Source organism: Eretmochelys imbricata, chromosome 21, assembly GCF_965152235.1.
Source record: "Eretmochelys imbricata isolate rEreImb1 chromosome 21, rEreImb1.hap1, whole genome shotgun sequence".
Taxonomy (NCBI): Eukaryota; Metazoa; Chordata; order Testudines; family Cheloniidae; genus Eretmochelys; species Eretmochelys imbricata.
The window spans coordinates 9275607-9419785 of NC_135592.1; the positions used below are offsets into that span (position 1 = coordinate 9275607).

General features: G+C 49.8%; 1 protein-coding gene across 7 annotated transcripts; it reads right to left on the reverse strand.

Annotated features, from left to right (window-relative positions):
- Positions 1-26652: 26652 nt before the first annotated feature.
- FOXP4 (forkhead box P4) lies at positions 26653-114636 on the reverse strand. Of its 7 annotated transcripts, none has more exons than XM_077839109.1 (17): positions 114448-114636; positions 93114-93203; positions 74122-74244; positions 71418-71498; positions 58010-58157; positions 57085-57087; positions 56663-56867; positions 56121-56225; positions 49991-50078; positions 46705-46788; positions 45055-45256; positions 44864-44940; positions 43298-43399; positions 30089-30210; positions 28803-28869; positions 27465-27625; positions 26653-26797 (listed from the first exon to the last, which is right to left on the reverse strand). In XM_077839109.1, exons 1-17 carry the CDS (start codon positions 114634-114636, stop codon positions 26653-26655), a joined length of 1992 nt encoding a protein of 663 aa, XP_077695235.1. The 7 variants fall into 7 exon arrangements, with proteins under 7 accessions (XP_077695235.1, XP_077695234.1, XP_077695236.1 ...); XM_077839108.1 differs by having other exon boundaries at positions 71418-71504; XM_077839110.1 differs by having other exon boundaries at positions 45055-45223; positions 46678-46788; positions 71418-71504.
- Between the last annotated feature and the right edge of the window lie 29543 nt (positions 114637-144179).

Sequence of the window (144179 nt, forward strand, 5' to 3'; positions counted from 1 at the left end):
GGGCGTGGGTGTCATTTCCATGTAGTGGCTAGCATAGATTTATAATTTAGAGAGAGCCATCAGTGTGGTTCAGTGAATAAAGTGCTGGCCTGGATTCAGGACCTCAGCCACGGCCCTGCTGTTACCATGGGTGAGTCATGTCTCCTCTGTATGTCCCTCTTTCCCTTCCCACCCTTTCTCTTGTGTATTTAGTCTGTAAGCTCTTTGGGGGCAAGGGCAGTTTCTCTATGTGTATATACCACACCTAGCACAAGGGGGTCCCGTTGCTGTTAGCACCTCTAGCCGTTGCTGAAATATGACTGCTACTATCTTCTGTGCCCAGTACCATATACACAGGCTATGGTCCTGCCCAAAGAGCAACCAGCACAGAGTGTTTGGATTGGAGCTCTTTATAAGATCTAATTCAGACACACAATCCACGGGAGAGCGATCCTGGTGGAAGAAAAGTCGGAGATGCCCTTGAGGAAGCAAGCATCTAAAGGAAAAAGGGCGAGAATAGTAAAGAAGTTAGCAAGGATGGAGGCTGGGGTTTTGAAAGGCAACTCATTCACTGAGGCGTCTGTGAAAATTCCAGCCAAGATGTATAGAAATTAAACAGCGGTATGAAATTGCTGTAAAATCTAACAGGATCTAATAGAGAACGAAACCCTCTCTATGGAGGTTTTTTAAACGGTCCTTCATGGCGTTAGAATACTCTATTCAATTCTACAAGGTGGTGCATAAAAAAACCTAGCAAAAGTTGATCACTCTTTAGTGATCTATCCTAAATGGAGAGCACTGCTTTACCATTGGTATTGCAGGAGCACCCAAAACACCAGCTAGGGCTGTGCCCCATTGTGCGAGGTGCTGTACAAACACAGAGCGTGGGAGACAGCGTGCCCTGAAGAGTTTACAATCTAAACAGACAAGCCTGACAAGAGAAAAATAATTATCCGAGCTAAGAAACTCCTGGTGTTTGAAACAGTGGCCGTGTTATTCCTCTGACCTGACACCGCTCCGGCCAGCCGCTGCACTCACCATAAAGACCCAGCCAGTTTTCCACGAGGGTTCGTTTCAAACAGCTACAACAGAGGAGCTGGCCTCGCTCGTGAGTTGTGACACCCAGGGAGCTGGGACGTCTGAGCATGTCTCAGTGGGTGTGCCTTGGATTTCCTGACTAGGAGGCAGTACGCCTCTGAATCACCCTAGGTACAGTTCAGCCCTGTGCTTTGGCAGGAGCACATTCCTGTTTGCTTATCTGTGCCCCCATGTCTTAACATCCACTGCTTTCCTCCTGTTTCTGCCGGGGCAGGGGGCTTCATAACCGACATCAGAGCACGAGTTCCCCCTTTACCACGTCCATTCCTGGGGGGATATATGGGACCCTCACTCCACCCTCCTGTTTCCTGGTAGCTACAGATAGGAAGTGGCCCAGGTCCATGAGAACGAAGGCCGACACTTTGATGTTGAAACGTCAGCGCTGCACTTTCGTCCGCTTGTAAGATTCATGCTGACAAGCAGGCGAATCCACTGGGTTTTTTCCTTTGGCCCTGACAGTTCTTTATTTCTGCCAAGACGAATCTGGGTGCGCTCGGCGTCTTTATAATGATACCTTGCAGCTATCCAGCACCTTTCATCTGAGCACTTGATAACCATTCATTAAGCCCACACAGCCCTCCTGTGAGGTGAGTAAGTGTTATTATCCCTGTTTCACAGATGGATAAACTGAAGCACCGACAGGTTAACCCGGCTCTCCAAGGTCACGCAGCAGATCAGTGGCAGGGCTGGGAATAGGACTCAGGAGACCCGACTCCTACTCTTTTGCTCCAAACATCAGACAACACACCTTCCCGAACTGGGAACAGAACCTCCAGCTCCTGACTCCCAGATCTCTGCTTTAATTAGCGAACCCCACTCTTTCCCCAAAAGGTGAGGAAAGAACCCAGGCGTCCTGCTGGAACACTCGCTGACAGTCCGGACGCCACGTCCTCCATTCCAACCATTTCTCAGTTCTTTAAGAGCAGCATTTCCTTCCCAGCAGAAAGCTCAGTCTCATGATGCAGCCCTCTGAATAACTGGAGGGGACATTGAAATGGAATCACAATTTCATTATCGTTCAATCTAGAACTTACCTTGCAGAGACTTTGAAAATCTCCTCCTTGGTCATCCGTTCAATGGGAACTGCATTTCTCATATCCTGTCCTATCTCACAGGACCCAGGCTACCTGCATGCCTGCAGCGGTGGTGAAGTGATCCTCGAACACAGTGTATAAGCTCCAGTGCTCCAGGACCCTTTGGGATGAAAGGTGCTATGTAAATGTAAGACAGTATTACAGAGGGGTCATAGGAGCGGTAAAAAAAAAAACAAACCATCAGAAAGATGTTTTCTTCAAAAACTGAAGCAGAAACTTTGTTAGACTAGGGGAATAAATATTATCCTGAAAGCTACTCTGTTGAGCGTCTGCCTTGAACCCACGAGTGGCCTACCCTCTGCGGATAGCAGCTCCCTATTGATCCTTTGCCGTTTGCACTGCCATGAGAAAAAGAACTAAAACTAATTTTCTTAGGGCTTAAAAAACATCACAGGCCACATCTAAGCCACCCCCCAGTTTCCCAGTGATTCCTCTCCCTTGATCTCAAATGATTTCCCCATTGATTTTCCGATGGTTTTTCTCACTGACTCCAAATGATTTCTCTCCTGATTTTCTCCCAGCAATCCTGGTTCGATTTAATGGGGATACAAAGGTGTAGTTTAGGGCAGGATTTGCTCCTACGAAACATGTTTAAAGCAGCTTTCCCCTTTCCACCCTCATTCCATCTAACTTAATCAAAGACACCTGTCATCCTGGTATCTGATCTAAAGGCTGCTCTAAATTCCAGCAGGAAGCCCAGCACACTCCCTGTGCCCCTAGGGGCACATCCAGAACAAGTCACAGAGGCTTGGGAAAGCACAGAGAGAAGGACTGGAGCAGGAACAGACAAAGGGATGGCCTGGCCCATAACCTCACACAGCTGATGATCTGGCTTTGCGGGAAGGGGGGCAGGGAGGAATTTTCAGGGCATCCCAGCTTCCCAGCTCCAGTGTGTAAAGCCCGGGGCTCAGAGCAAGGTTCTGGAAAGTGATGCTTTTCTTCCCTACACCCCACCCGCAATGGAAACCCAACCCGGGAAGCAGCCACCTCACCCCAGCCCTGACATTTTCAGGGGGTTTCCCAGAGTAAAAGACGTCCCTGCGAGGCGGCTGGAAATCATTCTGCCACATCAAAGCAGAGGCACTCATTGAGAGGACACGAATAAATCCGTCACCGAAAGGAAAACGGCTGCATAAGGGTGGGAAAGTGCTGGGGCGGTGGCAGGGAGAGTGGTCCGGGGGATAGAGCTATGGACAGGGAATCAAGAGATTTGGGCTTCCCTGCTCTGTGCCGCAGTTTCCCTCGCACCCGTTGTCTGCCTTATCTATTTAGACTGTAAGCGCTTTAGGGTAGGAGCTGTCTCACTATGAATGTACAGCCCCAAGCACAATGGGGCCCTGATCTCAGCTGGGGCCTCTAGATGCTGCTGTAATAGAAATAAATAATAAGGGTGGGATGGATAGTGGATACAGTAAGACACACAAGGAATGAGACAGGCCACCCAGCAATGCCCGGAGTTGCCTCACACCACGGCCAGGGTTGAGCTCCCCACACCAGCTGCTCCGCTCTGTACAAGTTGCCCCCCTCCGTAGACAAACTGCTCATTCAGGCGGACGATCCCAGCTCTAGGGGTGGAGCAGAGCGAGCCAGGGCTGGTAAAGGCCAAAGTCAGATTTGTTTCCTATGGTCCACACCAGAGCCCACTCTGCACCCTCTGCTCTTAGACCCTACCTAACGCCCTCCTCCCACCCACGCTTCTCCAAGTATTTGCCCACAGGCATCTGGAGTCAAAGCTTTCTTCTCTATCTTCATTACAATCAGCAGCAGGAGGGGAAACACAGCCAGCACATACATGCAGCTTAACAGGGGCCTCTCGTTAACACCCTAAGCCAGGCTATTAGAGCAAAAAGTGACAGTCGAGCGTTAGTAGACTACACTTGAATGCCTGTATTATTATCATTCCCTGGAAGCGGCTATCACTTCCCAAAACTACCTGCCGCAACATGTGCAGCCAACATGGTGTGACCCAGGCTTCCTGTTTTACCCCAGCAGCTAGAGGGTTAATTATCTGAGTACCTTACATGCGTGTTAATGACAGTACCAGATGTTTGGTCTGTTCATATTAGCTAGAAGTTTCTGAGAAGAGGGAAAGGCAATAGCATTGTTGCAAACCATGTTCTAGCCTGCACCTGATGAATCTGGATTAAGAAGAGCAACTAAAAAGAGCATATGGAAGCCAGTTAGATAATTTAGCTGGCTCATTTGTTACCATTTCTTTCCTACATCGAATAGGTGGATTGAAATTTTTCTAATTAAAAGGTTTGGTTTTTTTTTTCAAAAATGAAAATTTTCTTGAAAACTTTTTGATGTTATTCAATGAAAATTTCTGCTGGTCATTTTCAGTTTTAATTTACCAGGCTTCTTTTTACCCTCCTTTTTTTTGGTAGATCCCTCTTCCCTACTCAACTATTCATTTTGATTGGTAGATTTAGTCAAATGGGGCAGGGGTGGGCTCAGAACTGAATATTTTCAAAACAAAAACAAAATTAGATTTCAAAATCCATTAAAAATATGTCACAGAATTTCTTAAACAATAACAAAAAGAAAGAAAGAAATCAGCTCCATATAGAAAATGGAGAACTAAAACGATCTCCAGAATTTTCACAGAACTAATTTCATTTTTGAAAACCCGCTCTAATTGCTAACATTTAAGAATTTTCTTAAGAAATCCAAGTAGATACTTTGAGGTTGTTTCCTTCTCAACACCAAAACCTGTAACAAAGCAGTGACACACGGGAATGCTGGAAACCTACTTTTGGTTTCCTAGCCGTAGTCGCCTGGCATGGATTAGGGTTACAGCCTATGACTAGGGTCAGGATCTTCTCTTCTCAGTGGCTATGGTTCTATCTTCCCTTATTCAAAATAAAATAAAGTTAAAATAAAACACAGTATCAACCACAAAAAGAAAAGGAGGACTTGTGGCACCTTAGAGACTAATCAATTTATTTGAGCGTAAGCTTTCGTGAGCTACAGCTCACTTCATCGGATGCATACTGTGGAAAGTATGCATTCGATGAAGTGAACTGTAGCTCACGAAAGCTTATGCTCAGATAAATTGGTTAGTCTCTATGGTGCCACAAGTCCTCCTTTTCTTTTTGCCAATACAGACTAACACGGCTGTTACTCTGAAATCTATCAACCACAAACTAATTCAGCCAATTACATGACACACACAAATAAAGGCCTTAAAGATGGAAGTCAGAGTAGATGAATTTAAATCATCTCCCCCTGATAGCTGAGAGGATTTTGTGTGTGTGTGTGCTGTATTGGACACCTGTCAGTAACGACTTGATCAGACACCCACTTCTTGGTCTTAACACAACTTCTTCGGCGGTGGCCTGTTCAGAGAGAGAGGCACTACTGCCACATGGAGCTCGCACTTGCTGCTTGGGGTGTTTTTCGCTGCCTGCAAAGCGGAGCGAATCAGTGCCAATGCGCCTGCTGGTTTTGTGAGGAGTCTTACGGGCGCCTCAAAGGAAGCCATCTGCAGCACCAGCAACAACAAACTTTACTGGTCCTACAAAATCCAGGGCCAAGGCCACATGTTCTCAAGCGCCATCGACAGGTGCATGTCCTATGCACGAGCTATTTACAGAGGTACAGGCATGGAGGGCTCTTGTAACAACACGGACACCTGTTCCGATACTACTGGGAGGGGTTTAAAAATCCCAGACACTTGAGACGGGCACCACAGAGGGTGAATATTGGTCCTGCGCCTCTTTAATACAGAGGAAAACTTGAGACGTTCCTTTATTGCAGTTTTGCACGTTCCACAGACTCTGGAGGGCCTGTCCCTCTAGGAGCAGAACGTAGCTGCAGCCATGTTGAAATAAGGCCTCAGTGCATTAGCTGGCAATTGTGGCAGGCGGCCATGCTGTGTGGAGCAGCCACAGAGCAGGATGGGTAACCCACTTGTCAAGTATATTACACAAGGATCTCAAAGCACTTTCCCAACTATTAACAAACCAAACCTTGCCACGCCTTACTACGTTGGGATGCCAACATTGTATTTCAAAAATAAAGGACTGTTTTCTTAGCACCCCTGCCCCACCCCTCCTCCTGATATTATTTATTATTATTATTAATAATAAGCAGCACTCACCTACATTCGCCAGGAGTTTCTGTTGCTGCTTTCTGCGGCACTCAGCAATACCTGATCTTGTTGTACAGAGATGAAGAAATAAGGGACTGTTGGCAACTGAGGCAGGTGATTATCATCCTCATTTTATAGGTGGGGAAATTAAAGGGCAAAGATGTGAAAGAAAATTTGCAATCTGGGGTGAGTAATGTTAGACACCTACATCCATACTTGGATGCCTACGTAAGCAGTGGGATTTTCCAGGGATTTGTCTTCACTTCAGAATTAACTTGGGGTGACCATCATCCAGATCTTAGCCTGCCACACTGCACAGTCCGGCCTGAGTTAGTTTGTCCTCCCTGATACTATGCTCCGCAGTGTGTGTTGCTAGGATTTCTGGAGGCACATCGCGTGCTCCTTTGTGCTGTAGTAAGCTGAGCCGGTTTAGGATTCTTTCCCAGTGAATTGTGGGAGAAACTCTGTCCTTCTGAGTACTTGAGTGATTTAGCCTTCATCCTGGGTGGGTTACCAGCCCGACTGAGAGATCACTTGGCACGGTAGGTCTATAGTCCCAGCCGGGCCAGCTAGCTGGGGTAGAAAACACCACTTAGGTCAGAGGGTTGTGTGGGTGGATCAGAAGGGGGCTCAGGATAACACCTAAGTAAGATCTGAGTTAAGTCTGCAGTGAAGACGGATCCCACAAAAATGCACCAATTAATCATACTGAAGCCAGTGGAAGCTGCAGGTGCTCATACCTCTGAAAACTAGGCCCCTTATTTAGGAGGCCTACTTTATAGACACACGTTTGCAAATTTTGGCATAAGTGACTTGCCTAAGTCCACACAAGAAATCTATGGCAGAGTTCAATTAAGCACAGCTCTCCCAGGGCCCAGCAGTGAGTTAGTCACAAGACTGTCCTTCCCTTCTATTTCAGGGTGGTATTTTGCACCTTATCATCCTGGAAGATTTCCTCCTCTGGACCACATCCTCAGCTGGTATAAATCAGTGTCACTCCATCAAAGTCAATGCATGAGTCAAGATTTACACTAGCTGAGAATCTGACCCTTCCATTTGTCACAAGAATTTAGCAACAGGACTTGACTTTTCATTTTACAGGATGTTTTGCAACATGCTCTAAATCTAACCAGAGGCAAATTCTTCTCAGTTTAAAAAGAGAGAGAGAGAAAAAACAAAATCCAAACCAGGCCATCTGAGAAACCGCACTGCAGCAAAGTGGTTAACCTCCCATGAATGGTGCCATACATTTCAGTCTATGTCTCAATACAGAGAGGAGTTGTAATTGGCTGAGTCGTGTTTGAGTAGGGCCAGTGCCATAACTGATCTGTCTACGTAATTACCGTTCTTTGCGTGCGCACAAACTCTCTAAACAAAATTACACTCTCAAATCATTCTGTTCGGGGCAGGATGGGGTGAGGGGTGGAGGGAATGTGGTTTGCAAGGTTTTGAGTGAATGACCCCACTGTTTCATATTTTCAGTAAAAATATTTTGATGGATCACGAGTTATTTCTGTAAATAGTTTTTTTAAAAGGGAATAGACAAAAAGTTAAAAAAAAAATCCTCCTTCAGAAATTGAAAAATTACTTTGCCCCTACTGGCTTTGTGTGGTGTCTTCATCGATCGAGAGGAAAGACAGAGCCACACGGAATGATGGCAGAATGCTGTGCCTGGTGACATAGGAACATCTCACCGTTCCTCAGTTTCTCCCAGCACGAGTCATTGTGGGGAAAATGGTGCAGATGACTAGCAGTGGGAGGAGCTCTCAAGCTGGAATCACTGTAGAGAATATTATTCAATGTTATTATCTGTATTATAATAGGGCCTCCATTGGGGTAGGTGCTGTATAGACACATGGTAAGAGACATCCCCGTCCCAAGGAACTTACAGCCTAAATAAACAAGACAGATGGGTGAGGAAAAGAAAGAATATTTCCTTTTACAGATGGGAAACTGAGGCACAAAGTAAGTGTGGAGAAAGTAAATTATTTACTCCTTCTCATAACACAAGAACCAGGGGTCACCAAATGAAATTACCAGGTTTAAAACAAACAGAAGGACGTATTTCTTCACACAACACACAGTCAGTCTGTGGAACTCTTTGCCAGGGGATGTTGTGAAGGCCAAGGCTATAACAGGGTTCAAAACAGAACTAGATAAGGTCATGGAGGATAGGTCCATCAATGGCTATTAGCCAGGATGGGCAGGGATGGTGTCCCCAGCCTGTTTGCCAGAAGCTGGGAATGGGCAACAGGGGATGGATCACTTGATGATTCTCTGTTCCGTTCATTCCCTCTGGGGCACCTGGCATTGGCTACTGTCGGAAGACAGGGCACTGGGCTGGATGGACCTTTGGTCTGACCCAGTATGGCTGTTCTTATGTGTAAAGTCAATCCGCAAACCTGTGGCAGAACTGAGAACTGAACCCAGGTGGTCTTGACTGATACGTTACTAATACTGATACTCAGACCCTCAGTGGTTCAGGAGCCAAATTAGTGATCAACATTACCCAAAACAGCCACAGTAGTGCGAATTCATTGCTTTATTTACTCTCTCTCCCTAATTATCCTCACAGCAACGTGACTGATCAAATATTCTACAATTGGTTAATAACAGACGAAAAGCATCCTGATTGGTTAATCATTAAATCACTCAGTGTTTTAATATCATGTGCTGCAAAGAGCCACTTGCGGTTCCCGAGCCTCAGTCTGAGTATCCCTGCTCTAGTGTATTAACCACACTAGTGTCAATCAATACTTAAAGTATTGACACTGCCCAAGTACTCCAGTCCCAATTTCTCACAACTAGGTGACCCTGTGGAAAAACGGTGCAGGCAGCCAACTGCATGGGGGAATGCTTTCCTACTGCAGCCCTGGCCTATACCAGCAGGAGGCACTGTATGGAACTGGTTGCATGGGAATTCTGGGCTACGTCACTCTCAGCCAGAATCACCATTGATGATGGGCTGTATTAAACTGCAGATGGATTTTCAATGGTTTTTACACTCCCCACAGAGAGAGAGAGAGAGAGAGAGAGAGTGAGTGAGTGTGTGTGTGTGTGAGAGAGAGAGAGAGAAACTTCACAGAAATGTGACACACACACACACAAAATAAAAACCAAAACACTCGACAATTTGGCTTCAAAATTTAGACATGTCTCGTGTTTTCAAAGTGGAAAAAAAATTGGTGGAGCCTATTTTCCCTGAAAACAGACGCACCGTTGCAACAAGATATGGAAGCGATCAAGTTCACAACACTTGGACTTCCATTGCAATTACTTTTGCCCACGTCTACTGCAGACCAGAGTATGAGTCCTGGTTTTGGGCGGAAGCTCACATCTGCTCCAGTCCCCACCTGTGCCAGCAGGAGTGAACAGAGAATCAAGAACTGATATAAGAAGACTGAATGTGAAGAGCTCTCACAGCTGACCCAGTCCCAGCCTCTTCCAGCAGGAGGCACTGTAGAGAATCAGAAATTGGTGTAAGAAGACTGAACATGAAGAGCGCTCACGGCTATTCCAGACCCAGCCTCTTCCAGCAGGAGATGCTGTAAAGACTCAGAATTGGTGTAAGAGGAGTGGGTATATGGGCAGCGATCAGCTACTCTATTCCCAGCTTCAACCAGCTGTAGAGAATTAGTAGCTGACAGAGAATCATTGGCTGTGTGGAGCTCACAGTTACTCTCCGGCCTGTTTCCCAGTTCAGAAAATGGAGATTATTAGACCCTGCTACAAATGAAATTGAAGGATCAAAGCAAAACCCAGTTAGGTTCGGGACATAACAGTGTGAGGCCTGTCAGGTGCTTTCTTCATGCTCAGTGATCATGCATATCCCCTCTGTAAACACTCATGAAGAGCCTTGCCTTCAGCTTCAGAGCAACCATTGCCATGTCCATATCCCTGAGGGCTGGCTGAACCAAACACTGCCTCATGACCCAACCTCCCCTGCCCACCCCCAGCCTCCACCTCAGCTGCCCAGTGCACCACTTCATCTGCTCTGTCCCTCCGCTCCCCCACAACTGGCATCTAGGAGCCTGGGACATAGTCTGAGCGCTGCATGTTTGCATCACAGATGAGAAACCCACAGGTTCTCCCAGTTCCGGGCTTTGTGCGTCACAAGGGAGCTGCGAGAGAGTGGTTAATTCTATAGGTTTCTAATGAGTTTTTTGGTTATGATTATTCTGTGGGAGAGCGGGTAGCAGGCAGTGGTGGTAAATTAAAGAATTTATACACATTCTTTTTTCCATTTTTTAACAAAGGGCTCATGAAGAGATTATTCTCTCCCCTGATCCTCCCAATTTTACCAGCAATAGCCCTAACCATACAGTCTTTACTAAGGTGGAAAGAAACCTGGTTTTGCAAGCCAAATTTTGCCTCTTGGCTTCACCGGCATAAATCCAGACTAAGGGATTTCCATGGAAATCAGTGGGGATGGTCTGGCCTGCCATAGTGCAGTTGAAAGCAGAATTTGGTCTAAATGCAAGATTCCAAGAATCCATCCTTTCTCCATTTTGCACAAAGTGACATTAATGTTCAGTTTGGTTTGCCACCCGGAGACTCGCATCCACAGTAAACCCCGCCTTGCATGCAAATAGCTAGACACAGCAAGCACATACCCTCCTCACTCTATGCACATACCTCGTGTGCTTATCCACAAGTCCTTGCCGACTGTGAAATCCCCATCCTTGGCATACTGAGCCCCTCCAACTCTAGGTGCAAGAAAAATAGTTCCATCCCTCCACAGAAATAACATGCGCCAGATCCGCAGATCGCGTAAGTTGGCATAGCCTATATCAACCCTCTGCCAAGCACAAGCAAAAATTTCAGGGTCTTGCAGTTCTGCTTGCCAGTGGAGGAGAAATCGGAGCATAGAATCTGGCTATATTCTTAGTATAGTTTACTTTATGTTGTACTATATACATCAGTCCTTGAATAGAGGTGGTCATGAAGGGCACACAAGCAATCCCCTCTTTCTGAAATTTTGGCCCAGCCATTGCCCATTTCCCAGGCCCTAAGAATTGACTCTAGTTAGCGAGATTAAGCCAGAGAACAAACCCTCTTGCTGTTTGCAACAGCTCCCCTGCAAGAAACCACATCACAAAACTAGCAACAATACAGTAGGTCTTCAAAGACTGTACACTGCTTGCAGGCTGAGAAAAAGAAATTTGTCAGACCTTGTGCGCCATCTGGTGCCTCGTATCATAACAGCCTTGTTGAGATCAATGCTGCTTCTCTGATTTACATCAGCCAAGGACTGGTCCTGTGTGTATCCACCATCTCACGCCCCATAACAGCCCAGCCAGAGCGGGAAAGCTTCAGAACTATCCCCCATGTGACACCCTAAAGTTAACTGGCTTCACCCTGATATATCTACAGATCAGAGGTAAACGCTTTTGCTCTGATATGGTCATTGAAGTCCTTTGACATCCATTTGAAAAGGTGTTTCTAGATGAAATCTTGGACCAAAGTACTGCTTTTCTTTACAGATAAGCCCACTGCAACAATCAAGCCCAACCCAGACCCTCCCCTGGTCTTTGTTCAGTGCCTCTTGTCGCAATACTGGTAGACCAACTGCAACACTCGGAGTGACAAAGGAGGCCAATAAATCAATAGAGAGCTGGAATGAGTGACCCTTTGACTGTAAATGAACTCCAAGTGAGAAATGATGCTTGCCCCAAAAGCAGGGAGTTCATCTGAAGCAGGAAGTATCTCGGGTGGGAATCTGCACTCATTTGTTACCACAGGCATAAGCTGTTAATTGAGCGATAATCGGCAGTGCCACGTGCTAGGAGAATGAGACTGGGGTCATGACAAACAGAAGGGTGAATTCACTGGCTCAGATGAAATAAGAACCAACTTCTCTATTTTGTGCTCTGAGCCAAAGTCTAACTTTTCTTTCTTGGGGTCAAAAAGCAATAATCCTATTTGCCCTTCCTCCCAAAGTGCTGCTCAGTCACTAAAACACAGCCACCATTGGGGTGCAGGGCAGCCCGTGAATAACAGGCTAGATAAAAATGGCGGGGGGGGGGGAAGAGATTTTGGTTAAGGGTACAGGGGCAAACCCTGTATTTGTACATATGGTTTGGGATTATCACAAGCAGTCAACACTGGCCCAGCTCTGCTCCCATGGAAGTCAATGGTTCAAACTTCCACTGGTTTCAACAGGAGCAGAATTAGAGCCATACGGAGTGTTTCTGAAAGTCCATCCCAAGGGGCAGAGAGCATTTGAACATCCACGCAGGCAGAACCTTGGTCTTTCACGATGCGGTGGTCAAATGAGATCTTGAAGTCCGAAGGGCATCTAAGATAGAGAGGGGAGCCGGGGGCCTCCTGTTGCCATTGTGCCAGCACCTGGTTTCATTCTGGCCCAGGTGCTGGGAGGGAGGTTGTACACCAGTCTCCTTCTTGAGCCGGACACTGGTTTAGCAATCAGACAAAAAGAGCTTTCACGTCTCAGGAAAAGGTTTATGGTTTGACAGTTAAAAAGCTCTTTCTCCAAGCGTTAAATCAATCCACGCCGTACATTTCCCACAACAGCTGACAGTCTGTATGGAGCGAAAAGCCCCCCTTCACCTTGCGCATGATCTGAATGGTACACATGGAGGCGGGACCCAATGCGAGGCTGGGCTGAGTCTAAATTGTTTAACAGGTCTGTGGCCACATAGGACACTTGTTTAGGAAAGCTTGTGTGTGTTTGAACTGAGGGATCCAGGGTGAACAGGTCTAGTAATGGCACCTGAAATACTGCGTTCAGTTCCAGGCACCAACAGGAAGATATTGGCGAGAGTTCAAAGAGCACTAAAAACAACCATAGGGCTGGCGGCGTGGATTTAGGAGGAAGGATTTAAAGAGCTGAATAGACACAGCTTGGCTAAAGGTCAACTGAATGGGGAAGGAGTCAGAACAGTTTCCTAATAGTGGACAGGTCTAAACACTGACGGGAAATTGTTATCTTGGTGCAAGCAGTGGGGTGTAAGCACGGCTCATTGGACAAAATTCAGAAAAGGAAACAGTTCCACATTAGGCAAAAATTCCCAAGAGCGAGTTGTTCAGCTGTGGGACGGGCTCCCCGCGGGGAAGTGGTGGAAGCCCCATTGCTTAAAACTTTTCCATTTGCATGCAGGGTTTCAAAGAGCTCAGCTTGTTCAGTGCTGGGTGCTTTTGGAATTCTGACCCTTGCTTCACAGCCTCAGTGGGAGTCGAGCTCTTTTGAAAATCCATCCCTGTTTGTCGGTGCTGAGCCACTGGAAATTTGGCCCCTAGATTGAACAGATCACTAAGAAAAATGCACTGTAGGGAACAATTCCACATGAGCAGAGGCATGAAGTAACTGATCGGATCTTTTCCAGCTCTGTCTTCTGGGATTCCATCTTTAAAAATAAGGGGGGGGGGGGAGCGTGAACCAAACTTTTCCAAACTCTGATAAAGTTTTGGGTCAAGTTTAAGGGTGAACTGAAGGTTGGTTTGGGTTCGTTCTTAGCTTATCTGAACTCCGGCCACCCCCACAAAAACGAAAAGAGTTTATTAGAAATGTTATTCCGTTTCCAGAAATGCCCCACCATTGATGAAGATGCTTTCATAGCAGGGCTGCTTAAAAAAAAAAAAGGCAGAAAAAAATTCCTGCCATTTTGTCATCAAACCTCTGAAATTTTTGGAATTGGGTGCCCAACTCTCATTAACTTCTAATAGGAGTTAGGAGCCCAAGTGCTAGGGGAAAACGCCCCCTAAATGGTTTTCTGGTGTGTTGGGAGGAGAAATGAGAAGGGTCCCCTCCCTCGTTTTATATTGCTGTGTTTTTCCCATGGCTGTTGGTAGATCAGTGAAGTGACGCTGCTCCTTTAAGAATAGGGTTATTTTGGTGTTCAGGCACGACAGGCAGGTTGCCCGGTAACAAACATACACTGTGGATTCAAAGCTGGAGGTTTAAAATGATTTTTATAATCAAATTTCAGCATGCTCGTCTGCGTAGCATGAGCACCTTCCAGTGGCATCTTGAGCAAGGCGACTAACAGCAGTCACCTTCGGTCGCTCATCCCCTCCTGTTTTAGATGGTTTTAAAAACACACACACATACGCAAACCTTGCACAACATGTGAGTCGAGAAAGCAAGGTCAAAGACGCGCACCTTGCACTGACAGTGGGAGGTTTGTAATGGGCCTTCGACCCAAATCCTCAAAGGTATTTAGGCTCCCAACTGCCACTGATATTAATGGCCGAAGTATCTTTGGGGATCTGGGGTGTAGTTCCTTGGGGGAAGTTTATTGTTGTAGTCTTGGGTCACCTTTCCTCTGCAAGGCAAAGTCTGCTCAGCTACAGTGGTGACAATCATCGCTGTCGATGGCTTAAAGGATACGTTCTGACCCCCTCCTCCCCCTTCCTTATCGTTTTTAAAGACGGAGTGGATTTTGATTCATTGAATGAAACAAGTGGGATTCATTTTTTCTCCTCCATCCCTGCTCGTCAGGTGTCATGGGAAATAAGGGCTGGGTGGCTAAGCCCAACAGCGTCCTCTGCTAGGGGGCCATGGAGCAAGGCTGGGATTGGCAAGAGCCCAGCTGTGAAGATTGGCAGGTACTTCATGCTGTGTGGGGACTCCAGCTGATACCCGTGTGGGCAATTCCAATCTCTCACTGCTCTGTCTGTTGTACCTACCTGTTGTTTCTCATCTCATACTTGGGATGGAAGCTGTGTGGGGCATGGCCAGTCTCTTTGTTATATGTTTGTACACCTGGCACAGCAGGACCCTGGTCTCTAGGTGCTACTGTAATACAATATATATCAGGAGGAACTTTAATTGAGAGATGTGTAGGGCCCTACCAAATTCACGGCCATGACAAAAACGCCACAGACGGTGAAATCTGCTCTTCCCCCATGAAATCTGATCTTTTGTACGCTTTTATCCTATACTATCCAGATTTCACAGGGGAGACCAGCATCTCTCAGATTGGGGTTTCTGGCCCAAAAGGGAGTTGCAAGGGGGTCACAAGATTATTTTAGTGTGTGTGTGGGGGAGTATCCCAGTATTGCCATTCTTACTTCTGCGCTGCCTACAGAGCTGGGTGGCTGGAGAGTGATGGCTGTTGGCTGGATGCCCAGCTCTGAAGGTAGCAGAACAGAAGTAAGGGTAGCAGTTCTGCAAACCCTCCCCCTCCCCAATAACCTCGTGACCCCCACCCCCAAACTCCTTTTTGGGCCAGGACCCCTACAATTACAACACCGTGACATTTCAGATTTAAAGAACTGAAACTATGAAATTTATGATTTTTAAAATTGGGAAATTGACCAAAATGGACTGTGAATTTAGTAGGGCCCTCGCAACAGGCCAAGGAGGAATCGTGCTAGTAAGAGTGGTGGGAGCCCGAAAACTAGTCGGGACATAGTTCTGTTTGTACAGCATCTAGCACAATGAGGTCCTGGGCCATGATTGGGGTTCCCAGGCTTTACAATAATATAAAAAAAATCATGATTCCCCACAGCAATGGGCTGGATGACGCAATCACTCTTTGCCCATTTCGAACCGCTCCGGTTCTGTCATGCAGCTGGACTAGGGATGGGGAATTCTGTTAAAAACACTCACATCTGTCTGGCAATTGTCTGGCATGTGCGCATTGTCTGGCATGTTCAACAGCGGAGGCGACTACCCGATACGTGTGTTTTTAAAGGCACTGCTCCGGGCATCCAACCCCAAATAGCCCGAAACCCCTGTAAACACCAAGAAGGTAAGAACGTTCCCCCCGCCCCACCCCACAAAAAGCACAGCCAATACGTCAGCATAGGTAATTTATTTTATTGCATTTTATAATGCCGTTGTCCATACAGATTACATGCAGCTAGATCTACTGTACAAGGGTTTACCGTCTGCCAAAGCAGACACACGGAAGTTCAGAGTACAAATACACAGCAATGCTATTTCCTTTATACAGCACGGGCATATGGCAGGGATGGGGACAGCGGGAGAGGAAGGAGTCAAGGTTTATGCACATCCGCCCGCCACCTTCCCTGTCCCCTCCCCCATCTCATATCATCCCACTGACCAACGCCGAGGAGGAGGAAATAATAAAGTTACCATCACTGCAGGTCTAAATCCACCCCCCCACACACCCCTGACTTTCCTTCGAACCAAGAGCAAAGAGGAATGCAGGCTTCACGGTCTGAATTGCGGGGAGCTGAGCAGGCAGCTGGAACCGTTGTTTGGGTGAAACTTGGAAAGCAGGGGTGGTTTTCTCCTTATGCAACAACGCCACCTTTTCCAAAGGCTAGGGATTGTGACCAGGGAGAACAAAGTCCCTTTGCAACTGAGCGCGCTTAGAACGAGGACGTGCAATGGCCATGGAGGGTACTACAAGTGCAAACTGAGGTCAGGTCAGGTCAAGTCAGCAGACCCATGCTCCCTCCTCCATCCACCCACTGAGACCAACAAGCCACATCAGGGCCTGGCTCCATGGCTTGTGCAGAATGGCTAAGCTGACACTGATTAGAAGTCACTAGTCATTGGTTTTTGGGTGTTCCCGCCACCTGAGATTCAGCGAGAGGTTTGGAAGACTATTGCCAGGGTTGCGCAAAGATCAGAGAGGCAGAGCTCTGACTGTTGTGGAGGGGGAAAACGGGGAAGGATGACAGGACAACTGGCTAATGGTTCTTCTGTTACAAGTTCGGCAGAAATTCTAAACGGGTTGGGGGAAGGGCTGAGCTGCCAGTCCCCTTTGGCCAGCCCAGGTTTCTCACGTGTAAAGGCAGAGGGTGACCCCATTTCTGCTAAGTGTGACCAACCCCTGCAGATCTAACCACGCCTTGGGGTGTTCCAAATCTCAACGCCCAGCGGAGGTCCCTATTTTGCAGATGGTGCCTACGTTTATAACAAACTGAATCCTCATTCCGAGTATCCTGGAACTTTGGGGTCAGTCAGAATCCAGGGGGCAAAATCCCACAGCTGGGTCCCAGCTCTTATTTTTTAAAAGCTTCCAAGAACATAAAACATTTAAAAAAAAAAAAAAAAGGTGACACTGGATATTTATGTAAACAAAAGACCTTTGGTTGAATTAAACTTCAGCTGTCTCTGTCCTCCCTTCCACCTCCTCTAATTCCCAGTAAACAACGACTGGCAATGGTTAGACCAGGGAGCCCAGTTCCTGTCTTGCACTGGTTGCTCTGCCCCCTCACCACTCTACCACTACAAGCTAGTCACACAAAAAACCCAACAAAAAAATAAAACCCAAGACAACATGGAAAAATGGAATAATCTCCAAGCAAAACCAATGAGAGATACCAGAAGAGTGCCCTAATTTACAGAAAGGGATTCTAAACTTTCTGGGCTCTTCCCTGCCCAGAATAATGCCATTAGAGAAAAAGGAACCAACAACAGAAAAAACTCATGGTAGTAAGTTTAAAACCAGTATATATATCTCTCAATATATACAGACACACACACTTCTGCCACACCTTGCGTTTGGTCCTTTAATCATCCCACCCCTGCATTGACCGTGTTTTGAGGTAATGGACATCGAATTTTAAAAATTCAATGGGTGAAAAGAAACCACCCCCACTTAAGTACTGTACGTCGTTTGGGTGAAACGCAAGAGAAGGTTTGTGTGGTATTTATTGTACCTTAATTATACACAACTCTGGGAAAAGGCTAGGCCAGGCAATGAGGGGTAAGAGAATGAAATAAAATTACCCCTGAGTATCAAACTGGACACATTTAATGTGACACAAACACTTAATGTTGCTTGAACGATTGGGGCAAACGAAAAACAGGAGAGCTTGGAGCTGTAGGATATTCCAAACCTGCACAGAGTTTAAAAAACCCTTTATATTTATATATATTTATATATAATTTATATAGTGCTCTTCTGAGCCAGATCATGGCATAACAACATACAAGGACACACATTATGGTTGAGGAGCAGAGAAAAAAGCAGCACAAGCCGGTTGCTTTTTGGTAACAGTACTTGTGTGCATCCTACAGGCAGCTGCGTATGTGTGTTTTGCATACAGTGGTTTTTTTGTTTGTTTGTTTTTAAGTAACATCATCAAACTACTAAAGTAATAATAATGAAATTGAACTTTTTTGGCTTATCTAGAATGAGGTGGCAACGTGCCACGGGCCTACCAACTTTCAGGATCAGGCTAATGCTTTGGCAAGGCTGTAACACAAGGACAGTGCCAGGAGATAGACAATGGTGATCTCGGAGAGGAAATTACAGCTTTGGTACCCATTGTGTCGCAGATACATTGGACAGGGTGTGTCCCTGTTCTGTGCACACATCTTTGGGTGGGTGTTTATTCCCAAGAATACAAGATCACATTTTGCCCCATTTCTATAGCTTGATATGGGTCTGTTAAGGAGGAGTGTTGTCCACCCCCAAAGTAATTTCTGCTACAGCTTTGTCTACGCTGAAAAAAAAAACCACCACATTTTATTAGAGCTAACATGAGATTAAGCCCACAGGGTTGTCACTCACGCTGGTGTAACTGTGCAGACTTTACTGGAGTTACTCTGGATTTACACCACTGTAACTAATTTCAGCATCCGCAATGTAGACAAAAAGATGTTGGGCCACATCATCAGATGGCGTACATCCGCATAGGTCCACTGACTCTTTGCCTACCTGAGCGCTAAGTCATGTTAGTTAACATGTTCTAACATGATGCAGTTTCTCGGGGCAGGCAAACCATAAGGTGGATGCATCTGTTCTAGGAATTCCCATCTTTGTTGGCACTGGGCATCTCAGTTGGGAAGCCCCTCTTTGTTCAATTCCAGATCCGATTTTCAGGGGCACTGCAGCTCCCACCGGCTCCAGATAGAGCGTTTTCAGAGTGCTCCATGCCTCGAAAAATCATCATATCCTAAATATCGAGTGGAAACTGGCATGTAGTTTAGTGCCAGCCAGTTTCAGGTGTGCTTTTTTCAAGGGGGGTTTGGAATTTCACTAAACAGAGCCTCAAAACTATTTTCATACAATTATTTTGGGGGAAAAAAGTTCAAAGAGCACGAGAAAGTGAAATGGACCATAAACAGAAAGTAAAAAAGGGAGCAGGCCAGTTTCACCCACCAAGCTGAATGAAGTGCCAATATCAATATACGAACAGCATCAATGATGAAAAAAGGTACCAGATTTTGAAACTCCCTTTCAAAATTTAATCATTAAAAGGGGGAGGGGAGAAGGGACGGGGACAGACTAATTAGACTCACTGGAATCCATACATGGGAACATTCTTGACAGCAACTCTTTAAGGAACACGCTCACATTTCGATGAAGGTGGCATGAAAGCCACAACTCTTAGCCAGCAAATGTGCAGCCCATGATAGAGACATGGCTTTTTAAAATCCAATTGCAACTTGAAATTCTGAAGCAGGCCACACCTATAGGGAGCTCGGAGACAGGAAATCTCTTAGTCTACAGCTTAATGAACACAAGAGCCTGTTTGGAGGCTAGATCTTGCCACTTGATCTGTGCAGGCAAACCCATGAGGTCATGTGAAACCTTGTTAATTTCCTTGTGACACAGAGGTTGGGGCGCAGACCCAGATGCAACATCTGCTCCTTGGAGAAACATCAAAAGTCATGCTTGTTCCAGGGCATCTTTGCTCCGCAGGGATAGTACTGCGTTGGTGACACATCCAAATGTTACAGGGAGTGACGTGAGACTCAGACAGCGCTATGAGATGAGGCAAGATAACCACATCTCCCCAATGAGCGACTATTTAAAATAAAAGCAAACAAACAAAGGAAAAAGAAAGGAAAGATTGTTCTGCCGGAGCTGGGAAAAAATGCCTCGCGCTCACAGAAACACATCTGCTTTCGGGGTAGGTTTTCCCCAGATCACACAACGGCCTCTTCTGACTCCTCACAAAGATGTCCCACCATGTGCTGTCCATGCAAGCGGATTTCTCAGGAGAGCCCAAGCAGGGATTTTACACTCACTCACACTCTTTCTCTCTCTCTCTCACACACACACACACAAAATACCAACTTCTGTCTCTGAGGCAGTTAGAGGATTTTTTTTTTAAACCCTTGATGTGCTGTTTTAAAGCTACAGTCAGTTGCAGAGGAGGAAGAGCCTCTCTGGCACTGGGCCGGCAGCTGGCCAAGGATCACCCTCGGAAATGAGCATTTGATAGAATGTTTCCGTGGCCTGTCACAATGCTTAGTAGCCTTACTGGGAATACCTGCACGGGTGATATTTCCCAGCGCAAACCCCATTAAGGGTCTGATCCTGCTCTTATTAAGGACAGTGGAAGGGTTCCCATTGATGTAAAAAAAAGCAGGATCAGGACCCTAAGAAATGGTTAGATATGGGGTCTGACTTGATGCTAGAGATAAGCCCTATTTAGACTTTCATGGTGGGGCCAGGCAGCCTGGCTTGAGATGCAGCAATGCATGCTGGGACCTGTGGTCTCCAGCTATACCTCTGCATATTGAAAGTGACTGGAGCCTGCTTCCATTTTAGTCACATGAAGGGTCTCATCCAAAGCCTGTTTAAATTAATGGGGCTTTTCCTATTCGCTTCAATGGGCTTTGGATCAGGTCCTACTGCTCCTGACAAGATGTCAATGCGCCCCACTCTGCTGGGCAACGGTCAGGCATTGCTGCTTTAGAGTGCGGCCGTGAGCACAACAAATCCATCCTTGCCCAAACCTCTCCTGACTGGCTTGCGAGGTTAGCGCTATCCCCCAAGGATTGGCATGTTCCCTTAGCCTTTGGTTTAACCCGCTCGAGGTGAACAAACTCAGAGTGGCAGAGGCTTTGGTTTAAACAGAGACAATTCTACTTTGAAAGAGAAAGGACTCCCTCGAGTGGGGATGGTTACAGGTCAAATCCTCACCACCCTGACTGCACAGTACCAAGAGCCACCATATTAATACACCCACTTCTGCACTGGGCCCCGCAGAACCAGCTGTGGGTGCCCAGTGCACACAATGGATATTGTACCAGGCAAAATATTAAATAAAAACGAAAACAAGTAGAGACAGAGGTGACCGCGCCAGGAATACGGTTTCAGCTTGAAAGGACAATAAAACAACCGCGGTGGCAGAGAGAGAAACTCCGGAAGAAAACAGTGCTGAAGTTTAAGCTCCCAAACCTGGTGCGATCAGTTTACAAAGGAACCAACCAGCCAACGCATCCAATGCGGGACACATTCCGAGCGGAACAGCAGCGTGTCTCATGGACCTGGGCTCGCACTGCTCTGAAGTATCTCAAGTACTGACAATGCTCGCCGCATCCTCAAGAGAAGCTACAATGAGCTCTCGGCCAAACTGGCTGCCCAAAGCAAACGGGAATCTCTGCTAGAGAGCAAAGAAAGAGAGAGAAAGGATCCCTAATACTTTGGGGGATACAAAATAAAGGGGAAACAATAAGCCCTTTTTGAAACAGAAGAAGTGTCCCCAAAAATGAAGCAAAATTCCCAGGGAAAATCTGGATGTATGCAGCAAAGGCAACCGCTGAGGGGTTTGGGGTTGAAATGAGGGGGTTACAAAGATCTATAACAGACAAGGGTCAGAGACGTGAGACAATAGCAAGAGATGGCTCCCTGGAGACAGATGAAATGGGAGCCATCCCCAAGCCCTTCTAGCACACCCTTTGTCGAGAACACAGAAATACAGCAGTAATGCACAATTCCGGTCTACCTTCGTAAAAATGTACACACAGCACCTGTAAACTTTGGTTTAAAACAATAACTTAAAAGTCAAAGTCATGGAAAGGGAAAAAGCTCTGCGGGCCTCTCTTTTTTGGCTGGCAGATGGGACAGAGCAAAGTGAACGTGTACACACACACAAAAGAAGTTAAAAGGAAAAGTTTTGGTTTATGCTTCTGGCCCAGGAAAAAGTCTTTGGTCAACAGTTACGCCAATTGCAAAACAGCCTGTACAGGGAGCTGGGGAGGGATTTAAGAGCGATCTCAAGCTGAAGAGGATAGGCCAGGTGTGTGTGGGGGGGAACCTAGTTAGCTTCTCAAAGGTCCCTTATTCCCTAGCTATCTCTGGAATGGAATTGTGCCCGAAGGAATGCAGAGAAGCCTGGAAGGGGAGCTGAGGTTTTATTCTCAGTTTCTACACTTCATCAGCAGGTTGTCTATCAAACATGGTCACCTTTGTATTTTTACAAGGGGGGAGGCCTGGGGATCAAGCTTGCTTCGCATGGCTATTAGTCTGCCTGGAGGTCTCCAAACAAGTAGCTGGAGACTGACTGGTATTAGGAATTCTACTGCCTTCTTCCATTAGCTGCCACCCTTCTGGAATTGCCCCTCCCACTCTTGCCTTTCCCCACAGGTGTGAAGGATTCTTTCTTTGTAAGGCATCTTCTCCCCCTTTACGCCCCCAGACAGAACTTTCCAATCTCTCTGCAGTTTCAGAGAGATGTGACTGGGAAGCTGTGGAATGGGGGGAAACTCGTCTGTTCGAGGAGACATCTAGTGTGGGCTCTGGGGAATGCCAGCTGCAATTCTGACCTGGGACTGTGGCATTTCTTCCATGAATTCCAGCTGCAAGAATAAAAGACTGGTTTTCACTCCCCCGCCCAGGCTTTGTCTAGACTGGATACATCTCCATTGTAAAGCAGTCAGAACATAGGTTTCTGTGACACAGAATTTAACAGAGAGGGTAAGGAGAAGGGAGATTCTGGTGCGAGATGGATAATTTTCGTAGGTTACTGTGGGGAATCCAGCTGCTCGCTGATCTTAAATAGCCATTCACGACTTTGAAAACCTGGGAGCGGGAGTGCAAAGTTGACCAAAAAGCTGGGTTATCTACAGGCTGATGCTCAACAAGTGCTTTTAAAAAGCAGGGGCCAATGGTGTGAAGCAGATAACACGTGGCAGTTAGATAGCACTTTCCCATTTTAGGATCTCCAAGAGCACCAACAGCAAAGCATGGGGATCCGAGTTCTAAACTCTCATCTGGTCCCTTGCTCATGGATGGGCAGGGAATACAGTGGGTGGGAATTACTAGTGTCACTCTCCAATGACCCCTCTGGTCAATACTGGAATCACCCTGACTGGTTCTGGGAAGGGATTCATCCTTTTTGCTTGATTGGATGGTCAGCTGTTGCTCTATTAGGCAGCAGAGAGGGCAGGGAATTCTGGGTCCCAGCTGCTGGTGGAAGGAGACTCTAAAGGGATTTAACAGGAAGGACAGATAGACGGAAGGATTTGTGACACCTAATCTGGAGGCCTCTTCTGGAACGATTCAGTCTGGGCTGTACGGAGGGACCGAGCGCCAACGGCTACCCACCTACCTCAGCAGAAGACAGGGGCCTGGAGTGGGGAATCAGGCTATAGAGAAGGGATTGTCGTATATTCTTAAGTTACCGTGTGTCCATTTCTGTGCATGCTGCTTCGGGTGCTTTGTATTTGAATTATATCATACAGGAGCGGATACTCTGCATGGGGCCCGTTTGGAGGGATCCCAGCTAAAAGCTTGCGAGTGGGTGGAGAAGGGGGGATCCGAAAGCACCAGCTGCCATTAAGGAGCCGGGGGGAGGAGGGAGAGGGGAAATGGGGATGGAGAGGGAGGTATAGTTATGTCCAACCCATTTCCTTCATGTGATCCTTGTCAATCCCCCAGCATCCTCCCCAGCCCTGACCCCGCTTGCCCCAGGCTGAGGGTACTTCCCTCGTGAACTGTGACTCCATCTTGCATTCTTAAAGGGGAAAGACTGCAAAGCGAGACAAAAACCGAGTTACAAGGAGCACCGAGTTATTCGCCACAAGCCCCTGGAGCAGGGTTGGGTGTGAGAGAGGATTGATTCGACAGAGAAATCACTTTCAATTATACCCTGCCGATTTTTGAAATAGGGATATAAAGAGCAGGCCAGGGTTTTAGCTCCATCCAGACATGCTGGAGTGGGAGAGGTTATTCGCGGGGCAGAGCATGGTGAGTGGAGATTTTGGGCAAGCTTGGATCTGGATCCAAACTGTGAGCAGCTGGGTCCCATGATCACCCAGAATGCATAATTCTGTGATGTCCCTCAATGGCACATGGTGTCTGCGACAGGAGAGTGTAGGAGAACCGGCACCGAGAGGAACTTTAGAACACGTTAAAACGTGCGTTGCCAAGCCAACTGCCGCTTGTGGCCTGCATCAGTAGGAGCCATTGGGTGTCTGGAGCTGCACTTAATTCTGCATTCAGCTTGGCTTCTGCAATTTGCCTTTAGGAGATGGAGGGGAGGGGAGGGTTGGGTGTGAGGGAGAGAAAGGCTGAGGTGAGGCAAGAACCGGACAAGGGTGCCGTGCTGGCTTTGGTGACAAGCTCCTTTGCTGAGATAAGCTCCTCGGGGTAAATCCACTGGCCTGAAAGAGCTTGGAGAAAGTCCCAGAGGAGAAGCAGGTCTGCTCTGGAGATGCACCAGGAGACTAAACCCTCTCAAAAAACACACCCACCTGCCTCCATCTCCCAACACTCCCCAAACAGGATCCAATCCTATAACCAGACAGTTCAGCTTGCCAAAGTCTCATTGGTGCTGGGGGGTGGGTAGCAACGTCCCATCCGGGAGGCTGGACAGAGGAACCTTTGGAAGTTTGCTGCTTTCTGCAAAGAGAAAAGCCCTTGGGCAGTGTGACGTGAGGTAACAAATACACAAATAACCAACCGACAAAAATCAAGGGGGAGAGAAGGGGTTTGGTGTTTGGATTTTTTTTTTCTTTTTTTTTTTGGCATTAATACCGTCTGTTCACCTGAACTATGGACCTTCTATCCCTAAAAATCTTTTGGTATCTTCCTGTCTTGACAAAAAACAGCTTGTGCCCAGTTCGCCATGGCTCTTGTCCCAGGTCTCTGACAAGGCGAGGGTGGCGGGACTGCAGGCTGCCCGCCGTCCAAGCCAGTGGGCTAACTGGAGCCAAGTGCCTGGGTCCAGCTCGGCTCTGTCTGACCACAGCGGAAGAAGGGCCCCATGGCTACCTGTCAGTACGTATTGCTTTAGGATTGTCCCGGTTAGCTCAGGTGGCCGAGCTCCTGTTTTGACTCAGAGCCGAGCCAGTCCCCACGCCTGCTCCTTTTGATTCTGCTGTCTTGTCCCGCTCAGCTTCACTAATACAAACCAGCACACGCGACAACCCAAGCCAGGATGGCCCAGGGGATGACTCTTCCATTCACCGCCCTTTCCTTAAATGCCCTGCCCTGCCCTTGGGAAGGGAAGAGGGAGGCTTCACAAAGCAGGCACAGACCCTGCTCAGTGTTTCACCCCATGAGAACTTTTCATCGACACAGAATGGGGACGGAAGGGGAGCTGGGAGCAGGAGAAGGAACCAGATACGTTGTTCGGCAGAGAAGGGCTCAAGTCTTTCCCTGAATTCAAACGGTCATTCGGCCCTCGTTTTGATCTCTGACGCCCGGGCCCTGCTGCTGTCCTTCCAACATTTCCACCACACGAGACGGAGCGGGAGAGATGTCCTTTCTTCACTGCCAAGGGGAACAAAACTCAAGGGCAGAGTATCCGCCCCTGCTGTGGAGTGTTTGCGTTTGTCTGGGTAAAGTGGACCGCCACCATGATGCTACCATGCCACTGTAGAGCAGGGCAGAGAGGGAACAGGCGTCGGGAAGGAGGGAGATAAACCCAGGTTGGCTATTCTGTTCTCCAAGTGGTTTAGCATTTGGCGGGAAGACCCGCTCGAGGCAGCAGCGTGATGGGGCTGCGTAAGGTTACGCCAAGCTCAGGCTCCTATGGACACAACCGGTTCCTTTCCTCCATAGCCAGGAAAGGAACCAAGATGGGGACGAGCGGAACTTCCAGGCCAGCCACCGGGTGGATATCTGCAGGTGGCATCTGTGAGGTGAAAAGTTTCTCCTAGTGCAAAGCCCACTGAGGGGGAGAATGACTGGTGGGTTCCTGGCATCACAGATGATTTTTTCCAAAGGGGCGGTGGGGTGGGGGGAACGTTCACGGAGGGGTGTAGCTTGGACGTTGCCTCCGCTGCGTGGAACGTTGCTTCGGGAGAACCTCGCATGGAACAGAATAGTCCCGTCACCACTGGAAAAGCCCAGAGCATGGACTGAGACCCACCAAAATACCGAGAAAACCAACGTGACAGGAGGCGCCTTCCTTTTGCCATGAAGTTGGAAAACGGGGCGAGGGAATAAGGAGAAATTTTCGGACAGAAACAACCTACCATCCTCGTTCACCAATCACTAACCAAAGGGAGAGGGATTGTTTTTTTTGTTTCGCTGCACGTCCCCCATTGTGGGAGTCTGTTAAGAGTCACCGGGACAGGGCTGGGAGGGTCTGGGGGAGGAGGGACGTGCCTTCAGCAACAGGTTGCACCGAAGAAACCCTTTTTGCTTTGTCAGGTTAACGCCGAAGGTCACCTTGAGGAGATGGGAGCCGATGCTTGGTCTCCGCCTGGGGTGGGGGGTAGGGGCGAAGTGCTTGCCCCTAGGTGAGGAGGGAGAGCCTTTAAGACAAGTCTTCCACCGGCAGCTCCTCCTCCAGGTCCCTGTCCTCTGGGATCGTCACATTCTGATTGGTGGTAGCCATGAGAGAGATGGGCCTGCTGTCGTCCTCCGCCTCGGCAGGTTCTTCCTTCACGTGGACTTGATGGCTGAAGGGAGACAAGGGGAGTTGAAGCTTAAAGCCTGTGCTGAGGGAGTGAGATGGTTTGGGGGATGAGGGATAGGGCCTGTTTAGCCTCCGGCAGTCACTGCTGTGACCAAAGGCGGTTACCCTCCAACTATTGTTCCAAGGCCTGTATGAGATGAGCTGGCAACATCCTAAAACCCCCACAATTGGCACCCTTTGACACGAAGGCTCATCTCCCCCATCCAGAACAGGTGCCCCTCCCAGCCAGGGAAGAGACCCAGGAGCAGAGAGAAGCATGCACTGCCATTGCCCGGGCTGAATGAGCTCTGTGGACGGCCAGAGGCCTTCAGTGTCCAGAGCTGTCAATCCGGCACCGCTCACCAGCCCTACGTTCTCTTGAAGTCCCTCAAAGCTCTACGCTAGGATCCTGGCTCTGCTCATTAACTGCAGAAATGAACCCAAAGCAAAACCTTACCCCCGATCCCTCCTGCACGCAGGCATTCCAACACCGAGTTCTGCGGCATGGGCCCCTATCGATCCACTCCCTGCTCCGCCCCGTCCTCTTGGCTTACGGAGTTTCATGAAAGCTTCCAATGTCTCCCCTTCCCCCAGCTTTGCGTTCCCACCTTCCTCCGGTGGCGTCCACGGCTGTGGCTGTGGCCGGAAAGCACCCAGGAACCGCCGCTCACCTGTACTGCTGCGGGGAAAGCCGGGGGCTGCTGCTGCCGTTGACTTGTTCCACGGTGCTGCTCACGTCGTCGTGGCCGATGTGCAGCATGCCGCTGGTGGAGCTGGTGTTGATCATGGTGGGGCTGTTCAGGAGGGGGAAGTTGCTCTCTGCCAGGGCTGCCTGTAACAAAGGGACAGAGAGCAGGTGAATCATAGAACATCAGGGTTGGAAGGGACCTCAGGAGGTCAGCTAGTCCCACCCCCTGCTCAAAGCAGGACCAATCCCCCAATTTTTGCCCCAGATCCCTACATGGCCCCCTCAAGGATTGAACTCACAACCTTGGGTTTAGCAGGCCAATGCTCGAACCCCTGAGCTATCCCTCCCCTCTGACAGCAGCACCGTACGACAGCGGCACAGCAGAGCTGGCCAACGACACACGAGTTTGGGCGCCGTGTGGAGAACAGCTAGACGAAGGCTACGTAGAAGCTGGCTATGCCATGCCTCACCTTGGCTGCCATCCATTAACAGCTGCTCCCCAACCTACCATGGGCCCAGGAAAGGGAGAGCAAGACTCCGAGGGGCCAATGTCTCTGCGATGGGCAGGACGCTGGGGAGGCTAGGATGCCCAGCTTATTGGTAGCCAAGGAATAGGGAATCACTGGGGTTAGCGCAGCTGGATCATCCAAGAGCAACCAATCGGGGGGCTCCTGTATTATGTATCACGGGAGGTAGGGCTCTCAAATGATTGGTATTAAACAACAACAATGTGTTCAAAGGGGTTTGCGTTCGCGTTCGGGGGCTGAAGGGTTACGGGATGACTGGTGTCAGTGATCCAATAGCGCAGGGTTCTCAAACGTTGTTGCACCGCAAACACTTTCTGACAATGAAAATTGCTACACAACCCCAGGGGGAGAAGAGGGTGGCAAAGCTGAAGCCCCCAGGTGGGGGGGCCTGTAACCTGAGCTCTGCACCAAGAGCTGAAGCCCAAGGGCTCGGGCTTCGGCTCTGGGCAGTGGGGCTCAGGCTTCAGCCACAGGTCGTGGGGCTCAAGCTTCAATCCTGGGCCCCAGGAAATCTAACACCAGCCCTGGCGACTGCGTTAAAATGGGGTCCGGACCCACAGTTTGAGAACCACTGCAATAGGGCAAGGTGTTAATAAACCCAGCTTAGTGGGGTGCATTTGATAGCTGCACTCCACGGTTTTCTCTTGCTGAGCAAAGTTGTGGGGCTTGTGGAGCGTGTCTCTCCTGGTTTGGTTTGGGCCGTTGCACCACAGAAAAGCTCTGGCAAGGAGGAGAGGGTCTGGCAGGAGCAGAGGACAAGCCCAAGCTGACTGGTATCAGTGGAGGAGCCTTACCTGGTAGCTGGCATTAAGTGCTCCGTAACTGAGTCCTGAAATCATGTTTTTGACTAAAGTCGGACTCCTGCAAATGAGAAACAAAAAGAAGCGGCTCTTAGCTCCTGGCCCAGGGAACAGCACGGTCAGAGATGGGGCTCCACTGCGGAGGGCAAAGCACTAGCAGACTCCTGGCACTTCAACTTCCCCACGGTGCTGCCCTACCCATGGGCCAGCCTGGACACATGCCCTGCTGCCAGCAGAGGGAGGCAGGTAAGGAATGAAGGATGGCCATTAGACATCTCACAATTTTACCATCTCTCCCTTGATCCACACTGGGCTTGATCCATCTGAGCAAGCCCGGATCCGCTCGTGGCTTGTTCCTGCCACCCACAACTTTTGGATAAGGAAAGGGGGTTGGCCATCATTTTAAAGGACAGTCCTGCAGGCCTATACCCAGTCAACAACAGCATTTCCTTTATATTTTTGTTTCCTTCCCTCCCTTGTAGGTTTCTGTCTTTTTCCTCCCTTTGTTTGTCAGTTTCTTTCCACCCCATTTCTTTATCTGTATCGCTCTTTTCCACCCCTGAATTCTCTTCCCCCCTTCTCCTCGTTTCTTTGTCTTGTCCTCTTCCCCTCGGTCTCTGCTTCTCTCCCCTCGGCCCTCCAGGAGGCTGCCAGAGGCAGAAGGAGATTAGCAGTCAAGCCCATGCCTCTGTCAGCAGCTCTTCCCTGACGGTGCCGGCAACAATGCCTTCACGTGGCTGGGGATCCTCTGCACGTTGCGCGGGTGTGCACCCCAATGGGCTTGCACGGGTCAGCGTGGCTAAGCCCATGTACAAGCTGATGAATGCTCAAGTCGCACGTTGGCAAGCGTGAGCATACATGCCCAGCTGCAAATGCGCAAGGGGCTGAGCATGCTTGTGAGCAGTGCATAGGGTTTAGCTTCAGAAGCTGGGTGCATGCATGGGAAAGAGGCACGTTCAAGGAAGTGCCAGCGTGGGTCAGTACCAAAGCCGGGGTCTGAAGATCCCCGAGCTGTGGGGGTTTCTGATCCAGACTTGGCAGTTCAGGCCCCATCTCAGGGTTAACAGGCTAAGGGGTGGATCGCTGAAAGAGCACATGGCAGGCGAGGCTTGTCGTGGTGGAAATCCTGGGGCGGCACACTGCAGTGATTCCTGTGTGATAGGATTCATCTGCCACGCCTCCTCGCTACTGCCCTGGAGGCAAGCTAGGATCCTGCCTTCGCAGCTGAGCTCCCCACAGAGGAGGTTCTCAGGGGCAGGCGGGCAAGAAGAAAAACCCACCCCGTCATCTTTGGTGGCCTTCGCTTTTGGTACTCGACTTCGTCTACCGTCCAGACGGCTCCCTTGACGTTCTCCACTCGCACAAAGCACTTGTGCAGGCTCAGGTTGTGGCGCACGGCGTTCTGCGGAGGGGACAGAAGGGAGAATCAAAGCGGATGGAAGATACGCAGCAGACACCTCCCTGCCACCCACAGCCGGCTCTGTCAGCCAGCGCGCTCCTCCTCCCCTACAGCCCTGCTCACCAGCAACCGAGCCTCCCTCAAACCCACCTCCCGTGCTGATGGCAGCAGTAGGGGTGGGGAAGCTCTCAGCCAGCCACGTTCTGCTCAGCAGCTACTCAGGGAGGTCGGCCTGTGGGCGGGGGACAGAACTACACACTAACAGCAACCGCTGCGTGGAACCACACACAGAGGCTGCTCTGGAAACAGCTCCCTCACACTTTATAAGTAGGGCGGACGGCAACCTACCGCACTTGCTGAGCTAGACAGTCCTACCACTGGGATCGTCCTTAGCGCTGGGACGTTTGCCATCTCCGCCTGCGTGCTGGGCTGACCTGGGGGGCTTTACGTGACAGCAGCACTCGTCAATAGCGTGGCACCGACAGCCCAGAGATGGAAGCCCTCCAGACACTGCTTGGCCAATGCCAGTACAGGTGTCTCCCACGCTGCATTTCTCCCCTCGGGACATCATCTCCAAGGAGGGGATGGGGCGGCGGAAGGGGTTTAGTCTTCACGGCTACTTGAGGTGTTTGGGGATTTTGTTTCGTGCCAGTTTGCGTGGGCACCTCCCCGCCAGCATCTGGCCTGAGAGCCATCCGAGATGGTAAATTCTAGTCACTGATGGCCTGCCCACCATAGCCCACGGCCGATCGCCGAACCCCAAATGCGGTGCGCTCAGCTAGCCATCTGAGACGAGGAGAATCGCTCGCTGCCTCTGCCGACGGAAAGCGGCATCCCCCTCCGGGCCCCTCGCACTGAGGTGAGGAGAGGGCTTGGGGACAAGCCCCTGCGCTATATCGCACCCCTCCAAGGCAGGCAGGCGGCACCCTTTCTGATACCCTGCCCAGACAGCCATCTTTGGCCCTTCTATGGCCCCTGTGACCCTGGCATCTCAGTCTTTAATGCACTTCTCATCACACCCCTGGGAGGCAGGGCAGGGCAAGAATCCCCCTTCAGCAGGTGGGGAGCTGAGAGGCACAGACACTAATTGGCCTGCCCAAAGTCACACAGGAAGTGAATCATCAAGCAGGGAACGGACCCAAAGTCTCCTGAGTCCCAGGCGAATGCCCTAACCACCACACTCAGCACAGACCTCTAGTCACAATCCCTTAGAGGGATATATGACCTCCCCCCAGGCCCCTCAACAAAAGCATTTGCTGCATCTTACCCCAGCCAGGGAGAGGGGGAGGAGAGACGGCAGGCAGGGTCCTGCAGAAGAATCCCCACCTCCCTCATCTCAACCAACCGGCCGGGGGATAAAACAGCCTCTCCCCCCCGACCCCATCCTTTTCCTTCCCAAGGCCCAGCAACCTCGATCCTGTGAGACTGCCCAGCGCTCTGAGCTCCCACTTGCGCCAACAGGAGCTGAGGGTGCTCAGCTGGTGGCAAGTTGGGGCCCTCCACAAGACTCGGCTCAGCCAGATCTTGAGCCATTGGTGGGTGGCGGAGGGAAAGGAAAGGCAGACTGGGACAGGGAAGGGGTGAGCTGCATCAGAAAGGCACACAAGAAGCAGTCATCGCCACTCTGAGCTTGGAGACGCTTGGCAAAGTGGGCTTTTTTTTTTTTTTTGAAGTCCGTTCCTTCCCTTTTTCTTTTCTGTCGCCCATCTTTACATTTCTAAATGTAAAATAAAGAGACACACACGTAGGCAGACGGCACAGCCCTGAGAGACACCGGCTCCCCCTTTCCCCTTCCAACTCCCTGCCATTTGCTACTGCCCCTATTTCATTACCAATTTTAATTTGCCTCTAATTAAATCCTGTGTATTTTTCCGACTCACTTGCTAATCCATGAGGGAGGCAGGAGGCTGGAGTGGAATCTCTCCGAGCTATAATTACAAAGGGCCTAATCACGCCGGGGCTCTGCCTTTGAATAAATTTCCTTGCATTAAGGTTCTCAGATTCTCTGCCTTGCAAATGAGAATGACCCCAATTTCAGGAAGTTGGCCTCAGAGGGTTTTTTTTTTTTTATTTCGAGTCCTGATTCGTGATGAGAGACTAATTCGTTACGCTAAAACATTAACAGCAATTTAAAAGGTCGAACGGGGGCCGCATAAACAAAGGAACCAGCCAAGACAACATGGCAAAAGGAGAGACAGGGACCGGGACCAAAACCCGCTCCCTGGAAAGTGTTACAGTTCCCGAAAACTCATCCAATTGGACCGTTTCCTTCTTTTTGCGTTAAAAAAAACCCAAAATCAAACAAAAAGTATGACTCCTCCCCGAGCCCTGAACAAATGCATCCGCTCTTGCCAAAGCAACACCATTACCCGATACATCCAGTGTGGATGCTGGGTCAGCAGCCTCTCTGCATTATTCTTATTTCTAGTGCGGCACTGCCTGGAGGTTCCAACTGAGATCGGGGCTTCATTGCGCTAGGCGCTGTACACACAACCAGTGGGAGACAGTGCCTGCCCTAAAACAGTTAAGGCATGGGAGAGAGGAAGGATTACTCCCATTTCTTCACAGATGGGGAACTGAGGCACAGAGAGATTAAAAGTAGCATTCTCAAAAGCACCGGGCATGTTTACACTGCGTTTTAAAATCTGTGACAGTGAGTCTCAGCACCGGTGTCTACAGACTCGGTCTCACAAGGTTCACGCTACAGTGCTAGAAACAGCTGTACAGACTGTGGGACTTGGCCTCTGAAGCCTTGGAAGGGGTTACAAGAGTCTACACAGCTGGTTTTCAGTCCTTTGTTGACCTGGGCTCGGAGGCTTGCCGCTGCAGGTTTTAAAGTGCAGTGTAGACGTACCCCTAACAAGCTAGCAACTGTTTCCTTAGGAAAATCAGACTTAGGGCCTTAGGAGAAAGTTAGTGGGACTTAAGTTTCTTGGCGACTTTTGAAAGTGCAGGTTAGGCTCCTAAGTCACTTTGGGTAAAATATTCAGAAGTGCCTAAGTGACTAGTCCAAGGTCACACAGGGAGTCTTGTGGCAGCACAAGAAATCGAACCCATCCCCTTCCGCAGCTGTGCCAACACTCATGGGAGACGGTTCCCACTGGTGCCTCTCAGGTCTCATATTGCTGTTCCCACAAACAGGGGGCACATGCAGCAAGCTCGTGGCCACTGGCAAAGAAAAGCTCTGCCATTCTCATTAGAAACAAATGGGGGCGGGGGGAAACGAGGGAGGTTCTTTCACTGGGGTTCCTTCCCCAAACTTGAGACCTTTGCCACAGACACCAAGCAAGGGGCTCGATCTGCGGCAAGCCAAGGTCCCCCTACTGGTTCAGGAGCCCCAAGACGTCGCTTTGGGAACCTCTCGCCCTCAGCTCTTCGGTACAGCGGCACGTCCCCCTGAAAGAGACTTTGACCAGGGGGGCTTTGATGAAGAAGAGTTTGGATGCTTGGAGCGGGATTTTTTTCCCTTAAGGTGTCACCTGGCAGATGGGATCTACACTGGATCCCACTACCCTTCAACCCGTGCCCTCTGGCTAGCAAACAGAGCTCTTCCTTTAGCACACAGCAGAATGAATAAATCTCCTGGACAGCTCCCACCTCCTCCCTTCCTGTGTGTATTTGGGATTCCTCCTTCAAACAAAGACCAGATTAAAGGAGGGAGGCACAGCAAGGCCACAACCCTTATTAAAAAATAATACCCCGGCACTGTACAGTAATGACTCAGGAACCCAAATGTAAGCAGAATCCCACCGTTACTGTACAATGCTGTCATGGGTGTGTGTGTATATATTAATAGGGGCATGAAGTGGGAGGAAAATGAATCAAAATCATTCGGAAGGCCAGGAGAGAGTGCTGAAGAATTGAATGGAAAATAAAAGAATTTTGTTTTGTTTTTTTAAAACCATTCTATGTAATTTAACAGAGAATTCTCTTCCTTGCTGTAGAATTCAACAGAATTCAAAATACCTCCAGATAGGATCACATTCTCCATTCAGTGCGGCGGGATTTTAGGGTAGAACCCCGTCATGGATTCATCCCTATTGACTTCAACAGGGGCTTTTCCATAAAGGAAATTCTGCTCTGGGGGATGCAGATATAAATCCATGCAAATCAATGGAGTACCCAGATCACGGGCTGAGAGTCGAATGGTGCCAAGGGATGCCACCTGAGATTAGGCCGCCCATTCTGCTAGGTGCTGTACAAACACATAAGGTATATACAAAAAACCCCCATAGCAGCAAGTCTTAGAACCTGGGTCAACTGATTTGGCCGCATGAGGCTCGCGCTTACGGGCTAAAAATAGCAGGGTAGAGGACTGGTTTGGGCTGAAGTCTGGGCTCTCAGACCCACCTGCCCCCCCTCACTAGATTTCAGAGCCCAGGCTCCAGCATGAGCCTGTACATCTAAACTGGAGCACAAGCCTGAATCAGCTGATCTGGGCTCTAAGATTCACTGACGTGGGTGGTTTGGTTTTTTTAAGCGAAAACGCACACATAGTGAAACACAGTCCCTCCCTGAACCCAGCTTTCCTGATTCCCAGGCCAATGCCCTAAGCACTAGACCAGCCTGGTTCTCAACAGAAGTAGCTCCTTAGACAGTGACTTGCATGCAGAGACACTTCAATGCAACATTGCACGGGCAGGAACGATGTGGCCCACCCAGAAACAGGTAGATCCTCTCTCACCGGAAAGCCCACCATGTCTATCTAGGTGCCACTCATGGCTGGAGCTCCCTTTTGTCTTCCACTGGACAAAGATCCAGATCCCAACACCTATAAAGCTGCATTTCAAGGCACAGCCCAGTGCAGGGCTTGCCTGAATGGGCTCTTACAGGCGATGTCTACACAGCGGCACACGGAGGCATATCTGACGTAGCTTTGATCGAGCTCGCTCGCTACAAATAGCGGTGACGGTACAGTGCTGCGGACGCTGGCACGGGGTAGCTGTCGGAGTACAAGCCCAACCGATATGACCTAGCACAGGACACTGTGCCTTCTCTGCTAGCCCACCAAAATAGCTCAGCCAAACCTAGCTCGGGGATGCCTACACATGCTGCAATCCTGCGTCCTGACTGTAGTGTCGACGGACCCACTGTGGCTGTTATAACACGTGGAACTGCAGGCCAAGAGAGCGATAACCCCTTGGAAGTGCATGGCCCCGAGTCTTAATGGTTCTCTTGTGAAATGGACATTGGGATGGGTGAGGAAAGCCAGGTTGAGATATAAAAACCAACCTGGGCAGTTTATTAGCGGGGGGGTCTGACATTGCCAGGTCCAGGCTCCCAGAAGAGGTTAAACCACCCAGTGTTTCGAGTGCACCCACCATGGGGTAAGGTCACACGCCTGCTTAGCCAGGCTGGTGTTGGGGTGCTGTTTGAGGTGTGGGGGGAGGTCTCTCCCGCCTCGTCTCAGATCCTCTGCTCTCAGGCAGCCTCCTTGCCTTATTGTGATGTGGCTTTTGCATTTCGACAGAGTATTTATTTAGTGCCAGGCTTGGCTGCTCTGTTTGCCTCTCATCTTTGCCTTGTCTAATGATGTTTGCTTTATGCCCCGGCCCTGATTTCCCTCCCAACCCCTGCCCCCACCCCATCGTGCTCGAGATTTCTCTGCTGTTGCAGCTGCACGCACCGTCACGCCGAAACACGCCACTACCCCTTCCTCGCCTCTCACTTCCTTCCTTCTCTGTGCGCTTTGCGCTTGCCCAGCGCCTCCTACCTGCTGATCAGCCGGGATTCTAGGAAAGAGGTGAAATGTCAGAGCTGGTTGGTGGGGGGAATTTAAGGGTTTTTATTATAATGTTTCCCCTCCAAAACAAGTTTTTTGCTTTTAAAGACTAAGACTTTTTCCCCCTCCCCCACTTCTGGCCCCGCTTCTTTTCAGGGGCAAAACGGAAGAAGGAAGACAGCAAAAAGGAGGAGGAAAAAGAGATGGGTGGAGACCCCCTTCCAAAACTAGAACATTTCAGTTTTTCCCTATAAAAAAATTACAAATTTAGGGGAAAAAAAACAGTTTTCTGCAAAATATTGTGGGGGGGGGGGTTGAGGGGGGAGAAGAAGGGAGAGGGAGGAGGAGAAAAGGCAATTTTTCCATCCTCAAATGTTTTAGAATGAAAAATTTTGGCCAGTTCGGCTAAATTGTAATGTTTCTGTTTTACAGGTGGGGAAACTGAGGCAGTCAGGAGAAATAGAACACGCCCAGAGTTAGGAATAGAACCTGGGTGTTCCGACTCCCAGGCTCTAAATCCTGGACACTATTCCTGACTCTGGGTGAGGAGGGGAATCCAGACGTGCCGACTCCCCGTCCCTTGTTCTAACCATTATTCACCTCCCGTGAACGGCGCCAGGTTCTAATGAGAGTGACGGGTGTGGAAGTGGCGTTCCCCCAAGCCAGAAACAAACCTGCCAGCTCTGAGGGTGCGATCGCTGCGGGGGTGAGATCCCCGATGCGACCCATGCGGGGCAGTGCTGGCAGAAGTGCTCATGCACTGTGCTGGCCTGGCGTGCAAAGAGCTGTTCCCCTGCAAGTGCAATGCTCCACGTGAGCCATCAGGGGGAGTCGATGACTGGTGCAGGAAACTCATGGAGCCGTTCAAATGACTGGAGTCCTTCCCGGGCTTGTTTAACTGACCTCTTACCCAGAGCACTGGTTAATGCTACAGCTCACTTCTGTGCAGTGGAAGGGAATTAAAGGGTCGGGCTAAACAGGGGGGCACATTTCTACAGGCCACTTTCTCCCTTCCACAGGAGGGGATACCCCTCTCCTCTCACCCTCCGGGAGCTATGTTCTTGGTACACTTGCACAAGGGCTGAGACGGATTGGCCATGCACAAAGGCCTAATTGAGCTGAAGAAATTAACTTTCTAACCCCTTATCTCCAACGGGGGTGGGTTCTAAATCCACGTTACTGCACCAGGCTGGCCTCTCCGGGTTGTCAGATCCTGACAAGCAGGTGGGTGAGACGAAGTGGGAAGAAAACAGAGAAAAGTTCAAGTGATAATAAAGGAAACAAAGGGGAAGAGAGAGTGAGGTGTGTGCAGATGGAGAGATGAGGAATAGGGATGTCTGAACAAAGGAGAACTGGAACGCTAATCCCTAGTCTAGTGAGCAGGGTAGCACCAGCCCTTGTGCCCCTTGAAAGGCATACGAGAGTGAGTGAAGGGGACTAATTGTTGAAACAAGCTCTTTGTGATGTACCATCACAGCCTAAAACAGTCAATGGTAGCTCAGAAGATTTCAGGACAGCTTAGCTCAGGTCCCGCAGCCCCAGCGAAGGGCCCTGAAAATTTGCTTTGCCAGCCCGAGACATCGCAATGCCCTGAACGCTGAACTGTGATCCTGCAGGACACGCACACGTGGGGGCCTAGGCTCTCCCTTCCCTGCCTGGACACCATTATTCACAGTGAGTCAGCCAGGCGCAGGCAATTCGGGAAAGGGGACGCTTGTCAGCTAGTTTTTGGCCTGGCCTTTCTATTTGTTTTTAATAAAGCGAGCGAGCGAGAGAGATGTACAAAACTTTACGGGAAAGGCTTCCAAGCTTTTTTCTGTCAGTAAAATTCTATGACCTCTGCTAGGTGGGAGGTCAGATTAGACAATCACATTGGTCCCTTCTGGTCTTGAAGTTTGTGGGCCAGATTCTCACCTGATGTAAATCAGCTTGGCTCTGCTGAAGTCCGTGGAGACGCACCAATCTATGCCAGCTAAGGTACGGGGCCTTTAATCTTGCTAGTGCCAAGTCATCTGGTGCACACCTCTGGTATTGCCTGATGTCCTCAGGTTGCCAGATATCAGGCTCAAGGGACTTGGGCCTATGGCATGGAAACATCCCTGGTCTTGGTCACTGATCTGGTGATGGACTAAGATCAGATGTCCATGCCAACTGGCCAGCTGCCTTGGAGTCTGTTTCATCTCTTGGGTATCATTAATTCGTCTGTGAACCCTTTTCGTTCCAGAGATTGGGGCAGGATTGAGGGGAATCCCTATCAAATGACACTTGTTTGACTTGTATGAAATCATACTTTTAAAAATATATAATATGCACATGTGCCTGGGAGATTCCCTTGACAATAGATGATGATAAATAAAAAACAAACACGGCAGGAAATGAAATTAACCAAACTATTCTCCACTATCCCAGCAGAGAGCATGAAAAGTAAAGTGGGACAAATAGTTGAAAGGGAGAGAGCCTATTAAAATACTTTCTCTGAATGGTATGAAAGATGGAAGGTATTTTTGTTCATGAGGCACAGATAAATAGTTATAAAAGATTAATAATAGATGTTAGAAGCCTGTTATAGACATGAGTAATATATGTTCTAGACAGCTAGAAGCATGTCAGCAGATGGTGTTATAAGCAGGGCTGGTGGAAAGTTTTCTGTTGAAACTGTTCTCCAGTGGAAAATTGAGTATTTTTGAGAGAGAGAGAGAGTTTTCTAGAGAAAATTCAATTTTGAATTTTAAAAAAACCCAACTGCCTAGAAACAAATATTTTGCTTTAGAAATGACACCACAGTTTTGCAATTCCCATGACGCACAGCCTTCTTTGCCCCTGAGGGAGGGCAATAGTGCATCATGGGAGAGGCAGTTCAACTAGGGACCCTGGCTTATAGAGGAGAATGGGGGCACGAGACATTTGAACTACAAATCCCATGAGATGGTGTGGTGGCATTTCAGAATCAAAAAATTTTTTTCCAATGAAAAGTTAAAATTTTCCACAGAGAAAAAACCCCGTTGTGATAAACTCTAGTCATAAACCATGGTTATAAGTGACTTACTGAGCTGTTGGAATCTATAATAGTTGATTAAAACATCTAGCAATCATTTATTAGACCTTCAGGAATGCATCATTAGTATAAAAAGTGTGATCCTAAAAGATGTTATTTGAATCACAGATAAAGATATTTCTTTTAAGTTTTATATTCATAGTGCCCCTCTAAGTGCTTTGATCCATGTTACTTTGAGTTAAAGTGAGTTGAATTTTGTTGTAATACATATACATACATACCAGGAAAACAAACAAACTATGGTTTCAACACAGGGGGGTTTCTAGAGAACAGTAACAGAGAACTTGAAAACCAAAGCGACGGCTCCACACACTGACTGAGTGAGTGCTTGTTCTACTGCAACATGAACAAGTCTCTCTCATTAATTTTCCCCATTATGGCAGTGCCTAGATGCTCCAAATTGAGATGGGGTCCCATTTTGCTGGGCACTGCAAACACCCATAGTACAGGACAGTCCCTGCCCTGGACAGCTCCCAGCTGAAACACAAGGCAGATGAAGAATGGATTATTAAACCCATTTTACAGATGGGGAACTGGGGCCCAAACTGATTACTTGACATGCCCAAGGTCACATGGAGTCCGTGTCAGAGCTGGGAACTGAACCCAGGTCTCCTGAATCCCCGTCCAGTGCTTTAACCATTGGACCATTCATTCTCTCCTTATACCCTTGAATGGCTTCCTATACAAACCACCGCTAGCCAGCTGTAAACCAGCAGCAAACTATTCATTGTAAGAGGCACATGCCAACTAAGGGTGAGCGAACTGGGTTGGCTCAATTAAGAAGCCTCACCCCCACCAGCCAAACCTTCTTTTGAATGTAATATTCCCACCCCCTACGCTCTCAGCAGCCCTTGAACTTCTGTGCTCCAGAGCTGGAAGCAATGAAAGCTGCGAGAGAGACGACTCTGATGGGACTTCTGATCCAGTGGGGTATACCAATCCCAGCACAAGAACCACCTACTTGAGCGATTCCCCGCCTGGTGTCATTCAAGGCTGGGATTATTCACCTATACTTCTGGGCACTGACCTGAAACGAACCTTCTGAGCTTTGCTCTAATTGAGGCCCACTTAAGGCCATGCTGTCCGGGGCACAGAGAAGCCAGCTTGGAGAATTGCTCATCCCCATTAGCATTAGCATCGGATGCCATTAGGAACATTTGACTTGGGTTGTAAATTCTTTGGGGGCAGGACTGTCCTTGTTACACAGAGCCTAGCACAGGGAAGTCCTGGTACAAATAATATAAGGGATCAATGGTAATAATAAAAGCAACCCAAAAGAGGATGAGGCCCATCAGTGGGGGAAGGGGCAGAGAAGGATCAAGCCATAAAGGGCCATGCGGGGTGGATGGGTGAAAACCAAAGAGCCACAGCCCTGAACATGGAGGTTCACCAGGCTTTTGAGGCTTGTGCAGGGAGGTCTTCCAGCGCCCAAAGCTTCCCAGCGCTCAGTTGCACAAGAACTAGCAATACTAGGCATGAGCAATGCGACTATCCCCACCGGCCCCGGGGTCAGGTGCACGGAGAGGAATGCTGCTGCAGAGGACAGGAGACCTAGGTCCAATCCCTGGCTCTGCCGCTGACCTGCTGCGTGACCTCGGGCAAGTCACTTCTTCCCCTCTGTGCCTCTGTCTCCCCCATTGTATTCAGATTGTAAACTCTTTGGGGGAAAGGGCGGCTTTGCGCTACGGCTATGTACAGCGCCAAGCACAAGGAGGCTCTGATTTAGCCGGGATCTCGCAGCACTACCGCAAGACACATGATAAAGAACAGTCTGGAGCTTGCAGGTGAGTCAGGGACTCCATACTCCATTGGAGACAATTCCCTTCAGTTCATCCCACCTCCCGCTCTTCCTCTCAGTTCAGTTAATAGGCAGCCGGCTGGGCCGAGCTCTTATTAGGGTTTGAGGCTACACAATGACTCTGGCTTCCCGTCTGAGGGAGCGATTGTATCAGGGGCTGCCTGTGACACTGGCAGAATTATGTCATGTCTGGAGGATGGGATCATGGGGTGGAGGGGGTGGGGGCTGACTGAAAAGCAGTGGTGCCCAGCAGCAGGAACGCGACCCCTGTGCCTTCCCCACTGGAGCTGGCGCTCCCCCAGTCTTTCCCTGCAGCCTCCCCGTGAGGGTCTCTCCAGATCTAGACCTGAACCGTTGAATGGAAAAGGCACTGAGAAGGAATGGAGCCTGAATAACAGAGGGGAGGTGCATGGCGAACCGCAGGGCCAAGGGGCCAGCTTCAGGCCTGGGGTAAGTGGGTGCACATCTACTGACATCCCGGGGTTAATCCTGCATGCATCTGGAAGCTCAGGTTTTGGGGGGTCTAGGCTTCTATGCAGATTTGACTTCCATGGCACATAGAGATCACAGCTCCATTGCCTTGCCTGGGGAACCCTGTCTTGTCCTGGTGCCATGAATCCCAACAAACGGGGAAGGAAAGCCGAGCGGCCCTAACTGACTTCAGGACTCCACTGTGCAAGACACTGTCCATACACAGTAAGAGACAGCTCCTCCACCCCAAAGAACTTACAGACTGAACAGGGCGAGAGAGGAAGGACTGGTAGCCTCACTTGACAGAGGGGACACTGAGGCAAAGAGAGATGAAGTGACTTGCACAAGGTCACAGAGCCAGTCTGTGGTAGAGCTGTGAGCTGAAGCCAGGTCTCCAGAGCCCCACGCCGGTGCCTGACCCATAACACCACCCTCCCTCAGAACAAGCCCGACGTTTCCCCGCTTCTTTGCCAAGGTGAAAGATGGGCTGCAGCCAGCTCATACAGAACCTCCTCCTCATTCTCTCAGATGAGGATCGGTATCCTAGCGAGAGCCGCGGCGGCTCTGGAGACTTTTACAGCCTGGCTGAGGCATCCTATGTGCAGCGAGACACCAGCCCCCGGGTTATCATTAACCTTATTTTCTATTTCTAGCGTCTCACTTTTTTTTTTTCCTTTTTTCTTTTTTTTAATACCCTTCTCCTGTACCCAAGACCTACAGGTTTAGCTCAAGACCTAGTTCCTGAGCCTTTTTGAGGGAGCTGCTCACTCCAGCACGATGCCCTGGGGGACTGAACAGCCCCTACCTGAGAGCACAAACCCTAGTGAGCAGCCATTCACATCCGACCTTCCCTGGAGTTTGAAGACACTTGGGGCGGAAGGAGTGGGGGGGAAAAGAGATAAATGCTTAGAAAAAAAGAAGAGTTTGATTTTGCAGCGGAACCAAGCACTCGGGGCTCCTGCTGATTTCATTAAGAACTACAGGTGCTCAATCCCCCTAGGGATCAGTTCGACAGCGCTCAAGATGCTACAGAGATGGGCGTTACAGGAAGCCCTAAGACAGACAGAGAGGTAAGTTAGGTGCTCGCACACTAGCTGCTCCGTAACCCCCTTCGGAAACCCTGCAATCTGCCACCCCAATCCCATAATCCTCCCCCCGCCAGGGGCACCCTGGCACACACCATCCAGCGGCCCACAAAGCAGGTGTAGTTCAACAGAGTTCCATCTTTATACAAGGCCAGATGATGCAAAGCCAACTCTGCCAGCTGCTGAGTTGAGCCCATCTCTCTGGCACATAGGGTGTTTGCCTGCATGACGGATGCACAGGGGTGGAGCACAGTTGGGAAGTCCAGCAGGGCTGTTTTGCCCTGTAACACTGGCGAGCGGTGACATCCCAGTACACTTGGAAATGGGAATTTCTCTATTAACCCGGGGGAACAAGGGGACATTTGCTCCTGGGCACCCCTTACATCCTAGGACTTCAGAGGGACCTCTGTGGCTCACAGGCCTTGTGCTGTGAGGAGAATCGTGCCCATCCAGAGTCATGCTCCGACTGCTCAGGGAAACACAACGACATCCTTCCACTCACTCCTGCCACCCCCAGCACCTGTCTCAGACGAACGGACCTGTGTGTGTCATGGCTTTACACGGCGCCACTAAGTATGAGAAATGCCACCAGCTGGAGGGGCCATGAAGAAAGACTCATGAGGCAACGGGACAACATTATCAGACAGCGATTCGCTGAGGACGGTGCAACTCGGGACAGCTCAAGGCCATTCTCGGATGTATGACTCGGCTAAAAATCTGCAGCAAATAACCCCACGTCCCCGTATTCCAATGTCAAGAAGCCGCCAAAGTACCACGTCAATAGGCGAGAGTCAGAGGGAAAAGTACTTCTCCAGGATGCATGCATAGCTGCCCTACATAGCTGTGATCTGGAGCCCACCTCTAATAAAAGCCACCCTGGCAGCAGACCCTGCCACTTACTGCCAGTGCTCCGAGCGACGGAGAGGGGGAGAAGAATGAAATCCCAGGTGGGGCTTTACCTTCCAGGTGGCAGTGTTCCTCCTGAAGTAGGCAAACATCCGCGTGAACCAGTTGTAGATTTCATTCAACGTTAGCTGCCTGTCTGGGGTCTCCAGGATAGCCTGGAATTCAGGGTGGGTGGGGCAAAAAACCAAACCAATTACTCAGAAAGTATCAATCCCAAGAGTCTGTATCACTGATCGTGCCTGTCAACAATAATGGGTGAGCTGTAGAAGAGCCATAGGTTGATGGGGCTCACCCGTAGATCTTAAAGCACACAAGCACTGCAAACCTTGCTGTTCGGGTGCAGAGGGAGCGTCTTATAGACTCATAGATATTAAGGTCAGAAGGGACCATTATGATCATCTAGTCTGACCTCCTGCACAGCGCAGGCCACAGAATCTCACCCACCCACTCCTGCAATAAACCTCTCACCTATGTCTGAGCTATTGAAGTCCGGGGCGTGCAGCAGTTCAGTGGTGGTCTCCTGACTCCCAGCCCAATGCCCTACCCACTGGACCGTGCTGCCAAAAGGTTACACGCGCTGAACCAACTATCTAACTCCAGGGAAAGCTCAGCTAATCTTGCTGTCCAAAGAGCTAAATGGAGTTACAGTGGCAGAAATCACCCTTCTAAGCGAACCTTGTCTGTGTCAGGCACGGGCTTCTGAAGACCCCCACAGAGCGAAAGAGCGAACAATAGGAGTGCTCAGATTTGCATTTCTTCATTAGCATATTTGCATATGCAAATCAAAGGCTCACACATTTGATCCGTGGGGCTAGAGGGGTTGAGAGAGGCTGACGGAGTGGCACAGACTATACCCAAAGCCCCAGAGCCTGTCCTTGGATTTGCTCCATGGCATCTGTGCTCTGAATGCTACACAAATGGCCAGACAGCACAGAGCTACTGGCAGGGATGCTGAGTCCCTCTATGCCCCATCTCTCCTGGATTTTAAGGTGTGGAGTCCGTGGTGATGGCTGATGACCCTGGAGACTGGGGTTCCCCAATTATCCACAGAACAAGTATAGCACAGGCAAGGCCGGCCCCCCTCCCACACTGCATCAGGATGGATCAACACCATAGATGAAGAGAGGATCACCACCTTCATGGACCAGTTCTTGGGCCTCTCTGATGAGACTTTCAGTAAAAGCGGGCAACCAGTGCCCAGTGGTGTTGGTGAGGCAGATATCCACCCACTGGGAACTCACTTCGCAGAGGCAGGTCTTTAAATGCACCCTCATCATTTTTGTGAAATAAATATTACTATGAACAACTTACACGACTGAAGTGCCTTTTCCCTGAGGATCTCCAAGTCATCTGGAGACAACCAGAGCAATGGAGCTACACCAATTTACATAAGCTGAGGATCTGGCCCCTAAGGAATTAACCCTCTCCATGCTCCCCTGTGGAGTTTGTTGTCCCGATTTGCTAATGAGGGCCACGGAGATCACAAAGTGAGTCAGTGGCAGAGCTGGGGATGGAACCTGGAGTCCTGCCTCCCAGTTCTCAGCCCTAATCACAAACAGCCTACCACATCGGGACATAGCTGCCTTCACAGCTCCCCGGAGCTGGAGGGGGTTCCTCACCTGCCGGATGAGTGAGGCGTATGTGAAGGGCGGCCGGACGTCTGTGTTTTTGTAAAACTCATGATTCTGTGCAAGTTCTGGAGAGGGGGAGAGAGAGAGAGAGAGAGAGAGAGAGAGAGAGAATATGAAGGAACCGAATCTAGTAACTCATACCACATGAGCATCAATGACCCACCCACTGCTGCTCTTACCTGAAGATATTGGGGGACAGAATTTTTCAGGGTTTCTCCTGCGAATGGCCCCCATGGTCTGTAAGGTGGAGGAGCTGATGACGGATGGGCCCTGCCGCAAGGGAGTGATGGGGGCGGTGGCGGAGGTGGGGGGATGAGGTAAGCCATCTGGAAAGGTATCTGAAGTGCTCTTGGAGAGGGTGGCGCTTGAGACCAGGTTCAGCTGCACAGACAGGGGTGGAAGAAATTGAGAGCAGTTGGGAACGGCCGTGGAGATGGTCTTAGGTAGGGAGAGCGATTCGGTTCCACGCTGACGGGAGGGCGCACAGGGCCCTCTTACCCAGGGGAATGGGCACTAAAGGAGAATCTCATGGATCAAACCAGCTACAGGAAAACTCTGCTATCAACACATTGCAGCTCCATGAGGGCCTGACCCAGCTCCCATCGCAGTCACTGGAAAGGTCCCCATGGGCTTCAGTGAGACTTGGATCCAACCCCGAGTGTCTTAATCCCGAAGCACTTTGCAAGCCAACATACCAACTATACCCAGGGACCACTTCATCCCCCGCCGAAATGCAGCCAGCTCTGAGTTGAGACTGTGGGCAGCCGCTGAACAGGACAGGAAGTGAAGCATTATGCACAGGAAGCAGAGACTCCTGCCTCTCACGGAAACAGCAGGTGGAATTCAGGAGTAATCACCATAACGCGATCGGCGTCAAACCCTTGGCGTTACAGCTCACCTTAGAGAGGGCACCGCTAGAACGTCACACGGGGGCAACTCAGGAGGAAACACGACTGCCGAGTCATCAGGACTTACTCTCTGCAGCACGCAGGGGTTCCTTAGGGGTGTCTGACCCGGGTACTGCCCAGACCCTTGTGAGAGCTGAGCTAGGAGCTGGCGAGGGATCAGGTACCGAGATATTAAGGGCACTGCGTATGGTTTGCGGGGGATAGGTGCAATGATCCCGATTTCTGGCCTGGAATTTTGTTCAGTGAGCTTTTTAACAGGGACAGGGGAGCGGGCACTGATGGGGACACGTTTGCTCAGGCCCCTAGCCAGGTTCACTACTGAACAGGAGCAGAAGGACCTGGGGGGATGAAGCCATGAAAGTATAGGGAGAACAGGCGACCAACAGAGAGAGAGAAAGGCCACCCTTTCAACGAATAAACTCCTCAGGAGCACGGGGTGATGGCACCAAGCAGGAGGGAGCAGGCTGGGGGGAGGCCAGCATTCCCCAGAGCCTCCTTAACACAGAGGACGTCAGCACCTGGGCTTTTCATGAGCTATGCCCTGCTAAAGCATTGGATGGCTAGTACAGGGAGCAGCATGGACCAGAACCAAGCCCAGGCCCTCTAGGGCAGAGATCATCAGAAGCGGATCACTCGGGGATCATTGCTCCAAGGACATCATAACCAGGCTTGAGACACTGAGTATGTCCTTGACCCTGGCCAGTTTGGACTGCCACCATGCCACTAACAGGGACATGGTCTGCACGGCTTGGCTCAAACCCCTGGGCGAAGCGAGAGAGGAAAGTGGTGATAAGACATTGGGAATGGGCTTTGGAAGAGCTGGACGGGGATGGGCGGACAGATGGGACAGGGATGGAGGCACTGAGAAGAAGGAAACTCGAGGGGATGAGCGACAGATGGAGAAGGCAGGCTGGTGCTTACAGGTTGACTGAAAGGCTTCGGCTCCGAAGGTCTCATATGGAGGTGGGCCATCATTGCCTGGAGACGCTCGCTTTCTTTCGCCAGCTGTGGGGCGAAGCAGGAGGGAAGAGGTTACTTGTTGCTGCAGGGTAACTTCCAGGGCTCTCTAGCGCCCAGCTTCCCAGGGAGCGCTCGCTGAAATGCGCTTCTGCTGCAAGCTTCCTCTCTCATCCCTTGCTTGGCCCCCACGTGCCTGGCACGGTCTGGCCAACGTTCCCTGAGTGCTGCTATGTGACAGAGCAGGGCTGTTCTCTTCCCTCCCGGGGCCTTTCTTCTTCTCCCATGGCGAGAGGCTGCCGGTGCTGTGGTCTACACCCCCCACTAGCATCTTCCCAGTAACACCGAACATTCCTGAAAGCCATGCACTTGGCCATGGGATCGCTTCCCTGGCCCCCTAAAGAGCTGCCTTTTCCTATTGGGGATGAAGACCTGGACGTGTGCTGACGGCTGCTGGAGTGTCTGCCTGCCATGCCCACACCTCTGGCTGCACAGGAAGGCAGCGGCCCCGGCCCTCTGGCTGGACGGGCGTCGCTCTAGGTGCTGGGATGAAAAATCTATTGCAAAATAGAGTAATTCCATGCCTCTTTAGATGTAGATCCATCCACACATCTTCTCTCCCATCCATCCACCATCCCCTCCCACCCGCCAAACTCCTTCCCTTCTCCCACTCCTCTGTTCTCTGGGGCCGTCTCTCCACGTTTCCCAGGTGGCTGTCACTCCGCTCCGTATTCATGCGTCCCTCCTCCATCTGAGGGCCTGGTCCACTTCTCCCCATCCATCTTCTCGCTCTCTCCTTCCCATCATCAGCCTCTCCCGTCCACCCCCTCTGTTCCCTACCAGTGAGCCTCTATTTCCCCTGCCCAGTGTCAGTGCATCAGATCCTACCTCTCTATTCCCCCCCACCACCACATTCCTTCCCATTTTCCCCTACCTACCTGCCCACCCATCCGCCCACTGGTGCAACATTGCTTTAATTGTGTATGTTTGTTTTTCAGAGTGCGGGGAAGGGTGAAATATTCGCTGTGGCACCAGGAGAGATTTTGAGCTGTGGAGAGGCAATGGGACCTGACACCATCTCTCTACATGTCACCTTCCCTTTCCGCCACATCCCCTCAAACTTTGGGCCCCGCTTGCAATCCAGGAGGCACCCAAAGAGGCTACCTCCCTCCCCCCCCCCGCCCCTGCTGAGGAGGATCCTTCTCTGGGAGTGGAGCGGGAAGCCAGGGGAGGAAGGAGTTAAAAGCAGCAGCCGGAGCAGAGTTGGCTGGAAGTTTGAGAGGCTCCGACGCGCTCATTAGAGCTGACAGATCTCCCCTCCTGATGCAGACACTCTCTCCGCCGACACAGCGGGAGCGCCGTGCTGAAAACTTTATAATTGGTAGCTCTGGTGGCAGCTTCTCCTCTTCGCGCACAGAGCTTTCTGCTATCCCTTCAGGTTCTTTTTTTCCCACCCCACCTCCTCCCTCCCTTCTCCAAGTTCCAGTAATTGCTTTCAACCTCTTGCTTTAGTGAGCGTTTGGGAACAGGATGGAATCACACGGTTTGACTCAGGTGGCTTTAGAATCTCAACTTCACTTTCCAACCAGTGCTCCAGGGAGTTTTTTTCTCTAATTTTTTTTTTTTAAAATGTCCACCCCTTTCCCTCCCTCGTCCCCTCCCCGCCATCAGCTTCATCCTACGTTGCTTTAACTCCTGCCAGCACTCTGCATTACACCAGCTAGCCCACTCCCCCCTCAAGCAGAGCCTCCTCTGCTGCTCCCCCAGCACAGGTGTGAACTAGCAGCCAAGGCAACCTGGATAACAAGAGTACCCCTGGAGTCAGTCACACAAGCTCCAGGGCTGGTATTTCCCAGGAAAGGGGAGGCAGAGAAGCCCATGGGAGAAACTGTAAATAAAATGGCAACATGCGTGCACACCCCGCCGTGCAATGGATGCACACGTGTCACACGGCACTACAGTTCCTACCCACGGTCACACGCACCAGGCATCTTTGCATTCAGCACGCGTGCGAGAGATGTGGAGACAGTCGCCTACGTGCCGTATAGACACGTCATTAAAATACTCCGCATAGGCAGTTCTCATAGATTATCTCCTCCTCCCCTCGCCCAGCTGGCACCACCCTGTCCCTTTACCCGAACTTGCCTGCGCTAGTGAAAGCCTTCTGCAGCTGCTGCTTGCAACAGCTCCCCTGTCTCTCTCTTGCCTTGAGCCTCGATCGCTTCGCAAACCTCAGCGGAAAGCCTACATTTCTTCTGAATCGCTCTCTTTTGTTAACTAATTACACAAGGCACTTCTGGAGGGGGGAGTCAGCTCGTATGAAACGCACAGGATAAATCAAGGTCAAGATTTCCACAAACAGGGGCCTGACAGGTGAGCTCCGAAGTCTGCATTCAGGCACCTAACACACGGCCTGATATTTGGAAGTGCTGAGCACCAACCAGCTCTCCTGGCTTCAGGACGACCAGGAATTGGCTCTAGAGTTGGATACAGAATATTGCACTAGTCCCACGGGTTGCAACCGTTACGCAACATTCATGTACACATGGTGCCATAGATAGCAACACAAGCACACACAACACACTGGTTCCACTGTGCCAGTGTCAAACCCCCACAAGCTATAGAAGCAAACGCACAGGACATGCAGCATCCTGGCTGAAATGTTCAGAGAAGTCTGCGGAAATCAGGTGCAATCCATCTTCCACTGGATTTCCACTTGAAATACCCAGCCTCCGTGCCTTATGTTAGTTACAGTGAGAGTCTCTCTTTTTTGATCGAGCCATTCTATGTGTTGTTTCATATGTACATGAATGTGTCATCTACCAAGGTTTGAGTGGTTGAGTCCTTCCCCTGCTGCCCACCCACCCGCACCTGGTTTTGGGTTAGGGCCCTTCTCCTTAAGATAGGTGGGCGACTGCATGGCAAAATGTGTTCCCAATTTTCAGGTGCAATTGACAACTATTTTTCTGCCCTAAAGGCAGCTATAGAAGATTGCACGTTGTTGTGGCCAAGACCTCCTAGATCTGCTCATCTGTGCCCGACAATAATTTGTCAAAGATCACGTTTCCTGGCTCTCTGTAAGTCACAGCCCCAAATATTGGGACTGTCCCTATAAAATCGGGACATCTGGTCACCCTAGACCCAGCTATTCCCTCCCGATGGGGAACAGTTTAATTCTGCCATTTATATCCAGGGCAAGTAAAGAGTTTGACTCAACACCACCCTTCAAGTCTCTTTGGTTTGCACCTACCTGTATTTCCAGCTGCTGCACCACTTGCATTTGAACTCGACACTGGGCCGTGCTTCGGTCATCAAGTGCGTGTTCTGTATTGAGGTGTCTAGACAGAGAAGGATGGATTTTATATCCCAGAGCCCGCCATGAAACACAGCACCTCCTACTGGCCCATGTCATAGAATATCAGGGTTGGAAGGGACCTCAGGAGGTCATCTAGTCCAACCCCCTGCTCAAAGCAGGACCAATCCCCAACTAAATCCGCACCTACCTACAGCCTGCAAGCACTTCTTATCTGTATTACAGGAGCACTGGAGGCCCCAATCTGCTCGTTACATTACAAGACAGTCCCTGCGCTGATGAGTTTGCAATTTAAACAGATAAGACAAAGCATGGGAGGGGAAACTGAGCCACAGAGCGGCAAAGTGACTTGGCCAAGGTCACACAGCGGGTCGTTGGCAGAGCCAAGAAGAGAACAGCAGGTCTTCTACCTCCTAGGCCAGGGCCCTACCCCCTGGATCACACGGTCTTGCAGCCCCTTCCCCAACAGCACTTGGATCACCTCAGCTGTAGTTTGCCACAGAGAGTCCATTGAAATCCAAAACAAACAGTTGGTACCTGTGGAGGGTGAGCCTGCAAGCCAAGCCCCGGGGGAGGTGCGCGTATGGTACAACCGTTGGCTCATTAAGCTCAACTGGAGAATCCCATTTCCAGGATGTACCTGGAAAGACCGACTGCCCCCGAGGAGCAGGTTTCTAGACAGACACAGGCAGCCTCGTGGGGATTCATTTGCATTCCATAAGGAACTCCCCAAAGGCAGGAGGTGGCGTTTATGAGGTGCTCTGCATCCTAGACTCTCAGTGCCTCATGAACATTCATGCATGAAGCCTTTCAAACTCCCCCAGGCAAGTAAATATTATCATCCCCATTTTACAGATGGGGAAACAGAGACCAAGGAGGGGATATAGCCAGGTCAACGGCAGAGCTGGGACTAGAACCCAGGGCTCCTGACTCAAGGTCCCATGCCTTACCCACAAGGCCCTCCCCTTCCTCTCTCTCTGCCATCAAAACAATAACCTCATGGCCACCTTTGGCTGCGGAGCCTTCTCCTTACAAAGTCCCTTGTTGGGAAACGTGTATGGCATCAAAATGGCCCATGCTCGCTTTCACGGAAGAACATACAGGATCAGTCTTAGTCATGATTCCAGGTTGAGTGCTCCCTGCCAGCCAGGAAATCTCCTCCCTCAACCATATGGAGATCCCAGCCAGGAGCACAGACAGGCATGTTAGGACAGGCAGAGAAACCCCCGGGTCTGGAACCCAGGGAGAGTGGAGATAGCTCAGTGAGAGGTGCCGGGCTATGGGCTCTCTCTGGAATAGGGGAATGCCTTGCTCTTCCCTGCCTCTCAGACTAGGAATCAATCCTGCCCTACACAGCTCTGACACATCTCTCCTCCAGGCCTCATCTTGCTAAACCCCGGGTGCTCAAAGCATGGCCTTCTGAGCCTGACAATGCAGCCCAAGTCCTGCCTCTCCCTCCAACTGAGGCACATGAGGAAAGCTGGCTCAGTGTGCTGGTGAGCGCCGAACGAGCAGGGATAATTCTCTGCCAGGGTGAATTCAAGGTGCAAGAAAACATTAGGGCTGCATTACGTTTTGATGTTTTAAATACACCTGCCACGATGGTGCTGTCTAAAGCAGCCGTAGGCCTTGCAAATGTGGGAACCCCTCGTTTCAGACTCAGCTGCAGGTGAGGGGATTTGGTAAAGAAACACAACATGCGGATCCCCATCAGCTCTGCTAACTAAACGAGCACAGAGAGCGAGCCTCCTCAGCCCCGTGCGGCGAGCGCTCTGCACTGTCAGCAGCCTGCCATTGGTGTCTCCTCTCCCCTTTTTCTGAGCTCTGCGTCCCCCTCTTTTCCCTTCACCTCGAGCCGTGCCGCTCTTCGGCCTCTGTTCTCTCTCCCCCGACCCTGCCACTCGACAGATCCCTGCTATCAAACCTCTCCCTCGACGGTCAACCAGAGCCATGCAACAAAACAGCAGAGAGCCCGTGTTCCTGGATGCTGCGGCGTTGGGAAACCGAGTTCCCTGGGCCGGGGGCAGCTGCTGCTGACAAGCCGACAGCAATATCAAAGCTAGAATTCGCGTGTCCCACGCTCCCCAGAGACGCTGTGCTGCACACTCCCCACTCCTGCCCCATTTGTCCCCCTTTGATCTCTCTCTCTCTCTCTCCAGTCTCCCTGACCAGTCAGTTCCATCCCTTGCTCTTCCCCTTCCACATGCTCTGGATCGTTCCTCTGCTCCCATCACACACGGTACCAACGGGGCGGGATCCTCAGACGGTGTCAAGCCAGCCTAGCTCAATGGGCTTACTGGTACCAGCTGAGGATCTGGCCCACGGTCACCCGAGCTCCAACTTGCAGTGTAATTGTCCTGCTGCTGTAATGTGACCTAAGAGGGCAAGTGAGGGGAAAACCCTGCTCTCTAGTACCTGGGATTTTACTTTATAGGGGTGATGTTTGGCATTTCCTTTATCGATCCATGACTTTAAAAAGTCCCTTTAGGGGCAGGTCAATCAGATCAGAAATAAGTAAGTCACCTGGCCTCGCACTGATCTTCCATCTAGGGCGGTGTGGCCCAATGGACAGGACACTACACCGGGTCTCGAGACATGGTTTCTATTCCCAGCTCTGCCGCTGGCCTGCTGCGTGACCTTGGGCAAATCCCTGCATCTCTCTGTGTCTCAGTTTCTGTAAATCAGCAGCAGTGATACTGACCTCTGCTGTAAGAGCCACAGATGAAAAACACTCCGTAAGAGCTAAATATTATTAGAGTCCTCAAAAGCCTTTACAAACATGAATTAATTTAGCTTTCACTCTCCACCCCCGTGAAGTAGGTATCGGGGAAACTGAAGCACGGAGAGGGGAAGTAGCTGCTCGAGGTCACATGGGAGAGCCGACGGCAGCACCAGGAATAGTTTTATAGGTTATAAAGCCAGAAGGGACCATTGCGATCACCTAGTCTGATCTCCTGTACAACACAGGCCATACAACCTCCCTGAATTAACCCAGGCCTGAACTACAGCAGATGGCTTAGGAAAACAGCCAGGGATGGATTCTCCATCACAACCCTGGGTAAGTGCTCTAACCAGCAGGTGATTCTTCCTGCAGAAGCCACCTTAAGTCTCCTCAGGGATCGTATGTATGTGTAGATAACGGTATTTCATTTCTCTTGACTTCCGCTCCATCCCTTCTGTTCGGAACTCCCTGCCTGCTGTGCCAAGCAACCTCCCTGTCTTCAGAGCCATTTAAAACTCATGCCTTCCAGGAAGTCTTGCGACAATAACCCACCGTGGTTTGGATGGTTGAACCCTCTCCACTTTCCAAGACGCACAGCTTTGGAAAAGGCGGTTTATCTGGGGCTCTATGAGCCCATGTCACACGATGGGCTAGGTTCTCACATCAGTGAGGTGTGTAATCCCATGGCAAAATGCATGTCTAATTTACAGGTGTAATTAGCAGACACACAAATCAGGTAATTGTATGTGCAAGTGACATTTGTGAGTGCGACCACAGTAACCACACAAGCAAATCAGTTGTGAATTGCAAGCACACAATGCATGCCTAACTTGTTAGACAGTCCAGGGCCAGATTTTCTATGTCTGATTTAGGTTGCATGCTCCTAGGTGTAAAGGCAATGCCTCTATCCATGATGGAACCAAGCATGCTACTGGTATGCAAATGATGGTCATTTTGGTGACTCGGTTTCCGGCCAGGACTAGGGACAAAACACAGAGATACCATGGGAGAAGCTGTCCAGATGGAATCTACCCACCAACCAGCAGCAGGAGGTACCAGGATTCTCACTGAAAAGCCTGTTTATGGGAGATTCCCAGCCCTATCTTGCAAGAACAAGATGTTAGGGACAAGCTTTCAGACTTGTATCTGAACTAACCCAACAAAATGCTTGAGTTTCTTTCATCACGACTACCTATCCAGCTGGAGATGGACTAGGGGTCTTTACTCCTTGCTCCTCTGCATGGTGGGACTAAGACATGAGTACTTCTGCGAAGAATAAGCTGTCAAGTGTTGTGGCATTCTCTGCCAAAGGAGGAAAGTGTAAAATTGAGGGTGGGGGGGATCTTATCTGGAAAGCGCTTTCATTCTTTCGTCTCAGTGTCAGAAAGTTTCATTCTTCCTTTCTGTGCCCAGGAATTCCTCAAACTGCTCCAGCATGTATAAGAAGCCCAATAACTTGGGTACAAATTGGCCCCGTGGATTTAGATGCACCCAAAAATTCAAGCTGTTTGAAACATTTCAAATTTAAAAACGGAGACAAATTTTTTACAAATATCTTTGCAAAAATTCTTCCCCCTCTTTCAACCATCTCTGCCCAAATCATTGGAGAAGCTCAGGATTCAGATGGGAACTTCACAGATGGTGCCCCACTCTGCATGAGTCAAACCAAAACCAGCGATCCAAACACTGCGGAGCTTCTGATCTAGTTTCAGTGATAATGGGTTGGGCCCATCCCTGCTTGCAATCTGCTTGTGAGGTCAGTTAAGTATTAGACCCATTGTACAGATGGGGAAACTGAGGTGCGGAGAGGCGAAACCTTACCTCAGGTCTGGTAGCAAGCCAGAGGCAGAGAAGGGAATAGAACCCAGGAGTCCTGAGACACCAAGCCACTTGCTCTAACCACTAGGTGGAACCCCTCTCTGGTTCCTTAGCTACAGCAAGGCACAATGCCCCCGTCCTCTCCTCCTGGCTCTTTCCTTTGAATAAAGATGCTTTCTCCTTCTTAACCCATCTCCCCCGACACACAGCAGTCACTCTTCCCTACCCCTGACTGAGCCTGCCTTGGTATTCACTGCAGATGGCACCTGTTCCACCCTCCGGTACTCCCTGCCTGAACAAAGTGGGGAGGCAGCCCCACGGCTGGCGAGATCAGCTGACACGCTGTTTGTAAAACTAAAGTCTTTCAGACACAAATAGACACACACACGCACAGTGCATCTCTGCCCCAACTCCCACAATATTCCCTTCAGTGCAAAGGGGGGAGGGGGGGGGGAAAAAACAAAAACCCGTCAGTTTCTTCTGATGTCTTTGCTAAAAATCCCGGCTACAAAGAGATCTAATTGCAAATGAACTAATTAAGTACACCTCTGACGAAGCGTGAAAACAATTTGTTTGACCCTGACGCTAGCAGAGGGCTCTTAGACAGCAGAGTTAATCAGCCAGTGACAGAGCCCACAAGCGGTGTCAGCAAGCTGCCGCGCTCCCATCTGTTTCTTTCTCTCCTCTCTTGCGCGTGTTCTCTCTCTCTCTCTTCCCCCCTTACTGAGGGTGAGCTGCTAACTTTCCTCATTTGTCTTCTCTCGCCCTCCCCCACCCAAGTCCTGTGATTTCTCTAGATCTCCTACAGTCTCTTCTCCTCTGGCACACACTCCCCCCATCCCTCTCACATGCCCCTGGATGTTCAGACTAACCGCCTTGTTATGGGATGGGGGGGCCCCAATTTGGCTTTTATGCTTGAATCTACAGTTCACCTGCTGGCTAAATTGAGGAGTTTCCAACTCCAAGACACAGGGAGTCCTATCATCCCCCTTGTACAGATGGGGAACTTGGGCACAGAGACACTAAGGCCCAGAGTTTCCAAAAAAGGGACGAGTGATTTTGGGGGCTCAATCTGAGACACCCCCCCCAAAGGGGCCTGACTTTCAGGTAGTGCTGAGCCCTCTGGAAATCAAACCCCTGCAAGGTGCTAAGTTGGGTGCCCCTGCAAAAAATCACTAGCCACTTGTGGAAAAATCGTAGCCAGAGGTTTTTGTTTTTGTTTTGTTTTTTTTAAGGCCACACTTGTGGCCTCTGAAGAGAGGATGAGCTCTGCCTAACCCCAGACAGTTGGAAGTCATGGCTTTTCTGACCTACCTATACTGCCCTCAGCTCGGGGTGCAGGTGCAAGGACCACCCCCTCCCTCTTCTGCCCAAAGCAGTACTGAAGTACAGGGTGCTAGCGACAGGTAGGGTATGGACGGCTCCCAAACGCAGGGCAATTTGCAAACCACCACACTGGCTGCACAACATGGGGGAGCCAGGAATGAAACGACAGCCCTGGAGAGACACAGCAGGGGGGCGACCTACTTGACAAACTGTCCCAAGTCCTCACAGAGGGTTTCACAACCTGGCCACTTGCATTCTCCGTGTCCGTACAGAGGGTGGGAGCCGGGGTTCTCTTCATGAGAAGAGCTGCTGAGAGAGAGAGAGAGAGAGAGTGAGAGTGTGAGAGAGACGAGGGAGAAGGAACGAACCGTTACATTGGGGATCTTACACATGTCAGGCTGGTTACTGCAGTTCCAAAGAAGCTTCCAGACCAGGACCACCCCAAGATATTAACACATCTCCTAGCACCTTTCAGCCAAGGCTCTCAAATGCATCAGTCAAGCCTTAGGAGGCTGGTGAACATGATTACAGCTCATTTCCCGGATGGGTAAGTGGAGACGCAGAGAGGCTAAGCGACTTGCCCACGTAGCAACAGAGCTGGAAACAGAGCCCAGCTCCCTCAATTCCTAGTCCACTGGACTATGCTGCCCCCACTCCCTAAGGCAAACAATGGACCCATTAGCCATCTAGCCTTTTCTTAGACCTACAGGGCAAAATAAAAGGCTGCCCCAGCTCGGTTCTACCTGTCCCTCCTTGGCGTGAGCATGGCGCTCTGTCCATTGGGGAGAGAGTGGTGGGAAATGGGAGGCGAGACCTTGGTGGCCGAAAACGAGGTAGAGTTTGAAGTGTTGGTGGTCAGGTCGAGGCCCTCTTGCTTGATGCTGTCTTCTACGGGCTGGGTAGCGGTGACCTCTTTCCAGAGCTGCTGCAGGTCCGAGGGACACACAGCTACATGCCGGATGGGGTCAAGAGAGAGAGGAGGAAAAACACACGCAGAGAGACAAGGGTGAAGATATGGACTGGAGAACCACCGCTAACCAACAGTAACCTGTGCTGAGAAGAACCCAGCGCAGGGCAGCTTTTAGTTTCATCGAGGATGGGTGAAGAACATCAGCCTGACAGCCCTGGAGGCCTAAGCGCTATCTAGCCATGGTGGCAGCAGCACCAGCTTCCCTCTCACTGCCTTGGCTATCGCCACAGGAAATTCAGTGGGTCTGGTTTGCAGACACGCGAGGGAACCTTCCTTTCAGGTTTTGCTCCACGAGGCACCCAGACTTCCCCCTGCCCAAAGTTTTGTTCTGAGCGTGGGGGTCCAGTGAACCCACCGCTCAGTGGAAACGGCCCAGTTTCATCTGGCGGTCTGTCCCGCCTGCCGGAGCCACACACTTTCAACAGGCAGGTGCAAACGGTCATTTGGCCCTGGCCCCAGGCTTGGTTCAAAAGGATCATAAAGCTCTCGGAATGAGCTGGGGGGAGTTTCCAGTGCGTGACCCAAACCTGGGAGGGTCCTGAGTGAATCTAGGGGAAGTCGTGCCTTGCTCTGGCCTCTGCCCTTCACCCAGATGGGCCACCCCTCCACAGGCAAACAGGTCATTCATTCTCCAGGCAGAAGAACTCTGCCTTCTGGGCACGCATCCCTCGTTCCCAGCATCTGCCTGTACCACCAGCCCCACACAGGAACCTCTATCAGCCAGGGCATTAAACAGACAGGAACCATATACGCAAACTCAGGGCCCGGTCCTGTTCCCACTGATTTAAAAGGCAAAACTCCCATTGCCTCCTTCATTGGCAGCAGGATCGGGCCCTGAACTTACAGAATATACCTCAACTGCTCCTGTGCAATTTTACTGCTATCGAGTCTACGAATCACTGTTACCGCTCCTGTATAGCCCACGACGGTGCCGGAAGGAGACAGACTCAAGCGGGCCTAAAGTGGGTTGAAAACCACCCGGTGGCTACTAAAAGCCTAAGAGCTCGGAGGCTGCGTTTGTAGCAGCTTCGCAGGGGTAACGCCCACCAGGCCGACTGGAGCGGAGGGCTCGGGCTTTAAAGGACGGAAGGAGAGGGCGGAGGTTTGCCACGCGCTTTACCTTGTGGAAGGGTCTGCAGGGGAACGGTGCCTTGTCCCGGCTGAAGGCTGACCAGCCCTTGGCGCTGAAGGTTTAACAAGTGTTGCTGCTGAAGCTGTTGCATCTGCAGGAGCTGCTGCTGGAACGCCAGCTGTTTATTCCCCAACGGCTGCTAGGAGACAAAAGGGAAAAAAAAAAAAAATCAAAACATTATTTTCGACACTGCAACCGAGGCCTTAAAGGGAAGACGGGCCCCGCAGAGCGCCACGGAGTGCTGGCTCCCGTCATCAGCCCTACGCCTGGTCAGCACAGATCTTTGTCCTAATTGCTGGTCCTCGGTAGCCAGTCAGCATGTAGCCAAGACAGTCTTTGATCTATCGGAAGAGGAGGAGAAGGAAGGGGGGGGGGAAGAGGGAGGAGAGAGTGTGAGTGTGCGTGTGTGCTTGCTTAGAACACCCGAGTGCTCCAGCTCCATCTGAGTATGATGAGTATTTCCAGCGCCTGTGCATTGGGATCGCGCAGGGGGCTAAAGAACACTACCGCTGCTTTGCGCTGCTATTCGGTGCCTGGCTGAGGCTCTCCACACGCCTTACAAACATTCGCCCATTGAGCTTCCTGGGAAGAAGGCAAAGTTATCATTAACCCTATATTACAAACGTGGTTACCAGGAGTGTTTTCCCAGGGCTGGAAAGAGGCCAAGATGGGTAAATAACATCCCTGTTTTATGGAGAAATATTTATTTTTACCAAATAATTAGCTAAGCATCACAAGCCCGCCGTCAGGTAGTTGTTGGACAATTTGTACAGAGCCTAGCACAATGGGACCCCATTCTTGGCTGGTGCTAGGCACTGTCATAAAAGATAACGTATAAGAACTTGCCCTCTAGGAAATGTCCACCTAATCTCCTGGGGCTAACAGCTGGTTCATGGCCTGTAACAGGACGGTTTATATTCCTTGCTAAACTGATTTCTCCCCCCTCCTCTTTGAGTATTTACTGTTGTAACTCTGGATAGCCTTGCTGTTCATATAAGTGTTTAACCTCTTCTTGAATCTTGCTCCGCTCACAAGCTTGGGCCTCCAGGCTAGCTTGTGGCAATGAGTTCCACAGGCTCCATGTGTAATTGTATTCCCTTTCCTCAGTTTTGAATGTGCCACCTCACAGTTGCAGCAAACGTTCCCGTGTTCTTGACTGATGAGACGGGGGGAAAATGGAGGTTCCCGATCTCCCTTCTCTATCCCATCTGTTAATTCTGTATGCTATTATTTGTATTGCAGCAGCACCTAGGAGCCCCAGTCCCAGACAAGGATCCCATGGTGCACAAATACAGAACAAAGACCAGGTTCAGCTGCACTGTAAAGTGGGCAATCCCACTCTTTATACTGGCTGTTCAGGTCGCAGTGTTTCCAAGCCCCTAATTGTGCTCATTGCCAGTCTTTTGTCCCTCCACCCCTTTAATTTTACACCACGGAGAAGGAACCCAGACCCTCAGTTGCACCTGTGGGCTGGGAGAGACCAACACAGAAAGGTAAAGCAGTTGCATGGAAGACCACAGAAGGTACCGCTCAGGTAAGACATACCCTCCCCACCTATCAGCTGACTAACTCAGGGGTTCTCAACCTATTACCACTCTGGGCCACATATGCAGCTCTCCACGTTTACATGTGCTGCATCCACACACCATATATACGACCTGTATGGCCCTTAAGAGGTCACACGGGCTGCAGCTGTGTGCTGGTTGAGAACCACTGCTCTAACCCTGCTAGGCTGGAGCCATCTCTGGGGAGGTGATAAGAAACACATAAGACATAACTAGAGGGGGAGAGGTTTGAATGGGGGAGGAGGGAAAGGGCAGCTGCTGATCTGCGGCAAGCTGGGTGAGAGGGAGCCTGTACCTGCCCATTCATCACAGCAGTGGGCTTTGCCATAACCCTTCCAATTCTGGATTCCTTGGACCTGTTGTCAGCACACAGGCCGGCCAATGTCAGGTGTTAAGGAAGCATTGCCTCTCTGAGTGCAGAGAAAGCTGGGAAACTTCCAGTTACTGCTCCAGAAATCTTCTCTCATCTCAGATACACATTAACCTAAGACAGGGAGCTCCTGGAGAAGTAAAAATCCACAAGGCCTGGTCTTCACTGCACAGTTCACTCGAGCACTGCCCCTAACTTGAGTCCATACACAGATACCTCGCATTTCTCCCCCAAGTTGGCTGGCCTGAGGAAAAAGTTTTTTTTACAGTCAATGTTCTCACTTAGGTTGTAAGCTCTTCGGGGGCTTGGACTGCCTTTATTCTGTGTCTGTACAGCCCCTAGCACAATGGTGCCCCAGTCCAGGGCTATGGCTCCTAAGTGCCGGGGTAATACTGATAATAAATAATATAATAATGTTGGGTGAGGATTCACAGCTTGGAGCCATCGTGAAACAGTCATCCATCCCCGCCTCATACGGAGTGCCAAGAACTGACCCAACCTGAACCTCTGCCCAACTAAACCCTGAGCTTCTAACCGGGAGCCAAGACACCTTGTAAATTCTGGGAGAAGAGACTCTTCTTGGAAGATTCCCAGGTAGGTGCAAGAGGTTTGGATCATTTTGGACAAGACTGGGAAAAACCCAGGAGCTTCTGACCGTAAGCAGGAGGGCGGTTAAACAGTACAGCTGGGAACCAGAAGCCCATGGCTCTGTCACCAACTCATTGCGTCTTTCTAGGCAAGTCACTCACTTCGCTGTGCCTCAGTTTCCTCATCTACAATGGGGATAAGGAGGTTGACTCACCTCAGTGCTGGGCTGTGAGGGTTAATCATTAGCGTCTGTAAAGCAAGGTGAGCTCTTGGGTTTCCTTGAAGAACAGTAGGGTATTTAGATCTTTGGTTCTCAATCACTGGGCCAGAGATGGACAAGACCCTGTCTTGCACATCTCCCGGCCAGGATGGCTCCCAAAGGAGAAATCAACAGGGCTTTATCCCCCAAGTTTTGGGGTTTCCTGTGCTTGGTGACTAAGGCACAGACTATAGTGCTCTCCCTTCGGAGAGAAAAAACAACAACAAACCTTCATCTTCTAACTCCTGGGTGCCTGGGAGCCAACGCACACTGCGCACTCCAAGGCAAGGTCAGGAACGTGGGGGTGCGAGACTCCTAGCCAGGGGACCAGGGAGGACTATCTTCACAGCACTTTGGTGGGGAAAAGATGTGAGGAGAGCAGATTCCTGAAGGCCCCAAAGGAGACTGAAGTTGTGCTCAGTGGTTGCCAGACAGTCATTCATTGGGAAGGGTTTTATGGGGGTGTGAGACACACACATGTAGGCCTGGAGGGGAGGGCAGGGAGCCCAGCCCTTGCCTTTGTTACCAACGGCAGCCAGAGTTTACTTTCTCCTTTCCCCATGGGCCTTTCGGCAAGCACAGGTTCCTGCCTGTTACATCAGGCCACCTGAACACTGCCTCATTCACTCAACTTCCAGGCTGTAAAACAGAAGGAAATTGGGAGCGGATTAAGTCATTAGGATCCCCGGGGCAAATCACTTTCACCTCATAACTCAATAGGGCTCTTTATCTTTTCCATCTACCTGCTCCAGAGTCCTAGGAACCCTACACCACCTCCAAGGGGCTCCTGGCATGTGTACGTACAGGCAACAGCACGGCAGCTGCAGGGACTCAATGCACAAAGTCAGCAGGGTGAGACCACCTCTCTGCGGCACCCGCCAATGGGGGATCTCAAAGCTCTTCCGACTCTACAGCCCTGCGTGAGGCACTGGAGGATCGCACCCATTTTACAGACGGCCGCACAGAGAAGCGACTTGCCCGACATCAGGGGTTGGGGCTGCGAACGGAAACCAGGAGTCCTGCCTCTCAGTCTCCTGCTCTAAAAACCACAGCTGCACTGAATAAATACCAACCTTTGCCCGTTGGGAGGGGAGGGGTCACAGCCATTTTTAGGCCATTCACACTCAGCTCCAAGCTCGAATTTAACTATCAAACTGCCGAGCTTGTGTGTGTGTGTGTGTGTGTGTGTGTGTGTGTGTGTGTGTGTGTGAAAAGTCACATCAGCTTTGTCTGGCTTCAGTGTCATTCAAAATTAATAACACCGTGGGGCTTTGGCTGGTGCTTGGGCCATGTGTGCCCCAAAAACGCTTCGTGAGTCTTGGATGGTTTTATCACATGAGGATTACCTATTCACGCCCTCTGAAGCGCCTGGCATTGGCCATTTTTGGAAGACAGGATACTGGGCTGGATGGGCCATTGGTCTGACCCAGTATAGCCCTTCTTGTGTAGGATTTCTAATAGCCCAGCCTCCTCCCCTGCCCAAAATCAGGTGGGGTAGTTGCAAATATGTTATATATAGCCCAAATTCTGCAAAAGACAAAAAAGAAAAAATCATGCCCTCACACCCAGCTATACCCTCTACCCCCACCCTTTTGCCCTCCAGCAAGCCACATCCCTCCAGCTCCCTCTTATAGCAGTAGGGAGGGGGTAATTCATTCTGCCAGGGAAAATAAAGTTTCCTTCTGGTGTTGCCTGGCCGCTTGTGTCCTTCCCTCCCCCACCGCAAGATGTGCGGCTGCCATAGTCTGTGGGTTTCTCTGGACACTTTCACTTTCAGAGGTCATCCGCGGCGCGCTCTTGACAGAACCAATGAAGTATGAAGCTTATCGGCCCACCGATAAAAATCTCAAACACAAAGAAAGTAATTCCTGAACTGTGCTCTGCCAGTCACCAGCGGCCGTTGGGGCGCTCCGTTCTCTCGTGTTGCGGAGGTGGGGAGATGAAACGGGGGGAGAGAGGGGAGGGTTAGTAGGGAACAATCCAGGGTCCTGTCCCTCCCCCTCACCCCCGTGATCCCCACACTCTTCCCCAGAGACGGGGCCCGAGTTCCGTACCGCGTTTTGTCTGCACTCTGTTTACATTAGACGCAGCTGAGTGGGTGCAGCTACTGGGGTAACAGCCGCCGTCACTTTGATTTATGAGCACATCAAGAGGAGTTTCGGCGTGACACTCTGGACTGACAGGAGCACTTCATTAATCTGACGCCTAGGTTACTTGCCAGCCAATCCCCGCGCGCTGCCTCCCCCCGCCCCGCCAAGCTGTACAATATCAGCCGCTACACGGGGGCCACGGCTGGAGAGAAGCCGTTTAAAAAAAAAAAAAATCCCCCTCTCCCTCCCAAGTTCTTTGGAAGCACAAAGGGACCAAATTTGTAACAATGGGGACTGCTGGGTTCACCCGTACCCTGGCTCTGTTTAGAGCAGCCTTGCTTCAAAAGACAGCAGCAAGAAAATTACACCCGCCTGGACATCACTTCTGCTTTGCCTGCACTTATCAAGTGGAAGAGGAACATGGCAAGGATACTAATGATGTAAATTTCCCACCCCATGAAAATAAAACTACTCAGGACAGGGTGGCAGAGCTTTGCTTAGAGGGTCAGCACTACAAGATGCCTTAAGTCTTATTTCAAATGCGGTAGGTGGAAAATCCAGCCCAACTCCTGACTCAGCTGGACAACAGGGTCATCTCACGATTTCCTCCAGTGTGCACACCTGGTCTCTCTCACGCACCCACCCACTCCTCTTTGCTCACTCTCACCCCATTGGTACAAAACAAGGAAGTTGAGACAGCAAACTCTGCTTTGTTCAAACCTCAAACTCCCAAGGTCCATCCCCCACCTCATGGCAAGTGATCTCTGGAAGAGATATACATGGCACATCACTGCTTCCGCCTGGACAGGATATAGTGCTACACACTTTTCTGCGCTCTCCTCCATCCTCCTCTTTTCCTGTTCTTCTCCCACTCCTCAGGAGGTTTCCAACTATGCTCTGGTTCCACTGTTCCGGCTAGAGAGATCAAACTCTCCTGCATGGCAGGCTGCTACCTGTTCTGAACCTCACTGTACAACACAAAGACCCAGGCAGAAAGAGATGCCCACCCGCCGATCCCCTGACACCTGAAGACAAGTCGGTAACTTATAGTCACGCCACACTAATCCATGAACTCAACTGAAGGGAAAGAAGTCACTCAGCTTACAAGCGTTGTAGTGGGGTTCGTAATTAAATACTACCATGGTTGCCATGAAGGAGACAGCACTGGCCAACAGCTACTACATGGCGGTATCTGCAGTAATGCAGTTATTCCCTATTCCTTTAGCAAACAGTGTTATCACAATTTACCACCAAGTGTTTCCTATTGGCAAATGTTGACTTTTTAATGGCAACCACCTAATTCAGTTTGTGAAATTGATCCCTATTCAGAAGGGCTGCCCCACGGCCTACACACCACTTGCTCAGCTGTAAGACAACAGGTGCCTGCCATATTAAGTGAGGCATCGGACGGGTGCTGGCCCTGTACACAAGAGTGAACTGCATCATTTCCAGATGGCACGTTGATCGTGAAACAGGTCCCAAGGCCCACTTCCAAGCTGCGATTCTTTGTGCTCAGACCACTTCAAAGTATCCCTAACACACATCCACTTTGCCCATAATTCCAAAGCTCTTCCTTTCCCAGATAACTTGTTTTGTTGGTCACTCAGGGCACTGGTCCGGAGTCCTTTCCTTGCGACAACTCTCCTTTCCATATTGGGATCCCTTCGGAAACCTCTTTGCTGGGTTTGCAGGCAGGCTTCATGGCTGTACTTTAGTGGTGTTTAGGAGAGTCTTTTCACACACATGCACCCCTCTGATTACTTAGCATATACTGAATAATCCCCCAAAACATAGTAATAATTAAGGAATCCTTAGAAAACAACAAGGCATTGATTCCTGTTGGATCATTAATCAATAAGCAGCTTTTTAAACTAAGTAAATCCCTAGGTGAGCCCTTTGTCAGAGCTCATTAGAGGCACTGCAATATAATGTTTGCGGCCAATGGGAAAAGATGCTCTGGGAAACGCAGATTTAAGCCTCTTGGGTTTCTTAAGCATATCTGGATATTTCAGCCACCAGGACGTAGTTTGGATCAAGTCTGACCCCTCCACCTTGCAGGTCAATGCTACAACAATAAAGGGGATGGACTAGATGACCTCTCAAGGTCCCTTTCAGCCTTACATTTCTATGGTTCTCTCCTTTAAGGGCTTGATTCAAAGCCTATTGAAGTCAATGGGAGTCTTTCCATTGATTTGGTCAGTCATTGGCTCAGGCCCTAAGGCCTCAATTTGGCAAAGTGTTTAGACACATACTTAAGTACAGCCTCATTCAGTAAAGCACTCAAACACATTTCACTTCTAAGGCCTTGCCTACACTGCCCCTTACAGCGCTGAAATTTTCTTCAATCAAGGGTGTGAAAAAACTTTAACTTTGGCTGTGTAGACTTACCCTAAGTCTTGCTGAAGTCAAAGGGGAATTGAGCAGATGCCCAAAGTTAAGCCTGTGCTTTGCTGAACAGGGACGGACTGCTGAATGGGGACCTCCGGGGCATATATTCCCATGGCCTCGCCATACCAAGAGACGGCACAAAAGCAACCCCCACGCAGGAGACTGACAAAAAGCTCCCCACAGATGCCAATGAAGGTGTGGCTTGTACATAAGAAAATAAGAATGGTCATGCTGGGTCAGACCAATGGTCCACCTAGCTCAGTATCCTGTCTTCCGCCAGCAACCAGTGTCAGGTGTTTCAGAGAGAGCGAATGGAACAGGGCAATTTATCGAGTGGATGACATCCGTTGTCATCCAGGCACAGAAATGTGGGAGGAGTCCAGAACAAGCCTTGGTCCATACTACAGAAAGACAAACTATATTTTTTGGACAGGTTTCAGAGTAACAGCCGTGTTAGTCTGTATTCGCAAAAAGAAAAGGAGGACTTGTGGCACCTTAGAGACTAACCAATTTATTTGAGCATGAGCTTTCGTGAGCTACAAGTGAGCTGTAGCTCACGAAAGCTCATGCTCAAATAAATTGGTTAGTCTCTAAGGTGCCACAAGTACTCCTTTTATATTTTTTTGGCCTTTTTTTTTTTTTAAAAAAAAAGAGAAACAAACCTCAGAGATGCAGAATACGCATGAAGTCATTTAACAATTCAATCATTCTGAGAAGACTTTCAAAGTGGCCTTCTGGAATAAAATGCCAATGCTGTACAGGACTCACAAACCATAACCCCCTACCACTAAATTCTCCACTTTGTCTTTTTATCCTGTGTGTGTGTGTGTGTGTGTGTGTCTCTGTGTGTGTGTGTGTGTGTGTGTGTGAGTGAGAAAAAAAAATCTAGAGAGTCAGGCACCTAACTGCCCTTTGTGTGCCTTTGAAAGGCTCCTCCCAACCCATTGCATCTTGCCCAAATCCTGGATTGAGAGCTCTCTGGGGCAGGGACTGCCGGTGTGTCATTTGTTTGCACTGCATCCAGTAAAATGGGAGCCCAACACCTGCTTGGGATTCTTTGGTGCTATCGCAATAGAAATAACAGTTTAAAGATGCCAGGCAGATCTGAATGGGCCGATAATAGTGGCTTTATCTCAAATATGGCAAGTTGAGATGGTTTATTCCCCACCCCCGATAGATTGTGGAGTAAACGAATACTAGACAGAATAAAAGCAGCACGTGCAAAGAAACATACCCCGGAATAGTAGTAATACAGTAGAACCTCAGAGTTACGAACTGACCAGTCAACCACACACCTCATTTGGAATCAGAAGTACACAATCAGGCAGCCGCAGAGACAAAAAACAAACAAAAAACGCAAAAGCAAATACAGTACTGTGTTAAATGTAAACGACTAAAAAACAAAGGGAAAGCAATATTTTTCTTCTGCATAAAGTTTCAAAGTCGTATTAAGCCAATGTTCAGTTGTAAACTTTTGAAAGAACCACCGTAATGTTTTGTTCAGAGTTACAAACATTTCAGAGTAACGAACAACCTCCATTCCCGAGGGGTTCGGAACTCTGAGGTTCTACTGTAGATGAAATGAGAGACGGGGACTAAGGGAAATATAAAGGAATAAATAGAATAGCAATGCTCAACGGATGGCCCCAGCAAGCCAGCAGTAAGCCAGCAACTTGCCAGATCCTGGCATTTGGCATCAAACAGTGCCAAGGATAAGTTACCCCAAAAGTAAGGGCTCGTCTACACTTACAGATGTTCCTGGCATAGCTATGTGCGATTTGTTACTCGATTAGCCGTGCTGGTAAAAGCCCACAGACGCAACAGATCGACAAACTATACCAGCCTAAGCATTTTTAAACTGATCCAACAGCAGAGGGTTGTGCCATGATTGCTGTACCAGTGTAACTATACTGGCAAAACCTCCTAGTGTAGACAAGGCCTAACTCACAATAGGCTGACATCTTAGAGCAGGGAGGATATTCACACTTTATTGGCTCCTGAGCATACAAGAACCACCTGCACGGAGCACGTGGGGAGGGCTTCATCTCACATCTGTGGTGGTCTGCGATTGCAGACAAGCTTTGCATCTTCACCAATGGGGTGTCCACACTGGGTCTCTTACAGGTGTTTGTATCTAGGCTGGTGTTGAACACTAGATGGCACGGCCATGTGTCAACTCCATTGTCCAGCTGATTTCTCAGGCTATCAGTCTTTTCTCTCAAGTTTTCATTCAGACGCAAGCACGTGGCTCTAAATTTTCAACTCCAGAAAGATCACTGCCAAAACAGGGTCCATGCCAGCTGCCGGCAAACACCTTCCTGAGAGACAGGTCAGCTTTTCCTGGACCTCTGCCCATTCTCATTGAGTTAGTGCTTACAGGGGATACCATTGCACTGCGTAGGCCAGTGGTGCCTGACATGACCAAGAACACACAGTGAAAAGCCCTCTTCACTGAAGGCAACAGGGCAATCGCCTCCATGGGTATTATTCCGAGGATGCTTTTGGCCCAATGGAACTAGGTTAACATGGACACCTTCCTACGCCTCTGACGACTGTTCTCTTTCCACTTCTTCCACTCTTAGAGATTGTGTCCTCAAGCTAGAAGAGACTAGGGGCTTTTTAATGGATTAAAGCATCAACTGGAGTAAATGAGACAACTGAAGTCTGCTGTCACTCCAGATAGGGGTAGACTGAGTGAGTCCAGATAGATAGGGGAATTCTAGGAATGAAGACAAATAGGATTCTTATCCGCACACAGGAACCTACTGGCCCTAGTGACACAGTTATCCTGCAATCACCTTAAGATGCTTTCTTATCAGATAGAACAAAGATGCAGGTTTAGAGTGGGTGGAAATTTTTTGATTTCCCTTCTCCCTGCAAAATGGCCTGATTTTGAAAATGATTTTTTGTGTGCGCAAAAACTTTTGACTTTCTCAATATGGGGGTGTTGAAGGGCCCTTTGTCTCTTAGGGTACATCTACTCTGTCAACACACCCGCTCCCCATGGCAGAGAGTTTCAGAGGCCCGGGTCAACCAAGTCTACTTGTTGGGCTTGGCTACGGGGCTAAAAATGGCAGTGAAATCTGATGAGGTTCAATAAGGATAAGTGCAGGGTCCTGCACTTAGGATGGAAGAACCCAATGCACAGCTACAGACTAGGGACCGAATGGCTACGCAGCAGTTCTGCAGAAAAGGACCTAGGGGTGACGGTGGACGAGAAGCTGGATATGAGTCAGCAGTGTGCCCTTGTTGCCAAGAAGGTCAATGGCATTTTGGGATGTATAAGTAGGGGCATAGCGAGCAGATCGAGGGACGTGATCATCCCCCTCTATTCGACATTGGTGAGGCCTCATCTGGAGTACTGTGTCCAGTTTTGGGCCCCACACTACAAGAAGGATGTGGATAAAATTGGAGAGAGTCCAGCGAAGGGCAACAAAAATGATTAGGGGTCTGGAACACATGACTTATGAGGAGAGGCTGAGGGAACTGGGATTGTTTAGTTTGCAGAAGAGAAGAATGAGGGGGGATTTGATAGCTGCTTTCAACTACCTGAGAGGTGGTTCCAGAGAGGATGGTTCTAGACTATTTTCAGTGGTAGAAGAGGACAGGACAAGGAGTAATGGTCTCAAGTTGCAGTGGGGGAGGTTTAGGTTGGAGATTAGGAAAAACTTTTTCACTAGGAGGGTGGTGAAACACTGGAATGCGTTACCTAGGGAGGTGGTAGAATCTCCTTCCTTAGAAGTTTTTAAGGTTAGGCTTGACAAAGCCCTGGCTGGGATGATTTAATTGGGGATTGGTCCTGCTTTGAGCAGGGGGTTGGACTAGATGACCTCCTGAGGTCCCTTCCAACCCTGATATTCTATGGTTCTATGATTCAGTGCAGACGTTCCGGCTCAAGCTCCGACACCAACCCTCTCGCCGGGTCTCAGAGCCGGAGCTCCAGCCCAAGTGGGAATGTCTACACTGCTATTTTTAGCTTTGTAATGCAAGCCCCATGAGTCTGAGTCAGCTGATCTGGGCTCTAAGACTTACTACTGCGGGTATGGTTTTTCCTTTTTTTTTTCTTTCCCCACTTCCAGTTCAGACATACCTGTACTCACAAGAGGTGGGGGATGAAACAGCAGGTATTCTGTGGAAACCACATCTATCATCAAAACATTACAAGTTCAACACGTCATCTGTACTGGGGATTTTGTTTGGTTTTTGCAATGGCACTGTAATATTGGTGCAAATGCCCAGTGTAGATGTGCTGTACGGATGTGACTTACCCTGTTAACTTATTGAGTTTTCACCACACTAGTGCAAGATCCATTTTTCAGTAGTTCAGTGTGCCTGTATTAATAATACCTACCAAGCTTTTACGCTGTGTTTGTCATCTGCAGATCTCCAAGCGCTATACAAAAGGGAGTCCTTATGCCCATTTTACAGATGGGGAAAGAGAGAGAGGGAAAGAGGTGAAGCGATTCGCCCAAGGTCACTCAGCAGGCAGAGAGTAGGAATAGAACCCAGGTCGCTTCAGGCACAATCCACAGCCCTATTCACTAGACTACACTGCCTCCCTTTGCATTACAGCACGTTAGCGGTAATAGATAACACCAACGCATATTCCCCCTTGTCTAGACAAGCCTTTAGCAAAGCTATTTAAGTGGGCAACCACAATCAAGGAACAAAAAACATGTCCCATCCCACCCCACAAACAAGGAAGAGTTCCAGCAAGAGTTGGAAAGGTGGTTTCCTGTGGGAGCTTGTGCCCCAGATCAGGGGGACCCACAGCTGCTGCGACCTCACCCACCGCATGCTTCTGGTCCCTTTCATGGGGGCCCAAACCACTATGCAGAAAAAGGTAGGAAATGGAGACACTGTCACTAGCCATGGATGAAATCTCAAGAGATTGAATAATTCGCTCCCCGGTGTCTGAGCCCCACTAATCCGAACCTGCAAAACTGGGCAGGAGATGTCAGGAGAACAGGCTTCCCGTGCTAGATACCCAGCACCTGCCGCCTCCACCAGGGCGAGGAATACAAGAGCATCCTATTACTATTACTAGTCTGAACCCGGACGAGGGTGTCACCTCCTCCAGATGTCACCTCCACCCCACCCAGGCCCTGGTCTTCATTGCACCTTTTACTCAAGTGTTCCTCCTGAGGCCTGGCTCCATACAAACTCCTCGCCTGAGCGCAGCGGTGCTTGTCACTTGGGTAAAGGCTGACCTGCGGGTGCTGCTAATGCTCAAGGTGCAGCATGGGCACAGATCAAGAGTCCTGCGTGTCCTGGACCCATTGGACGGGACATCTCTCAAACACACTGAATTTCAGCCTTTCCCTGATGCCTCGTTTTTTCCAACTCTCCCTCTCTGGCTCAAGCTAATATGAGGAAGAGAAAATGGCGCATGGTCTCCAACTCCAGCGGTTCAGCTCTTGGCTCTTTGGGACTCTCGGGGGAGAGCGGAAAAGAAAAGATTTTTCCTCTCCTCTTCTTGAAAAGATCCCTCCTGGATGAAGGGAAGGAAGCACAGGGCTGATGGCTGTTGAACATATTCCACTTGCACAAAAGCACACGCACATGCAACCCTACGCATAGCCAGAAACGGACAGCCACCGACGAGCAGAATTCCACAGAGAGCGGAAATTTGTTCGGCTAAGAATCCACTCAGCACAGAAGCCTCCGGCAAAACATTGACTGTGGGTTGGGCAGTACGGCGAGCTCCCGCGGGAGAGACGTTCCTACGTTGGACACGGCATACGGACACTGCGGCTCTCACACCCAAGTGACCTCATCACCTCTGACACTCCATGCATATTTGATAGCTGCATCATCCGGGAATGATGTACTCTGAGCTAAGAGTGACGCACCCGATGTTGAATTTTATGATAGGGTAACCACAAGAAAAGGTGTCGCAGGTGGCCTAGGTCCAGCTGCCCCACCCTCCCAGCCCTATTGCACCTCATTTATCCACTCCACCTCCACAGCCATATGCCCCTACCCCCTGGGCCCCTCCTTCCACCGACACATGCCTGCCAGCGGGCTACCCCAAACGCTAGGATTTACACATGCCACGACCTTTCCTCCCCTTCGGATTGCACCCGTTCCAATCTGTTCCGGCGTCTGTGCCCTGAACCTGCGTGGGCGAGCTCACCTCTTTGGGTTGCTGCTTTCCGGCTTGCTGCTGCGTCAATAGCTGCAGGTGAAGCTGCTCCTGTTGCTTCTTGTAGTATTCCTGCAGCTGAGGGGAGGGAGAGCAGAAAGCAGCACATGTCAGGAAGGCAGCTGGAAGATCCTGCCCATGCCGAACCACTTAGGTTCTTAAACTGGGCTTAGCACAAGGCTGCCAACTCTGGCCACGTTACTGCCAGGCTCACAATGTTTGTTGGTTTGCTTAAATACCCAGCTCCTAAAGTCAGGTGAACCAACATTTCAGCGATTTAAAGACAGCACTGGCAGTCCGCTGCTCTCTGCCCAACTCCATGGTAGAACTGAGACCCACAATCGATATTGACTCTCTGGGATAATTAAAATGCACAATTAATAAATAATGATAATACTCCCCCTTCTCAAGTGTCTTTCACTTGAAGCTCTCAAAGCCCTTTACATATACAAATTAAGCCTCGCTTGTTATTAATCATCATCTGTATTAGGGTACGGCCTAGAAGCCTCAGCCGGGTCAGGGCCCCATTTTGCTAAGTGCAGCAACAAACATGTACTTAATTCAGTATTATCGTATGTATTAGCAATTAATTATCTGCGTTTTAGAGGGAGGAAGTGAGGTGCGAGGAGGTGGAGTCTCACCGTTAGCTCGTGACACTGTAGGGAAAGGAACCCAGTAGCCCTGACTCCCAACCTTCTGCCCTAGCCAGCAGAAGTACCCCCCCTCTAAGCCCCAGGCGACCCTTTGCCAAAGGGTGTGGCCGAGATTGATGGGCAGGCCCCAGCAGCAGTCAAATTAAAACAACCCATCAATGGGAATGAGACATGTTCCCCGAACAAACAGCAACATGAGTAAAGGTGACTCACTCATAATGGCTAGCGTGAGGGCAGAGAGGCTGAAATACTATGGTGATGATGGGAGGGGGCTACAGGAAAGTCTCTTCCCCCTTTCCTCTGGCTGGTATAAGCCTCGAGATTGCACTCCTGGCCTTTCTGAGTAATATTTCTCTCTCTCACTGCTTTTCCTCCTCCAGATTAGACTCGCTGCTCTCACTTTGGAAGGAGCTGTGGTCTAGCAGCAGTTGGGGCAGGAGACTAGGAGCCAGGACACGCGGGTTCTACCCCCCAGCGAGCCACTTCTGCTCAGTTTACTCATCTGTAAAACGGGGACAATTATAACTACACAGGAAGTTTAATTAATGCTTGTAATGCACTTTGAGATCATCTGATAAAAGGTGCTTTTGTTCTGTATTTTGGATTTTCAGGAAGGGGTAAATTCCAGCTCTAAGATTCCTTCCTCCCCCAACTCCCGTCTCCAAATAAACTGTTCCCGATGGATCTGTTTTCCATAAAAGCCACAAAGAAGCGCCACAAAGCCGGGAAAGCCTTAGCTTCCGCTGAACGCCTCTTTGGATGCTGGAAAACCTTTATCAGCTCAGGGATTGACAGCAGTAACTTTGCTTTCTCTGTCTGTGGAACAGGGTTGGAAAGCCAAGCTGTTTACCCGAAAGCCAATCAAAACCAGGTCTCTGGAACTCGGTTGAACAGGGTTCCGAGAACATTGGGTCAAGAGGTGAGAGGTGTGCTGTTTAGTTTTCTTCTGGTGGAGAATGCAAGCTATTCTGGCCTGGGTTGTTTAATTTGCAGTCAAACATGTTTCTTTATCCGGCTCCCAAGAGGCTCCGAGAAGGACTCCACCCAGGTTAGTGTTTACCCTTTGTTCTTTCCCTGGGGCCAACCTTGAATCCTTATCAGTGTGTTTGGAGTAAACAGGTAGGGAAGGCAAGAGAAGGGTGTGGAAGATGCTTGTGAGATTTCTTACTCTCCTCTCCTCCCCCAGCTGGAGATGTTTACCCAAGTCCTTGTGTTTTGGAGTTCTTTCCCTCCCACCCCTCTTTTTCCACTCATTTTGCAGTGTGTGTGTGTGTGTGTGTGTGTTCTGGAATGCAGAGAAAGCTCAACTCCGAGGAACGAACCTCAGCTGCTAAGTCTGAGTCTGGATCCAGATCCAAAAAACCTGCCCCAACTCAGGGAGAGTCCAGAGTCGAGCTACTCCGAGGAACAAACCCAGCTGTTAAGTCTGGATCCAGATCCAAAAAACCTGTCCCAACTCAGGGAGAGTCCAGAGTCGAGCTACTCCGAGGAACAAACCCAGCTGTTAAGTCTGGATCCAGATCCAAAAAACCTGCCCCAACTCAGGGAGAGTCCAGAGTCGAGCTTGAGGCTCGGGGCCCACTAGAGAGACTGGGGCGAGCCACAAAGCCTGACCCCAGATCCAAACGTTCCCACCCATCGGGCTTTGGCTCAGGCCTCTCCTCACTGAAACCAAACCCTGAATAGGTTTTAATGTAGACGCTGTTGTAGGGATTTTGACTCTGCAGCAGAATCCAGCTGCACTGGGATGGTTGATAAATTACAATTCTTCCCATTCCATGGTGCCAACATGATTGGGAGCCCCAGGGCAAGCAAAATGGGGGACTGGAGACAGCCGTAGAGAGGGAAAGGGCCAGGCTGCTTGCAGGACGGCCTTAGAGGGGCCCCAGGCTCACCCTACATAGAGGCCAATGACACTGGAGAGAATGGTGTGGAGTGCTGGCCAGTGCTGACCCTATTTGCATCCATGGGGCAAGGATGCGGAGCTCAGTGAGCCAGCCTCATAGGGCAGACGGAGAAAGGGAGGCCCAGGCTGGCCCTACCTGCTGCAGCATGATCGCCTGCTGCTGTTGCAGCAGAGCTTGGAGCTGGGGAGGAGACAGGATCTGCTGCATCTGCTGTGGCGTGATCATCTGAGGCGACATCATGGCGACAGACACGGGGACCTGCGGAGACAGAGAGCGAGCGCGCGTTAAACACAACCCCACGCTGAGCTCCCAGGAGGAAGTTCTCACCTACGGCTACAAGCACCGTCGCGATCCGCTTTAGCGATTGCTCCCTCGTTAAGGCCGCAACAGAGCTTCCCGCCATCTTAGGCCCTTAAAAATCCTCCCCCGAATTCCTATCATCCACAGACTTGGTAGGCTGGGTCTGGGGATGCTTTAGGAACGTCCTACCCACTTTGAAGTCAAATCAGACACGGGGTTGTTCCCTGAATGATGCCCCCTCAATATAGGGCTGCTAAGCCCGGCTCCAAAACCCCTCAAAAACTGGTTTGGGTCTCAGCGCTAGCAGAGAGGATTTGAAAACGTAGCCAGCATCACCAAGACCAAGCATTCAAAAGCTACAAGTTAGGCCCAGAAGAGCCATGAGATTTTTAATATATAGGTTTTTTTTCCTTGGGGAAGGGGTATTTCCCTTCTTGGTTTTGAGCCTTTAAGGGGGTCATGTTTTCAAGCTTTTCTCCACAGCCATGAAGGCTACAATCCTACTTGTATTTTAAATGAAAGCGGAGATTCTCATGTAATCACATGATTCCAGGAGCCAAGGTGTTAAGCAAACGTCATGAATCTCCAGATAAAATTGCAAGCACTGATATCATTCCCTAAAGGCTCGATTTTCAGAGGCACTGCACACCCATAAATCCAATTGTAAAAGGAAAAAACAAAAAAATCAATGCTCTGTATCTTTAAAATCAGGCCCTCGAACCAGCAGAGGTTTGGGTTTTGCAAAAGCGAAACCATGTCTGGTTTGGATCCGGACTCCATTTTATCCGAATCTCAAAAGCCATGGGGGAGAGGGGTCAGAGTTTCTCTCATCTCTAGGGTCCCCATGGCACTTTTTGCTAAGAACGGTAGCCAGAACTTCTCTAGCCCACTGCTGCTATGCAGCATGTGTTAGCTTAGAGGTAGCTGCAATGGGAAGGTGGGGGCAGAGATTCTTGAGCTGCAAGGCGTATGATTTGGAAAGAATGTGGTGCACACAGTGGGCACGATCCTGTGAGATGCTGAGCACCTTCTGGGAGCTACAACTCCCATCCAGCCAAAGGAAGTTGTGGGGACTCAGAACCTTGCCCAGATCTTATTTTAGGCCATTTAGGGTAAGGTTGCCCTGAGCGTTACAAGAGACGGTCCAAAAGCAATGGAGTTCACAGTCCTCAGGCAGGGGACTGGGGTGCCCTGAAGGAGAGTCCAGAATCCAGAGTCCACAGAGAGTCTGGAGGCTCCCTGACTCAAAAAGCTGGAGCCGGAGGCCAGGGAGGGCTAAAGGCTGGGGAACGGTAGAGGGGTGAACCCACCCATGTCTCCAGGTGAGAGCTGGAGCCAGGCCTGAGAATATAACAGGGTGGAGAAGCACCCCAGCTAGAGGGGCCAGGGTGAGGCAGGGTAAGATGCTGGAGCTGTACCTAGCCTCTCGATGGACAGTTGGGAGTTGAGAATAAGTAAATGTACCGTTCGGTCCGTGCTGAGGACATTTGGCTATGGTCATGGGACTTATAAGAAATTACTCCTGAAAAGGGCTCTTTATAGGGGGAAAGCTTGTGTGGAGTTCCCGGGGTCTCTGGAAGAAAGGGGAAACTGAGGCAAGCATGCTTGTAATGCTGCTGCTGGAGGGCAGTCAAAGTGGTGGTTGCCTTTTCACATACAGTGGAGACTGCGGGCAGGCAATCAGCCCCCTGGGAGAAGGGAACTGCAAGTGCCCAGAAGAGGGAAACCAAGGCAGGGGGCTGCTTGCAGGGCCATCCAAGGACAGGATGGCTCTGAGAAATGGGGAGGGAGGCCCGTGGCTTTTCCCAGGTGGACTGCTGTCACCTGCTCAGGTGTCGAGCCCCAACATCCCATTTTCGGGCCCACAGCCCGGACTGTCTCTTCCTCACCCTGCCTTTGTGCTGCAGCATTCAGGGAAGGCGCTGGCAACAACTCGGGGCGAAAACCCATAACCCAGAGCTTTTGCAACAGCTCTAGGGTAAGTGCCGTGCCCGCTCCCACTCCCCCAGCCTCACCTTCCCCTTCCTTCATTGCTTAAATTCTCTTCTAAGACAAAACACACCTAACAAGCTCGGGGCCCCAGAAGAAAGGGGAGGCATTTGGGCTTGTCAATCAAATGTCACCTCTTCACCTTCCAAACTGGTTCTAGCAGCTGCATTAAAATATAGCCAGTTGGAAGCATGCCGGGTCAAAAAGCCCGCTGCAGCGGGGCGTGGAGGGGGAGTGCTGACCCCAGGCGAGCAGAAGTTCTTACTGGTGATAAGCCGGGAAGAAGTGGGAACAAGGGCAAGGGATTGAGCAGCAGATCCCAATGTGAAAGGTATCAAGAGATGCCAGTCCTGGATACTGCTGTCCGCGCGGGCTCCAGAACGACCGAAATAGAGCAGCCGCGGCTCCCAAACGGGGTCGTCGTCACTCACAGGAGCTTGGAAGTGGGTCGGAAGAAGCCCGCGACCAACCTGCAGCGAACGAGCCCCCCTTGGGGGTTGCCTGAGCCGAGCTGCTCGGAGTCCAATGTGGAGGCAGAAGGGAAAAATGGCTTTCCTTTCCACTTGATGTCCATGGGTAACGGGCACGTGTGGGGTGGGGGCCCTGCGGGGGGAGTGGTGCACTGTAAGAGCCTGCGCGGAACAGATTGCACGTCCCGAGTTTCAGGTGTTTGACCTGCAGCCCCTCCTAGCAGCAGAGTCCACTGGGACTCCAGCTCACAGGCCACGTGTCACAAGCAGCTTCAGATTGTTTGAGTTTCATGGGATACCCACGGCTGCCGAGTCCCCTCCCTGAGCTGCTGCCATTTTTCCAACACCCGTGGCTGCTCCTGGGGGAGGTTCATGGGCTGACCCCATCCCATTGGGGGGGGGGGAAGGTGGTAGCCAGGCTTATCCCAGGGAGTGCGTGTGTGTCTCACCACACAGCGTTAGCTGTCTTGGCTTAGCTCAGCCCAGAGCAGGGATTGGGGCCCTGTGCTCAGCACGGAATTGGGCTAATTTCATGATTTCCGTGAAATTGTGATTTACATGGGGCCTTATTCACAGTATGGGCCCCACATCTTGAGAGGCTCTCTGGTGGACCTTCCCCCCTCCCCATTGGCTGCCATGCAGTTCCCCCACCCTCCCCAGTGGTGATCTTTTTCAAGCTTCCTTTAATATCATTTAGTCACTAAGAAATGAGGAGGAAGAGCCAGCACCGTATGGGCCAACCAGCTCTCCATAAGCCACACTTAAGTGCTCCACAGACCACAGTTCTAATTAATCTGACTCACAGCAGGCACCCGAGCTGGGCACAGGGCTTCACAGCATAGGTGCTGGGTGCTGCTCCTCTTCTCTAGGCACTGATCTAAATGTAAAGGAGGGAGCTAGAGAGAGAGCTGGAAAGAGAAAGGAGGAGGGAAGGGGACACTGGTGGCCAAAACACTTCTAAAAATCAGACTGTGGAGAAGTTATCAGGATTTGCAGAGACATGGGGAACGTATCAATCATCTCTAGCCAACCACTATTGCCAGCCGACATTAGTAACCCATGTAATTACCATGCCAAGGACCGGGTGCGCTAGGAGAGCTTGCCAAGCTGACTTCTGTTACGTTAGCATGCACGTGTATGCGCCCCCTGTGATTTGAGGTAATATTGGATGTCGGATCCTGGGCATTTGCTCGGGAAATGATTTTCGCCCCGGACAAGTTTGGGAGCCAGAAAAAATTGGAGGGGATCCTGAAAATTTCAGGGCCCCCCTATCACCCTGCCCCATGTCCACGCAGGGGGCAGACATCACCCCAGAATAGTTTCCAGGGGTTTGACCCTGCAATGCTAGCCCAGGGGGTGAGCTGAAATCAGCACCTGGGAATGGAATGTAAAGCTATTGTACATTCCATGTTAACCCTGCTCCGTTCGCCTCTACGTGGGACTGCATGCAGCACGAGCCCTCCCTTGACGTCTGCAGAACACCTCTTCCACCGAAACCAACTCTCCTAGACGCTCTCTGTCACCATGAGAGCAGGTAACCTCGGCAGGCCCACAGCAGGGAAGCCTGTCTCTCCAAGGAGGCTCCATGCTAGATTGGTCTTAGCCAGAGTGACCCTGCGATAGCTGAGGGCTAGGTTACCAGGAGGTGGGGGGGGCGAAATCAGGCAGAAGATTTTCCTGGCTCTCTGGTCCTGCTGGAGGCAGAGCACATGTGGGGCATGGGAAGAGGAGATCTCCGTTCCAGCTGGTGGTGAGTTACCTCCTACTTTGATCCCAGCCTTGTAGGGAGAGATTGAGCCAGGCAGGGAGCAGCTGAAATAAAGCACAGGCCTCTAACTGCTAAGTAGCTGCGGCCCCAGCACTGTTAACATTTCTGGCAACCTTCCCGTGAGAGAGCTGCAGTAACCTATTCTTGTCTGTAGGAGGCGCTTGGCCTCAACCACCACCATTTACACTGTTTAACCCCACGAATGAATGAGGGCCCCCCCAAGTCCTTTTTAACTTGCCCGAGGCCATATCAGCTGCAGACTACAACTCCCCTCCCCGCCATGAAAGGGCCCTGGGACGAAGGGAGCCTAACTCTTCCAGGGACTGCAGCTGAGGGTATTTGATGTGCGCCCTCCCCCCGGCCCCTTTTCAAACAGAGCCAGACATGTGTTCATTAGGATTTGTGCTGCCAGGGTGCTGCAAAGAACCACCAGCCCGTCATGCATAGAGCAGGAAGGGCTGGAGTTTGGAGAGCAAGGTGGCTTGCTTATTCTCAGCAACCCGTGCTTCTTTTATGCAACACGGGACCTGTTACGTGTTTGCAGGTATATCTGAAGGTATTGCCTTGGACCTAGGGAGTAACTCTTTGTCCTTACAGAGCTGTCTGCAATCAAGGGTCTCAGAGACAGGTAACTGCTAGCCCCATTTGACAAACACAAAGAGGTGAAGCAACTTGCTTACGGTCACTTCGCGGCGCAGCTGAGAACAGAACGCAGGAGTCCTGGCTCCCAGCTCTAATCACTCCAGCACACTTCTTCCCAGAGCTAGAAACAGAACCCAGGCCTGATCTCCACAATATGGATCCCACCTACTTAAGAGACCTGCTTCTTCCCTTAAGGCTCATCTCAGCACTGGGCGGAGCTGGGGCTGGCAGGACTCATGGAGGGGGCCACCCTCCATGGAATTTGCTCTGCTTCCACCCTATTGGACCAACTGAGCCGGAGTTTGCCGACCTTTGAGAAAGGTTGCAAGGCTTATCTATTTACTCAGGCTTTATGCTAGAGGGAGGTGTCCCGAGTGGGTGGAGTTTCATTTGTCATTTCAGATCTCTCTCCCTCAGCTGACTTCTTGTAAAGTTATTTATTAATTGTTGCATGCTCACCCAGAGGCTGCAACTGAGGCATCTTGGATGAAAGTCAGCCTGGGAAATCGACGCCACAGGAGCGCTTCATCCGGGCAGAAGCCGGGCTGCTGCCCTCCTCGCTCTGGGAGGAAAAGTGCAAGCACTCCAGGGGCAGGGAGCACCTTTCGGTTCTGTGTCTGTACAGCGCCTAGCACAACAGGGTCCTGGGCCATGACTGGGGCTTCTAGGTGCTATGGTAACACACACACAGAAATAGAAAGTGCTAAATTAGTCCCTGCAAATAGCTGCACAGCCCTCCCGCCATTGGGACATCTGCAAACCCTGGTCACCAGACCAAATGTATCACTGAGGGGGGCCTCAATACGTGCCGTGGCAAAGCCACTGCCTTGAAATGGGGAGTTCAGGCTCTTTGGCTACCAGGGCAAGGCAGCCATTAAACAGCCTTAGAGGTAGAGGTGGTCTCCACTATCTGTTCCCCTAGGAATTAGATGAGATGACCAGTTTGATAAGCTGTTGTCACCACTCTTCCTAGCCCGGTTGATGATCTGACCGGTTGGGCATTCTCTCACCCAGCAGTGGGACACTTGGAGATTTAGAGACACAAATCCACGCAATGGCAGCACCAGGATAAGTGAGAGCGCAGAGTCCGTGCCCGCTCCTGGGGAGCCAAGCCTCACTCTAATTTCCCTTTGCCTTTCATCAGCTGGCAACATGCTCGGAATGAGAGCCTGTAATTAATCGCTCATCTGCATCCCCCATCCAAACGTCTTCCCCCGCCCCAACCACCACGCAGCGTGTCCTATTTGATACACGTTTGCTGGCATTTTCAAATCGGAGGCATTCTAATTACCGGAGAGTTATAACACCTTCCATTTCTCGCCCGGCGGACTGACACCCTGTCAAGAGCAAAGAGAATTGCCAGAGGTTTTGACAACACTAATTGCCCCTATAATCTAAAAACACAAAGGAGAAGCGATTAGTCGTGAGGACCGCAGCTCTCGATCCGACATGAGGTTTTCACAACGTTACAAGAAAACAAAAGCGGCGCCTTTTAGAGTTTGATGGCTGCTAACAAAAGCAGAATTATATTTTCATACAACCTTTGTCTGCCTTAAATGGCTTTCCCCTTTGCGCTACGACGCCAAGCTGACACGGGGGACGGTTCTTGTGGCTTCTTGAGAAGTGGGGGTGGAGAGGTACCTGGGCTCTGGTTCCCGCAAGATGTGTATTTGGAGGCTGAAGATTTCTCGTTCCAGGTCTTACATTACGTGAGGGGAGAGGTTCCAGTCTCACTGCACCATTGGCTCAGGTTATCTAGCGAACGTCAAGTCCCTTCAGGTCACCATGGGTCCGGGTACTACAGCTGGTTGGAAAACGGAGATTTCCTCCTCCCTCCCCCTCCCCCAAATTTTCAGGTGAAAACCAGAAGTTTGAGGTTTGTTGACAAAAAGGTCACAATTTTCTATGAAAAGTGGAAAACTTCCACAAAAGTATTAGTTGAGTCGAAAACCCAACTGTCCATTGCAAACATTTTCGCCCAGTCCTATTGGGTACTTATATGACCCCTATCACAGAGGTACCTGAGCACCTTGTAAATGGGTCAGTGCCCCTGAAACGTGGGGGCGTACTGTCCCCATTTCACAGATGAGGAACTGAGGGAGAGAGATGAAGTGAGGCAAACAAAAAATATAAACTAGATGAGGCAACAGGACTGTCTACCAGGGTTACCTCACACCACAGCCAAGATTTCCCCAGGAAACAATGATCCTCATGTCAAACCTAGAGGCAGATGAGCGATGTGGAGTTGTCCCCAAACGGGCTCGGACACAGGACTCTGTTATGAGGGGCTCTGCAAGCATCTAATCTTAGCCAGCGTGTCCGTGAGGCCGTTGAGAGAGCCAGTGAAGAGACACGAAGGGTTTTCAGTTTGCTGGGGACGCTCAGCTCTGTGTGCCTGAGAATGAGGCCAAGGGTCTGGGCGAGATTGGGGCATGCATGAGAACGCAGGGAGCTAAGCCTCAATCCTCAGATCACGGTGCGCGAGGAGAAGCAAACAGAAGCACTGGCAGGAGGTAATATCACCCTCTCCACCCACCATCGTTCGCAACCAGTTCCTGACGCAGGGGTCTAGTTGGATTCCCAGCTGCTCAAACTGAACAACTGTCTTGGTTGCCACTGCTATCCGTGCACAGGAGATGCATGCCAAGCCATCTATCTCCACAGGCCTGGTAACAGCCACACTAAGGCGCCTAATGACATCGGAGATGATAAAGAGGAAAGTGAACCGAGCAGCACGTACCCAAGGGACGTCTAAAAACATGGATGCAGAACAGCTTACTTAACCCGGAGCCCTTTAACGCACCGCTTGGGACAGGCTTAATGGGAGACACAATCACATGACCCATGCTGCCAAAGCATGACTTGCTCGCACAGCTATTGCAATACACCCATCATGCGGGCATTCATTTGCAAGGGGCACGACCATTAGCTAGGGATGTGGCTAAGCCGGAATCTCAGCCATCGGGCTCCTGGTGTTCTAGGCATAGGGCTTTAATGAGCCATCTACCACGTTCAAACCAGAGATGAACTCTTGCTAGAAATATCAGCACTGAGAAAAATAAACCGTTTATTCCCGGGGCACAAGGGGTTAATGCTCAAATCTGACAGATAGAGCGCTAGGATCTCAAATCCCAGCCAGGTTGACTGGTTCTCCCATCACATAAAGGCAGTGTGCCATTTGGCTTTAATGGCCACGCCCTTATCCTGCATCTAAGTAGTGGTAGATGTTAACAGAATAGGAGATTACTGGGGCATGGGGTTGGGTTTTATTCTTTGTACAGCACCTAACGCAGCGTGGGCAGTATAGAAAAGCAACGGCATACCATGGTAACATGTGGCAGGTCCAAATCGAGGCGAAGGAACCAGCATGGCCATTTGGAAGCCTACACAGTGCTCAATGACTCCCACCACACCTCTTCCTATCTCCAGCCACCCTAATGCCTCCCTTCCCTGGGAGCTGAACGTTTTCCTCTCTCTGAATATTAACTCTCCAAGAATCACCACAAAAGCTTTGCCCTGGCAGCCTGGACTGCTGGATTCTTCTCTCCAAGAATGGCCTGTATTATGTGTCATAGTTGGCATCTGCCAGATAGCGAGCTAAGAAGGGAATGACGCACTCCTTGGTCCACTGCCATTCCACAAAACTGCTTACTAAACCGCTTTGGCCCTTTCACAAATGCCTTGACGTTGTATCTCTGATTTGAGAACAGAATCGGCGGGAGGAGGGGGATGAAAGGGTGATTTTCTGAGCTGTCTTGGCTCTAATCCCACAGTGCCGGAGACGGGAGGGCGGCAGGGGATGGGGGGAAATAACCAGTCTGTGGGTGGAAAACAAGTCTCATGTTAAAGGGGAAGTTCTGGTCTGGGTATAAATTTGAAGCAAGTTCACGGAAGCCAGTGGCGTTCGATGGGATTTACACTGGCGTCACAGAGCAGACTCTGGTAGGCAGGATTCTTACAGGAAAGAGATTTCAGGACTGAATGAGCATTGTGAAAAATAAACCTTCCTTTGCAACCCAGAAGAGAACGTTCCTTCCAGATCAGGGTTGAGGTTCATTAGTGAAGCAGAACAGGGGAAAGCCGCACACTGAATGACTATGTTGGCTGAACTGCCTTCTTGCTTGGAGTTTGACTTACTGGAGCAGCATAAAGGAAGTCCGAAACTCAATGAAGGAGGAAATTAAAGACCCCCTTCATTCCTGGAGTTGATATCCCAGACAGGAACCTTGCAGTAGTGGAGAAGCAGGGGTGGTGGGGACCCATGATTCCACAATCGTAGGGAGTGAATCCTCTTATCTCAGGAGACACAAAAGTTTGAAGCTTGAGAGATGCAATTTATCTTCACAAGTCAGGGCTGGGGCCATTCCCCACTCGCACGTGGAATATTAGAAAACCCACAACTTGCCCAGCCTCAAAGAGTTAATGGACAGATCTTCAGCTTCAGTTAGAAACAATGTTAATCATAGGAGCATATTTCCAAGAAGCTGGGAAACTACATGAAACACAAAGGGTCAGGCAACATAATGAGCAAGCTGGGAACAGTAAGTTAGAGCATTTAGAGAGAAAGGTCTTTAGTCACTTTTCTTGCTCAACTAAACCCTTTCCCGTATATCCCAGTCGAAAAGCTAACACAGAAGAGCAAACCCAGCTGCACCGCTACGGCCCTGATCCTGTAATCTGTTGCATGCAGACGCCAGAATCCCATTTACTGGAGTGGGACCATAAAACAGCACATGGGCCTACCATGTGCATCTCGCTGCACAATCAAGGTGTGTATTTAGGTATACACACTATATATTATATATACATACACACACACACACCCCAGCTTCATTTGAAAGCATGTATACTGGCCACACAGCTCAGGGCACTGTACGATAGGAACTCAAAGCCCATGATTAAGATAAAGATAATTTTAAGAACATCCTTTTTGAATCTGAAAACAAAACACAAAACACATCAAGTGGGTCTGCGACGGGGATGGGACAAGCTAGACGAGGAAAGGGAATAAATACCTGGCCAACACCAACCTTACAATGGCTTTTCTTTAAGTGGATGGACCATGATAGACACATAAGCCATATATCCCCCTATAGCGCAGACATTCTCATCTACTCTCTACCTGGGATACTGCTCCATGCAGGCAGACGGCCCAAAGCATTTCACTTTGAATTTGGACTAGAAGAACAACAGATTGTAATGACGAATCCCCCCCCAGATACACCCACCCCACTTGAGAGCAAGCCCCAGCCCAAGCCCCATCACTATATTTGCCGGCTCCCAAGAAAGCATCAGGCCGACACATCTCCAGCTGGGCTGCAGGAAGTGGCTGCCTGCGTTTCAGGCTCTGGAGTTCATTTGGTCTCGACTCCGTTTTAAAAGGCAACAGCGAGGGCTTTAAACACTCGTACCTGGATTCCGATATTATGCTGCAATAATGCCACGGACCTCCGGGGAGCGACTCCCAATTTAAAACCCCACTGAGTAAGCCTGGAAACAGCCACTGGAATCTACTCTGCTGTTTCAAGTCAATAGTAAAACTCAACAGAGGCAAGAGGAGGCTTGCAGTGAGAGCGTCAAGCAATATACACATACCATGGAGAATCAGAACGAGACAGTGAACTTTGCGTATAGATGAGAACATGAGATGGATTCTTCTTCTTGTGGCTGAGTGCCACAACCCCTAAATACCTTTAAAAAAAAAAAAATCTGGGCCAGAGAGACTACGTGAGTGACCCAAGCTCACATGGGTAGAGCAGGGAGTTGAACCCAGGTCTCCCTAGTCCCAGGGTAGTGCCCTAGCCACTGCACCAGCCTTCCTTTTTCCGGCTGTGTTTTACACACGTCTAGTGCTCTCTCCGCACTGCTGAGAGCGATTTCACAGGGTGCTGTGGCAACTGGGAACGGATCCAGGGCGAGCCCGTGGAGCGCGCCCAGGAGAGGCGGTGCGCGAGGGAGCCTTTCTGGGCAAAGGTGAAGGCAGGAGAGCAAGTATGTGGGTGAATGCGAGTGTGTGTGTGCACCTGTGCAGAGGAGAGCAGGTGAGTTTGATGTTTCAGTCAGGCGTAAAAGCTATGAATATGCTGTATGGTCTCACCTGCACACATCCTCGCCAGTGCCAGGCACCCCAGTAGGCAGAAACGAATAGTACCCCGCTGAGCTGAAAGGCCATACGAGTTAAAAGGAAGATGGCTCATGTATCCCCACAGCAGGGGAGAGTGCCCCTCATCTGAACATTTCCCGTGGCTGAAGATCCCTTTCCAAATCTGCCACACCCCAGGGAGAGAAGGCATCACACCACATCCCAGGCTGCTCCCGCCTTGGGAATGGGCATCACTGACAAAACAGGCGCAGAGGATCAAAACCCAAAGGCAGGTGTCTATCCGGGGTGGGGGTGGGAATCTTATTTCCCTCAGACAGATACCTGAGTGGGGCGCTCTCTTCGTTTCATAGAATATCTGGGTTGGAAGGGACCTCAGGAGGTCTAGTCCAGCCCCCTGCTCAAAGCAGGACCAATCCCCAATTTTTTTCCCAGATCCCTAAATGGCCCCTTCAAGGATTGAACTCACAACCCTGGGTTTAGCAGGCCAACGCTCAAACCACTGAGCTATCCCTCCTTACCCTTTGGCAACGCTCATCTAGCTTGTCAGGCCAACAAAGTCTTACAGAATTGAAGTGACTTCTTGGTCATCCGCTCTCCAAACACCATTGCTCTCCTTGGAGCAGCTCGGCCCCTGGGCTGGTATTATTTCTATAGCCTGCAGGGTGTGGACCAAGCCACTGGTTAGGAATCATTATTTGGCAGAGGCCAGCCAGCCAAAGGGAAGGGGATATTGGAGAAAGGGGCCTAAGACCTGGGCGCTGCAGGTTCAAGTGGAAAAATCTCAGCGCTGCACCGGCAGAGTTCAAAGGGGCTGTTCTAGTTCTCCTCAAGAGGGAACGCGGAGGAGCCGGTATTGATCTGTCTTCATTACCCATTTCACTCAAGTTTCAAATCAACAAAATACACTTTTCCGCTTCAGCACCCTCCCTGCCGCAGCAGACAAAAGAAAAAGCAATTTCCACAAGTTTGCTCCAAACCCTCAGCTCCTTCTTCCCTCTCCCATGACAGACACATTTCTAGTCCGAGAGACCTTGTCCCACAGGGGACAGGAGTCTCCCCCCACCCCCAGCAGGCAGAGAGCAGGATGGGATGTTATTTCCTAGCTGGCCACCTGCTGATCCATGCTATGGCTTCTAGGTTGACAGGAAGGGGGGTGGTTCCTGAGTGAAATTGCTATCTTTTTGCCTGGATGTTCATGGCCTCTACGCAGCCACAGAGCAGCATGGGACAGTGGCACTACAGGGATCCCAGCTGCCTAGTCTCTAAAAGGGACTGGAAACAGGCTATACAGCTTGACACTTCCAGGCCTCGGGTACAATACTGGCCTACGATGACAATGACCCAAAGTAGTGCCCACCGAATGGCTGTTTGACAGCTGATGGGAAATGAGCTTGGTGGGTCTCGGGCCAGATCCCAGGAGGCAGCATCCGTATCACAAGTTGCTCCCACCGCAACTGGTGCTTGTTGGCAGTCCAAAGAGTGAGTGGGAATAGGGATCAAACCCTCTTTCTTACCTCGAGAGGGCGCCCCTTCCAAGGCACCCTAGGGGGTAGCTGTCAATGTCTCTCTTACATCTGTTCTAAAGGTCAACAGGGATTTAGTCTCCAGGTCCATCATTCTGGTAACCAGCACTAAACTCACTTTTAAAAGAAAGGTCGGAGGGGCTTCCAGTATCCAGAGCTGTGGTTCTCGACCTATTTACCATTGTGAGCCGCGTAGGTAGCTCTCTTACATGTTATGTGGGCCGGATCCACACGATATCTATACTATCTGTATGGCCCTGAGGATGTCACATTGGGTCTCAAGCGTTGAGAGCCATTGATCCAGAGTCACACCTAATGGGATATAGACTGAAGCCCCCCCTCTCCCCCCCCCCGCCAACTCATCCCACACAGAGCCAATGAACAGCCACCAAATGTTAAATTTCATCCACTTGGTGACATGGGCTGCATCTGAACCAGGGACTTGGCTTGAAACAGCCCATGACTGATCCCCAGCCTCATAACAGCTGTAGCAGTTCACTGGGAAAGCTCAGTGCTAGAGGGTGACCCCAGGCAGAGAGTTCAGGAGAGTCTGGATCTAGAGATGTCATTCAGCGCGACCTGCCCATGGAGCTATGAGACCCATCCTGAGATCCCATTCAGATCAGCTAGGATTGCAGGTACTCAGCCCCTTTCATGATCAACAAGTTAAGACTTGGCAGGCTTTCACTCGGCATGGAGATGGGAACACACATGGGAACTAGAAAACACCAGCCCTGTGACACCATACCCGCAGTGAGGCTGGAGAGCACCCTTGCATGAGGTGTTTTATCGACACTTCTTGAACTGATTCTTCCAGCATCATCTAACGCCCCTGCACTGGAGCAAGGGGCTCTGCAGGCAGTTTCGTTATTAAATTCCTGGGGGCAGAAATGTAGGGACACAAACCATGCCATGCTGGGTGAAGAAACCACTTACAGTGACAGTAACCACCCACGTGCAATTTCTTTTTAGGGGAGAAAAAGGGGAGGTTTTGTTTTAATGGTGCAAAGCAATTTTTTGTAACATTCAGACTGCACCTCTGGGTATGTTGAAGGAAAGAGGATTGTGGGAGGCTCCACATTTGAAATACAGAGTCCTAGCAAGCTCAGCAGCTACTTATTGCTTTTCAAATACACATAAGCATCATTATCTTTACTATCACAGCCAGCTTGATGCCCCAGATGTACCCCATCAGCAAGGATCCTTAGAACAGGGGCCAGATCCTGACATACTGAGGCCCAAGTTCTCAAGAGTGGCAGCTGACGTTGGGCACCTAAGAATGGGGGCACCCCAACTGAGATCTGGGGCCTGGTTTCACAGAAAGTGCTGAGTGCCCACCTCTCTCACTGGCATCCCTGGGAGCTGTGGATCCTCAGCGCCACTGAATAAAAATCAGTCTTGCGTTGGGGAGAGTGCCCAAAAAATGAGACATCCAAAAAAATATATATATATCTATCCATCTATCTGTGGCCACCTTTCATGATATCCAAGGCATGATGAGATGGACACTTCCCCCCCTCTCCGTGCCTCAGTTTCCCCGTCTGTATAATGGGGATGATGGTACCAATCTCCTTTGTAATATGCTTTGAGATTGACTGATGAAAAGCGCTACAGAAGAGCTAAGTATTATTATAATAGACATTTCCGCCTGCCAGATGATATCAGACCCTAACCTCCATGCAGTTTTTCTATTTAAATCCAATAGACCCGGACTCAGCAAAGCATTTAAGCACGTGCTTAAGTCCCACTGAAATCAACGAGACTTGAGTATGTTCTTAAAAAGTCAAGCATATGCTTAATTCCTCTGCTGTATCAGGACGGACTGCTGACTGAGGGCCTCAGATGCCAGCAGGGGGTTTGGGGGACTGGTTTCAGCCTGAATGGGGGATTGTGTCCCCTTCATTTTGAAACAACTCCAGAAATCTCCAAGTGAAACTCAGTTGAAAGAGAGGAGCTTTTTAATCTGGATTTAATCGAGAGCCACAAATCAGGCCAGCCTGAACCCCCAGAGTCTGTTTCATCCAGTCGCCTATTAAACGATGCTGTGTGTCACAGCCTAATGGTGTTAACTAGACAGACAGAGGGCCCTGCGTGAAAACGACAGGCCGTGCTCACCAGAACAGAGCCCTGCTCACCAGATCACTGCACTAGGCGCGCAGGAGAAACCAGTTTCTATGGCCAACCCGACTGTGCTTCCACAGGGAGGTGCTGAGCGGGTCTGAGTGCCCTCAGCTCTCTGGGAAGTCAGTGCAAGCTCAGCAGCCCAGTGCAGGATCAGGCCGCGAGCCAGACAAAGAGCAGCCTGGGGAGCCAGCCCACACGCCTAACTCCTGCCAGACAAGTGAGACAACACAAGGGTTGCAGGAGCGATCCCTCTGGGACCTAAGCCTGAACAAGTGCTGATCACTTGCATAGCCCACTGAAGTCAATGGAAGTGTCGGCTGTTTAGGAACCTCGCTCACAGAAGTCTCCCCCGGCCTCTGATTCCATAGAGCCCTCCAAGAGCGGTGTGCTTCCCCCTTTCACTCCATGCTCTCTGCCCCCACACTGGATTTGGTGGTGGAGAAGCCCTGCTCCCCGCCTGTGCACTCTCACCATACAAGAGCCTCTCTCCTTCTCCACTTCAGACTGAAGAAAGCCTCCTGGTCAATCTCATCCACACCATTCCCCGTTAGATAAACTTCCTTTCAAAGGAGTCTGCTTAATCCTCTATCTCCCCTCCTTCAAATCCTCCTCCAGCTGCTGGGCAGGGGCAAGCCGGGAAGGAGGGGGCGGGGAGACAGGCTGCTATTCCTGACTCATACAACTTTCACAAGTTCTTTTGCAAGACAAAAGGGCGGGGGTGGGGGGCGCAGAAAGCTGGACTCTTAACTCTGAACAAGCCAGCCAGATGGATGGACAGACAGCAGCGAAAGGGCGGGGTGGGATGGAGGAACAGAGAACAAGAGAGAAAGCAGATCACGAAGGACTGAGGGTGAAAGGGAAGATAAACAGGCAGTGACAGAATGAGAGACACACACCATGGGAGAAGAAACAGGAGGAGGGAAAACAGAACGTGAAAGAGAGAAATGGAGAAATAGACACACACACACACACACACAGAGATATGTAACCGGAATCTGACTTCACTCTTACTGTCTTTGTTCTTTCAAGATATTTTCCATCCAATGACTGCATTTCCTTCCTGAAAACACTATTGGAAAAAGCTGGCTGCTTGCGCGAGAGAAGCCCTGACTAATTACTGTTAATACCGCAGCTGTGATTTCCCCTCGTCCCCTTCACTTTCAAACCCATTAGGACCAAGCGGCAGCAGGTCCGTTGTCCCTACAGCGGGTCTGCGCCTCTAAGGCAGGTGGGACGAAAATGGAGACCAGTTTCAGAGTGCTAAAGGGATGGAGGTTTTCTGGGGAGTCTCAAGCCTGCAGCAATCAGATGGGAAAGATCCATTAGGTCATCCAGCCCAGTCTCCCGTCCCTGCCAAGGTGGGATTCCTTCCCCTAGTGCTTTGTCCCAAATAAAAATTTAAAAGGTTTCAAGGAATGGGACTTCCAGTGCTCTTACAGAGAAGCTATTCCAACCCACAACATGCCACAAGCCTGATCCGAAGCACACTGAGGTCAAGGGGAACGAAGGCACGAGGCGAGGCAAACCCCCTCAATTTGTAATGTGTTCGATATCAGGTTTGCCAAGAGAGGGGAAGGGAGGTGGAGACCCCCAGCCGCTCAAAGACCCTCCCTGGCCCAGCCCCAGCAATATGCTGTCGGTGCAGAGAATGAGACACACCTGACAGAGAGAGATGGGGGTAAAAGATCAGGAGGCAATTATACAGCTGGCCACAAAACAGGAGGGAGGAAGGAAAAATAATAAAAAGTGAGGTGGGGGCATGAATTTAATCCCATTCCAGGTATGTGTTGCCAGACCGGGGGGAGGAAAACAAATGGCAACAAAACTGTCCCAAGCATCTCGTTCTCTGGGGCACCTGGGTGAGCAGAAACCAACCTTTCTTTCCTCCCTCCTGCCCCAGGTTCCCCCTCCCACCTCCAGCGGGCTTCAGAGACAGCTCTGCCTGCTATAGGAAGGACCTCTGGCTCAGAAAGAATTTGTGCTAATTACTTTCCTTTGTTAATTAAACCCACGTGGATCTAATAAGGTAACCTGCTGTTCGCCCGATAAATTTAATTAGCCTGAAGGGAGAGCCCCTCCACACAGCTGTTTAAATTGTCACTTTATATTCACTTGGGCCTTGCTTCTCTCCCCCTCTCCTTCTCTTTTTGGAGTTAGGCCCCCTTTGCTGACCCCCTTGGCAGGAGGAACCTGCCGTCAACAGGCCGAGGGTAGAGAAGGGCACTGCCTGTGAAAGGGTGTGTGTGTGTGGGGGGGGGGGGGTCCATGACCATGGTCACCCCCTTGTAGAGATTGAGGGGGTGGGGCCAGGCTTCAGCCCCCTTTCTTTCTTGCCGCGATTTTACTCCCCCTGCCAGCACCGAGTTCTCCTGCTCAGCAGTGTCCTGCCAATGCCAGTGTAAAGCACCCTGGTATCTCTCTCCCTCTAGCAGCTGGTCCCTGTAAGAGGATAAAGGCCTACTACCGCTACCATCTCATGAGTCACTCTTTTAGCTCATGCTTTCAGTGTGGCAGGTCCCAGGTTCAAATCCCACCCCCCACCTCGTAGTACCAGTGACCCCAGCAAGCTTCCTGGGAAGAGCCAGGGTATCACCCTTCGCCCCAGAGCCATGGGCACTAGCTGTCCTAGCGTCTCACCCCAGCACATGTGCCTGCTGGCCCCAAGAATGCTTTCCAGGGGACTCTCCCCCATGGGTGGGGTGTCTCAGACTCCTGGGACACCCTCCCACTGCCATACGAGACAGACTTGCCCAGTCCTTCCACAGGGTCCAGCGCCCTACAGGCGTCTGTTTCCATCTCTCTCGCCAGGTCCTCGGTTGCCAAATCCAGGGCGGTGTCCAGTGCTACAGAGCAACAGGACCACTCTGAGTGGAGAGGAGTAAGTCCAAGCACATTCCCTTGTGTTTAATTTGTGAATCAATTGAGTGCTCAGGAAAAGAGGGATGAACGGGACCGGCCTGAGCCGGGAATACTGAAGTCGACTGTTGTTCCCTTGCTCCACAGATGTGCCAACATCCCTCATTCCTGACCCAGAGCAGCCCTCCCCTGCTTGGGATTCCAAATCCAGGCTCCTGTTGAACTGACCACTGGTTGCTTTGCAGTCAAGATGCATCGTGAGTTTTATGATGCAGGCAAATGGGGCCTTACAGGAGTCCACCAAATGCAACTCCACTCGTGACCTGAGCCAGGATTTAAAACCAGATCTGCAGAGGTGAAAGGCCAGGTCATTAACCCCATCTCCCTCTCTAACCTGGCAACACCCACCCACCCCACCTCCTTCCTGGACCCTTGCCCATCATCCTGGGTCAGACTATAAAATACACCACCCCTTATCCCACATTTACCCCAATGTAAGCCTCTCCATGATAGCTACATGGCCTTAGTGTCATATCCTTCCATATGGTCCCATGATATATATGAGTACCTCTGTTGCTCTCACACACACTCTCCCCCTCAACCCCAAATCTTTCACGTACACTAATATTATGCTCCCGCAACCCTCTCCCACCACAAACATGCGCCCCTTACACACAGCTCATTAATACGCACCTACTGAAAAACAGCCTCCTGCTACCGGAGTCCCGTCTCCGCCAGCCCGCCCCCCAGAACCCACATACGCAGGAGACCTTCTCCTTGGGTGAAATGAAGAAGCCACAGGCTAGGTGGATTTGCAATAGCTGTCCTAATCCTCCCCCTAAGCATTTACCATCTGGCACCAGCAGCCCAAAAAGAGCGATCAGAGGGGGGGGTGGGGGGAAGACTCCTCTCCTGAAATTTAACCTGTATCCCAAGTATCGGAGACATTGTCCCCTCCTTCCCCAATTGAATTCTCTTATGGTGAAGCCCAAAGGAGATGGGCAGGGACTCGACAGGGACTCTATAAAGTGGTTAAAAATCTTACGGAGTCGTAATGGAGCCCGAGACCTCCCTGTAGGTGGTTTTAAGCCATGGAATCTACGGCAGGGAGAGTGAGAGCATGCATGCGTGTGTGTGACTGGATGAGCCTTCCCAAAGCACCTGCAATCGCTTAGGAGCACCATCCTGCTGAAAGTCAATGATGCTCCTACGCTGCGGAGGCGATCTTGGGAAGCCCACCCAGGACACAAATGATTTTCTGGAGGTTGTGCCAAACCCCAGCGAAGGAGTTCTCTTTGTGCTCGGAGAACGCTTCCCACAAGGGTCTGGGTGCAGGTGCTTCTCTGCCTCACCTGGACTGCGGGCTGCTTGTTCTCATTGCTGCTAGGAGAGGTCAGCCCTGTGGCCTGCTGCAGAAGGAACTGTCTTGCCACCTGGAGAGCCTGAAAAAACAAAAAAAGAAAAGATGAGAGGGTGGTGGTGGTGAAGAGATCATTTCTCTTTTCGAGCTTCTTGTGCCTTATCTACCGGTGTATGTGCTCACTGCCTAGATACCACCCAACCAGAGACAGACTCACTTACTGGTACAGCCAACAGGACAAAGTGGTCTCAGGAAGCCCCTTAAGGCATGTCTATGCTGCAACCAGACACCTGCGGCTGGCCCCGTGCCTGCTCACTTGGGCGCTCAGGGCTCGTGCTAAGTGGCTGTTTAATTGCGGTGTAGGCGGTCAGGCTGGGGCTGGAGCCTGAGCTCTGAGACCCTCCCACCGTGCAGGGTCCTTGAGGCCAGGCTCTAGCCTGAATGCGTACACTGCAATTAAATAGCCCCTTAGCCAGAGCCCGAGTCAGCTGGCACGAGCCAGCTGCAGGTGTCTGACTGCAGTGTAGACATACCCTTAAGGTTAACTGGACGAGAGAGAGAGAGAGATGGATAATGTAAGGAATAGCACTAAAAGCAAGCAGCTCACTTGTTGGAACCAGCCTTCTCTGCTTGCCTTAGGAGGAAGATGGTCTTGGACTCAGGAGAGGCAGGTTCTATTCTCACCTATAGCACAGATTCTCCCTGTGTGACCTTGGGCAAGTCACTTTGCTGGTCTGTGACTCAGATCCTCATCTGTAGAATGGGCATGCTCATCTTTGCCTACCTCACAGGGGTGTGGTGATGCTAAATCCATTTGGTAGGTGGATGGAGGGGAGCAGAGGAGTAGACCAAGTAAAGAGCAGGATTTCACCCCAAATGAATAACCAGTGAAAGAATGTGGACATTCTGCAGATCATTTTCAGCAATGCAGGAGAGGAGTTTAGCGGTACTTACTAGCGATCGCACATGAATCTGTTTATTGTATGGGCATCTGCCTGGAAAGTGTTATTAGTTTCCTGAGCATTCACCGATTTGTTTTCAATAACATTTATTAAGTCACTTGCATTAACTAAAAATGAAACGCTTCGCTGGTGCTGGAGAAAAGCACAAGTCGGTGAGATTGCCAGTCAAGGCGCATGCAAAAACATGCTGTGAAAGCAAGCGGAGGAAACGGTGGGTGAAAATGGAGGCAAGCCCAATCAAGCGAGTGCACCTGGGCACGAGGAAGAGAGCAACAATGAAGAACGAGCCTGTGAGCACGAGGAGCGCACAAGAGAACACACGCGTGCAAATGAGCAGAAGAGCCAAAGCGTCCACTAGAGCTGGTGAAACGTGCAAAAGAAACCGAGAGGGTGTGCAAAAGAGCAAGGGAAGCACAAGACAGAGAGGTTTCATTCAGGAGCTGAGAGCAGGCAAAGAGAAGGGAATGAATTCTAACACAAACAATCCTGTGGTACTGCTCCCAGGTCCGTTTCCTCATACGTTCCTTATTTTTTGCTTTTAAAGATTTTCTTTGGGGGGGGGAGGTACCTTTCTGAACAACAAAGTCATTGTAGTCCTGCCTGCAAGACAGGGTTTTATTACAGCGCAGAGACAGGAGGGGGGAGTGGAGGGGGAGAGGTCGGAGGGTCATAGCCCAGCTTGGCGGTGCTGCAAACAGCATGTGGGTTCCAGTGAGCTGTCAACGCCACGGCCGTAAATCAAGGCCCTGGCTTCCAAGAGGCGGCTGTGTGCTCCGAGGCGGTGGAAGCACTTGCAGGGTGTGTCCCAAAGAAAGAGCCGCTTGTTAATTTTCCACATTTCCAGCTATAAAGAACAAAGTTACTTTCCGTCAGGCATTTATACAGTATATACTGTACCGTACACACTGTTTGGAGGGGCAGCTGGATTTACACTCGAAAGGGGAGAGATTAGCACACTCCCTTGCATATACCCAGAGTAATTACATATACAAATGCATGTGGGTAGGAGTAAGGCACATAATATAGTTACCTACATAATTACACATACACAGTGTCATTAGATTAATGAATATGCCTTTTCAACGTAATCCGTGTTGTTGTGTGCGCATTACACAGGACACAAGCAAATCAGGTTGTCCATCACATATATAGCATATACACAGTATAATTATATGTTCACACACATACAGTCAGCATAATTATCTATTTAATCTTTGTCTTGTGTTGACCAAACATGCACAAACACTAAAACCCCTCTCAAGCAGCCATCCAATGGACCATCACAAAAAGATTAGCTGGCTACTGTTTAAACCAAGGGTCTAATTTAGGTCTTGTCTACACCAGGAAGTTATTTCTGCAGTAAGACAGGGTGTGACTTGAAAGAGCGTTCCTTATTCTGGATTAGCTCATTGTGTGCACTCTCTTATTCCAGAGCAGCAGCACCTTTTCCAGTTTGGCTTAATCCGCTTCCAAAGCAATAGATATCCCAGTTCATTTCCTCATGTAGACAAACTGTAAGATGTAAGAGACAAATCTTCAGATTATTTCGAAGTGGCTACTGAAGCTGGGGGTCCTTATTGCAGGTTGCATCTATTACCCACACAGAAAGAAAATCATTTTATGCATCCAATGAAGTGAGCTGTAGCTCACGAAAGCTCATGCTCAAATACATTGGTTAGTCTCTAAGGTGCCACAAGTCCTCCTTTTCTTTTTGCAGATACAGACTAACACGGCTGCTACTCTGAAACCTGTCATTTTATACTTAGACACCATTCTCCAGTGAACACATGCGCACACACATGAATACACTGTGGTACAGTACTTCTCAATATGGTGCGGTTCCAGCTACACTGTCAGAATATACCACATCAAGGGATGCAAACAAAAGGAGTTGTGTCCCAAACACAGCTAAAAGCACATGTCAGTTTTGCAGCGCAGACAGGAGCCAAGCTGTGTTTTTAGCTGCGTTTGTGAATCGTGCAACCGCTCTGGAGAGTGGCAACCCAGTCTCTCTTATTCTCCATTTGGGGCACACTTACATTTTAGACTCCTGAAGACCAAAATGCTTTAGTCTAACCCAAGTTATTGGGCTCAACACAGGGGTAACAGGGGGGAATTGAATAGTCTCGGACATACAGGAGGCCAGACTAGATTTAATTGTCCCTTCTGGCTTATACTCCATGAAATCAATGAAAATCAAAAACCCAAGATCTTCAAAACACAACACATGGAGGGGGAGGCTAAAATTGGTCTCTTAGGACTGTATTTAGGCACTTAAGTCAATCCACTAGCACGGATGGACTCCCAGCATTTTGGAAAACACAAGACTACTGAACAATGAACAATTCACCCACCTACCTCTGTGCGCTCCTGGGCACCAATCGAGTGCTTCAAGGCTGAAGCAGAGGTCGGGGGACAAGAAATTCGTCAGAGGGACTCACATTACAGGTGGGAACCAGGAGAACAGTAGGCAGCCAGTGCAAAATGACCACAAGGAAATCATGCCCAGAATTCACCTGGTTTTAGCTTTCATCATCAGAAAAAAACAACCCCAAAACAAACCCACCGAGGGCACATCTTCACTAGGAAAGATGGTATTTTCTTACCTCCTGTTAGTACGTGGAACAAACACAAGGTAAAATCCTAGGGAAGACAAGGTAGTGTGTTTTCTCGTGCATGAGCACATCAAGGCAAACCCTACCCTCTCCTGTATTCTTTACGTTGACCTGATAACTCATTATTATTTGTATTACTGTAGTGCCCGGGAGTCCCACTCATGGGGCAGGACCCCAATGTGCTAAGCCCTGTACACTCAGAACAGACAGTCCCTGCTCCAAAGAGCTTCCAACTGAAGTATAACACAAGACAGGAGACCAGGAGTTGGATCCTGACAGATGGGGGAGGACCAGGAAATGATGAGACAATGTTGGTCAGCGTGAGGGACAGATGTCTCAGTGCACCATCAGCTAGCCATTGTCAAGGCATCACGGCAAGGGAGAGAGTTTTGAGGAGGAATTTGAAGGTGGATAAAGAGGTAGCTTTGCAGATGTTTATAGGGAGCACAGCATGGAGGGAAGCACCAAGGTTCTTGTATAAAAATGTTAACCTGTTTAAACTATCACTAGCATTTTAACTTGTGGTAGCTAATCAAACAAACAACACAATTCCCCCTCCCTCTGCCAGTGAACACAAGATCAGAGGGTTCACAAAACTTCTTTCTCAAGGAACCCTGGGCTGACGGGCTTGTGCAAAACTACCAAATGACTGTTTCCACCTGAAAATTCAGGGCAGTTTCTACCCAGTTTCACGCTGAATTTTTCAGTTTGTTCAAAAGAAAACTTGGTGGGGAAAGGGGAGGGGGAAAAAAAACAAAACAAAACAAACACGTGAACCTGTTGCAGGATGATCAAACCCCAAAGATCTTTGCACAAACTCCCAGACTAGAACGAGGCTACTGTAAAATATTATTATGAGCACAATTCCTGCCAGCCTGCAGTAAGGACAGAAGATGCATTATCATCCACTTAGAAATCTGTCTGAAATTCTTTTTATTTACCTACATAAGGCCTGCTCTACGCACAGATTATGTACTGATGTAACTAGATCAGTTAGGGGCATGATTCTTACCGAAAGTTAAACCACTGCAACAGCTTGTGTGGAGACAGTTAGTATCAAGGTCCTTAATCCAGTACAGCAGATTCCCTTTCCCACATGGGAATAGATATTCCAGTCTAAGATATCTTTAAACCACTATTAGTCCACACTAGGAGGGTTGTACCTCTACCTATAAAACTTGTGTGTTCACACAAGCTGCAAAATAAACGCTGAATTCTCCACTCCTCCCATCTGACAGTGGTTTGTGCAGGCTCGGTATTACAGCTTCCCCCGCGGAGACAATTTCCTCTGTTGATGGTGTGGGCCTTTCACTCAGCAAAAAGGCAGAGAAAAATCAAACCTCAAAAAGGAAAAAGAAAAGGAAAAAACTGGCCAGAGGATTTGGGGGCAGGTTTAGAACCTGAAGCTACTTCTAAAATTCCTTTTTTGAAGCGGACTAGATTTCAAGCTGGCAGCATCCCTGTGAGGAGCAGAAATTCCATGTCCGCTGCAAGAGGCACTCCAAAGGTGCACGGGAACACACAATCAGGCAACGGATGCAACACGGGGCAGCACTGCACAATTCTTTGCAGTGGCACAAGCAGACCTGGACACCCTCGTGGCTGTACCTCAGCCTGCTCCCCACAGGCACTATGTGTAAAGATCAGCTACGTCACCTTTGACTATATCCCTCATGGTCTTGCACAGTGAGGTTATTCTGTAGCCACTTTTGCCCCAGGACCTCCACACTTCAGCGTCTTTGTAAGAGGAAGGGCAGATTTCGGTTTGGAGTGAGACCTTGGGTTTTATCCCCAACTCTGCTGGCCTACTGTGCAACCTTAAGCAAATCCATTAACAATCCCCCCCGCCCCCTCCCCCCCGAACCTCAGTTTCCCTCTCTTTCAATGGGGACAACACTGAACTCACAGGGGGAGCTGCGAGGCTAAATTAGCTGATCTTGGCAAAAAGTACTTTGAGATCATTTTGCAGATCAGGGCAGGAAGAGGCATGGAGTGAGGAGGAAGTGGCTTGCTCCAGATCACACAGCAGGTCAGCGCCAGAGTCCAGAGAGGAATCCATGAGTGCCAGCTACCTGTCTTGCCCTGATCTAACCACTAGGTAATGCTGCCTGCCCAGAGTTCTCTCTCTCTCTCCAAACTCTCTGAATTATTTTCCCAACAGCTCTCTAGAAGTTAAGCATGAGACAGAGAGGAAAAAGCAGACACACAAAAAGGAGAGAAGCTGAGCGAAGGCAATGCCGCAGCGTGATGGCTGAGCTGATCGGAAGCCCAGTTGCCAAAGGAGACCATGCTGCTGTAGCCAGCAATAGAGGGCTCCAAGATACCCATTTTTAACTGCACGAGCCAGACAAGGAGAGCTTTGTTCGCGGGATAGATGCGGGGACAGCCCCTGGTTTTATGAGGCTTTGGGAACCCTGTAAAAGTCTGCATGGGCTTATTAAGCTGGCAAATTACTTGAACAAGAAGAATACGGCTTGTGCCAACGCCAGACCGTGTGTCCAAAGGGCTCCGAGCCAGGCTGATCCGGGGGAGACGGGACAAACCCCTGCCACTTGGAGACGGGGACGCCCGTGACGTGCGGGCACACGCATGCCGAGGGAGGCAAGGAGGGGCGGATGGAATGCAGGAGCCAGGCCCACCCCGAACAGGCTCTCAGGGGGCAATTTAATTCACTCCCTGCTGACTCTCTCACTTTGTTGTGCTCTGAAGCACGAAATTACAAGATTTACAGGAAAAAATGGCATGGCCCTCCAATCTCGCACAGGGGCCTCCCCATGACAGCCCTGCAGCTCGCCCAGAGAAGCAACCCCCTCTCTCCTACCCCTCCGCCCCCTCCAGATGGCCAGGGAAACCAGCAGAAGAGTTACAGAGATATCTGCCAGGCGTGGGGGTCGGGGGAGAGATTTCCATTCCAACCACCTGCTGCTAAGAGGGCTGGTACCAGTTTTGTTTTGGTGCGAGCATTTTTCAATCAGACAGCCAGCAGCACACAGGCACGACCAGGAGGCTGGGGTACAGCACCTCCCAGCTCTGCTGGGTGGTGAAGACCGGCATTACACTGTTAGTGCGCTCACCCGATGGCTCAGAGTCACTGAGCTGGTCATGTGACACAGGGACGGCCAGGATGCATCACACCCGGGGTCCATCTACTCCATCATGCTGTCTCCACCAGCCCCAGCTGCTTCAGTGCAAGGTGCCCTGCAGTGACTGGATCTGCCACCAAGGAAAGTTTCATTCTAACCCCGCAGACTTGACTGACTCTAGCAACTTGCATTCTAAGCTCCCCCTTCTACCTCGGTGACGAGAGCCGTGCCCACAGGGCCCACTTGTGTGTGATTTAAGTCACAACAAAGCCAGGGCTGAGGCTGGTGGGTTAGAATTGAATGGGAGATGACTGGCACTGGCTGGCAAAACCCAAGGGTTGTCTCTGAGACAGCCATCCAGGAGGATGGGGATGCACGGCATAAGCCTTTCATCTTTCGCAGGGGCTTAGCCTTCAGGTCAGCTACTCCATCACCATGGGGAAAATGGGCATTGAGGCAACATCCACTACGGAGGAGAGGCTGCTGAGATCTTGAACAGCTGCTGGCGAGAACTGAGATGCATTGGCTTAGCTGCATGGGCAAAAACCAGCACTTTACTCCTACTTACCAGTTGTGGGGATTAGGGTTATAGCACGATCAGAGAGGGAACATCATTCATTTTCATCTTGATCCCCAGGTGACCCATTTTGCCAGTGTATGAAAGGTTCAGAGACCGGCCCAATCCATAATCCTGGTTCTCAACACCCCAGAACCTTGCGGGAGCAGAACGGTGCAGCTCTGGCACATCTCTAACAAACTCAGTGGGAGACACTTGCCAAGCAAAGAAAGCGGGTCGTCATGGGATATTCACTGCCACCCAGAGATGACTGTAGTCCATTGCTGTCTTTCCTCAGGAAACAGTGAAGCCATGCTTACAAAAGTCTTGCTTGATTAATGAAAGGTGCTTTCTTTACCAGATTCCAACCTGGGGCTCCCACCAGGGCCAGAACCACCTTGAGACGGGAGTAGAGATGAAAGGCAATTTTATTTTGGACAGGTCACCTGCACTTGTTAACCTCTTTCAACAGGCCAGAAGATTAGCTTCAAAAAGCAACACTTGAAGTTACTAGTATGGAACCACCTCTTAAAGCTAGAAAGCATGGAGTCCAAATTACCCATAATTCTTTGCTATTTAATTTTGAGAACATGTGAAAAAGAAAAAAAGGTCCCCACTTAGAAGAGAATTTGCCTTCACCTCCTGCTAATGATCTATGAAATGGGAAGGGGGGAGGGGGAGTTAAATTGTACCCTGCTCCACAGTGCTATTCAAAGAGTCATTAGCGCGATAGCCACAATTAGGAACAAATAGTTTGTGTCCAATTTGTCTCCTGGATGATTGTCTTTGATCAGTAAATTAGCCCATTTTAAAAAGAAGTTTGTAAGATTTAAGACACTCACATCAACAGCTGACACCGCCTGGCTTCCTCATTTACAAGACCAGTGGCAGCAACCTGTTACTGAGCAGAGGGAATGCAAATGTTGAGGTGGCGGAAGGGGAAGAGACCTGACCTGTGTAGTGGTTTTGTGCTGATTTAACTATATCTGTGAGGAGTGTTTACCCAACAGAGCTAAGATCAGGAATACCCCTAGTGGGGATGCAGTTGTACCAGTATACTGGTACAGTTTGTACAACTTAAGGACCTTTGCGCTGGTATAACGGAGTCCACATTAGAGGATCACACCACTTAACGACACCAGATTCTAAAACAGATATAGTAAAAAGTAGTATCAAAAAGCCCCTTGCATGTATACAAGCCCTTAGTTCCTTGGAAAAAAAAAAAAGAGGTTTCCCCGATTTCTAAATTCCCATCTAGATCCAAATACAAAACTGCCCCAAAGCCCAGGGCTTTCTGAATCGGGGTGTCTGGATTTCTTTGTATACGCTTCATACTTGATTTTCTTTGCAGCTAGGCTGTACAACTCCAGAGCAACAAGAACTACTAGGAAAAAAAAAAAAGAGTCTCAGATTAATCCCGGGTGTGGCGAACACAATGTTCAGACAACAGAAGTGTTATGCTAGTATCAGAACCCAAGAAGAAATAAGAGATTCTACTGTAGCGAAGAATTTCCCACCAGGATGCACTGGAAAAATTGCACAACCACAGCTCTATTGGCTAATGAGTCTGGAGAGACTGTTCTCTTTTCACCTGAGAGCCTCATTCCTTTGAGTTCATGCTATGGTTGAAATAAATACTACATGCTATATTCCCCCCTCTAATTTCAGAAGAAAGCGGGTCATCACAAGTCAGTGTGTGGGGATCCCAGAGCGGAAACAGTCTACTATCCAGCTTTCCACCCAAGATACATGGCATTTAATTCTTCCCTGAAATAACGCACCTTCTTTAGGCCAGGTTTCATATCTATTGGCGAGCAAGCCAAGGAGCAAATGAACCTGGTGATGAAGTTGTCCTCCTGTATGAGATGGATCTGGTGCCTCTCATCCCTCGTTCCTAGAAGTCCTATTTCGATCTCAATCACAAAAAATCACCACCAGTTAGAACTCCGTGGCCTCCATGTTGGCAGCCCCAGGAGAGACTAAAAATTGAACGGGCCCTAGAGACTGAGCTTCCACACGGTCTCCAATGGGCGTCAAATCTGTGCCTTTCATCAGCCCTTATGGCAAGTCAATTTGCTGAACAACCTTCTTGCCTAGCGGGTTAGAGCAGCAGCCTGCCACTCAGGAAACCTGGGTTCCATTCCTGCCGCTGGCCTGCCGGTGACCCTGGGTAAGTCACTCCCCCTCCCTGAGCTGCACTTTTGTGCCTCGGTTTCCCCCAAGCTGTAAAACAGGGATAATGATGCTGACCACCTTTGTACAGCACCGAGAACTAGAGAGGAAAATTGCTATGCAAGAGCCAGGCATTATTCCTACTGCTGGGGAGAGCTGGGTCACCGCAGGACCAATGAATGGAGAAGCCCCAGAACTAACCAGCATGGAAACGCAAGAGAAGCACATCCAAGTCAGGACTGGATTAGATGGGATGGGATGATCACTTAGAGGGGAGGCCAGGAATGGAAGGCAAGGCGTTTTCAGTAGAAGCTCTCTCCTTAAGGCTCTGTCCATTCTTCTTTGGGCTCTTCAGAACTTGATAACCTTCAAGGCCCAGCATTAAGGATGGATGCAGGTGGTTAAATGAATTTCTGAATTGGGAGAGGGAGGACCTTACCAGCCAGTTAAGGTAGCCACTGGGCTAACAGCAGTGCTTAAGCATTCAGATGCTATGGTGGTAGATGCTGGTACATACAGAATCCAGATGGGCAGTACTTTGAATACTCCAAAGAGGACAAGCCTACGGTTTCAGAAGTGACTTATGATCGGGGATGCCCAACTAGAGACCCCCCCAAAAAAGGGGCATGATTTTCAGAGGGGTGGGTCTCAAGTCAGGGTTCCAAAATCACTGGGTCACTTTGGAAAAATCTTTGCAGAATAAAAGCGTAAAAGTATTCAGGCCAAGTCTTAAAAAAAAAAAAAACCCCCCCACATTTTTAATTAACAGTTGTCACCCAGACAGTACAGCAGGAGAGACCATAAGACCAAGTGCTCTCTGCTGCAGCAGGAGGGTGTGGATTTCCATACAGCATGGGGGTAAAACACTGGCTGAAACTAACCAAAGGGAATTCCCTCCTGGATGGGATCAAAGGTTTGAATGGGGCCTTAACCTCCAATGATTAAAAAAAAACCACCACAGAAATTATATTAATAGAGCCGGGTGGGGGGAAAGAGGGGACTACACAAATGATACTACACCTTCTCCTTCCCCCCCAGTCTCCTTTTACCCCAAAAGAGCTTTTTGGGAATAAAAAAAGATTATAAATTATTTTTACACTACCCTCATAAAAATGACATCGTCACATTCCAGAATTAGAACTACTAAAATAATACACACACAGACATTTTTAGATGGATATTAACAGTAAATGATGCCATATTGAAATCCACTCCCTCACTCCACTTCCTCCATCCCCATTCTCATATAATCAGAACCAAATGGCTCCAAGAGATCCAAATTAATAAAAACGACAGAATTCTTTACAAAAGGGAAAAATCTTTTTCAACTCTCTCTCGGCCCCAGATGTTCTCCCCTTTGCCACACACACACACCCTAACGCTTCTGGACTTCGATCCTCCTTGGCTAAAGGGGTTAAATCCATTTTCACTAATGAAGAACACAAGGAACAAGTCTGACCATTGCTCCCAACAATTCACTTCTCCACACGCTTGGGGGGGGGGGTGGGGGGCGGGGGGAAGGAACAACATTTATGCTCAGTCATATATGAAATATAAATCAGGCAACCTAATAGAGAGATGAGTTTCACTTAAGTGCTCTCATCTCATTTTTATCTGAAATACCCTAATAATAGCATATGACATAATACATGTGAAATGCGACCACATGCTTTTATAGCACAGTGTCATCCACACCAGAGTCTCCCCACCACCACCTCCATTCCCTTTTAAATATGGAAAACGGCTGATATGGTTATAAGTTTGGTATCTTGCTTTTAATACCTTAACATTTATTTTGCATCTGCCTGCAATAAATAGTATTTTTATTTTTATTTAAAAAAAAAAAAGCACAGGACAAATATTACAGCAGACGGACGGGATGGCTTTTCCAGATGGGCCCTTTCTATATAATTGCAATTTGGAAAGTGTGCTACCAGGAGGCCTCAGGCTAACAGGTTCGAAGACAAAGGGAGGAGCAGAAGGGGGTGCTGATTTTGGGGATGGAGGCAAGCATTGTGCAGTCTGAAGCTGGGGTTTTCCAAAGGAGCATAAGGAGAGTTAGGTGCTCAAGTCCCAGTGAAACTCATTAGGATTTAGGAGATTTCCATGGGCGTCAGGCACCTGACTGCACTGAAAATCCAAGCCTTCAATCTGGACTAAGAGGGTTCACGGTCTCGAACCTCCTGTATGGGTTCCCACACGAGTGAGCTCTAGTTGCTGGTTGGGAAGTTGATCTTCCAGGATGCGCTGCCAGCTGGTTTGGTTTTGGTGTAGAGAGCTGCCTTTAAAAGTCATTTTTGAAAACCCCCATGGGTTAATTAAAAAGGCAGGTTTTCTGATTGTTTGTCCAAGACAAAACCCTCCCTTGTTATCAGCCCACCTCCCTTCTTGTGCCCCACCTCCATCCCATCATTTCCCCGTCCCTGCTGAGATCTCCTCCTCCTCCTGCTTCCCATCCAGACACCTCCTAATCCTTCCCTGCCTCCCTCCACCTCCTCCTCCCTGTTTTGAACCTCCCTCCCCTTCTCCTTCCACCTACCCCCTCTTCTCCCTTTCTGGCTCACTGCCTCCCTCCTTCTCACTCCCCTTCCCCTTCCCTCTCCCAGCTGCCTGAAGTTGGAAGGTTCCCTTGTCTGGTGCGAGTCACACACACAAAAGAAGTGCCTACCATGCTGAGCGACCCGCCGATGGCAGCGACGCCCTCCTCCCTTAAAGCCCTGCAACAAAGGGACTTCAAGGAGACCAAGTCTTCCCTAACTCCTCGAGGGCAATGTCAGAGTGCTGGCAACTTGGAGACGAAGGTTCTAGGCACCCGCCCGCCCCCCCCCCACTCCCTGCCCGGGGGGACATTGTCCTTCCCGAGCCCTGCGATGCGTGGATAGCCATGGCCGCAGACATTCCCCACCTGCTTCTTGGCCAAGTCCTGCTTTGGGCCCCAGGTCTTGGAGGAGCTGGACTTGCCTGTCTGGGGCAAGCAGGCTGAAGCCACAGTGAGGCTCCCCATTGGGGGGCTAGATACAATCGTGACCCCAGAGGCGCCTAAGTATACTAGACATCATAGGGCCGAGCAGCTCCATTGACTATCCTCAAGAGGTGCCTAAAGGCACATCTGGCCCCCTCCTCCGGAAGCGTATTTCCACTTACTCATGAGTTTGATATCTCCTGTGGAATGGCGAAGGAGAGCATGGGGAGGGGAAGCAGGGAAGGCCACCCCAATGGTGGAGCTGGCCCCATTAGTCTCCAATTGTCCCAGAGAATCCCCCTCTAAGCCAGCGCCAGAGCCCCAAAAAACTCCTGCACAGACAATTGCAACTGAATGCTGGCTCATTGATGGGAGACACGAGACAGCAGGAGGCTGCATGAAATGTCACTCCATCCAGACCCAGCTGGGAAGCAGAAGTTTAAGCCTGTGACATTAGAATAGGTTTACCTCCTAAGGCTGCTTCTGGAGATGAAATGCACTTCCTGCCCGTTGGCCTGTATTCGCCACTGGCTACAGGGCGAGGTCAACTGGGTTAGGCAAGAGGAAGAGAGAGAAGAGCTAAACTTTATAGGAAGCAAGACACATGGAAAAACATAACATGGATCCCTTACATTCCACTAACACCTTCTCTCCTGAGGGATTCAAAAACACCCCCCCAAAAACCCCCTCAATCTTTCCAGATACATTTTACATTAGATACACACACCAATCATTGGAATGCAGCCACCTCTCGAGTGAGGGCTGGCAACACTTTTGACAGCACACAACTGGTTTTGATAGGAAGATTATACCCTAAGTAGCTCAAACTGCAGGGAGAGGTGAAGGAAATTGCAGGAGGCAGAATGGAGCGAACCAAGTTTGGAACAAGTCTGGCCAAAGTACGAGAGCCACTTTTTTGGGGGGAAATGCTAGGACGATCACTTTTATGACTCACCTCTGAAGACCCAACCTGGCCTCCAGGCTCACACAGCACAGGAGGCTTAGCCCCCATTTTAAGAGGAGATCTCTGGATCCAAGATTATCAGAAGACATTTGGGGTTCTTCACCTTTTATGTACTCAAGAAGAAATAACCTTCAAGGGGCCTGATTTCCAGAGGGTGGGTCCAACACTTTCCAGAAGCCAGGTCAAATTTAAGGCACATCCATTTGGGCACCGGGCACAGTGAGACATCCAGAATCACTAGATCAAAATCTTGACCAGAAGCCTGTCAGGTGTGGGAAGAGCTAGGTGTCAGCCCAGTCCCACCACAAGCCTACGATCAGTATCAGCATTCAGAGAGGGACAGGAGCTCCCCCTGAGATTCATAGAGCCAGCCACACAAGATTTAAGACAAAGACATGGAGCATGAAGGAATGCAGGGGAGGCCAAAGGAGTTGCTCGGGTTCAGACCAGACCCATCCTGCACCAGGCTTTTCAACCCGTTGGGGCCACCATTTCCCAGGCAGTCACTTGACCAAGTGTCTGGCACGAAAGCTGGAGTGGGCGTCTCTGTGAGGTTCGTTTCCTCCTCTGCTGCCTGCGGGGTTCCTGCCCCCGTGAAGCCAGCGGCAGTCAGTGGGCAGCAGGGATGCAGTGCGGACCTGTTGCTGTGGTATCTGGCACACCCCCCCCTCCAAAATCACTCATCCTGCTACGGGTGATTCTTCTCCACTCACCACCTTAGTCCCCAGTTTCCATCCCGACCTTCCCCCCTGAGGGCCATGGAAAGGAAGGAGTTCCACCAGTCCTCCCAGCTTCCCCACCTGACTGGGTGCCTTGTTGGGTGGGAGCAGGGCGGGGACTAGCCCCCCGAGTTAAAAACTCATTAATGTGCAAAGAGCCGGGTCCTTTTGAATCCCGTTACAGGATGTTAGCATGCTGGAGGTCTCTTGACGTTCCCACAGCAACCACTGTGGGAGTTCCCAGATGCTAGGCAACCCTCCCATGACCCCGGCTGGCCTTTCCCCTCCAGCGACCCCTGCCACAATGTAAGCGCGCGCTATTGAATCCCAGGATGCTTTTCAACTGGGCCCCACCATTGAAATCCAGGGATTTAGGCCTAACGGCATCACCTTGCTTGGGGGATGGGGAGGGGAAAGATCCCTCCCTCCCCTCCACCCTGTTCAGAAAGGGCCTGCGGAAGCCAGGCAGGAAGCTGTTTCTAACGCTCCAGTCTGAGAAGGCCGGGGGCTGTTGTCTAGGGGCCTGATTTCCATCCCCATTACCCCAGTGTAAATCCAGGGTGAACCCACTGACGGCAATGGATTTACTCTGCGTTTACCCAGCAGGGCTAACCAAGATCAGAACCCAGCCCTCGGACATCGACCCAGACTCCAAGGGCTAGATTTGTATCTTGGTTAGGCCTGTTAGGTTAACACAGATATTACGCTGCTCAAGACCTGGGACAGCACGACAGGTACTGAAACTGGCATGAGATCCCAGAGCAAAATGACATTCAGACAGTCTCTAAAACCATCGGCACCTGGACTGAAGCTGCAGAGTATGTGCACATGCAAATTGGGCGTGCGCGTGCAAATTGGGCATCATTGCACACGCCGTCCCTCTTCGCATGGTGCGTGCCCATTTTGCACAACCAAGTGTGCAATCTGCGTGGCTAGTGGGTTCAGCTCAAGCACCACCCGTGTATAAAAAAAATAAGAACATCCACGGTTCAGTTAGACCAAACACAAGGATGGAAGGGCTGTGTTAATCCTCATGTGTCAGGGAATAAACCAACCATTAACTGCCTGAGGTCAGGAAGAGAGGCTTTGACTATGGGCAGGTTATTCCTTAACTGTCCATGATGGGGTTTTCTTGTACCTTCCTCTGAAGCAGCTCAAGTTAGCCGCTGCCAGAGAACGGGCACAAAACTAGACTGACCCCTGGTCTGACCCTGCCTGGCAAAACCTAGGTTTGAAAGAAACAAGAGCATGGAATAGTGGTTGCAGCATGGGGCTGGAGGGGTGGGGGAAAAGAATCAGTCACAGTTAAAGCTCCACAGGAGATATTACATCTGGTGGCAAGGAAGCCAAGCCATCGGTCTCTACCTGCACACACTGGGAAGGTGGCGCTGTGCACTCAAGTTAGTCAAGCCCAACAGGACACCCAAGCTGGTGGGACACACGTGTCATGTCACACTGGGCTGTCTGCAGAGACTGACCTGCACGGAGTGTGGTGCAAGGACTCTCGTGGGCCCCCAAATGGTTTTGGCACCTTCCCAAGCCCCAAAAGGTGTGCCCATCGGGACACGGGGTTCACCCCACCAAGCAAAGGCCCGTGCTGGAAATAACTGGACAGGTGTGGTCTCTAGCAGGGCCAAGGATAGGAGCTGCCCCTTTTATGGGAATGGCTGTTTCAGTTCTTTAGGGAGCCGTTCAGGCTGAGGACCCTGTCCAGCTTGGGCAAGTCCAATCTGCTGGCTTCTTACCCTGTCATAGCAGTTTCAATCGGAACAGCTCTTCTTTCCTTCCCCTCTTAAACCACAGCGTATAGCACTGCAGGTACAACATGGTAACTTGGGCCAAGAGCTCTGGTGAGAACAGGGCGATCACCTCCTGAGTGGGATCCCTCTGTAGCCCTTTGGGAGGCGTCTGCAGTCTGCAAAGGATTAAGAAAGTCCCGAGAACGACAGACTAGTTTCCTAGCACAAAACTCGGGCAGGTAGCTCTCAAGATGTCCCCCGGCCTGGACCAACCCCCTTTCCTGCACTCAAATTCGGCAACCCCTCCCGGGACCAAGCGCCGGCTGCAGGTCGTGCAGCCACCTCACTCCTTTCATCTCTGTTTAAACAAGCTCTTCAGCTCTGCCCGTTGCGTGGAAACAGACACTCCGTCTTGTTCAAAAATGACGTGCACGCTCTCTCCAGCGCTGTTTGTTTCAGTCTAAACTCCTGTCAGATGCCTGACTTCTGACTCTCTCTGTTTATCTCTCTCTCCTTCTGTCACCTCATTACTCCACAGCCCAGCTCACGTTTCTCGGCCTTGTTTACTCTGAGCTCAGGAGACGGGCACTTGCTCAGCGCGGGAAGAGAGCGCGCGATATACTGGTGGCAACCGGAACGAACGCAACGAAAAGCTCAGGCCGGGGCCTGGTCCAAAATCCAGACCCACAGGCAGCCCAATTCTGGGGCTTGAACCCAGCTTGGCAAAAGAGGAACTTCCGCCCAGGATCCTCCCCGTGACCTCTCTCACCCCCCACGATCAGTCGGAAAGCCACACACCTTCTAGAGAGACAAAGAGATACAGTCTCATAGTGCGAGCACCGCACCAGAAGCCAGGAATTCCCAATTCTCGTCCCAGTTCTGACCTCTCTTCCTGCTGTGTGCAAGTCATTTCACCTCTATAAATGGAACAACCCCTTCCCTCCCTTCCAGAGGTTTATTTACGCCAGGCTTGCAAAACTAAGTGTTAATAAGGAACGCACATTGTGTTAGGCTGGGGACAATTTTGTCGGAATTCTCCAAGCATTTAAACCCTAGATGATTATGTGTCTGCAACCCCCTTTCAGGGATGGCATCAATCCAATGATTTCCTCCCCATAGACCTCAATGGCCTATAAACGATTTTTCTAAACTCTCCGTGGAATTCGCATAGTTAAAAAAAACAAAACCAAGACATTTCAGGAACTTCAGCACAAGCAGAGACATGAGAACCAGCAGACAGGAACAGCCCAGTGGTCCAGTATCCTGCTTTCGACAGGGGTAAATGCCAGAGGTGTCTGAGGAAAGTAGAAAACCTTCATAAAGCACCTAATTGTGCAAAACTCTATATATGGGGACATTTAATCCTGACCCCAGCTGGTGCTCAGCTTGTTCCCTGAAGCACAAAGATTGATGGGCCTTAGGAATGTCTATTCAAGCTACTGTCACTGCAGATGTCATTCATGTTTGGAAGCTCACCAAGTAAAACCTTGTGCCAGAGAGTTCCACAGGGTAATTACATCCAGCGTCAAAACATCATCATCCCGCTCTCCCTTGTTCCTGGGTTATATAAGGAGGAGCAGCGGGAATAGTTTGTGACTCCAAGCACATCCCCTATTGCCTCATCGCTCCCGACTAGCGACCCAGATGGGCGGTGGTGCCTGCAGGGCTGGGATACGAACACCATTGGAATGTCAGGATGGAGAGAATTTGCTAAGGCCAAGAAACCACAGCATCAGGGATAGGATTTAGGCTGACGAGGGCTAAAGGGATAGGTAGATTCTCCACCTCAGCCCACCAGCCAGTTCTAAAGGAGCACTTTGTAATGCATTCAGTGATTCAGTGACCAGATGACCACAACGGCTGGAAAAGATTCGAAGAGAATTTTTAATCCACATCCCCAAATCGCCTCTCCGCTACACGGGTTGCTCTTCCCACTGCTGTGTCTGACAAAGATCTGAATTACCCTCCATTAGCACAGCGTCACTACGGGGTATCTTAATCATGGCATTCTTGATCTGGGGGTCGAGACCATCCCACCCAGCCCACGTTGCTAGGCACAAGGGGTGCCTGGGATGGGAACGGGGACCTAGGTACGGAAAAGGTTAAGAATCACCCATCTAGATACATTGACCTAGTCAGAGACCATGTCTGGTCTAGTGGATCGCAGGTTCTGTTCCCAGCTCTGGAAGGGGAGGGCTGCCATGAGTGCTGGCTTCCATTCCCCAATTCTGAGAGGGAAGGGCAGGCTAGTGACTAGAGAACTGGATTAGGCCTCCCTGCCACTGACTCATCACATGACCTTGGCCCAGCCACTTGCCCTCTTTCCCCTACCCCACACATGAAACAGGGATACCACCAGCACTTCCCTGCCTCCATGGGTGCGGTGCTGCAAGCCTTGCGTTCACTAACCTTTCTGACATGCTTTATGAGCCTCTGGTGCTCACACACAGCTCTCTCTGCCTGACCCCCAGCAGCCTGCATGCAGCACCCGGGGACGTGGGAAGGGAAGCGAGCGACCCGGTGCACGCGAGGGGGCGAGTGAGCATCACCGGCGGGGGGCGGGGGGGAAAGCAGCGGACAGCAGGTGCGATAGGAATGCCAGGCACTAATGGGAATTAAACAGCCTTTACCCGGTCCCCAGCCAAAAGCCACCGGGGCTCTGGCAGAGTCACTTGTGCTTTCCGAGCACACAGCACGCCATCCCCTTTGCCTTGTCCCAGCTGTGACTGAACAAACGGCTCCTATTTACCATAGCGAGGCGAGTCTGAAGCACACGCTGCCACTAAGTGAATTTCAGCGCCCTCTCTGCAGGGCACTGCGACGGCAACCGCACCCGCCCTTCCCCGTCGGGGAGGGGAGAGGACGAGCAGCATCTCGTTCAGCGGGGTGACTCGGAGAAGCATTACATGCATGATTACCCTTCAGATCAGGGGAACAGTGGCTTAACTGCGTGAGAAACGGCTGTTATTCAGGTAATGGATTTACAGCGCTCGCTACTGAAGTATCAGACACAGCAATTTTGTACAGCTTTCACGCTGGAATTTATGGCTCAGGGAGGCGATCTCCACACGAGGCTGGGATCATTGCCTTATTTAGTATCCAAGGAGGAAAATTTATGTTTTCTCAGAAGTTTGTTTTGAAAAGGTAACCTGCAGGCATGCATGCAACCCTCCCCGCCCCCCCAGCCTAAACTGCACATGCGCCCCCCATACCACCCCTAGCTGCACTCAAGCACAGGGAGCGAGAGTTGTGTCACACACACACAAACTACACAAGCCTGGCTGCACGTATGCACACATACTTGGCAGGCATGTGCATAGCTCGGTGTGCATGTACCCCTCAAGTTACATGTGTGTGCATACATGCAGAGATCAAGCTATACGTGCACCAATGCACCCCAGAACTCGGCATGGGCAAAAGGGCCTATGTACACGAGCACAGAGATGCACACAGAAATACATGCATGCACACACAGGCTGAGACGTATGCACACATAAGCTGACTGGCACACCAAGCCCAAGACTCACGCACACAAATGCACTTGCAGAAAGACATCTCTGCAACTACAGGCGTGCTCAGAGACTGATTCACAAAGGCAGGCCTACGCACACTCACCAGCACACCCCTCCTTACAGGGCTGCGAGCCCCAAAGCATGGAAGAGAATGAGCAGACCTCGGTAATCTCCGAGAGTAAAGAGGAAAAGCCCATGGAGCAGAGAGAGAAGCGGCTACCTACATTATGCCCAGCGGGTTTTTGCGATCATTTTGAACTCACAGCCCTTTCCCTCCCCTGACATGTCACCACCACGCATTCAGCTTTTGACACCATCTTACATTTATTCCATATGAAAGGATCCCAGAGCCACACGGACTATAGCAACACAGGGGTCACTCTGCCAGCACTGAAACGCAGCCATCTCTGAAGCAGAGCACATCACCCATTCCAACAGCGCACTGCAACACTAAAGAACAATCAGAAGTGCAGATCGCCATCTCCAGCTGAAACTGCAGGAGAACTGAGGGAGGTGGGGTGCAATTGGCCATGCCAGAATTTGGCCCGAGCATCGGAGCTAACATTCCAAAACTAAGGTGACGCGTGTACCAGGGGGATCTTTAGGGGCCAGAAGGCGAGGTCCTTGTCTGAACTCCCCATCGACGAGCAGCATCGGCGTCCTTGGAGACTCATGCTCTTGGCTGAAAACGAGTGACAAGCTTGGCCCAGAGCAAGGCATGCACATTGAGGTGAGGTGCGGTTTGCTGGATGGCAGAAGCTTACTGAAGTATTGAGAGCTGCAGCCCCGCCCCACCTGCCTCCTCTTTCATGCGGCGCCTAGGTCAGGTGGAGCGGATGCAGCTATCGTGTTCTCCCAGATGCCACCGCAGACAATGCTTGAGAGGGATCTGATTGAGCACCATCTTTCATATGAGGGTGCGCTCAAAGAATAGTTACCAATGGTTCGTTCTCCAACTGGGAGGAACCAAGTGGGGTCCCGCAGGGTCAGTCCTGGGCCCGGTACTATTCAGTATTTTCATTAGTGACCTGAATAACGGAACGGGGAGCATGTTACAAAATCTGCCGATGCTACCAAGCTGGGAGGGGTTGCAAGCACTTTGGAGGAGAGGATTAGAATTCAAAACCATCTTGACAAATTGGAGAACTCATTTGAAAATCAACAAGACGAAGTTCAACAAAAATTTAAATGCAAAGTACTTCACTTAGGGAAAAAAAATCAAATGCACAACGGGGAGTAACTGGCTAGGTGGTCGCTCTTGTGAAAAGGATCTGGGGCAGATAGTGGCTCATAACTGAAATGAGTCCACGACGTGATGCAGTTGCAAAACAGACTAATATCATCCTGGGGTCTATTAACAGGAGTGCCGTAAGACATGGGAGGTAATTGACTCGCTCTACTCTGCAGTGGTGAGACCTCAGCTGGAGTCCTGTGTCCAATTCGGAGTGCCAGCATTTAGGAAAGATGTGAACAAATTGGAGACTCAAGAGGAGAACAGGTTTAGAAACCCTGGCCTCTGAGGAAAGGTTAAATAAAACTGGGCATGCTTAGTCTTGACAAAAAACAACTGGGGGGGACCCAATAAGAGTTTTCAAATATGTTAAGGGCCATTATGAAGAGGACTGATCAATTGCTCTCCATGTCCATTGAAGGGTCGGGCAAGTAGCATTTTGCTTAATCTGCAGCAAAGGAGACGAAGTTAAAGTTTTTCCTGATATTTAACCTGTAAGGGTAGTGAAGCTCTGGAATAAGCATCCAAGGGAGGTTGTGGACTTCCCATCATTAGAAGTTTGTAAGAACAGGTTGGACAAACACGGGTCAGGAATGGTCCTGCTTCAGCGCAGGGGATTGGACTTGATGACCACTCGAGGTCCCTTCCAGCTCGACATTTCTAGGATTTCCAGTGCAGGTCTCCAGATGTCCCAAAAGCCCAAAGACTGGGAGATGCAAAAAAACCCAAAACCAAAAAAAAAAAAAAAACCCAGGACAAAGGGAAAAGAGAGCAAGAGAGAGATAGAGAGAAGAAAGAGGCTCTTTCCTACCTGCTGCTGCTGAAAATGCAGGAGTTCCACCGGGCTCATTTCCCCATTGGTTTCCCCGCCGCCTCCTTCCCTTCCTCCTCCTCCACCGCTGCCACCGCCTCCTCCGTCTGTCTGGTTGGTGAGGCTGCTGACCCCGTTCTGGCTGGAGGGAGTGGAGCGTATTGTCTCCGAGGCAGATTCAACCATCATGACTTGCTCGCAGGACCTGGGTGAGCAATGAGAAGCAGCAGCGTCCCTGAGCAGAGCGTTATTGGGGGTGCTGGATGGGGTTACCCCCAGGCTACGAGGGCCTGTGGGGAGAGCAGCCCCCCAATGCGTGTTGCCTGTACTTGCTACCCTGGCCTCACCAGGGCAGGGTTCCCCTTCCCTCCTTGCATCTGCCCTTTCTGCAGCCCCCAGTATTGGCACACGAGGCAGCTGGTTAGCAGGAGTTGTAGGACCATTTCCCTTGAGCAGTGAGCTCAAGGCGGGGCCACGCACCATTTCTTCCTCCAACACCCGACCATCCTGCCTGTCAAGATCCACCTGAGGCATCGTCTCACCACGACCCACCTCCACGTCCAGCCACTCAAGTCTTCCCCACCCGACCAGGGCTCTCCTCACCCCAGCTCCACCCCCATTCCCACCACTGACTTGGAGAAGTGCCCTTCTTTCCTCCTCTGAACCCCTCCCTAAAGCCCACTCCCCACCGCCCCCCAATGAACCATCGCTCCAGATGCCTGGCTGGTGGGTCATGCTCACATGCTCAGGGTCTGACTGATCACCAGATCTGGGACTGGGAAGGTCAGACTAGCAGGGACCTTGGGGTGTTTTTGCCTCTTCTCCAATGTGGGGAATGGTTCGCCTGCTGGGATCACCTACTCATTTCCCTTCCATTGCAGGGGCCTGGGGCATTGGTGGCACCCTGGCCTCTCCTGTGCTCTGACAGAGGCACGTAGTCTAGTTAGACTAACACATTTCAGTCCTCAGGCACCTAGAGTCTTTGGGATCAGTAGGGGCCATGGGGGTGAAATTTGGTGTTCTGTGGTGCAGAGCAGGTCAGACTAGGTAATCTGGTGGCCCCTTTCTAGTCTTCAGCGCTATGAAATTATTAATCCTTCCTACCCCTGCCTCTCCTGCACTTGAACCATTATCCTGTGCTTTCTCTCACCTGCATTAACACCTGAACTCTGTGAGGCTGCGCCTTAACCCGTGAGCCTGTCTACACACAGAGATGCACTGCTTCAGTTACAGCTGTGATTTCAAACTGATTGAATTAAACTGGTCCAAGAGGCCATGTGCGCAACCCTCTTCTGTTGATTTAAGAGAGTGATTTATTTCACTTAAGTTCTAGTGGAGTAGAAATCAGTTTAACCTAAACCAAAATAAAGCCACCCTTAAACTGAAATACACGTGGCTACAGAGGGGCTACAGATTTGCACACAGGCAGCCCCAACTCGTACATCTCCAGCACCATGAGCAGACTAGATTCTCTGTGTATTTATTGTGTTACAAACAGCAGGACTGGTCAAAACACAGAATTTCTGTCTGGTGGGAAATTCCAAGATTTTGACATTAAATGTATTTCATCCTGAATTGGGACAAAAAGTAGAAATCTTGGAATTTTTCACAAAAAAACAAAATAGTCCAAAGCATTTTGTTTTTCATAAGGTCAAAAGGTTGCATTTGGACTTGATCATTTCAAATATCATATAAAACAGATGAAGCAGGACATTTTGATATTTTCCTGTTGAAAACGTTGACAAAAATGGAGACAGTCCAGCAAAAATGTTTCAATTCTCTCAAATGAGCGTTTTCAATGGAAAATAATGTTGCACTGGAAATATTTTCAACCAGCTCTTCTAACCAGAGAGATGGCGTCAAGTGCAGACACAAAGCAGAGCGTGTTAAGAACAAATCACACACAACCAAGTGCCAAGCCAACATGGGATGCATGATTCAAATTTGAGGAGCAGCAGTTCTTCAAAAAGATGCATCAGCCACCAGAAGTGACCCTCCCCTCAGACTTCTCATCACCCCTTGCCCTTCAATATCACACACGCAGCAGTGGTTTTTGGTGTTTTTCTTTAAGCCTCAACTCCTGTAGTCAGTTTATTACGTGAGAATCCCAGATTTTGGTGTATTTTTTTTTTTTTTTTAAGAAGTAAAATTTCTAACCCTTACAGTTGTGGAAAAAGACTTGAGAACGTGACCCAAGTGCCCCCTAAAGGCTCAAAAACCTCCAAGATGGATAGAGAGAACCCCAAACTTATTCACTTTTTTATGATCTCCTGATTTTTGGAGGGCTGCAGTGCCGACCCGATGCTGGAGCCAGTCTGAGGAGGTGAGCAGCACCACCTCCCATAGAGCTTCCCTTTCTCACACTCCCGGCCCTTCCCATTTGCCCCCTCCCCTAACAACTCATGGGTAAATGCTCAGGGATGGGAAGGGGAGTCAAAATGGTTTCTCTTTCTTAGGGGCCATTACGTAGGGAGAACCTACCCATGAATCTTTCACTCCACAGAGGTAGGGAAGCTGGCGTGTGTCATCCTGGAGGGGCTGCAGAATAACTACTGTGGATAAGTCTATGAGAAGTATCTCCTCTAACTGAAAACCAGCCCCTCCACATGCCCCACTCACACATAGCAAGACGCTAAAGGGTTGGAGAGACTAAAAATATCCCAGCCCATAAATTTCCTCAGTTCCAGCAATGGCTTTTAATCACCACCATAGGAGATGCAACCTCCCCCACCCTCAGCTTTGTTTCACTTTCAAGGAAAGCAAGCCAACCAGCACCATGCAAAGCAGAACATGCTCCTGTCCACTGTGGATTGAAGAGGGTAGGGGGCGAGGACTCCAGGCTAAACCCAATGAGACGAGACACATCAGAACTGGCTCATGGAATGGTCTCAAAAGGTAATGGTCTACAGGGAACTATCACTGAATGAGTATATTTTTGGGAGGGTCCCGCAAGGGCCAGTTCTTGGCCTGACACCATTTAAACATTTTTTCTAATGAGCTGGAAGAAAAACATAAAATCACTACTGATAAAGTTTGCAGTTGACACAAAAATTGGAGGAATGGTAAATAATGAAGATGACAGGTCAATGATGCAGAACGATCAGGAGCACTTGGTAAGCTGGGCTCCAGCAAACAATATGCGTTAAATATGGCTAAATGCAAATGTAGGCATCTAGGAACAAAGCATGCCAGCCATCCTTACACAATAGGAGACTCTACCCTGGGAAGCAGTGACTGAAAAAGATTTGAGGGTGGGTGGATAATCAGCTGGACATGAGCTCCCAGGGTGAGGCTGTGGCCAAAATGGCTAATGCGATCCTAGGATGCATAAAATTAGTAGAGATGTTGTTTAACCTCTCTATTTGGAACTGGTGTGACCACTGCTGGAACACTGTGTCCAGTTCTAGTACCCACAATTCAAGAAGGATGTTGATACACTGGAGAGGGTTCAGAAAAGAGCCATGAGAAAGATTAAGGGATTAGAAAGCATGCCTTATACAGCTAGATTGAGCTCCTTGAGTCTATTTAGCTTAACAAAGAGAAGGTTAAGGGATGACCTGATTGTAGTCCGGAAGTACCTACTTGGGGAACAAATATTTAATGATGGGCTCTTCACTCCAGCAGAGAAAGGTCTAACACGATCCAAGGGCTGAAAGCTAAAGCTAGACAAATTCAGAGTGGAAATAAGGTGCAAATTTTTAACTGAAAACAATTAACCATCAGAAAAATTTACCAAAAGGTTGTGGTGGAGTCTCCATCACTGACCATTTCTAAATCAAGACAGGACGTTTTTCCTAAAAGAAGATCTGCTCTAGGAATTATTGTGGGGCGGGTCTCTGTAGAGGTCGGAGAAGATGACCACCGTGGTCCCTTCTAGCCTTGCAATCTATGAACTTGTCCCTTGAATCTGTACAGAGACCATCAGCAAGAGCAGGGGGGAAAAGCGTTTACAAGCTCTGCAGGTTTGTTATTGGCAGAGCTTTGCCCTCTGAAGAGCGCCCTCCTCATCCAGTTTCAGCACCTGTCTCTTCCATAGTATGGTTTGCTTGTGCAGTGCAACCTCCCACCTGGCTCCAAGGTGGCCTGCACACTCTCCAGCAATCATGGGACTTTCTGGGGGAAAGGAAAAGGTTATACCTCTGCTCCCCCTGGGCACCTGCTAGGGCTCCTAGAAGTCTGCGCTCAATCATCCACAAGGCACCATGGTTTGGAGCAGTGCTGGGATGAGTGCCCAGAAGACAACGCTGCCTACACAATTGTGGGCAGTACTAAATACCTATGTGAGTACAGCAAGTGGCTACTCCAACTCACGTTAAGTATAACAAGTACTGGCATGTCATCAGAGAAGGTGTGTGTGTGTGTGGATTTAGGAGCAGAGCTGGGCCCAAACAACCCCCACCCTTGGACCCAAACACATAAATGTTTAGAACAGAACTTAACAGCCTGCCCTTGGCCAGCCTGAATTATGGGGAAGTTCAGATCCGGATCGGAATAGAGCAGCCTGGATTCATTTGTGCTTGGGAGCTCCCGCCAGGAAGCGAAGAGATCGACAAACGCTCCTTGTGAGATTTCCCATGCTTCTTGTTTGCAGTCGGCATCATCACCACTGGGACAGAATTTGAATTGCATTAGACAGACAGAATTCACTCGTAGATGAATTACAAACTTTTCATTTTCTCTTCTACACCTTGGCAATGAGTGAGCTGTTGTGACAGAATCTTCCATCCCAGAAGACTTTATTTTGTCTAGCTAGAGGCTTCTCTATGGCCTTCATTATTGTAGCATCTGAACACCCTGCAATCATTAAGGGATTTTATCTTCACAGGGAGCCAAAGGAAGATTATTCCCATTTCACTGATGGTGAAACTGAAGCACAGAGGGATTAGGGGCCAGATGTTCTAAAGAGCTTAGCTCCCATTTAGGACACCAAAATAGGTGGCCAGATTTTCAGAAGAGCCCAGCACACCACATACAGAGCTCTATTGAGAATCTGCCCAGAAGGGTCAAAACAGGATCCACTGATGCTGAGTGCTTCACGATCTAGTCTTCATTTAAAGGCTTAAAAGAGAGAGCCAAGCTCTTGAAAAACGGGGTGCATATAAACTTGCCCACGGTCACAGCAAGTCTGTGGCAGAGATGGAAAGTGAACTCAGAGTTCCTGAGTCCCAGTCCAGTGCCTTAACCACTAGCCCATGCTTCCTCTCTATCGCTTACATTTACACAGATGGGGAATATGAGAGTTCTGAAAAGTTACACATACTGGTTTCGAATAGATCGGATTAATAATCTTTATGCAATTGGGCTTTACCAGCAAGCGACTTGTTAGCTGTAATGGAGGGTTCTCTTTCAAAACCATGGGATGTGTGTTACAAGGCATTTGTATGAAATTGCCTCCCTTCAGAGATGTATCTGACGAAATAGCTACATGTCATCAAGTAAAAAATATATATATCCCTAACAGGCTGGCTGCACGCATTAAATCTGGACAGATGTACATAAGAAAGGCCCTACTGGGTCAGACCAATGGTCCATCTAGCCCAGTATCCTGACTTCCGACAGTGGCCAATGCCAGGTGCCCCAGAGGGAATGAATAGAACAGGGAATCATCAAGTGATCCATCCCCGGTCACCCATTTCTGACTTCTGGCAAACAGAGGCTAGGGACACCATCCTGGCTAATAGCTATTGACGGACCTCTATCCTCCATGAACTTTTCTAGTGGGGGGCGGGGGGTTAACCCTGTTATAGTCTTGACCTTCACAACACAACATCCTCTGGCAAGGAGTTCCACAGGTTGACTGTGCGTTGTGTGAAGAAATACTTCCTTTTGTTTGTATTAAACCTGCTACCTATTAAATTTCATTTGTCTCATTACAGAGCATGGTGAACCTGCAACGGAACTTTCTATTCCATATGTATGTGGGGGCAGCAGTATGATCAAATCAGCGGACAGGATGCCAGGACTCCTGGGTTCTACTCCTCACCCTGACTTAGGCAAGTCACTTCCCCGCTCTGTGTCTCAGTTTCACCTTCTGAGAAACTCGGATGACATTTATCATGCTTTGAGAATCGCGGATGAGAGGCTCCTATGTAAGAGCACAAGATTTGTAATGATCTGAGGACAGGTTTAAAGAGTGGCTGGACACGGAGCTGAGATGGGAGTTCCTGCTTGGTGGTATTATTGACAGGTGCATGCACGGAAGGTGCGTTCTATCAATATGCATGATTGACGAAGCTGGGGTTGGAGGCACCCATGGGAGCTGCTGTCGCAACATGTAGCTCTAAGATGCTGCAAGGTACAGTCTCGAAATTGATGAATTAAGCCCGATAATACTTTAGTCCAGCCACAACTCAGTGGGCTTGAAGCAGTCATCGCAGGACGCTATTCTCTGGCCTGTGCTAAGCAGTTGGAGTAGATGGTCATAATAGCCTTTTCTGGTTAGAAAGATCTATTAATCCAACCTACTGATACAGATGAGAAGCAGTTGAGCACAACGCTGGACTCCCCTCATCTGAAGGCATCATCTGGGATCCTGGACACTGACCCATCAAGCAGACTGGAAAGACGTGGTACCCTGATAGGAAAATTGTTTCTTTCGCTCCTTTGCGAGGAAGACAGAATGCAGCAGTTTTGCTTCATTCAAGCCAGCTCCTTTCCTCGCCAAGTGGAGAACTGAAATAGACACGGTGCTCGCCAGCTGACGATCAGAGAGATGGTCAACGAGCTCCAAACAGAAAAAGGAAAAAAAGGGACAAGGGGGGGGGGAAAAGCTGTTTGTCTTTTTTTCCCCTCCTATCCTTTTTCTTTTCTGTCTCTTTTTTCTTTCTGCAAGACAGAAAGACAAACCGCGAACAACATAATTGCTGAAATGTGGCGTGTAATAATAGCTATTCAGAAGCTGATCATTCATATTAAACAGGGTGAAGCAAGCTTCTCATTTGCATGTTTGAGATTATATGCATTTCAAAAGTCATTTCCGCAGGGTGTATGAATGACATTAATTCCCATGTGGAGTTGCCGGCTCCCTCCTGTAGTCCTCATACTATCAAAAACACACACTCGCGTGCACACACACGCACAAAGTGACATACTTGTAGCTACGGGAGAATTCAAGGTTAAAGGGATTACTGTATTTTATTTTTATTTAAAATATTGAGAGACACTTGCAGGGATGCGAGGGCACATGCGTGAGTTCGAGGAATGTTGCTCCAAGGACTGAGACGCTTGCTGAGAAGGGATCACAGACATTACCAGAAAGAGAGACTATGTTTGCCTATGGACATTGTGGGCAAAACGCAGGCAGATCCAGTGTGCTGACTGCATTCAGCTCCCGAGCTTGTGCTCAGAGCTGTGTACTGATCTCAAAGCATCTTCCAAACAAATCAATCCATGCATCCACACTTTGGTAGGTAGAAGCATAGCTAATATACCTATATCGGAGATAGGGAGAGCAAGGTACAGAGCCATGAAGCGACTGGTCCCCATAAAAGTCTGGCCAGAAGCAAAGCCAGGAAAAAGAACGCAGGAGTCCTCACTCCAAGTCCTCCAGTCTACCAATCAGATCACACTCCTCCTTACACAGTCATGTAGAGAATAGAAAGGCACATGCTTTATAATCTGCTGTAACCACTGGCTCATGCTGCCTCTTCCCCCTCCATTGTGTCTCAGTTTCTCTTCCCCTGTATTTTTTCATTCAATTCACTTGCATTCTTCTAGCCTATATGGGTTCTTAACCCAGGCTCATCACTGTAGCCGTTGAGTGCCTTCCCAAGATGACAGCTATCGATGGCTCTTACGTGGTTCCTGTTACCATGGCACCTGAGCACCACACAGTCATGTATTTATTCTCACCACCTCCTTGTGCTATTACCCCATTCTAGAGAGGGGGAACTGAGGCACAAGTATTAAGTGGTTTAGGATAGTTTACAGCTGCGGCTGGCTCAGCTCTGCTAACTTGGGCTAAAAATATCAGTGTAGAGATTCGGGCTGGAGCCTGGGTGCTTTCTCCCACAGTCCCAAATCACTTCATTCCATTTCTGCCCTGCTTTAAGGGTTCAAGCCTGTAACAGCTGAGCATTCCAGCCAGAGCATGTTAAAGCCAGAGCTGGGCCAAATATTTCACTTGAAAATGTTTTCCCTGAAAATGAGAATTTTCGTTTCTTTTGACAGTCTTTGGGTTTCTTTTTTAAAATGATGAGAACTTTTCAATTTTCAAAAAGCCAAAAAATTCCAGAACACAAAGTTTTTCCATTTCTTTCCATGTTCCCCGCCCACCCCGAGACTACTAACTATTTTCCAACCATCTCCAACATTAAGCATCTGAGTATTGTAGTTTCAATGGGAGAAGCAGAGAGAATCCCGGAGGTCTTTGTATGTCCAGAAGCCATAAGCTATCTTTGGGGCCATGAGATTTAAAGGACTCAGAGTTGGATTAGACTTTTATATGGATAACAAGAATATCCAGAGTTATAATAGGAAATGTTAAAAATAAATAAATAAAGAGTATTGGAGATTAAGTAAACTTTCCTGGCTTCAGGGCATAATTTCAAGTCTAGCTATTGAGAATTAGGAGGAAATCTTTCCCTATTGGTAGCTTATTGCATAAATATGGCATTTCTTGCCCCTTCCTCTGATAGCGGCTAGCATCAGATGCTTCAGAGATAGGATACTGGACTAGATGGGCCACTGGCCTGGTCCAGTCTGGCAATCCCTCTGGTCAATAACACCACGCTGGTCAGTTTCACAATGAGTCTAGTAAATTTCACTTTTCTGTTCTCAATGCTAGTGGGAGACTGCTGTGTTGGTTTCCTAACACTGCCAGGGAAGGCTAAAATATTTTAAGCTGTATTTTAAAATATATAATAATAATGAAACTCTCTCTTCACAGTAAGGATTTGTAAAACCTTTAAAAAAATTAAACCGATGGTGTGTGTATTAACTGTTACAGCCTTGCTTTAAAATTATGAATCAAAAGCTATTCTGAATCTTGGCTCAGTTGGGGCTGGTGGATCCACGTATGATGCTGGAAGGTTGAGAGAGAAAAAACAGTCTATCCCAACATGTACGGTCAGGCCCTGATTCTGCAAACACTTGAACACATGTTCAACTTATGCACAAGCAAATGGACAAATTATGTGCAGGATCAGAGCCTAAGTCCTGGTCTACACTAGGGGAGGGGGGATCAATCTAAGACATGCAACTTCAGCTACGAGAATAGCGTAGCTGAAGTCGACGTTATCTTAGATCGACTTAGAATCACTTACTTCGCATCCTTGCGGCACGGGATCGAGGGCGGCCGCTCCCCCGTCGACTCCGCTTCCGCCTCTCACCCCTGGTGGAGTTCCGGAGTCGAGGGCAGAGCGACCGGGGATCGATTTATCGTGTCTACACTAGACGCGATAAATTGATCCCCGATAGATCGATCACTACCCGCCGAATCGGCGGGTAGTGTAGACATGGCCTTAGTCTTTAACCTGGTTTAGCTTTCTCCCCTCATACATCTCTTATTGTTAAATATTTTGATTACAGCAGCACTGAAAGGGGCCAGTCAGGATCAGTGGCCCATCCTGACGGCTACTGTATGGACACACCGATATATGGGCCCTGCCTCAAGAAACTGCCTCAGGAGACAAGCCTCACAGAAAAAAAAAACAAAAAACATGTCACCGATTACCATTTTCCTGCGGCCAGAATCAAAGTCATTTTGTTTAAGAATTGCCCTTCCATTTTCCTGTCTATTTTTGCCTGCTTTAGCGTGCACCTTTCATATGACAACAAAAAGAAAAGAGAAACAAGAGAGAATTAGTGAAAGGGCAAAGAGAGAGCCCTCTGTCTTTAGCAGTACCATATGGCTGAGAGAGTATTAATTACTGTTGCTTTTTAATTAACAATTGTTTAATCTGAGCAGTAACATTTGCCTTGACATCTTTTGACTTGCTGCTAACCTCTAAAGCACACGCGCCATGCCAAGTCATCAATTAATTTTTATTGACATTTTCTTCCCCCAAACAGGCACAATACCAGGCTTTTCCAATTAACACCTCCACACTCTCTAATTAGCACGATTAACAGACTGATGGATGCCCAGAGTTTCTCTGGGAGAGTGAGCACAGATCAGCTCTTTTTGCTATCAGGACAGACCTCCTGCTGAGCGCACACATGCACAAAACACATCTCCTCTGCAATTTAAAGAGAGGCCACTTATAGGATGCACATATGTGCAGCGCTAGGCTCTTGAATACACATACACATCACCATCAAGCATTTATATGTATCTATACAGAGGAGGGAAGGATGGTACAGGACCCCTGGGTTTAATCCTCTTCTCTGCCACATATTTCTTGTATGACCTTGGGCAACTCACTTAGTCTCTCTGTCCCCCATCTGCAGAATGGGGATAACAGCACTGCCTTGCCTCACAGTGAGATTGGGAGGATGGAGAGAGTAAAGATTGTGAGGTGCTTGGTAAAATAAGTACCTATTTTAGCTTTTTTTCCCCTCATCTACCTCCTGTTTTTATTACAGCGATTCTGAGAGAGCCTGTAACTTTGTAGAGCATTTTTCAGAGATTATTACTTCGATTACGGTATACAGGCCCCAACTGAGATCAGGGCCCCAGCGTGCTAGGCGCTGTACAGACACATAAGAGACAGCCCCTGCTCTGAAGATTTTACAAACCCTATTAGAACAAACACAGAATGGAAGACACACAAAGTTAAGGGCTCAGACGCACAAAATACAGGCTCACATTACCTAGGGAATGAATCACACACAAAAGTGTTGATATTGTTAAGAACAGTGAGAGACAGGGCAGGAGCAGATTATCCAGGAGTGGAAGCAGGCAGGGTATTATTTACACAGGGGGGAGCAGAAACTGCAGAGCAGCAATATTCCCCCCCACACACACCGAAACTATGTAGTCTAAACTGCACAGAAACTTCAGGATGTGCCTGGGCCCTGGAACTGGGGGAGATCCGGGATCCAAGGCTAGTCACATTTGAAGTATCTGATGGGGAGATCAGCCAGCCCACTCACTGTGTTCCCCTCCCCACCTTGCCCACAGCGGTCGTAGGTTATTCCCTCCCCGCTCTATGAAGTGGGAGCAAGGAGCTGGCAATTGGGTTTTCATCTGCCTTGCCAGCACAGCGCTCTTCTCCCTCCTCACCCCGCGCAAGACAGTATTTGGTGTGGCAGAGCTTGGAGCTCACTATCCTGCTCTCTGCCGACAGTACCGATCAGCGGCCCGACAGCGGACCCTACGCAGAGCTACGTGCTGCTGCTTAGTAACAGAGGGCCTCCCCGGCTCCCCTGTCCTTGGCTTCGCTCTGCCGTCCCTCCCCTCCCCACTACTGCAGGCAGGGCAGCAATATTTGTGTTACCCCCGTAAACGTGGCCTCTAGTCGGTGCAGTGATCACAGCAATTCAAAGAGGTGCGCCCCCTGCTGGAGCTTTGGTAACTCGCCTCCCTCCCAGCCTCTGCAATCCCTAGGCAAATAAATTCGGTTACGGTGAGATGTGTGACACACAATCTGCCCCCCCACCCCTCCATAGGGAGAAGCCAGGGTACAGTAAATTCGCTCATTTAAATCCCTTTCTCCCTCCAAATCACTGTGGTTAGCTGCCACAGGACCTTCCGCTTAGATGATTCTGCCCCTTCTAGTCACCTCCAGCACCTTTTGCTCATCCTCTGAGTCACGGCAGAAGGAAAAGCACCTGCCCCCTCCTTACCATTAATGCAAAAAGAGTGCGAACAGCAAGGTGGGGCAAGTTACTTTTACCCCTCCTGTCAAATAAGGGCAAGGATGCTGGCTCGTTCCGTGGAAAAGCACTCAGGCCTTGGGAGAAAAAGCGAGCACTACTACAGTGCTAAGTATTGTCAGCTGGTAAAATTCCACACCTTCAAAGTGGAGGCGGGGGAGAGGGAAGTGGGGGTTCAGTGCAGGGAAAATCCAACTCAATACCTGCCTGTCACGATAAGCTCCCTTCCTGCAGAAAATGCAAAAAACTCGCTTCCTCGAAAAAAGGAAGGCTGGTAAAACAAGGAGGAGCGAAGGCTAGCGAGTGTCTCTCCTCTTCTCGCCCCAGTCCCCTGCAACCAAAGGGGTCTAGGCTTGCAAGGGTCAGGAAGTACCTGGCATTTCAGATGCTCCTCGGAACAACTTGTACTTCGTCGGTCTGCAAAAGTGAGCCGAAAATGTAAAAAGCGGCTTGGCCAAGCGTTTGCAACATGCCTGCTGCTGTGACTCACGAGAGAGGATTTCTGGCCAGGCCAGAAGCAGCAAGAGGCTCTGGTGAGCTATTCTCACTCACGGCGGGCCCTCAACCAAGACGCTCCAGATCCAAAAAGCCGCCTGGAGAGCTTCCCATCTGCATCCCAACTCGGCAGCTCAAGCCCCTCCCTAGGCTTGACCCAAACCAGGTTGCCTAATGCATTCTTTCTGGCTCCAGCCTCACTGAGGTCCGAAGGCAAGGCAGACAGGAGGAGATGGAGGCCCAGCGTCATGGCTGGGTCACTGCCCCTTTGAGCGCAGCGAGGTCTTCCCCTGAAGCACCGGTTTCCAGGGAGCACGTTCATCTTACTGCAGCTACCCAGGAGGTGAGCGGTCTTGCAGATAGGTACCCGCGGCACAGCTGGCAGCACTAGGGGAACCAACCTTAGCACAGAGGCTAACGCTGCAGAGGAAGCACATTGCTGTGGGGGAAAGGAAGATTACACCTAAGATGCCCCGAAGACCTATAGTTCACGACACAGGTGCTTCCAGGGAACGCTTTATAACTCTAACCCGGGAGAAAAAGCCCCATGCGAAGTGAGAGAGAGGCTGCTGGAATGTCTCTGACTCGCTACCACAAACACAGATCTGCTCTGAGCCATAGAAAGCGGAGCCAGCCCGCCTCCCCGGGTCTGGGCACCAGGAACTCTTCAGGAAGTGACTCGCTAATCTTAAAAGGCTTTGGGCTCAGGAGACGAAAGCGAAGCTGGGATTGCTCCGAGAGTGGCTTTTTACCCTTTAATTAACACACAAACACATGGAAATGTGGAAAGGGGATTAGAATAAACGGCTGGCAAAGCTAAAACGAATTTAAAGCATTACCGTAAATTGGAAGAGATTGAAGGAACTAGGGATTGGCTAAGTCCAGGCACCCACTTTAATGGGAATTGCACCTACGGGCAGTTTCATCTCCCACTTTCATCTCGCTCCCAGCAATGTATTTTGGAAGGAGTCAACCTCAGCAGCGTCCCCACCCCACCACATGAAAGAACACTGAAGATAAACCCCTCAGTGAGTTCCCTCCCTGCCTCAAGTACTCAGGTGCTCAAACTATTTCATCAGCTTTTAGCCTCTTCCAGTGGAGGCATTTCATTGAACCTTCTGGAACACGTCAAGCAATCTCTATGCAGGCCCAGCAGCGTACATATACCCCACCTCTGATATAAGCATAAGCGGTTGCGGATGCTTATGATCCCCAACAACACGGCCCCTCTCAAGGCTAGTGGCAAACTTCCAAGGTCTACACCCAACTCCAAGGTACCTTGCTTTTCATCCTGGGCTCTAGAGACATCTAGCAAGGGACCGCAGGCTCCAATCCTCCTGGATGCAGCAGCAGATGAGAAGAGGCAGCGTGTGCCGGCTTCAAATGGAGCACTTCGTCTTCCCACTTATAAAGGAGTGAAGTGAGAAAAACCTGCGGAAGAGCATCCCCTAGAAAGCTGGGTCCCACTATTTTAGAACTGCAGAGAGTCTGGCTGGACATCTGAGTTGAAGGCCCCGAGCACAACCAACGGATCTTGTTGCTGTTCAAAGCAGCAGACATCGACCCACAGAAACTGCTGGCTAGCCAGGATTCGGCATGGTGAGCAGATGCCAGGCCGGAAAAGCTCACGAATGAGTGAGGCTGGGGATTCTAAACTCACCCTGCACAGAGCGCTCGTAGGAACGGAGACTTCTCTCTGAAATGAGCTTCTCTGCACATCAGTAGCGGTCTCCGATTGAGCCTGCCCAACAGAGAGTTGTAGCGAGGATTGTCCCCGCATCGCCAGGGTTTCAAGGCTGTGATGATTTAGGAGGGGGCACTTTTCGCACCGAGCCAGCACTGTATCACTGCCCAGCAGGTCAATATGGGGAATGCCATGGTCCTGGGGATTCGGTAAGCAACGCTAGCTCTTCTCCACAAGGCCGCAGGATGCCGTGTTGGTATCCCTCTTCACCTCCGTTTGGGACAGGAAGTGAGCTGTTCAACAAGCCGCCATCTTCCACCCCAGAGACAGATACGCTCCTGCCTCAAGGCTATCCCGAGCTTGTCTATCAGTTTGGATGCAAGGTGCTCCCGGAAACACTGTTCAGCTGGATTATTCAATTAATCCCTTCATTTATTTCCCAGCCTATCCCCTTTCCTCCTAATCAGCTCTAGGAACAGCTCGTTCATCTTTAAAACAACTCTCCTGACATCTGAGCCTCATTGCACGGATGTGGCACCTCAGGTCAAGCCTAAGAGTCTACTCTGGCAATGCATGGCTATGGATGAAAGCCAGCGAAGGTGCAGGGCACGTGCCAGGCGCTGGGACTGCAGCTTCGCCCACCGCTTCCTTCTGCTGAGCTCTTGAAAAGATTAAAAAAAAGAGCCCCACTCCATCTCATTAAGAAAGTAAACACAAGAGCCATCTAAGTGTCTAATTAAGCTTCTAATTAGTCCCTGCTTGTTACTAATGCAAATTAGATTACGCCGCTTAACTACAGCATGTCCACAACACCCTTGTTAATTGCGGCCTTTTGAAATTAAATTACTCCCTAATTAGCATATCAAAGCCATTGATTCGGAGCCAGGAAAGATGAGGGCAGGAGGAAGCCGAACGCCAAGTTTTGTTAATCAGGGATGTCTAATTAAATAGTGACGTCGCACACAGGGGCTCCTGTCTCGCTGTTTGGGAGCGGTATGTGTGGGTGACTGGAGGGATGCCCAAGTCCGAACAAGGGATGGTTGCTAGCCACAGCCTGCTGGGTAGCAAGAGTGCTGCTGGCACCCAGTCCCACCCCATTCATAAAAGGATAGGACTACAGTTCCCAGGTTCCCTGTGGTTTGTACCCCAGTCCCGAGGGCACTTCATACAACGAACAGCAAGTGGTCCATTCCCACGGGTCCGTCTACTGCTACAGTGCTAGAATTAAGCTCCTGTCCAGCACTGCATATGTCTGGGAGAAGGCCTATCAGTGTGAAGATGGGGGAAGGGCTGGGGAAGGATAAAATGGACTCAAATCCCGGCTGAAATACACAGATTTGGTTCCAGATTGACTCCAAGTTATGGAGTGTTCCGCCAGGCTCCGAATTTGAATCCATTGCATGAGCTGCCCAGGTGGGATGCAGACCCAAGCGGTCCCAAAGCTCAGTGGGGTGGGGGAGATGGGATTCCGATTTGTGCCCATTTCATCTAACTGGTTCTAATTCTCAACAAGACCAGGAGTTCGCTGGAACCACACTGCACAAAAGCCACAAGCAATGCCTTGGAGCAGAGAGTTTAGACTCCCCACTTATCCGGATATCATTTGTATTTCAATAGCACCTAAAGGCCCACATTGAGATTGGGGCTTCATCATGCTAGGTGCTGTATAAACACACCGGGGGAGACAATACATGCCTCAATCTTTACAAAGGGGAGGGGAAATTGAGGCACAGAGCGGGGATGAGACTTGTTCAAGATGACTCAGCAGTTCAGGGGCACATCCAGATCTTCTGCACCCCGATCCACTAGACCCTGCTACCGAACTGGAACTCTCTGGCTACCTAGAAAAAGCGGGGCAGAGAATTCTGAAGTAACAGACAAACCAGAGTCACTCTGTACCATGGATATTATAATTATTTATACTGGGGTAGTACCCAGGTGCCCCAGTCGTGGCCCAGTACCCCATTGTGCTAGGCACTGTACAAACAGAACAAAGACGGTGCCTGCCCCAAAGAGCTTGCCACTTTTTCCCCCAATACCCTTCCTGAAGGCACCAAGACCAAAGCACAACGCTCTAGCAAGCAGTACAACTCCGACTGCCCTACGAGAAAGGAGTGGCCCTGTAATGCTAAAAGCCCCACAGTGCCCACTGGCAAAGGGTTCACTGTCATGTAACAGCAACGCCTGTCAAGCCTGACAAACTCACTACACCTAACACAGTGTGCTGAGGTATCTGTTGATCAAGAACATTATGTAAGACGTCAGATGAAAACTTACATCATATGGGCCACCAAAGCTGTTGTATGAGGCACATGCAGGCGTTAAATAAACGAAGTGGTCTGTACATACTAAACATACGTTTCAAACCAAGTAACCAAGCAGGGCTGCTAAACAAATCTCCCCTACACTGAGGATTTACCTGTCTGCCAAGGTACCTGTTGTGAATCAAGTATTGGGAAACCAGCCCAAAGGATGCTGCATTTGCATTTTAAGTCAACAGAAGAGCAAGTTATCAGGAGGGTGAGAAAACAGCCTGGTGTCTGCTCCCTGGAGCACAAACAGCAGGAGAGAAGAACTTTCTGTGGGGATGCACTACAAAAGAACTATAGGAGGAAGCAGAGAGAACCCCTTCGTTATCCATCACTCAGAGAACGAGGTCGGTGCTCTTTGCACTTCCTGAAGCCTCAAGCACGTGGGGGGGGGGAGGCGCGGGGGGGGGGGGGGGGGGGAGGTCTGAAAGGTTGCTTTAGGTGAGAAACCTACCTTAGACAAGGATTGTAACTTATTGGGTCAAGTTTTAGCCATTAGAAAACATGATTTTATTTGTTTTATTTATAACCATTTCCTGTTGCTATTATCTCTGCGCAGTATCACTTCAAACTCTGTTCTTCATTAATCAACGTATGGTTGTTTTATTATAAATCCATCTCAGTGCTGTTACGGTAGAGTGAGGCACGCATCCGCAGCTGAGCCAACAGGCTGTGGGGTGTAGTCTGTCTGCAGTCAGTGGACCTGGGATTTCTGCAGGCAGCCAGCGACAGGGGCTGGATGCTGCAGGGAGACGCTTTTGGAGAGTTTCGGAACTGACGTACACCAAGGGTTAACCTGCAAGGCAAAGTCTGGACTGGCAGAGTCCTACAGAGCTTGTTGGGCTGGCTAACAGCCTGCAGTGGCAGGGAGCTCCCGCACAGTCCCTTGTTTAGGGGGGCAGAAGGGTACCCGGACTTACAGTGCTGGACCCCCTGAGAAAGTGTCACCGGCCCATCAGACAGGTAGGCCTGCTCCAAAGACCCTTATACCTCAGGGCACTTTTCCTCTCTCACAAAGCTACTGCTTTTTCCATTTGTTTGGGGTGCTGCAGAGGGACATCCAAAAGCCTGGGAAACTCCAGTCCACCTGTCAATGCACAGCAGATGTTTCAATCTACTGGGAATGGCATAGACATGTGGGGTTTAGTCATCTCCTACACAGCTTCACCAGTGTATGGTCGGTTTATAATCTATCGAGGGGCAGCCCCTAACCCAACTGTGTGATCTTGGGCAAGTCCTTGTCCCTTCCCAGTGCCTCAGTGTCCTCAGCTGTAAAGTGGGGGTAAATGCGACCATCCCACCTTGGAGATACAGCAATTGTCACTTGTAGGTAAGTGCTAGTTAGGCTACACAGCTAAGAGCAGGGTAGAGGGAGACAGGTTCATGAGAGCTCAGTCCTTCATCCCTCAGGTTGTAGACAGAGTACTTAGACCAATGACACACCATTTCCTACCCAACCTCTCCCCTTCTGAGCAGAGGCTAACCCTCCTCCTACCACTAGTGATCAAAAAGACTGGGATTAAAGCTCTAATGATCCATCTTTACCCTTTCCTGAGTCCAGAGGGTTGCAGTGCTCCTGGCAGGAAGGAGCTGAGAAAGGCCCCAGGCTTCAAAGGCCAGCAAGCTCCTAGCAAGCGGGATCCAGAGAAGCAGGGAGGGAAACGGTGGGGCATTATAGCTGGCGGTCTCTCCATTGACTTCAATTGAGCTATGCTAATTTACACCGGATGAGCATTGGGCTCATTAAAAAGAAAAGGAGTACTTGTGGCATCTTAGAGACTAACCAATTTATTTGAGCATAAGCTTTCGTGAGCTACAGCTCACTTCATCGGATGCATACTGTTTCCACAGTATGCATCCGATGAAGTGAGCTGTAGCTCACGAAAGCTTATGCTCAAATAAATTGGTTAGTCTCTAAGGTGCCACAAGTACTCCTTTTCTTTTTGCGAATACAGACTAACACGGCTGTTACTCTGAAACCTGTCATTGGGCTCATTGTTCTCCATCATATCAAGTAGGAGGAGCTTACAGTAGGCCCAGGGCGTTTGCTCTTGAGAGAGCCACTTGCCCTCCTCCCAGAGGAAGTGCAAGTGGAAATTCAATTCAACGAAAAGCCACAAAGCTACAGGACACAGCCCTGCTGCCCTCACATTTCTAAGGAGGCAGCGTCGCCACTCGACCCGTAGCCCTCTGCCGCAAAGCAACGTTCACACCCCCTTAGGGAGACAAAAATCGAGACTAGGTGGCCCACTGCGGGTTGGTAATGGGAGACGGCACCTTTCACCTCTAGGACCCTAGTTCAGCTACAGTGAACAATGACAGCTACCAGCTGAAGATTATTCAGTGAATCTACAAAGCAAGTCTGGTGATCTCACTCCAGCCCCTACGGAAGCAAAATTCACATTGTACAGGGTCCAGTGGGTCAGCCACTGTGTGGGAAGCCGGAGAGCTAGAATCTATTCCTGCCCTGCTACTGATCTGCTGTGGGATAACAGACAAGTCACTTCCTCACTCTGTGTGCTGTTTCCTAGGCTTTCCTACACAGACTCTAAGACAGGGAATGTCTCTTACTACGTATTTGTACAGCACCTAGCACAATGGGGCCCCAGCTGCCACCACAAGACTAATCACAAAAGCCACCCTTCTCACGGGCACATTCCAGCAGAGAGATCAAAACAGGCAGCGAGGATGAATTATCCCACAAGCTCTGGGCAGGCAGCTTGGAGAAAGCTAAGCTTGCTTTGCAGATAAACAGATGACGCCAAACTTCAGGGATCTCAGTTACTGTTTGCCAGCGTTCCATTCTATGCACACTCTCCAGCAACAGAGTCTCACACAAACTGGACAATAGGTATAATTTAAAGGATTTTTTTGAAAATGCTCCAAAGGGGAAGTTCGTTCAGGGTATCCAGACTCCTTTAAAGACACCAAAATCGGCTATCCAAGAGGAAGAGGGGCCAGCCAGCAGTTGGGCAACGCGGCTGAACAAGCGTGGTGGGCAGTCATTCATACTGAAGTTAATACCACAGGGATTTCTCACTTCAGTTACTTTGAACGGGACAAGGGTACCCATGAGAGAACAAAGTCTAAATGAGGTCTAAATTAGCGGTTACCACTCAAGAAAGATCCGGGAGTCTTCGTGGCTAGTTCTCTGAAGACTTCGATTCAATGTGCAGTGGCAGTCCCCAAAAAACAACACAGCTGAGAGAATATTAGGAAAGGGATGGAGAAGACAGAAAATATCACAATGCCACTATATAAATCCATAGTGCACCAACACCTGGAATACTGCGTGCAGTTTCAGTCAGTCAATCTCAAAAACAAGAAAAATTGGAATTGGGAAAAGTACAGAGAAGGGGGGGGGGAAATTTAGGGGTATGCAACAGTTTCCGTTTGAAGAGAGATTAAAAAGATCAGGACTGTTCTCTTAGAAAAGAGATGACTAAGGGGGGGATGTGACAGAGGACCCTAGAATCATGACTGGTGTGGAGAAAAAGGGTTATTTACCCCTTCACAGAACACCTGAACCAGGGGTCACCCAATGACATTAACAGGAAGCAGGTTTAAAACCAACCTAAGAAAGTACTTCTTCATACAATGCACAGTCAACCTGCGGGACTCATTGCCAGGGGATCTTGTGAAGGCCTAAAGTACTAGCAGAAAAGAATTAGATCCGTTCACGGAGTATAGGTCCATGAATCGCCATTTGCCATCATGGTCAGGGACACAGACTCATGAGCTGGGTGTCCCTAAACCGCCAGAAGCTGGGACTGGACGGCAGGGGATGGATCACTCAAAATTGCCCTGTTCTGTTCATTCCCTCTGGAGCATCATGCACTGGCCACTGTCAGAAGCCAAGCTACTGGGCTAGATGGACCATTGGTCTGACCCAGCATGGCCATTATGTTCTTACACCAGTTAGAATCAGTTTAAAACTCCCCCACTAACATCCCCCAATTCCCAAGAGTGTATTAACAGGGAGTTTATTAACCGAGGAGACATCCAAGTTTGAAATAACTTGGCAGAGTCATAGAAAGGAGAAGGAAAGTTAAAATGAAGTGAGTTCTTCTACTTTTTAATTATTATTTAAATAACCTGTGAAAAATCCAGGTTTTAATTTTCTAACTTTTTCCTTTTTTTGTTTAAGGTGGTGAGAGGGGGAAAAGAAAGGAGGGGCAAAGATTGGAAAAGTTTAATACAGAGGGAGAGAGTCTATTAAAAAAAAAAAAAGGCAGCCAGCTCATCTCGGGGGAAGAGCTGAAATATTAAAGAAAGGAAAATCGCTTCTCGGGCTGCAGAGACAGAGGAGAAGAATGGAGTGGGTTTAAGAGAAGGAGCCGAGTGCTTTTAATTGAAAAGAGGGAGATTCGAATGAAACATCCAATATCCCCGTTTAAAGAAAGGAAGAGACAGACAGACCCCGGTTGCTTTGCTACACTGCGGAATTGCTAAGGCACGAACTTTAGTTCTCCTTCTCGCCCCCCCCTTCCCCGCCCCCGTGAAGTTACAGGAAAGGAGGCCGAGAAAGAGAAGAGGTTTTTCCTTTCAGACGAGAACTCAAGCGAGTGGGGGTGGAGGGTGGGAAAAGAGACCAAGTTTTATTCATTTATTTTATTTTATGAGATGAGTAAAATAAAAAAAGACGACAGAGTTTTATAATGTCACAGTGTTTGGAAGCAGCCGCAGAAGGGGAAAAGGGGTGGGGGGGAAGCAGCTAAGAACAGAAGGGCCAGCTCTAACCACCCGCCGTACAAGCCTCTTTCCCAACGAGATTCAATTAATTGATAACAAGAGGCATCAAATTAATTTTTCAAGGATGTTAGATTTTGATGAAGGAAAAAAAATCTCTCTGATTTTAATCGGGGCGGCGTTTAAAAGGCATAAATGAATATCCTTTTCTAATCATCTGAGGCGCCGAGGAAGCGCCAAGCAGTTAACGTGAAAATTCAAATCGTTTAATTAGGGGGGTGGGAGGGGAGGTGGCAGCGTCTGGGGGCGGGGGGGACTGAGCTTCTCTTTTAAGGAGCTTTATGAAGAAATTTTTTTAAAAAGCACCCTCCCCACCATCTCTCTCCGAACGCGTGCGCACATACGCTTGGGGAGGGGCGGGCGGCATTTCTCAGCGGTTTTGTTTTTGGATAGAGACAGTTCCCCATCACAACCTAATTAACAAAAAACAACAATGAACGAGGGAAAGGAAAAAATCAGAGGGAACAAAAATCCAAACTCCAGGGGGAAAAAAAACAAAACACAAAAACAAAAAAAGACAAAAATATGGTTCTCCCAATATAGATAGGAGATGCCCTAGGATCCCAGTCACAGCGACCTGCTATTTCCATTTACACAGGGACTGAGACATGAAATATGCACAACACCCCCCCCCCCCAAAAAAAAAAATAAAAGGAACCTTCTTTTGCCTTCCCAGTTTTAGCACTTATGTTTTAAGGGTAAATATTCTGAGCCAAGTGAGGATTAACACCACAAGAGGATTAACCAGAATTTCATGGCTAAACATGACAGAAAGCCGCGAATAGCGCCAACATGCATGTATACATATACGGACACGAATGGTATCTTAAGCATACGTCGTACATGAATCACATGGCAAGTAGCCGTCAGCGAAGAGCAAACACACATCAGTGGAGTCCGAATTCAGGGCTTGGAGTCACAAGAGCAGCTTGGCTGTTTTATCACGTTGTCAGGCCCATGGACACAGCCTTATTCAGCTCTTTTCTCTAGTTTATTTCAGCCATGGACCACACCAGATCTGGATCAGAAGGGACGTTTTCCTTTAGTCTGTCACGCATTGAACATGTCCTCCTCAAAATCCTATTTGGAAGTTGGATTGAAATGATCAGCATAAGAAAAAAAATCCTACAACTACAAACGTGTTGTCCTCAAACTTTTCTTAAAAAAAAAAAAAAAAAAAAAAGGAGGGGGGGGCGGCCCTGGTAGGTGCCACAGTTTAAAACCCACACATCACTCTGGCCATCGCATACCATTACATACAGCCGATGTTGGAACAACATTCCACACAAATTCTTTGATCGCTTGTCAGTCCGGACCCAGGTTTAAGTATCTTTGCATGTATGCACAAGAGATGTCCTGCATGGCTACTCCGTTACCAGTGACGCATGCATATACCAGAAAATACTGATTTCTACGGGCCTGATCCAGTCCCATAAAGTCTTTTCAATGCCACAGGTTCTGGGTCAGGCCCAGATTCAGCAAAGTGCTTGAAAACACATGCTTACCTTCCATTGCACGCCTTAGTCACAGTCACATCAATTAAATTTAGCCCCGTTACAAGTGGATGCCACTCCACTGAAGGCAAAGAGGATCCAAAGGTGATCCACTTGATAACAGGTGTAAATGTCACCATTTGCAAAATATCTACCCCAAATTTTAGAGCTGGGGAGCTCACACCTACACATAGGCTCGCTATTTGTAGGAGTCCTCTGCCAGGAGGGACCACCCACCCTTCCCGTTCAGGACAGCAGCTGTTGGACCAGCACGTGGAGCCATTTTGAATGGGCCTCATGCCACCACAGACATGCCACCCAGGCAATCGCCAAGAAAGACAACCCACCTTGAGCATCAGATGAGAAAATCTCAGGCAGCAGCATTGCCTCACTCCAGCCCACCCAGCTTTGCTCCCCCCGGGCCTTCTTTCGGGAACAGCCTCGTGACGCCACTCAATGACCCAACCATTGCAGTGCCCCTCCGCCCCGGCACACCCCAGCAGGGGTTACATAGCAGTTCTCTGGTCGCTCTGCATCTTATGGGGAACAGCTTCGCATGTCACTAGGACTGGGGGGGTTCTGCTTCAGCTTCGCGTCCTGGTGGGATCTGCCATGAACCATCTGTGACTTCAAAGAACGCCGCTAGGGATGGGAGGCCGGAGACAGCGGAGAAGGGAAATGTCCCCTCCCCGCCAGCACATGCCAACAGCGAAGGGCTGAGGAAGGCTACATAGCTCTGTGCTAGGCAGTTAGGGGCTGCACAGAAGCGTCCCAGCTCGCCGTGGTTGATGCTTCATTAAGATGCGCTCTGCCTCTTGCGCTCAGCCACGCTGCCAAGTCTGCTCCTGCAGGGCTTCGGACCGGCGCTGCACCTCCCACCACCCTGGGAACTCTTAGGACAAGCAGAGACCTGAGCGGAGGAAGGCTCCCAAGAAGGGTGTGCTCATGGGAGAAGAGAGGGCACCAGCAAAGCTCCCAGTCCCAGGGAACCCAGATCCTAGGTGGAAGCCCTAGAAGTCGGGGATGGGATCACGGCAAGGTGAGGGACAGCAACCAATGGAGGGAAAGAACAGACGAGAATAAGAGTAACCAAAAGGGAGGCAAAGGGATAGGGGAGAGATGGAGCAAGAGGCTTAAAGGACAAGAGACTCGTCACTTGGGGGCAGAGTTTCAGGAGGGCCCAGCACGTTGCGGGAGGAGCCCTTGGGAGAAATGCAGCTGTAAAGAGTCTGCTTGGTGCTCAATATCTTGGCAAGTCCGGCCCGAAGAGTGCAGACTCCACCCTGAGAGCAGCGAAAGAGAGAGAGAGGGGACAGGCCCGGGGAGCAGAGGAGAGACGCCATAAAGCTAGGCAATTGGGGTGCACTGGGCCATCGGCATTGAACGTCTAAGAACACAAAGCACAGAAAACGTACAGCCTTGGGAAAGGTGCAGGAAGTCAGGCTCGTGCATCAGGAATGCAAGCTGAAGCATACGACCCCATCCGACCCTGCGCATGTTAGATACAGGGCGGATGGTTTCCTAAACTATGCTCTAGCTCAGTCTCAGTCTAAAGTTATGGGCTCAGTGCAGGAATCACTCTGTGAGATTACAGATGTGATCTACTGCTTAACACAGATCACACCAGCTGGTAACTAAAAAAGCCCCTTCTGGCTTTTAAACTAAATAAATAAAAGGACATGCTTCAGCTTTTTCATGCTTCATGCTTCAGCTTCAGCCTCAGTTCAGTGGAGGTTTTTCTTCAGAATCTGTTGGATGTGGCCTTGATATATCAAAAAATATGAGAAAACAAAGAACACCCCAGAAACATTTTTCTGGCTTGCAACCCAAACTCTTGATTGTTTCCCTGAAGCAAGAGCCCTCTTTTAATTCCAAAAGGATGTTATTCTGGGGGGGAGAGGGGTGGGAAGAAAGGCATAACATTTTCACCACTTCTAATTGTGAGGTTTTTTGATCAAAAGTCATTTTTCGATCAAGGCTTCAGAAGGGAGGGCCCCTTGCCCCCACCTCCTAAAATATCCCGAGACAGGTGTTACAGATGCAAAGTCACCCATTAAACGAGACCACCAATGCCACCCAGACCTAGTTATCTATATTAGTAAGTACCACTTGTGCTGGACTTTTCAGGCAATGCAATATGCCACCGAATGTGCCCGACCTCTGTTGAGAGCTGGGACAAATTTTTCAGCCACAACTTCTTTGGCATGAAATGCTGATTTGACAGTACCCCAAAGTCTCAGCCCTTCATGTCAATTTCACTGCTTTGTTCTGAAAACACCTGCCAAACAATTCCAAGAGAATCAAAATGTTTTAACATCGTGCGAAACCAAAACGTTTCCAGTTTTTTTGGTTTGAAACCACTTTGCATCCAAACTCTCTTTAATAATTCAACAACATTTAAAAAAAAAAAAAGAAAAAAAAAAGCTTGGTCCAAACAGAAACAAAGGGCTTTGTTGGACTCCGGAGAAAACAAAAACAAACTTTTTGACTCAACAAACATTTTAGATCCAACCTGAAGAAATTCCCCCACCCCGACACACACACACATTTTTCAAAATTGCCAATGGACCACGACATTCGTTATTTGCCGAGCTCAATCAGCAGAATCTGTGATCCACCCTTCTAGCTTTAACACTGAGGAGGTGGCGTGTGTCCACCTCTAGCCGCCACTGAAGAAGCTTGCAGTTGCCAAAGAAGCTTAATAAAAAAACCCCAAACCTGCTGTAGCATTAAGAGCCTTTTCTGCCAGATGGGTTATTTTAAAAATCTGCAAGTTCCCACATATAGCACAGGGGAGACTAGACCTTCCCTAAGCTTTGTGAGTTTCAAATATTATACCATCCAGCCAAGCACACGGCCAGATGGGGACGGCTGTGCACAACGATCGCCAACCAAAAAGATAAAGTTAAATGCAAGTGAGATTTAGGCCTCCAGTACCCAGATTGGAGTCTCTCTTTACCTGTATTCTGTCTCCCTGAAATGCCCTCTCGAGGTTCAGCTGGATCCCACTATTCTCTCTGCTCCTGCCCTGTTGCAGAACGCTGCTGTGCATTGTCAAAACAGCTGCTGCATTCTACTGCGGAGGTGGCTGCATTTCAGTAGCTGGGGGAAGCTAGGGTGACCAGATGTCCCGATTTTATAGAGACAGTCCCGATTTTTGTGTCTTTTTCTTATATAGGCTCCTATTACCCTCCACCCCAGTCCCGATTTTGCACATTTGCTGTCTGGTCACCCTAGGGGAAGCAGTTTGTGGGTAGATATCTGTAAAGGTAGCAAGGAACTTTGGGATGCATGGTGCTTTGTAAATTTACGATGTTGTCCTCCCCACTCTCCTGGTCACCTGTTTGATAACCAACAAGGAGCGCTACAATGATCTCTCAGTGGTAATCACCCAGGGGGTGAAAGGGGGAATATGGGGGACAGTTCACTCCCTTCAACGTCTAAAGGCTGCAGTACATGGGAAGGGAATGGGAGTTCAAAATTAGGGGGGGCAGGGCTCAGAAAAGAGGTGATGTCTTAGCTAGGGGGAAGAAAGCCCGTCCAGGGGCTTGGATGATGTGGCTATCTACTAGATGGAGCTGGGGGGAAAAGGGAGAGCTCTTCATTGTTTTAGCAGTACCTCGGCAGCAGCGGGGGCGGGGGGGGGGTAGGAGGAGAAAAGAGCACGTGTTGCTACCTGTCATTGGTACCAGAGGCACTTGTTTTGTTAGCAGCTCGGTAAGAAGGGAAGCGATTGCAGAGAGGGTTCACAGGCTCCATTCCCGGCTACTAGCAGTGGTGGGAGGCAGCTATGTAGATCACCTGCGAGCGGAGGCTGGCGGATGGCAGAAAACACACACACACACTCAGAAGTTTCAGTGTCTCCCGGCCACACCTACTACGCTTCTCACTTAAGAGCAAACAACGTTCCCAGCCCTTTTCCGAAAACTTGGCCCTGCCGAGTCCCATCTCCAGACAAGCAGCAGCCAAGGGGTTAACACAGCTGGGTGGCCTCCCTACCCTCGCCCCCATCAAAGCAGGGAGCTGGGACCAGTGCATTGCCAATATTAGAACCCCACCGCCTTGAGGACAGACAGGCCAACACGGAGCCAAGGCAGGTCCAAGCGTCCGATTTAGGGCCTGTTGACCTGTGTGGAGTTGGGCTTCATGACATCAAGGCTGAATCTGGCTGAGCGTCTAACAATCCTCCCCCCTCCCAGGCATTTGCTCTTTGCCGCCTGCCACGCAACTGATCCTGCACAAGCGTGACAGTGCATGTGAGCACTGACAATGCTCCTGCCCACTTCCATCGTGTGCGCGCACCAGGGAGAGAGAAGGGGGCCCAACCGGCAGTCCTGGCATGCACAGACCTCTCTCCTCCACGGAGCACCGTCAGGGCAAGCTACATCAATTGCCAGGTATAGGATGCGGAGCTGGTGAAGACATATCCCCTCCTTCAGACTCCCACTGCAAAGTTTGGCCATTTAGAGAAGCCAAAGACATAAAGGCCTTTTACGCCTTCTCAGTTTACAGTCGAATACCACAGCATTGGAGGTCTAAGGTACTTATGAGACCCCTATTAGGATCGAAGCACCTCACAATCTTTAACAGGAATTACCTTCACAGCGCCCCTGTGAACCAGGGGAAACATTATTCCCATTTTATAGATGGGAAACCAAGGCACATAGCAACTAAGTGACTTGTCACGCAGAGTGTGGCAGAGCAGGGATTTGAACCTGGAGCACCCTAACCATTGGACCAGCCTGCCTCCCAAGGAAGAGAGGCTTCCTAACACGCTGAATTTAATAATGCACAAACATTAAACAAATGGGAGGAGGGAGGTAGTTACCAGCATTCCACCCCAGAGGTGGCTGCATTTCAGCAGCAGGTGAAGCCATCCCTCTATTCTATGTAGTCTGTAAAATGCTTCAGGACGGAAGACACTGTATAACTCCAAGGGATTATTACCATTAATGTGGTGTCACTATTAAAACCACAGCAGTGTGGCATTACAGATACATCCTCATTTCAGAGCCTACCGGGGGGGGGGGGGGGGGGGGGGGGGAAGAGGAATCGCTCTCCTTTTAGGGGAAAAATCGGCTCCTTCTCTAAAATATTAATTTACGATGCATGGCTCGCAAGCCGCAACACTCTGCATCATGTCTCCACCTGCCATCACTGCCCACCAATTCCCGGCACACGAGGTGTCAGGGGCAGAAAAGGGCATTTGGGTTTACACAGAATATCGGTTCCACCCTTTCCTCCCCAAGAGGAGGATTAGTCATCGTTTGCATTAGAAACCCCAACCAGGGATCAAGCCCCATGGTGCTAGGCGCGGTACTGGCGAATGAAGACTACAGTCTCTCATCCCAGAGAATTGGTACGGTCAGGACCAGGCAGACAAAACAGATGAACGAGAGTGGATGATGATTGGGGGTGGGGGGGGAGGAGAATAATAATAAAAGAGGTTAGCATGAAGGCTGAGGTCTCCGTGTCTAAAGCAGATACCTCTGTATCTCAAAAGCACCAGTCTCTGAGTCCTGTTTGCCTGCCACTCCCATAACCAACTCTAGGCCTTATGCAGCACGCCTCTTCCTTGGGATGCCTCCCCAACCCAGGTCCACCATGTCAACACCTCCTCACCCCACCCCACACATGCCTCCTCTTCCCAATGCCAGTTGATAAGAATTACCAGCAGCAAGCAAAACATCAAGGGGTACGCGGGCCCTGACTGAGCAACCGTGTTACAGTGCAGCTGTTACCCAGGTCACCCTCACCCCATCCCCTCCCCTGCATGCGTTCCCTTCGCTTGCCACGGCTAAACTCTTCAAGACAGGGACGGTCTGCTATGTAGTTCTATGGCACAGAACACAATGGGGCCTTATTCATATCGGGGCTGTCAGGCATTACTCCGATCAGAAATTATGCATCCCATTGCAGCTCAAGTAGGGACCGGGTCTTCCGATTCCATCAGCCAGCCCAGCACACCTCTTGGCACTGAAATAATCAGATAGCTCATCAGCATTGCTAGCTCGCATTTCTTGCCCACACCCAGAGCTCACAGATGGGCTGGGACTGCCTGGGCACCGGACCCAGTGCAGCCTTTACACACACAAGCCAGCTGGGATTTCCCAAAGGAGCCCATCGGGACTTTGGCACCCTGTCCTTGTCAAAATCCCAGCCTACGGGCATGTAAAAGCTGCAGGATGAACCTGAGCACGGGATTGTGCCACAAACAAGAACAGGAGAGAGAATCCTGCAGAACACGGGCTAGTGTTTTTCACCACATCAGCACAGCATCCTGTCCTTGAGCCTGTGCTTGGGCCAGTCTCCTCGCTGGCTACCTCTTGCCCCAGGCAAGTCAAATCCCATCTCTGCACACACACTCAAGGAGGGCAATCAGCTACCAGGGTTGATGGTTCCTCCCCAGAGGTTTGGAAGCCAGGCAGGCTTATGGCCACTTAAGCACAAGCTTTGCTGCATCGGGGCTCAACTGATGTTCTTTGGCAATTGCTTTAGATGCAGGGAAGCCTGGAGCACACAAGTTGGAGGGTGCTCAACCTCTTTAAGGGCTCCAGGGAGGAAAACTCCAGGGTAAGGTCCCTGTCCACTCACTGCTTCCCAGGCTGACCAGACCAGGATGGGGAACTTTGACAAGAGAGAGCAGCGAGAAGAGGACAGACCATCCCTGCGATCAAGGTATGGGGGAAAAAGACAGTCATCCCTAGGAAAATGGTCCAGATCAGATCACAGAGGCTGCTGTGCTGGAGGGAGGGAGGGACGGACGGAGGCTGCTGTGCTGGAGGGAGGGACGGACAGACACACAGCCCTCCCTCCTCCAACTTCAAATCATTGCAAAACAAGACAGACGACAGCAAGCTGTTCAGAGAGAAAGCCAGGGAATTTCCACCCTAGCAACAATTTAGACAGATACACACACAGCCCCCCCCCCCCCCACCGCCGCCGCAACACCTGTCACCTTCGCCCTCCAGCTGCAGCCACCTCTGGCCACCTTACGCCCAGGGAAATGCTGCTCCCATCGCTCTCTTTGCACTTACAATCCCTTCCGGGGGGCGGGGGTGCACTTTGACAAGTCACATTGCAGATTTAAATTCTTGGGGGGGAGGGGGTGTGCAAGACATGGGTCCCGCTCACAGAGCCCGATCTGGCCACTATAGTAAAGATTTAAGCCGAGACTGTCTCCCTCTCCACTGGCCTTCTTTAGGCACAGGTTCTGTCATTCGCTCAGTACCCCCGTATTCGACA

Excerpts from the sequence above, each read along its gene's own strand:
- FOXP4 (XM_077839108.1), bottom strand. The coding sequence starts at position 114,636 with ATGATGGTTGAATCTGCCTCGGAGACAATACGCTCCACTCCCTCCAGC. Across the intron at positions 58,158-71,417 it reads GAAAGCAGCAACCCAAAGAG|CCGTTGGGGAATAAACAGCT; the intron begins GTGAGCTCGCCC and ends GTCTCCTAGCAG. Across the intron at positions 26,798-27,464 it reads CTTTCCCCGCAGCAGTACAG|CCATCAAGTCCACGTGAAGG; the intron begins GTGAGCGGCGGT and ends GTCTCCCTTCAG.